This window comes from Capricornis sumatraensis, chromosome 3 (assembly GCF_032405125.1).
Source record: "Capricornis sumatraensis isolate serow.1 chromosome 3, serow.2, whole genome shotgun sequence".
NCBI lineage: Eukaryota > Metazoa > Chordata > Mammalia > Artiodactyla > Bovidae > Capricornis > Capricornis sumatraensis.
The window spans coordinates 148,678,644-148,781,368 of NC_091071.1; the positions used below are offsets into that span (position 1 = coordinate 148,678,644).

The 102,725-nt window shown below is 41.4% G+C and overlaps 1 protein-coding gene across 4 annotated transcripts; it reads left to right on the plus strand.

Annotated features, from left to right (window-relative positions):
* The first annotated feature begins 3,497 nt into the window (after positions 1-3,497).
* XRCC5 (X-ray repair cross complementing 5) lies at positions 3,498-89,665 on the plus strand. Of its 4 annotated transcripts, none has more exons than XM_068968295.1 (21): positions 3,498-3,621; positions 7,644-7,757; positions 10,524-10,707; positions 11,647-11,695; positions 12,224-12,346; positions 15,121-15,312; positions 18,407-18,521; positions 19,710-19,848; positions 23,006-23,118; positions 26,835-26,897; positions 33,367-33,504; positions 34,593-34,683; positions 38,708-38,841; positions 44,872-45,068; positions 51,814-51,907; positions 53,348-53,417; positions 74,220-74,329; positions 75,649-75,745; positions 77,594-77,661; positions 88,055-88,129; positions 89,138-89,665. In XM_068968295.1, the coding sequence occupies exons 1-21, from the start codon at positions 3,601-3,603 to the stop codon at positions 89,150-89,152; spliced, it is 2,202 nt and encodes a 733-aa protein (XP_068824396.1). In that variant the 5' UTR covers positions 3,498-3,600; the 3' UTR covers positions 89,153-89,665. The 4 variants fall into 4 exon arrangements, 3 of the variants coding, with proteins under 3 accessions (XP_068824396.1, XP_068824395.1, XP_068824397.1); XM_068968294.1 differs by lacking the exon at positions 89,138-89,665 and adding an exon at positions 88,797-88,981; XM_068968296.1 differs by lacking the exons at positions 3,498-3,621; positions 89,138-89,665 and adding exons at positions 3,690-3,762; positions 88,797-88,981.
* The last annotated feature ends 13,060 nt before the right edge of the window (positions 89,666-102,725 follow it).

The following is a 102,725-nucleotide window of genomic DNA, read 5'->3' on the forward strand; positions in this document are numbered from 1 at the left end:
TGTAGTCAGCCAACTCCCAGACAGCAAGCCAACTCTGGGCTCTATACTTATTTCCTTGTTCCTTCTCATTCCAAACAAGGCTTACTATGTGGCCCACAGCTAATTAGCTATTTTCTATTTTCCTCTTCTTTGTTGGTTATTATCTATCCTATAGAAGCTTCCTGCCTTTGTCCTATTTTATGGTTCTTTGAATCTGCTTCAAAAAGTGTTAAATATAATCTGTATCACTGGCATTGCTTTCTTTAATCATTTTTAACAAGTATTTTATATCTTTCTCAGTTCAGTTCAAGCTTCCCTGGTGGCTCAGACAGTAAAGCATCTGTCTACAATGCAGAGGACCCGGGTTCGATCCCTGGGTCAGGAAGATCCTCCTGGAGAAGGCAGGAGGCAGGAGTGGAATGGCAATCCACTCCAGTACTATTGCCTGGAAAATTCCATGGACAGAGGAGCCTGGTAGGCTACAGTCCATGGGGTCGCAAAGAGTCGGACACGACTGAGTGACTTCAGTCACTCACTCAGTTCAGTTCAGTCACTCAGTCATGTCCGACTCTTTGCAGCCCCATCAATCGCAGCACACCAGGCCTCCCTGTCCATCACCAACTCCCAGAGTTCACTCAGATTCATGTCCATCGAGTCAGCAATGCCATCCAGCCATCTCATCCTCTGTCGTCCCCTTCTCCTCCTGCCACCAATCCCTCCCAGCATCAAAATCTTTTCCAATGAGTCAACTCTTCGCATGAAGTGGCCAAAGTACTGGAGTTTCAGCTTTAGCATCAGTCCTTCCAAAGAAATCCCAGGGCTGATCTCCTTCAGAATGGACTGGTTGGATCTCCTTGCAGTCCAAGGGACTCTCAAGAGTCTTCTCCAACACCACACTTCAAAAGCATCAATTCTTCCATGCTCAGCCTTCTTCACAGTCCACCTCTCACATCCATACATGACTACTGGAAAAACCATAGCCTTGACTAGACGGACCTTTGTTGGCAAAGTAATGTCCCTGCTTTTGAATATACTATCTAGGTTGGTCATAACTTTTCTTCCAAGGAGTAAGCGTCTTTTAATTTCATGGCTGCAATCACCATCTGCAGTGATTTTGGAGCCCCCAAAATAAAGTCTGACACTGTTTCCACTGTTTCCCCATCTATTTCCCATGAAGTGATGGGACTGGATGCCATGATCTTAGTTTTCTGAATGTTGAGCTTTAAGCCAACTTTTTCACTGTCCTCTTTCACTTTCATCAAGAGGCTTTTTAGTTCCTTTTCACTTTCTGCCATAAGGGTGGTGTCATCTGCATATCTGAGGTTATTGATATTTCTCCCAGCAATCTTGATTCCAGCTTGTGTTCCTTCCAGTCCAGCGTTTTCTCATAATGTACTCTAAAATCACATCAACATGGTACATCACTGCTCACATCTTTCTGGGATATAATCTTATTTCATATCTGTACTTTGTTAAGATTTTAAACTAATTTTTCCAATTGCCCATATAAACATCGTTACACCTCTGTCAGAACACAAAACCTGCACATTTTAATTTTGTATTATGTTCATAAATTCATCACTTATGTAGTTCATCAGAGCAATATCAGAACAATATCATACATTTTAGCAACTTAAATTGTAATTTCAAATTAAAATTTTTTACTTGCCTTTGTTAACTACTCCAAAGGAAAGCTTAATCTACACTACAGCAAGAGTTTAAAATATTCCTATTGTTTCAGTTATTTCTTGTGTAACAGGTAAAACTTAACTGGATTAAAATAATCAATTGTCTTATTTGCTCATAATTTGCAATTTGGGTGGAGCTTGATGGATATGACTGGTCCATATCTCTCTAATACTAATGAGAAAAAAGAAGGAAATAGAGGCTACACACAAGATAAAATCATGGACACAAAGCATAGAGATCTCCTTCACTATGGCGAGTCACCAGTAATTAACTGTCATACAAAAAATACTTTAAGAATACTATTTCAGCCTTAAAAGAACTCCTTGAATCAACATCTAGGTGAACTTCCCGGACTCTAAAAGCCCAGTGTGAAAGTATTTGACTCTTCTGGCTTCAGTCTGTTTGTAATTTGGGTTCCCTCAAGATCCCTCCCTCATCATGGCCTCCCCACATCTTTCCAGCTTCATATCTGCTTTTCAAGATGATTAGACTTAATGTTCTAGGTTGGCAGACGCTTGCAAGTTGCTAGATCCTTTGTCCAATCAGCCATCAGCTTGTAGATCATTTGGTACAGAAAACAGCCTTTCCTGTGCAAGGTTCAACTTGGGCCTGCCTCCCTCAAAGGGGCTGCAGGCTGGACAGTTTCCTTTGAAAGGGGGTGTGGAGATTGTCAGGCCCTGTAATTGACAGCTGCCACTTCTAGAACATCTCTGTAGATTCTTCTTCTTGAATTAAACCTCACTTCCCCCTTTCCAAACTAGGTATGTGCTAAGCCACTTCAGTCCTGTCTAGTTTTTGTGACTATATGGGCTAAGCCCATCAGACTCCTCTGTCCACGGGATTCTCCAAGCAAGAATACTGAAGTGGGTTGCAGTGCCCTCCTCCAGATCTTCCCCACTCAGGGATTGAACCTACCAGTCATATCTCCTGCACTGTCAGACAGGTTCTCTACCACTAGCACCACCTGTGAAGCTCAGGTATACTCTGAAGTATTGGCAGATCTTTAGCAGATGCTGTTCATGCCTCCAGGCCTATATACATCCCACCTCCTCTTCAAGAAAAAATGCTGTTTCCACTTTTGATTCCCTGGAAAACTACTTTTCCTTCAGGAACTGGTTCTAAGGTCATCGCATCTGCTGTCTTCCCTTATCCTTCTTAAAAGAAGAAACAGAATTTTAGGGAAGTCAACTGACTTTCTGGATTCATGCTCATATACAAGTAGATCTAACTCCAGATCTCTGACATAAAACACTGTGTTATTCTCAATGTGAGAAAAGGAGAGTGACTCTTTCGGAGAAGAGATTCCTATTTACTTAATTCTAGAAATTTGGGAAGTTCGAAGACCACAAAGTCCCTTCAGTTCAGTTCAGTCGCTCAGTCGTGTCCAACTCTTTGCAATCCCACGGACTGGAGAACACCAGGCCTTGCTGTCTATCACCAATTCCTGGAGCTTACTCAAACTCATGTCCATTGAGTCGGTGATGCCATACAATCATCTCCTCCTCTGTCGTCCCCTTTTCCTCCCGCCTTCAATCTTTCCCAGCATCAGGGTCTTTTCAAATGAGTCAGCTCTTCGCATCAGGTGGCCAAAGTATTGGAGTTTCAGCTTCAACATAAGTCCTTCCAATGAATATTCACGACTGATTTCCTTAAGTTCCTTAAAGTGAAAGTGAAGTCGCTCTTTGCGACCCCGTGGACTGTATAACCTACCAGGCTCCTCCGTCCACGGTTTCTTAACCAGGGAACAAACGCCCTGAATCCGCGCATGCTCAGAGTGTCGACGCACAATTTCCCCGCCCCCTTCAGGCGCCGCGGGAAGCCGCTTTTCCTGCAACAATCCAGCCACTCCAGCTCCGAATCCGGCGGGACTGAGTTTCGGCGCTGCAGGTTCCCGCTCGGAAGAGGCGGCCGAGGGGCGTGTGGGGCAGCAGCATGGCGCGGTCCTGGAGTAAGGTAGAAAGACCAGTACGCGTGGGCCTACGTCTGTGCCTGGGGACCGGAAAAGGTGGTTCGGAAGCAGGAATCATGGGATCATGGCGGTGCCATGGAGTGAGGAGGGGAGTTCCTGGTGGTGGACTGATCTAGCGATGCGCTGTGAGAAAAACTGGGCATTTGGAGTCTGAAAAAAGGGAATTTAAGCCTCGCCCACTCCCCCACCCCCGCCGCCTCCTCAGTCCTTCCGTGCTCACTGTATCGCCACCGGTCCACTTCTGTCCCCATCCCACTCTGACCTCCCCTCGGTACCTCTCCATCTCCAGCCTGCCTCCAACTCCTCCGTTACTTCTGAATCTGGTTTGTAAAAATCTGTGAGGATGGACGTTAGTTATGGTAAGCACCAATCCCACAGACTCGTAAAACATCAGAGAGGGATTGCAAGTGAAATAATTTGAAATGTTTAACATCCTTATTGTTGTTTAGTCTCTAAGCCGCATCTGGCTCTTTTGCAACCCCATGGACTGTAGCCCACCAGGCTCCTCTGTCCCTGGGATTTCCCAGGCAAGAATGCTGGAGTCAGTTGCCATTTGCTTCTCCAGAGGATCTAACCAACCCAGAGGTCACTGAGCCACCTGGGAAGCCCCGTTCTATTATTACCTCTATAGTAATCGAATATCAAATATTTTGCATTTATTGAAAACTTACTCTGATGAAGCACTGATCTAAAGGTTTTATTCCTGTCTTTCTTAATCTTCACAACAAGCCCAGAAGTTGAAACGTTTTTTCTCCTTTACAGTTGAGAAAAGCAAAGCTTATAGAAAGTGATTAGCCCCAAGGTCACCCAGTCCATAAGCAGTAGAATCCGAATTTGAACACAAGCTTTCTGCTCTCAGAGCTCTGGAGAATGTTTCTGTTGCTATGAATCGATGATTCTCAGTGACCCAGGTTAATAACGTATGGTGATGAATTTTTTAAATAGTGTTTTCAGTATAGGCAGAAAGTGATACTTGTCCCTGAGGGATCACTAGAGGTAGGTGTGTTCGGAGGAGTTGTTTATTCGTTCATCCATCCGTAATCTCAAGAACTAGGCCCTTTATTAGGCAGCTGGTATACAGATAAGATAGGAGTTGGAGCAGGAGGTCCCTAGTGCCCTCACCCCCCCATAGGGAAATACTGATTAAAATGGTTATAAACCTATGCCACGTACCTCCTTTGTTCCTTTCAGCTGCTGAAAACTTTCAGCTCTAATAAAGCAGATGTTTACGGCAGGTGGACTTAGTAAAATTGTAATTCCCTTGTTGCTTCAGTGTTTAAATGGCAGGGGGCGGGGGGGAGGGGTCACTATGCCACTCAGTTTCTTTTTCCTGGTTTTCTTCCTGCTGTCAGAAAAGAACTTGAGATACTACATAGACCATTCTCTGCTTTCAGATAAGAAGTTCCATACTGTGAAACCCTTTGTTGACATTTTTTGGATAGCTGATTCCTGGCAAAGGACCCTTAGTCCTCTTTTTTTAGAGTTTCCTTTTTTTTAAGTAGCTTTATGAACTTATTTATATATTAAGTAAGTGCAGCAGCATATTTGGGGACTCTCTTACTTTTTAAAAGATTCTTAGGCTCAGAGCACTGAAACTATGGGATGTAAATTTTGTTGCTCTCAAAGGAATTTCTCCAAACATGCTATTTATAACCTGGAGCTCTCTTAATATTAGTGCATTGTGTTTAATTTTTTGTAAATTAGGGAAAAACTTAAATAGTCTTTCCTTTCCATAGTTTTGCCTTGGCTGAGATGTAACCAAATTAGATATCATCTGTAATGTCCCTGATAGGAGCTCATCCAGGTTTTTCAAAGAATTCTAGGGTCAGGAGATAATTGTTTCAGAAAACAAGTTCATTGATTACTTCTAGGTATCATTTTTTCCTCCCTTCAGTTTAGTTCAGTCGCTCATTCATGTCCGACTGTGACCCCGTGGACTGCAGCACACCAGGTCTCCCTGTCCATCACCAACTCCCGGAGCTTACTCAAACTCATGTCCATTGAGTCGGTGATGCCATCCAACCATCTCATCCTCTGTCGTCCCCTTCTCCTCCCGCCTTCAATCTTTGCCAGCGTCAGGGTCTTTTCCAATGAGTCAGTTCTTTGCATCAGGTGGCCAAAGTATTGGAGCTTCAGCATCAGTCCTTCCAATGAATATTCAGGACTGATTTCCTTTAGGATGGACTGGTTGGATCTCCTTGCTATCCAAGGGACTCTCAAGAGTCTTCTCCAACACCACAGTTCAAAAGCATCAATTCTTTAGCGCTCAGTTTTCTTTACAGTCCAGCTCTCACATCCATACATGACTCCTGGAAAAACCATAGCTTTGACAAGACAGACCTTTGGTGGCAAATAATGTCTCTACTTTTTAATATGCTGTCTAGGTTGGTCATAATGGAGTCAAATCAATATCCATGTAATTTCCATCTGTTAATCCTATTATCTCTCTTGCAGAGCTGTTTTTTTGTAACACAGCTGTCAACTATATGAGGATAACAATCAGGTTCCTCTAAATCTTCTTGTCTGGTTCAAATAGCCAGTTTTTTTACCTGTTCCTCTCATCACATATGCTCCAGATCCTTCTCTAACATGCTTATTTCATATTCATTTGTAGTGAGTCTTATAAGATGTGATGATCAGAACTGCTCAGTTTGTCAAATGTGGTCCAATCAGTACAAAGCATAGGTGAGACTGTCAGTCAATGTCAGAGAATGTTAACTCTGGAAAAGACTTTAGATCTCATTTAGTCCACTTAATCCAACAACTGCTTCCTGCCTCCACGGATTAGCAGTGAAGTTAAGTGACATGCCTGAGAATGTAGCTATTTGGTAAAAAAAAGATGGGAGTGATTCCAGGTCTCCAGATTGCTAATCTAGTCTTTTTTTTTTTTTAACCATTAAACCTGTCTTTTCCTTCCATGAATTTACTACAACATTGAAAATATTTTTTACCATACCATTTAGGACCAAAACTATTTTAGAGGGTGGAATAGGGTAAGCATGGGGAATCTACCAGCCATGCCATGCTGGTGACATTTTATAATCCACCTGAAATTGTGAGCTGCTGTTTGTTTAGGTCTCCTCCAGCCCAATTCAGTTAAATTTTGGATGCCAAATGTAGGACTTTACATGTATCCATTTTACTTTCAGTTTATGTTTGCCCTATTTCCTTAGTCCCCAGTATGCATGATTACTAGCCAATGACTAGAGTCTTTATTTGGTTTCCTCTCCCTAAGATTCCCCTTGTTCACAGGACTTACTCCTACTCATCCTTTAGTTCACTTAAGGATCATGTCTAGAAAGTCTTTCCACTTCCTTACCTGTCCTCTATCACCAGTCTTGGGTAGATGCTCCTTTCTATGTGCTCTCTTAGTGCCTACTGCATACTTCGGTCATGGAATATTGCGCTGGTATCATTTATGTGTCTGTGTCCCCTCCAAGAATAGATTTGGTATCTTAGTCTTCATTTTAGATCCTCAGTGTACAAACTGATTTGAATTATCCGAGTATATCATTTTAGCATATATAGATTGTGACAGTCACCATTGCCACAAAAATGCTTTATGACAAACTATACTCCAAATCAGTGGCTTGCAACAAAAGCGTCTGTCCTCATGCCATGGGGCTGCAGGTCAGTTGAATTTTGGGTTTGATGGATTCGGGGCTGAGCTGGGCTGGACTTAGCTCTTGCCTGCAGGTTGTTTTCAGATCCACTCCCTGTGGGTTTATGCTCAGGCTCAGGCCAAAGGAGCAGCAGCTGCTTGGAGCATGCTCCTGTCCTGGCAGGTAAAATGCTTTGTAGCTTTCAGAAATAGCAGGACTGTTTAAAGTTTCTCCACAGCAAAAATTTATATGTCTTCCATCCATTCTTATGTTGAACAACTCCCCTCCCTTTATCATGCATCCCCTGAGTATCTGAGAGAAATAAGCAAAGGACATGCCCTTTGCTTTCTTTTCTTAATGACCATTAATATTGTCTCACACACTCTCTGGGACTTCGTTTCTAGGCAGCAGTGGTGCTGTGTATGGATGTGGGCTTGGCCATGAGTAACTCCTTTCCTGGTGAAGAATCCCCATTTGAACTAGCAAAGAAGGTGATAACCATGTTTGTGCAGCGACAGGTAAGATTCAGAATGGTCTTGAGCTTGTAACTTGTGGTTTAACTGTCTATGGCTGCAACTCCGTAATGCAAGATGCCCGCTGCTTTATGTTGTCCACCCTCGGTGTTTGGGGTAATCTGAGGAGTTATTCTTATACAAGAAGAATGCAAGTCCAGCTGCCATTAGAGCCTGATGCTTTTTCTTGTCTCGTTTTGGCTCCTTCACTGGATATTGTAGCTTTTCCGAAACAAGAGGCAATGTAATGTTTAAATGTGTAACCGCTATAGCCAGGTGACCTGGGTTTGAATCCTTGCTTTGCCATGTCACTTACTAACCTTGCTATCTTGAATAAGTCTTTCAACTATCTTGTGCCTATTCCATTTACCTTTTACTGGTTATAAACTACCCTCCCAAAACTTAATGTCGTAAATGACAGTTTAAAAAGTCATCCCTTGTGGTTTTGTGAGATACCTGGGTGTCTGAGACGGGTGATTCTCTCTGAGGCCTCTCGTGCGGGTACACTCCGTGGTGGCTGGGGCTGAGTCATCTCAAGGTTCATTGGGGCCCTACATATACATCCAAGATGGCTCACTCCCGTGGCTGATAGTGTTGCCTTCTGGTGGCTGTGTGCTCAGTTGGGACTGTCTCCCAGAACCCTTACATGTGGCCTCTCCGTGTAGCTTGGGAAGCTCAGTATAGCAGTTGGTTCTAATTATCCAAGACTGGATATTCTAGGAGATCTGCTTATGTGACTTTTATGACCTAGCTCTATAAGTCCCAGAAAGTCATTTCCACTGCCTTCTGTTAGTTGGGTCACTTAGCTAGCTCATGTTCAGTGGGGGAGAAGGGGGCTGGAATTAGACTCCCCTGCTGTTTTCAAGAGTAGCCTCTAAATACAGAGAGAGCAGGAATGGATGGAGGCCACTTTGAAGACATGATGCCTAGTGCTTAGAGCAGTACCTGTCATAAATACTGTGTATGTTTTTATTATCATTATTACTTCAGTTATTCATTTCTGCCCTTTCTGCCTGGTTTGACTGCTGCTTTTGCTAAGTCCATGAAGCTCTGCTTCATCGACTGCTCCCCTGGACACCTCTGTGCTTCTTCTGGGTGTTACCTTTTCCACTTGGGACTAGTACCTACCACCTATCATCCTAGAGTTTTGTTTTTTTTTTTTACAAATTCTGATAACCTGAAGCCCTAATCTAATGTCTGAAAGAAGACGGGATGCTCTTAACCACATTCTTGGTTACAGTAACCTGTGTTGGTGATATGTAAGTAGTGCTGTTGTGCCCCCGTGTAGTGTGTATATAGTTTTTAAAGAGTAGCAGTGCTTTCGGTCATTATTTTTGGCTCTGCCCCTTGCATGGGAGTTGGAGTGAACCTGGAAGGCCAGGAGACAAAACCTGGTGCCACTCCCATGCTGCATGCAATTTTCCTCCCCTCCCCTGACTGAGAGTCTGTCGTCAAGCAAGAATACCTTGCCTCAAGATGAATACTTGTGTGGGATACAGCTAGAACTCTCGCTGGCCCGCCCCACGTGTGTGCTGGAAATATTTGAACCTCAGCAACTGGGACCTTCCCTCCATGTACAACCAGCGGTTGTAGCTGGAATTGTTAACAGAGCAGAGAGAGATGAAGGACAGAGTTCCATCCTTTGCCCATGCAGCGTTCTTCTTACTAATGGCTTGTGTTAATGAGTAGGAACGGGGAACAGGACTGCCTTTTGTGTCATACTATTTCTTGTTTTTTTAATTTCATTATGAAATGCTTCGTAAAAGAAGCAAGTACAGAGAATAATATAATGGAAAGCTGTTTTCCCATTGTCTAGAGCTATATAGCCCTAAAGTTTGACACTATTTGTTTGATTTCTTTTTCTTTTCTTTCTTAAAGAAGCTTAAATTAAGGCCTCCTGTGTGTCTCCTCCTAACACTTTTCTTTCCTCTTCCTCCCCTCCATTCCTCAGAATTTTCAGTTATTATTGTACATGTTTTATACTTTGGATTTAAATGTATTTATAAATAATATTTAGCATTGTATGAATCTCTCAAAAGTATATGTAATAGTATTAGGCAGTACATAAAATTCCACAAGTCACTTTTTTTCAACCTTATGTTTTTGAGATTTATCCATGTTGGTAAATACTGAACAAATTCATTCATTTTTTTGTAACTAGGGTATAATATTCCATTGTATAAATATTTTGCAGTGTGTTTTTGCTTTCTTCAGTTGATTGTTTTCAGTTTTGCCTTGTTACGAACAGTGCTGACGTGAACTTGAACTTTCTTGTCCCTTATCTTCTTGTGTACATGTGTAAGGGCCTCTGGAGAGTATATATACCTACAGGTGAAATTGCTGGGATATAGAATATGAACCGGTAATTTTCTTCTAATCTCTGGAAAATTTCAACCGGGGATGGTCATCCCAGAAAGACAGACTAAAATCTTTTCAAATAATCTGTAATTAGTTTTCACTGAGAATGAGAGTCTGATTTGGGTGGAAGCACATCAAAGAAACTCATCAAAAGCAGTTAGTGCCCACCCATTCCTCCACCACAAAGGGTGTTGAAAGGACGGGACCTTTAGTCAATGAGGAAGTCCACTTAGAACCTAGGAACTGTGACTGCCCATCAGTCCCAGGGGCCAGTTAGCCCAGTGTCCTGTTGTTGCCAGTGGCCCCAGGGGCCTCCCAAGGGGAAATAAGCTTGTCTTGCTCCCAGAGGGTTAACTATCTAATGGCTTCCAGGTGGTATTGTATGATTTGCAGCCTTCTCACCTACTCCTCTAGGTGTTTGCTGAGAACAAAGACGAAGTTGCGTTGGTCCTTTTTGGTACCGATGGCACTGAGAACGCCCTTGCTGGTGAGGATCAGTATCAGAACATCACGGTGCACAGACACCTGATGCGCCCGGATTTTGACCTGCTGGAGGACATTGAGAGCAAAGTCCAGCCAGGTTCTCAGCAAGCTGACTGTATCCTTTTTTCAGCCAGAGAAGACTCTGAAGAAATTTCCTTTAACCTGGGGAATTGTCATCTAGTTCAGTGAGGTTCTTTAAGAGTCCTTGCTCTGAGCATGTGCACATTTTTGGCACTGAGGACATCATGGATGTGATGCACATTAGGACTTAATGTGAAATTAGTTGCACATTAATTGGTTGGGTGAGTGGACTTTTATTTACACATTGAAAGGTTGGGTTGGGTGCCTGGACTCCAAGCCCTCCAGTCTCTGCCCTAGTGACATTGAGAGGATGGGAAGTATCAGAAGGGTGTGTGTGTGCTGACTGTGTGCAGAAGGCATGGTGGTGGCAATGGTTATCTATGTTTGGACGTAATGCTGTACAAAGAGTACAGCATTAGCGTTCTCCTAGCCTTCCTGCATAGAGGATATTTGTATGCCAAGAATCAGACTGATGCCCCAACTGTGAGACTTAACAGTTTTTTCCACAGATGTCCTGATTTTAAGGTGTCCTGTTCCTCTTATTTTTTTAGACAGTGATGCTGTCTCTGGTCACTGGGAGGTGCTGCTGTGCTGGGAGTGACTTACAGATGCTACATTATGGCTCACTTCATGTGTAAGAATGGGCTGTAATCACAGAAGATGTGTTCTAGATACAGTAAAATGGCATCATAGTTTCTCATTAAATGAGTGGAATATGTGAGATTACCTTTCGGCTTACTTCATTTTTCCTGATTGTATGTTTTAGGGAGTCTACTTTGATTGTTAATATATGTATGGATATATGTTAGTGAAATAAACTTGGAAGAAAGGCACTTGGGCAAGTACTTTTAAATCATCACACAGTCAGCCCAGTGTCCACAGATTCCAGCACTGGGTCTCACTGGGGGAAAGTTGCATTCTGGGGGGGATAAAGGGACTGTTTGGTGTTATTTTCTGCCCTTAACCAGCTGAGTCCTGGATGCCCTCATCGTCTGCATGGATTTGATTCAAAAAGAAACTTTGTAAGTATCTCAGCTGAAGAGAGTTGGAAATGAACCTCTCAGTGTGGAATCAGACTGTTTGGAAAAAGAACCCTTGCATGGTTATAGTTGTAGTACCCTGCAAACCCGGGGATTGAACCCAGGTCTCCCGCACTGCAGGTGGATTCTGTACTGTCTGAGCCACCAGGGAAGCCGGGAGAGTTCCTTGTTTATATTCTACCTTCTGAAGGGTGGAAAGGGATCCTTTTTTTTATCATAGTGAGCACACTTTTAACTGAGGTGGTTTAAGTTCAGAAATCAGAGACCTAATATTTCCATAATGCTCAAAAATTTTGCCTAAGATGTTTAAAGTGTGAGTCACAACTGGGTTGATTATGTGTTTAGTAAGAACTTAGCATCAACAGCACGTGGACTTCTAGAGTGTAATCACATTGTTAACTGGAGCTAATTGATTCCTTACCCTTTCTCTGCTCAGTAACCAAGTACATTTGAATTTGTAGGAAATGATTCAGAAGAATGATTTACTAATGTGCTGACTCTGTCTTCTAGAGGAAAGAAGTTTGAGAAGAGGCATATTGAAGTGTTCACTGACCTCAGCAGCCCATTCAGCAGAGATCAGCTGGATATTATAATTGATAACCTGAAGAAATCTGGCATGTCCCTGCAGTTCTTGTAAGACCATACGAATAGTAATTGTGGACAGCTTTTGTGCTCTCATGATGCAGTGATAGGACCCCTTCATAGAGTGCTTGGTTTGTAGGAGTTGTCTCTGCTCTTGAGTCAGAAGCTGCCACATCAGTAACTTCAGCCAGCACTCATTGATTACTCTCTGTGTTCTGGTAACTCTTCTGAGTTTTGATGATAAAGGGATGAAAGTCACAGTGAAACATGGGAATATAGCTCTGTAGCAGATGTTTGTGCTGTTCTTAGGCTCAAAGAACTGAGGAATTAGAGAAATCTATTAAGATCATTCAGTTCATCCCCTGCCTGCATAGAAGACTTTACGCAACAGTTACACAGATTGGTAGTGTCTTCTCTTAAATGTCCTAGAGAACTGTGTCTTAAAGACAGTAGATGTTTTTAGGATAGAGAGGAATGTCAACTTGGGAACCATTTTAAACACATATGCTTATTTTTAACTCTTTCAGATCTAAAGGATACGTACACATTTGTAAAATGTAATTTGCTGTGTGTATTTACAGATGAGGTAACAAACTTAGGGGGAAAATATATTTCACAATTGGCTAGGGAGAGAGTCCCTCCTCTCACTAACTTGAATTTCCCCTCCAGGTACTTTCTTTTATATCCCTTACAGAAAGTTCTTTTCGCTACATTAGTCCTTCCTGCTCCATCTAAAACCTGTTTTTCCTTGTCCTATTTTTTGGTAAAACCAGAGTGATAGTATAGAATGTTGAATTATTAGTCTGCTGAGGACACTCATTTTTCAGATTGAGAGCTCTACCAAGAAGCCTCCAGCTCCGAGTAGTAAGCCCATGGCTTCTTTAAAATTGTCTGCCAATGGGGAATTAAGAACCTCTGTTGCATGTATGTACTTCTTAAGACTGCTGAGGGGAATCTCCTTTCTGTAGAACTGTAGAAAAATAGTTCAGAATAAGCCATCAAGCTGATACTTGTTAAGATGGTACTTCAGAGAAATTAAGTGCTTTTTAAGTGATTCTTCTTACTGAGTCGAGGTTTTTCTCAGCACTTTGAAAGCCCAGCGTGGTTCCTGTTCCCCGCTCATAATCTCAGATGTCTTTACATCCTTCATACATCCTGTACTTCTGTCAGTTTCACTGGAAAGGGCTACTTTTCCTTTTGTGTGAGCAGTACTGTAAAGCAAGCTGAGACAGAACAGAGCCTTTTCTTCCACTGGCTTGGTATTTGACTGGTTGTTTATAAAATGCTGATTGGATTGTTTAACTCTCTCTTCCTTTGCTGCAGACCTGTAGCATCCAAAGTAGAGTTTGGGCTTTTCTTGTTTGGTGTCTCCCATGTACGATTGATTCTTCTAGTTGGACCAGACCTTCCTGATCCTTTATTTTCATCATCCCTTCTTCCTGGCTGATGCTCTGGAAGCGGCAGTAGTCTCATGCAAACACGATATGCCGTATCCTGTTCCCTGGAAGCTCTTTTTTCATGTAATGCAGGACATACACATCTGTCATGCAAACAGTATGTAGAAAAAAAGGTAAACAGGAAGCTCTGTTTTAATAATGGCAAATAAAATGATAAAGGAATCACCCTAAAAATCCACATGGGGTGACTAACAGATAATGTTGAGTAAACGGAAGAAGCCGTTTGGGTTTCCAGGGACAAAGTAGGGTGACATGCTACAGTGGAAAGAACCTTGCTCTTTCAGTCAGATGATCAGGTCTTTGCTCATCTTTAGCTATGCGGCTTTGGCTAAATTATTTTATCTCTGTATATTCCATTTCTTTTCAGAAGATGAAGATAGAAATCTCTGTCTACCTATAATATAAAGATGAAATGAGATTGTTTATATGAAAGTATTTATAAAGTGTCATATAGATTATTATCATAAAATGTGTTTCGTTGGTTTACTTTTCAATTTGTATATTGATTATTGACTATTCCCATGACTGTAGATCCCAATCTAGTTTTATTCTCATTTCAAACAACTGGAGTGAAGCAAGAACAAAATTGGTTTTACTTATTTCTAGCAATTGACTGATTTCTGTATAATAATTTTATATCTAAAATAATGATGATAATGTTTGTGTTATAAGTATTTTAACACTTTATCTTACTGATCTTTATAATAACCTTGAGAAATCATTAATGGGCATTTGTTTGTTATTTTTGTCTGCCTAGAATGTCATCCAGCTCTTTTCTAGGAAGCATTTCTTCCTACTCTTTAACCTTATGGCTTGAATGAAAGCTGACCTCTTCTAGATCTGGCCCCCAGGTTACCACTGATTCCTGCTTTTGATTTTGTGTTTTTTTGAATTGGAGAGTAGAGGGTTAAACCCTCAATCCCTCTTTGGTAGTGGAATTGGGCTTTATGAGCTTGAGAGTGTTCAGAAGCAATGTGGAGGAGAGAGCAGGGCCAGCATAAAGGCAAATGAAGATGAAATACGGAGATAGAGTGAAAGGCTCACAGAATCCTTGTGGTGTTTGAGACTTTGGATCTAGTCATCCTAAGGCCATGTGCAACCTTGCCCTTTCAATTATTTTGTTATGTAAGCCAATAAATTTCACCCATAAAATCCAAACCAAAGAGGTTTCAGTTACGTAAAACTGGTAAGAGTACTGGCTAAGGTAGCTGAGTGGTATTTGACAGCTGAGAAATGTAAAGCTCAGAGAAGTTGACTGACAGGCCCATTTTCTCATAGCCAGTGAGTGACGGTCACAGAATTGGAACCCAGTTTATTATTTGGCTTCAGAACTTGTCTTCTTAACTACTGCTGATCTTTTCTTGATAGTTTGCCTTTCCCAATTGTCAAGAAAGGTGGAACTGGGGACAGAGGAGATGGCAGCTTGCTCTTAGACCACCACGGGCCTTCCTTTCCTCCAAAAGGAATCACCGAGCAGCAAAAAGAAGGTATTCAGATGGTGAAAAAGGTGATGATGTCTTTAGAGGGTGAAGATGGGCTGGAGGAAATTTATTCCTTTAGGTAAGAAGTGAAAACGTTGTCTAAAATTTCAGTTATAAGCGTATTCATTTCTCTTTTGATCAGAGAGCTCTCTAATGCTTTTCCTTTTCTGAGCCATTCTTGAATTAGCAGTTATACTAACACTTTAATAAATACTCTGGTTTTTATTAAAGAAATGGTATACCAGCCTCTAATCCCTTTCTTTGAAGTTTGCATGGTTGGCACAAGGTTTCTCCTTTATTTCCGGGACTGTCAGGAGAGGTTGGAAATATATAGATATAATGAAAGATTAAACAAGTCAAATGATAAAAGATGAGGTGGTAGATTTCTTCTTTATGCCAAGCTTGGGGTACATTTCTCAGGCCCTTCCTTGTCATACACCTAAAAAATATTCTCAATTATAAAAGTGGTATCAGATCTGAGATAATACTCAGTATCCTCTTGTCCTCTGATTTAGGTTTTGGAGGCAGTATACTATAATATAGTAATTTTTTTGCCATTTATTCATTTATTTTTAGCTTTTTGACTGTGCTGTGCAGTGTGCATCCCGACCAGGGTTCGAACCCATGCCCCCCGCCATGGAAGTGCAGTGTCTTAAGCACTAGACTGCCAGAGAAGTCCCTGTATATCATAGAGTGATTTTTTTTTAAAGCTTTTGTCACAAAATAGTTTGGTCAGGCAAAAACAAAACAAAACCCCCAAATTTATAACTTACTTATTCCATATGGGCTTTGTAAAGGCAAGAAATGTGAAATCTCTGAAATACAGTATAACAATAAAGCAAGCTGCTTTTTTCAGCCATCCAGAGATAGTGGGAGAGACGATCTTCTTTGTGTTATTCTTGGTTGGAATTGGATATACACTTAGTTTGAGCAAAGAACCTGAGAGGGGTCCATGGCATCTGGAATGGTGTGTATTTGAGGGGCTTGATTTGGTAAAAGTGGTGGCAGCATACTCTACCACACAGTATGGCTTTTTTAAAGTTGCAGATTTTCAGGAATAATACTACTTAAAGAATTTGTTCTAGTTTATCAATAAATGCACAAAGCACGAACGTTTTAAATAAAATTCTTAATTGTTGAAGTAGATCAATAATTAAGATTTTTTTGAGTAGCGGTAGTGTATATCTGCTCTAATTTTTCTTCTCAATCACAATTTTTACATATTTCTAATGAGCTATAGTTGATAAGTGATCAACCTGCTTTTTTAAGTATAGATACTCTTGGAAAACTGCAGGTAAATGGGGATTTTGGAAATTAAGCTGTAATTTCCCAAGGGGTTGGTGAAAGAATCAAAGAGGAATCCTGTAAAGAGATGTTTCTTTGTCTTAGTATGTGTTCTAATTGTAATACATTCGAATGTGTTTTTCTAAATTATTATTCTCTCAAATTTGAACATAGCTTGCTTTAATATGGGAATACATGCCTAAAGTGAACACATTCACCATGATATTGAAAGAATTATCGGCCAATAAAATTATTGTTAAAAAAGTTTCTTACAGCAAGGAGGGAAATTACTGTGTGTTGTCCTCACGTTTTTTAAGATGTTTATTTATTTATTTGGCTGCACTGGGTCTTAATTGCTGCATCCAGGGTCTTTAGTTGTGACACCTGCGATCTAGTTTCCAGGGTTGGAACCCAGGGTCTCTGCACTGGGAGTGCAGTCTTAACCACTGGACTACCAGGCAAGTCTCTCTCCCCATTTTTGAAGCTATGTTGATTTCAGGTCTGCCATGAAGGTATGGATCAGAACTTGGCCATCTGATATAGTAGCCATTATCCGCAGGTGGCTACTTAAATTTAAATTCAGTAAAATTACATAAAATTAAAACTCTAGTCCCTCAGTCATACTCTCCACAGTTCAAGTGCTCAGTAGCCTATTGTACAGACACAGTTGGAAATACAACACTCCCCTCATTGCACAAAGTTCTCCAGGACAGCCCTGGGCTAGGCTTATTCTCACCTAGAAGATGTTAGTGGGAGATAACGTGACTTCTGATTTGAGGAGGTTCATATCTACTGCAGAACTTATCCAGTTGTTCTCAGATGTTACCTATAAGATGCTGGTCTTTAGAACTTCCCCTGGAACAGAATCCAAACCTCTTGATTATTTTAGACATGACTCATAGTACAACTAGCAATGTCCTGTGAGACAGGTGAAACCTGATTTCAGACCCACTCATTCTTCAGCGAATACAAAGCCAAGGTGTACCATAAGCTTTGGAGCAGAGTATCAGGTTGAATATCTGCTATTCACTGTAAATTGTTCCTGAAAATTGGAGTCTCTTGAGGCCTGTTTGTCCATAACTCTGGATAACGCCAGATAATCCTTAGTGAATTCTATAAGTTCCACCTCTCGCCTGTATTTTTCTTTGTTATATTTGATTAGGAACCGGATGAAAGTAGGATTGATCTTCACTAATGTTCAAAGGAACTAGCTCTGTATATTGTGTTTGCTACTTCCCAGTTCCCCTTCCCTGCCGACTGAGAAACCTAGGGTTATTATATCTGCTTTATTTTAAGTATGGACTTAAAAGTATGGACTGCTAAGTTTCTTTATCTCCTGAAAGATCATTTTCTAACTGTCTCCACAATGTGCATATACTCATCATGTCTTTTATTTAAGAGAATGGAAACGAACTAAAGAATTGGAGAGTTCAGTGACATTGAACAGTGACATTATAGGATGGAGCCCACCCTTTGATATCCTAGAGTAGGGCTTTTTATCCTGAGGTCTGTGATTTTAAGGGAGTTGTGCAAATGCATTTATGAATGTGCTTGTATCATATCCTCACAGTGTCCTTGATCCTGAAAAAAGAAATGTTATAAACAACTGGCTGAGTTGAAAGAAAAGATTGAATGAGGGAAGATAGAGATGTTCCTTTTCACCTGTTAGTGAAGTCCAGCTGGAATTCAGCTCCTTCCTCAGCCAACTCGCTTGTACTCTGGCTCTCTCCCAACTGAGAGTTGCCACAAGTTTTGCTTGTCATCACCTGCTGTTCCTCTCTTTATGATCAACAGCATCTCACTTCTCAGTCTAGAAAACTAAATGCAACATCCAGCAAAGGTTAACATTTTAAAATTGCTTCTTTCATAATACATTTTTCTTTGTTAAGTGAGAGTCTGAGACAGCTGTGTGTCTTTAAGAAAATGGAGAGGCATTCCATGCCCTGGTCCTGTCAACTGACCATTGGCTCCAATTTGTCTATAAAGATTGTGGCTTATAAATCGGTAAGTGGTAGGTACACATTTTTTAAAGAAATGTTACCAGGCAGACAAATGTGCTTATATAAGAAACTGGCAATTCATGTGTGGGTTATTCAAAACCATAATTACTGCTTCTCTAACTGCTCTCCCTGTTTATTTCATCTCTATTTAGCTTTTTTGTAAAAAGCATGGTAGGAGAGGAAGTTTTAAGAATTGTCCGTAATAGAAGTTGGTTCCCTCCTCTTTCTCATTCTCTCCATTGACAATTTATTGTTAATCACAAGTTTCAAGTCTTTCCCTCTCCTTTTCTTTCTTAAAAGAAAGACAGTGAAATGCATTAAGTTGCATTATTGCAGTATTGTAGCAGAAATACAGATACACACCAGAGTTAAGTTCAGAGTTTTTAAAGCTCAGCCACATCTAATTCAATTATTAATGATCTGGTAGTAATAGCATCTAAAAAATATGAACACATTTTGACCTATTACTGTGAAATGGCCTTTTGTAGCATATGTGCATAATAGCACACTTTTAGAAATGCGTTGTTTTTGGTAATGTCTTGATGACATACCAGTTTGCATGTCAGTCTCTGATCCATGCCTCCACATGACCCTCCTTGCCTTTTTTCTTTAAATGTACATAATAAATATATAAACATACTTAAATATATAAAATGTACAAAAGCATGTTTTTTTATAAAGTGTTTTTTTTTTTCTTTTAATATTCAAGGACTTAATTCCAAAGCATACTACATGCATGAACACCATGGAGGTACTTCAAGGCCTAGAATAGTGTCCCTGAGAATGAGAATAAGTCTCTCTCCTTTTTTTTTTCTTTTGGTAGCTTCTTTTTCATATTTTCTTACTGATTTCTGACTACTGATAGACTGCTTTCCCCTTTCTTCTCTATTGAAAAAATACGGTAACAAAATGTAGAGTCTTCTTTTATTAAACAGTCTGTGGGTTTTGCACAGAAAGTGTTTGAGTATCTGAATATTAATATTTATCTATGGATTACCCTCGGGGAAAATAAAATGTAGAAAGGATTATAAAATAAAATTTCCACAGTAAACCAGAGACGACAAACCAGTGTAGCTGGAGTGATTGTTTTGGATTTTTTTCTGTAAAGCAGAGAGTTTATTAGTTTTTCCTCTTGGGTCAGTCTGAATCCTGACTTTCCTTGTTTTCCCTTTATTTTTCTTTCGGAAATCAGATTACCCAGGAGAAAGTTAAAAAGTCTTGGACAGTTGTGGATGCAAGAACTCTGAAAAAAGAAGATATACAAAAAGAAACAGTTTATTGCTTGAATGATGATGATGAAACTGAAGTTTCAAAAGAGGATACTATTCAAGGTATTATGCCAGTGAGAGTTTCACTGTTTCCTGGAATATTTTCTTCAAGATGATATGAGGCAGGCTGGGTTTTGTATTGTTGTTTGTCTAGGGACACATCTGTGTGAGGGAATCATGGGATGCTGGGTTCTGTAACTCATCTGCTGGGGCTTGGGCAGGGCTGTTCTGAAACAGGAGTATGCTCATGCATTCGGTCTCTCTGGGTTTTATTTATTTAGTTTTAATTGTTGATGATTGCTTTACAATACTGGTTTGATTTCTATGATACATCACCATGAATTAACCATAGGTGTACCTATGTCCTCTCCCTCTTGAATCTCTCTCCCACTTCCCGCCGATTCCCACCCCTCTAGGTTATTACAGAGCCCCAGTCTGAGTTCCCTGAGTTGTACAGCAAATTCCGTTGGCTGTCTGTTTACATGTGTTAGTGTGTATGCTTCCATGCCACTCTCTCCATTCATCTCACCCTCTCCCTCTTCTCAAGTGACAGGACTTAATACTTGGCTTTGTTTTGAAGTCTGAAGCTTACTAGCTAGGGAAATGCTTATATTAACATGGGTGAAGCAACTTTTTTGTGTGAATCTTTGACTTCCATGGTGATCATTTTTCTGAATGCCAATTTCAGGTCTCATAATGTGCCAGATTAGCTCCCTTAAGGTAATTTAGGGGATAAGAAAAATTATTTATATTTGTCATGTTGCTTTATATTCATTGGGCTCTTCAGAGTTGTACTTCATATATTTATATTCATTGGCTCTGTAGACTGTATTTAGATCATGTCTCTATCCAGAGGGCTTAGAAACCAGCTGAATGTTCAAGAGCTAAAATGATAAGATACCAAATGATGGTTAAGATAGAAGCCAGAGTCTTTATATAATAAATTTATCACCAGACTACTATGTGGTAAATAGTCTCAGTATAATTTTAATTTGCAAGTCTTGAAAAAATTCCTTTTATCTGTGTGGCATTGTATCACAGTGTTTGTGTATATTTATATGTTTTGCAGGGTTTCAGGGGGTAGGAGAGTGATTAAAAGTGGTAGTGGTTATGCCTTCTTTCTTTGTTCTCATGGGTTATATTTAGAATGTAATTACCATTCCATAATCTCTACTAATTCTTTAATTCAGCTCATTGGTAGAGTGTGGTTAAGAACAGAAATTTTGGAGTCAGACTGGTTAGAATCTTGGCTCCACTACTTGCTAGTCATTTAATCCTAGTATAAGGACTGTCTCATAGTAGGAGGATTAACATAATTAAGGGCATAAGACCAGAAAAGTAGAGGGCCTTCTCAGTGATACTGAGTAGTTGGGTAAGATGTACTGGGCATATACAGATTCATGGTCAGAGCAGTATATAAAAGACAACCTGGATTTTCTCTTTTAATCTTCACAGCAAGCAGTGAAGAAGGCACTCTTGTTCCCATTTTACAGATAAGAGAACTGAGGCTGAAAGACATTCATTAACATGTGTAGTATCACATAGTTAACAGCTAGTAGATTTGAACCCAGGGCTGCAAGAGTCTGTGTTTCTCCATACTATTCTGAGTTAGGAAGGGCTCTGAATGATACACTGAAGAGCTGATGCTTAATTTTGAGAGCAGCATGAAGCTGTTTATAATTTTGAGGAGCAGAATGTCAGAGTTGTGTTTTAAGACGATTAATAGGACATCTGGGTATAGGATGAATTGGAAGGAGAAGGGACTAGACATGAGGGTGCCAATTCTTTTGGATGCAAGCAAAGAAAGCAGTTCTGGTTTGTCTTAGGCAAAAAGCAAATTCATTGGTAGAGCAATGGAGAGGAAAGAGTTAAATATGGTTTAAATTCAGAGTATAGGTGTATAGCTTTTCTCTCTTAGCTTTTTGCAGTTACCCACATGCTTCCTTTGCCTGTCCTCTACTCTCTACCTGCCAATAGGTAGAGTTCTCTCTTCTAGATAGAGAGATTAGTTAATACGAGCAAAGACTGTGGTCGTATTTGTAGTCTGTTCTCTACTTTTGGCTGTATGCAAAAGTTGCAGTAATTGATTTGCCCTTTAAAAGATGAACCAGAAAACATGACACTTTTAATGAGAAGTTTCAAATTACTCTTAAACAATTTAAGTAAGATGTCTGAAAAAAACATTATGTACCACTCTTATGTGCTATGTATTTCCCTCTTAATTTTTTGTTGAAATTTTTTTTATCATTAGCTTTTATATAGCCATACAGAAACATGTCTCTTTTTAATCAAATACATGGCATGAACAGAGTGAGAGGGACTAATAAACATTGGATCACAGAATCTGCCCGCAGACACACACGTTTCTTTCTTTCTTGGAATGAAGATGCACGCATGTGCTTTTCCATTTTATCTGCCCAAGGTCAGACTCCTTGGATTTTGATGATCTTTCAACATCTTTAAACATATACTACTATATCATTATCTTTAAACATATAATACTATATAGTGAAACGGCACAACCTTGGATAGAGCAAAGACCCTAAAACAGGGTTGGAGTATTTTTAAGGAGCCAAGAGCCTAATGAATGTGTATGAATGTATATGTGTATGAATACCCTAAGTAATTAAAAAAAATATATATATAGACAATCCTATCCCAGAAATAAAATAAATTTAAATGCAGAAAAATATCCAGCATATCAATTGAATGTTTCTGAATAGAAAAATTTTGGCATCTTCCATTAGGCATTTATATATCTCCAGCATCCATTTTTGGGAACATTTTGTTCTGAAATTTTCCAGTGGGTGTTTTTCTCTGTAGATTTCCAGGTTTCTGAATAAATGTGTTCTTGTTATTATTTTTCTAAATCACAATTATACTTTATAGTCATTCATGGTTTATATTTGGTTGTTAACTAGTACATTGTCTTTGCTGCTATTCTTTCTTCTAGGCTGGATAATCATCAAGGTAACTAGATGGCAGAATATGCTACTTAAAAAAATGTAATTAGATTTTAATTATCTCTGTATTATATACATTTGTGGATCTGCTGCTTATTTTCCCTCATTGATGACAAGGGACAGAAAGTTGATTCCAGGGAACAGTATATAGAGGCTTGATCCGGAGTGTGCATATATTAATGTATGTGTGGGGCCAATTTCCGCTTGTAGAGAATGAGGCCCCATATGCTTAACAGATGCCCTTCTCTGTTCTCCAGGGTTCCGCTATGGGAGTGATATCATTCCTTTCTCTAAAGTGGATGAGGAGCAAATGAAGTATAGATCGGAGGGAAAGTGCTTCTCTGTTTTGGGATTTTGTAGATCTTCTCAGGTAAAGCACATATTCTACTAATTGTAAACAAAACAGACGCGCTTTTTTCTCATCTGAAATGGTGTGGTTTTGATTGGACCTTTTAGTTATACTTATTTCACTTTTAATTTTTCTAAATGTAGTTTGCGGTGCTACTGTCTTTGAGTTTTGAAGATTGAAAATCAAGAGGTGAAGAAGTCAGCATAAATCAGAAGAACAAACTCAATGAAAAGTCACTTCCTAGCTTTGGTGTCAGTGGTAGCTCATGGTAGCCTTAAAGAAACAGCAACCAATTCTCTGCTATTGTATTCCTTTCTCTAATTGTAAACTGGAATGTTTTATAGGAATGAGAGTCTAGTTGGGTTTTGAATGACCATAGATCTCTTTGAATCTCATTGGTTTACGCCAGTCACCCTTCTCAGTGCCTGACAGAGATCTAAGACGTGAAGCTTGCTCATAAGTCATCTGTTCTTTAGACTGCAATGCAGAGACGCAAAACAGACACAATGGGAAATGAAGTGGCTCAGTGAGGGCTGTGAGATACAATATACAGTCCTAGAAAGAGTCATTAAAGATGCATAGAGGTCTTAAGTGAAATGTTCTTGAAATGCACTTGAATAAGTAGAAAGTGCATCTTTTCAGGCTTTTCAGGGATGAAGAGATTCTTGCTGGCTCTAGAAGAACTCGAGTGAGAATTAAAATAAAATATAATCCAGTGTACCAGATCTGAACTTTTTCACGTTGCTCTAGCATGTAGTCCTCGTGTAAGTCAGTGTTAGAATAATTCAGTGAAGTTGGGGAGAATGTGTTTCATGATATGCTCAAACTGTTAGGTGCATTTTTAAGACTCATAATCCAAAAATCACTGCAGATGGTGACTGTAGCCATGAAATTAAAAGACGCTTACTCCTTGGAAGGAAAGTTAGGACCAACCTAGATAGCATATTGAAAAGCAGAGACGTTAACTTTGCCAACAAAGGTCCGTCTAGTCAAGGCTGTGGTTTTTCCTGTGGTCATGTATGGATGTGAGAGTTGGACTGTGAAGAAAGCTGAGCGCCAAAGAATTGATTCTTTTGAACTGTGGTGTTGGAGAAGACCCTTGAGAGTCACTTGGACTGCAAGGAGATCCAACCAGTCCATTCTAAAGGAGATCATCCCTGGGTGTTCTTTGGAAGGAAGGATGCTAAAGCTGAAACTCCAGTACTTTGGCCACCTCATGCAAAGAGTTGACTCATTGGAAAAGACTCTGATGCTGGGAGGGATTGGGGGCAGGAGGAGAAGGGGAAGACAGAGGATGAGATGGCTGGATGTCATCACTGACTCGATGAACGTGAGTTTGAGTGAATTCCGGGAGTTGCTAATGGACAGGGAGGCCTGGCGTGCTGCTATTCATGGAGTTGCAAAGAGTCAGACACGACTGAGCAACTGAACTGAACTGAAGCCAAAAATTGAGAATATTTACTTAAAGTCAATACAGTTTTAATATTGAGATTAAATACTTTTTCTAAGTTGAGAGTCTCCAACAAATTACAATCAACATACTTTTCTTTAAAATTATTTACTTTGGGAGGTGTGATTAAACTTAAAATTTATGTTTATTAAAGTCAGTGCTTATGAGTCAAGTGAAACAGAGCTTCCATTCAGACCTGTTTGTAGAAACTGGCCTCTTGGGAACTAATTCCAGATAGTCAGAAAAGAATTGCCTGTCTAAAACGGCTACAACTATAATTCAGTACTCAAAAAACTTCATCTGTGCCACAGTAGGTGTGGAGGCCCATTTAGTTAAATGATGAAACAAGAAAGAGTGAGCTGAAAAAGTACATATTCCATTTAAAGAGATTTTTATTCACTTAAACTGAAGTTTTAAGTCATGAAGTATTTTCTAAATCAACTTTTTTTGATGTTAAGCTCTTAAGTTATTTTTATCTTAAGTACAGTATCAGACAGATACAATAGAAATAGTCAAAATAACTACCATTTATTGAGTGATTACAATATTACAGTCAGTATACTAAGCATTTTATGTAAATTCCCATTTAATTCTTATTATAACCCTCTTCAGTTCAGTTCAGTTCAGTCGCTCAGTCATTTCCATCTCTTTGCAACCCCATGGACTGCAGCACACCAGGCCTCCCTGTCCATTACCAACTCCCAGCATTTACTCAAACTCATGTCCATTGAGTCGGTGATACCATCCAACCATCTCATCCTCTGTCGTCCCCTTCTCCTCCTGCCTTCAATCTTTCCCAGCATCAGGCTCTTTTCAAATGAGTCAGTTCTTCACATCAAGTGGCAAAAGTATTGGAGTTTCAGCTTCAATATCAGTCCTTCCAGTAAATATTCAGGACTGATTTCCTTTAGGATGGACTGGTTGGACAACCGTCTTAGGTAGGTGCATGTACATACTTTATATATTAGGAAATTGAGGTTCAGAACTGTTAGATAATAGGCCCAAGGTGACCCAGTTAGAAGGTGGTAGAGATGGGTTTTGAACAAGGTCTCTCTGACTCTAAAGCTATGCCATTAATCAACTGTGATCTGTGCACCAATAGACAGGCTCATTTTTGAATAGTCTAGCTTTTACATACTTGCTTTTGTGTATTGTGTTAACAAATGCATACACAGTGTCTCAAGAAGGTTTTTCCATAGCAACTAAGGTAAAGTGTACGTATGTACCTTCTAACAGACTAGTAATTAGCTTTAAATAAATAAGATCACATAGTTTTCCAGATTCCCTTAAATTGAGGGACACTAATATTTCTGGATTGAATTAGTGTGAAACTTTTCATTATATAAATTGGACTTTTTGTTTTTTTGTTTTTTTTTTTTGAATTGTGAATTACTCTTTTAAATTTTCAAGAGACTTTTCACTTTGTCTTCTTCCAAGTTGTCAGTGTTCTTGGTATCTAATTATAGGATGGATAAGAATTAAGCCAGAAATTCCCCAAATGTCTGACTGTCCTTTGAGAAGTCATTTAGGTGCCTTAGGAAAAGGTATCATTAACTGTTCTTGAATCAGTCAACTATTACAGATCCTAATAAAAGGGCAAATAAATCTATACAAATGTAGCAGACTGAAAATATAAAATTATCCCCATATTTCTTCAAATAATGGTTTTCAGATGGGGAATGGATGTGAAGATGGAGGGTATTTGGATTATATGGGCCTCACCCCCACACCTTTGAGACTCAGTTTTCTTGAACTGCTGTTACTGTGAAAGTGCTCACAATTTCTCAGCATTAGAGGTGGGAGTGCAGAAAAAGTATTTGAGCATTACTTCTCTTATGGCACCTTCTTAGAAACTCTGGGCTCAAGATGACATAGATGCTGATCTTGGTTGATAGATGCAGGTGGTTATAATATCAGGGACTCTTAGTATTCATTTTCTAGTCTGTCTTTGACTCTGATGCTCTGCTAGTTAAGTAATTCAAAGGACAAATGGTACTCTAGTCTCTCTGCAATTCATCAATGCTTCGTCATTGCTCTTAGGATGAAGTCCAAACCAGTTTGCTTATGAGACTTCATGATCTGATCTATGCTAAATCTTACTCATCTGACTTTACATTTATCCTCTTTAATTTATTTGAACCTCAAGTAGTAAGTTGTTTCTGGTACCTGTGAATGTTTTTCAGCAAGAGCATTTTGAATAGAATTTCTTAATAACATGTGGCATTATGGTTTCATATGTTCCTTACTTTGAATCTAAACCAGTTCTTTTCCTCACTTCCTCATGTAGGTCCACATGAAATATTTTATGGGAAATCAAGTTCTAAAGGTCTTTGCAGCAAAAGATGATGAGGTGAGTTGACAGTAGTCTTTGAGGCAGGGCCACAGAATTGAATTGTCATTTCAAGCGAGTTGTTTGGGGCTTTTATAGTTTAAAATAACATTAATTCTTGCAACAGCGGTGGGAAAATTCACTGACCTTTAGCTTTGAAAATGGAGAAATGATAAATGAATTTGTTGTAGCATGAGCACAAGGCCTGAGACCATAGTCCTGCAATTGGAGATCAGGTGAATATTAAAAACAAAAACGTTTGAGCAAATACATTTAATGTGTGGATCTCATGGTCACAGGTTCAGGAAGTGTGGCATTAGGTTAATATTTTCATTTTCATAAGCAGAACATTTAGTGCTGGCTTGAACTGAACAAAGCTAGTGGAGGTAATGAAATTCCAGCTGAGCTGTTTCAAATCCTAAAAGACGGTGCTGTTAAAGTACTGCACTCAATATGCCAGCAAATTTGGAAAACTCAGCAGTGGCCACAGGACTGGAAAAGGTCAGTTTTCATTCCAGCCCCAAAGAAGGGCAATGCCAAGAATGTTCAAACTGCCAAAGTACACTTATTTCATTTACTAGCAAAGTAATGTTCAAACTTTTTCAAGCTAGGCTTCAGCAATTCATGAACCGAGAACTTCCAGATGTTCAAGCTGGATTTAGAAAAGGCAGAGGAAGCAGAGATCAAATTGCCCACATCCAGTGGATCATAGAAGAAGCAACAGAATTCCAGAAAAGTATCTATTTCTGCTTTACTGACTATGCTAAAGCCTATGATTGTGTGGTTCACCACAAACTGGAAAATTCTTAAAGACATGGGAAAACCACACCATCTTACCTGCCTCCTGAGAAACCTGTATGCAAGTCAAGGAGCAACAGTTAGAACTGGACATGGAACAATGGACTGGGTCAAAATTGGGAAAGGAGTGCGTTAAGGCTGTATATTGTCACCCTGCATATTTGATTTATATGCAGAGTACATCATGGAAATGCCAGACTGAATGAAGCACAAGCTGAAATCAAGGTTACAGGGAGAAATATCAATAATAACATCAGATATGCAGATGACACCACCCTTATGGCGAAAGCGAAAAAGGAACTGAAGGGCTTCTTGATGAAAGTGAAAGAGGAGAGTGAAAAAGCTGGCTTAAAACTCAATATTCAAAAAGCTAAAATCATGGCATCCGGTCCCATCACTTCATGGCAAATAGATGGGGAAACAATGGAAATAGTGACAGACTTTATTTTCTTGGGCTCCCAAATCACTGCAGGTGGTGACTGCAGTCATGAAATTAAAAGACACTTGCTTCTTGGAAGAAAAGCTATGACCAACCTAGACAGCATATTAAAAAGCAGAGACATTACTTTGCCAACAAAGGTCCATCTAGTCAAGGCTATGGTTTTTTCAGTAGTCATGTATGGATGTGAGAGTTGGACTGTGAAGAAAGCTGAGCCCCGAAGAATTGATGCTTTTGAACTGTGGTGTTAGAGAAGACTCTTGAGAGTCCCTTGGACTGCAAGGAGATCCAACCAGTCAATCCTAAAGGAAATCAATCCTGAATATTCATTGGAGGGACTGATGCTGAAGCTGAAGCCCCAGTACTTTGGCCACCTGATGTGAAGAATTAACTCATTGGGAAAAGACCCTGATGCTGGGAAAGATTGAAGGCAGGAGGAGAAGGGCATGACAGAGGATGATATGGTTGGATGGCATCACTGATTTAATGGACATGAGTTTGAGCAAGCTCCAGGAGTTGGTGAAGGACAGGAAAGCCTGACATGCTGCAGTCCATGGGGTTGAAAAGAGTCGGATACAACTGAGCAACTAAACAACAGCAACAAAGCATCCTGAAGATCCACTTACTCACTGGACTACTTCCATCATTGAAAAACTTGTCTTATTCTCTTTGCCCCTTTCTTTTCATTCTCTTCCTGCATCTCAAGAGATTCTGTTTTCAGGCTGCTTTCTGACTAACAACCCATGCCTGTGGCATCCTGTGTGCACACCTGCCGTCTCCACAAATAATTTCTATGCAGTCTTCAAGTCAGAACTCCCTTGGAGGTTTTGATGTTAACTGGAAGCTTACCATCCTGTGTCTGTTTCAGACCACTTAAAAAGGTCTCCAAGTTCCAGAAGTTATTTATATTTGGAACTGGTAAACTGGATGCAGAAGGCTTGTTTGGGTGGTGGTGTTAGGGATCTAGTCCTCCTTTTTTCCCTCACCTCTGAAAGGTAGCTGGCTGCTGATAGTGAATGGATATGCCAGTATCCATTAGAACAGTAAAACTAAGAGAAGAAAATGCTTGGCTTCCACTCAGTGCTGGATTTGTTAATGCACAGTAGGTGTATGTGACTTCTCGAATTTGAAACTCCTACTTCATGGATTTCTCCTGAATCAAATCCTGTTGGGAACCATGCAGTTCTAGTATATGTTGTCAGCACAGCTGCATTTTTGACTTCTGCCGAAGTTTTAACTCCAGCTTAATGTCCTTTTACCCAAAGAAAATTTTGATCACTTTGTGTGATTGCTGGGTATGAGTAAGAAAAGTCACGTCACAAAGCCATGTTAGCACATGTCATTGTCTAGTCTTGGTAGCTCAGGTCAAGGCAGCCTTGTGGCTTGTATAGTTCACATCCAGCCTTATACGGAACCTGTAGATCACAGGGTCACTTTGTGTCACTCAAGAAAAAAATTCTACTAATGGCAGAGGGCTACTCTGTGGTGTCAGTTCTGATGTCATACTCAAAGAATAGTATTAACTAATTGGAGCTTAATGAGATAAGCTGAGGAAGAAAGAAACTGTCATATAGAAATTTTCAGTAAAAGATAACATGGAGAAGACTTGTGTAGGTACCAGGGAAGTAGGAGGGATGAGGGATGTGATAGCCTTCTTCAGATACTTAGCAGGTTATCATATGAAGCAGGAGCTAGACTCTGCTTCCTGCCGGAGGGTAAATTGGAACCAACAAGTGGTGGTTTTGTTCACAATGAAGAATTACTTAATCAACAAGGATTACTGTCTCCATATGAATTGGTTCCTTGTGAGATGGTCCAGTCCCCATTCCTGTAAGTTTCTAAGCAGAGTCTCCATCAGTCAGATGTGGGGAAGGCAAGTCCTTCATCATGTGGGTTGCCAAACTAGATAAATACTTCTGTTTTCAACTCAAATATTCTAGGAATATTCCTTTTTAAGAATATTTTCTTCGGTTATTAGCATTTTTTTATTTTTTACAGAGAATCTACACTTAGGTCCTGGTTTTCACTGTGTGGAAGAGAAGGGGAGAGGAGAAAGGAAAGGAAATAGAGCTTTAGTTGAGCTTCCCACAAGTGTAGTGTTGTGTTATAGCAGATACTGGGGACCCCGTCCTTCCTTCTTTAAATATCCCAGTTGGTTTTATCAAAGACACCCAAATAAAAACTTACAGATACACTGGAAGTAATCTCTTCTTTAGTTTATCACTGTGCTGATATGGTCTCTTGTATGGGACTTGTTAGAATATATAGATTCTGTCCTTGGTACACATCTTGTTTCTGCTTGTCAAGAGGGAATTAGTTCAGTGAGAGCAGAGACACACATTTTTTTTCTTAGAGTGCCTAGACAGTACTTGGCAATATGGCGGCCCTGGCAAGCAGTAGATGCGGGATTTGAATTCCTCTGCTTGTAGCAGCGGCATCCCTGCTGATGCATCTCGGCTGCTGTGTGGTTCGAAAGGCAATGCCAAAGAATGCTAATACTACCACAATTGCACTCATCTCACACTCTAGTAAAGTAGTGCTCAAAATTCTCCAAGCCAGGCTTCAACAAAGCCTGGCTTGAACCTTTACATGAACTGTAAACTTCCAAATGTTCAAGCTGGTTTTAGAAAAGGCAGAGGAACCAGAGATCAAATTGCCAACATCTGCTGGATCATCAAAAAAGCAAGAGAGTTCCAGAAAAACATCTATTTCTGCTTTATTGACTATGCCAAAACCTTTGACTGTGTGGATCACAATAAACTGTGGAAGATTCTGAAAGAAATGGGAATACCAGACCACCTGACCTGCCTCTTGAGAAACCTATATGCAGGTCAGGAAGCAGCAGTTAGAACTGAACGTGGAACAACAGACTGGTTCCAAATAGGAAAAGGAGTACGTCAAGGCTGTATATTGTCATCCTGCTTGTTTAACTTCTATGCAGAGTACATCATGAGAAACGCTGGGCTGGAAGAAGCACAAGTTGGAAGCAAGATTGCCAGGAGAAATATCAATAACTTCAGATATGCAGATGACACCACCCTTATGGCAGAAAGTGAAGAAGAACTAAAAAGCCTCTTGATGAAAGTGAAAGAGGAGAGTTAAAAAGTTGGCTTAAAGTTCAACATTCAGAAAACTAAGATCATGGAATCCAGTCCTATCACTTCATGGCAGATAGATGGGGAAACTGGAAACAGTGGCAGACTTTATTTTTTTGGGCTCCAAAATCACTGGAGATGATGATTGCAGCCATGAAATTAAAAGACACTTACTCCTTGAAAGTTATGACCAACCTAGACAACATATTAAAAAGCAGAGACATTACTTTGCCAACAAAGGTCCATCTAGTCAAGGCTATGGTTTTTCCAGTGGTCATGTATGGATGTGAGAGTTGGACTGTAAAAAAACCTGAGTGCCAAAGAATTGATGCTTTTGAACTGTGGTGTTAGAGAAGACTCTTGAGAGTCCCTTGGACTGCAAGGAGATCCAACCAGTCAATCCTAAAGGAAATCAGTCCTGAGTGTTCACTGGAAGGGCTGATGTTGAAGCTGAAACTCCAATACTTTGGCCACCTGATGCGGACAGCTTAATCATTTGAAAAGAGCCTGATGCTGGGAAAGATTGAAGGCAGGAGGAGAAGGGGACGACAGAAGATGAGGTGGTTGGATGGCATCACTGACTCAATGGACATGAGTTTGGGTAAACTCCAGGAGTTGTTGATGGACAGGGAGGCCTAGTGTGCTGCGGTCCATGGGGTCATAAAGAGTCGGACATGACTGAGTGACTGCACTGAAGACAGTACTTAGCCAAGAGTAGGTACTAAGTTAATAATCCTTGAACTGAAAAGGTAATCAGTCTTTCATGACATCTGTAGAGGATTTTGATGGCAAGGTGTTGATATCATCGTGTATTTTGTGGAGGAGATGGGAATATACATACCTAACTTTGATGGAGGTTAGCTTTGGCCCCTGAGAAAAATACAAAGTGTTTGAGAGGTTAGGGAGAAGAGGGGGAGGGCTTAGCAAAGCAGATCTGAAATGGAGAGCTTGTCATTTTGCCAGTTCTTGAAGATGGGTTCAAAGTTTGAGAGCCAGAGATTTGGGGAGAGCATTCCAGTGAGGAGAAATTGTACATGGAAAAAGCTACTGGGGTGGGAAAGCACAGGACTTGCCTGTGAATAATGATCTGCTCTACCAAGCCTGAGAAAGAGGTGCCTGTGGAGGTTTTTATAGAAGAGAGTGACATAGTCAGCTCTCGGAATAGGGGACACCATGATGGAACAGGGCGGATAGAATCTGAAAAATGGCATAAAAGTCGAATTTGTAGAGCTTGATGAACACTTGAAGGACAGAAGGGAGGCCTTATCAACAACTTTAGGGCTTCTCATTTGGAAGTGATGTTTGTAGAAGTAGGGAGTACAGGTGGAGAAGAGGGGAGTGATACTAAACTTAGTTTCGGTCATGGACAGCTTGAAATACCTGAGGTATAACTGGACAAGTTATCCACCAACTAGTAGACTGTGTAAGTCTAGGTCTTAGGAGTTTTAAAGCTGAATATACAGATTTTTGATTCATCAACTCATGGGACTGGATGAAAGAAAGTGTCACCAAAGTAGAGTTCTTTTGGAGTGAAAGGAGGAGAGAAAGGCCAAGAGCAGAATTTCAAGATTGGAAGACGAGAAGAGCTGGGGGAATAGTGGTCCACAAAGGTGGAATAACTAGTGGAGAGTGTTGCTTTTGAAGCCAAAGAAGGAGAAAGTGTAGAGAAAGAGGGATGGTCAGATGCTACTGAAAGGTCAAACAGAATGGAGATGAAGACTTCGGCAACTTGGAGATCACAGGGCACTTCAGAGTAGTTTCCGGAAGGAAATGGCTACGTAGCTGGTTTAGATTGAAGAATAATTGTGTTCTAAGTGGTGAAACAAGAAGATTATTTCATGAAATTTAAAGATGAAGGAAAAGAAGGTTACAGATAGTAATTTGTGGAGAGGGGGCAAAGAAAAATTTTGTTTAGAGTTAGGTATAAATTCAGAGGAGGAGGAAAGTTGAAGGAAAAAGAGAATATAATGAAGTTCCTGAAGAGGTACAGTAAATGTGGTCAAATGCAAATGTGTACAGTGTAGCTTTCAAGTGGATGGAGGGGTATTTAATATCCGAAACAGGGAGAAAGTGTATAGCAATCTTACAAGTATTTGGTTGTGTTGTGAAAACCCTCACATGTTGGACATCATGTTAACACAGACATCGCTCTTACTAGGCAGCGGCAGTTGCCCTCTCCTCCCTGATTCATGCTTTGGATGAATTAGACATGGTGGCCGTGGTTCGATATGCTTACGACCAAAGAACTAATCCTCAAGTTGGCGTGGCTTTTCCTTTGATCAAGGACACATATGAGGTAGAACCTGCAAGTCTTTTATTCATATTAATTCTTGCCCTTCAGTTGCTTTGTTCTAAATAGTGTTTTTCAACTGTTCATGTGCATGGGAGGTACTGAGGGGATCTGGTAAAAATGTACATTCTGATTCTGTAGCTCTGGGGACAGGGGTTGCCTGAATTTCTGCATTTCTCACCCCCTCCCACCTAATGCTGAGACTGCTGGTCTGGGACTCACACTTTCAGTTGCAGTGAAAGAACATAAATTACGACAGTGTACAAGGAGCTTCCTAATAAAACAGCTAGTAAAGGTTGACTGTGAGTTACCGTTTGCCCAATCCAGTGACTTCCTCTCCATTCTCATCCTTCCTGCCGTCTCAGAACCTCAAGGGAATACAGATTACTTCCCTTTTTACAATAGTCTTTACTATGGATAAAGGCTGAGGGTGTGCTTTTCTTGTGATCCTGCTGAATTTACGTTTTTTAGGGCTGTCCTGTTGAAAATACAGATCTAGACTCCTTGCCGTTTCCTGTGTCTCAGAGAACTCACTGTGGCAGAAATGGAAGAGAAGGCAGGCATCCTGACTTCCACGCCGGCCTGCCAGTCACCTTGACCCTTCTCATTTGCTGCGTTGGTCATGCATTTTGTAGATATCTGATAGTCTTTCTTTGAGCATTTCTTTTATATTTACTATTTTTGTACTGTTTGCAGTTGTATACAGCTAATCACAGGGCTCCCCAGGTGACTCAGTGGTAAAGAATCCACCTGCCAAGCGGGAGCCACGAATTCAATCCCTGGGTCAGGAAGATCCCTGGAGAAGGAAGTGGCTACCCACTCCAGTATTCTTGCCTGGGAAATCCCATGGACAGAGGAGCCTAGCAGGCTACAGTCCATGGGGTCGCAAGGAGTCGAATACGACTGAACTGAGCAACTGAACAACAGCAGCAGCTAATAGCAGAGATCAGAGTACATCACTCTCCATGTCCTATACTTTTGCCTTCTGGTTCTTTAAATCCTTCTGTTGAGCCGTTTTCACAGCATTTGGGATCAGCTTTAAATTTTTCCATTAATTCAGTCGTCTCTGTTTTTATCTCCACTGTTCTCATTAGTGTTTAGTGTACATACAGCTGCCTTTCATGGAAGATTTGCGCCAGTACATGTTTTCATCCTTGAAAAATAACAGGAAATGCACTCCCACAGGTGAGTTTATTTCCATTTTGCTCACTGATTTGCTCTAAACAGACTGGGGGAAACCACCTGTCTTTAGTCATGTTTGGGGGCTAGGATTTCACAGGGTGGGATTATAGTTGACCTTTGAACACTGAAGAGGTTTGGGGCACTCCCCCTCAAGTTGAAAATCCATGTATAACTTTACAGGGCCCTCAGTATTCACAGATCTGTATCTGTGGATTCAACCAATCTCAGATTGTATAGAAATGTACATATTTACTTGTAATCCACATGTAAGTGGATCTGAACAGTTCAAACCCATGTTGTTCGAGAGTCAACTGTAGTTGGATTCCAATCACAGTGGTATATATGGTGATGACGGAAGGTGATTTTTTTCCCCTATAGTAGGGATAGGTTTGTTCCAAACATTCTCCACCATCCGCCTTCTAACTTAGAGGTTGTATCTAGGGAGCAGTTTAATGGAAATAGATGTACATTCTCTAAATATGAGCAGAGGATTTGTCTTTTGGTGCAGTGAATTGACACATAGTGTCAAACTTGTGACTGGTGTCCTACAAAAATATAATGTAACTTTAACCATACTTTTCTCTTTGCCCTTTCTTCCTAGTTCACATTTTCAGTCCAAGTCCTGTTGCTCCTTATTGCCAGGAGCTTAATGAGAAGAGGCCTCTATTAAGTATCTGGCTGCAGATGTCAGGATGCTACATACAGTGATTCTTACACACGTAGATCCTGTCTTCCGTAAATCTCACAGTTTAAGACAATTACCGTAAGCTAGAATAGTGGGCTGAAATAGGGAACGTGCCAAAAAGAACACAGAATGATGAATAGATGTTTTAGTTGACAACTTTAAATCTGCCTTGGTGTAGGATGAGGGAGCTGTGCAGTGAGTTCAGAACTGGGTGCTCTCTGTATGTTGGGAGCAGGGTGTGGGAGAAGAGCCAAGAATCAAATCCGCCATGTGGAGTCAGGCATGGACTTGAATGTGTAGAAGATGCCAGTGTACTATAATATTCAGTCTTTTCCTCTTGATAATTCCAAACTTTAAATGAGAAGAACATTTAAAAAAGAGAACTTTGTTGAGAGAGAACCTAATAGATATAAATCACTCGGGATCGAAAACATTACTTTTCGATCTGTTGATTAATTTCCTGTGAGTTGACACTTTTGTTTGCATTTGCTCCATTGGAAAAACAGATCATTAAAGCTGTTTGACATATTTCCCAAGTCAACATTTATGTAAGGGTGTGTGAGGCCAGCGTGGTCTGGCCTGATACTAGCCTGGAGTAGCAGATGGAAATCACTGAATATTCACCCACACAGTTACCACCTCCTTCTTATTGCTGGGTGGACCCTGCAGCCGTCAGTGTGAGATGGTGCCTGAAACCTCCGTTAGAAAGTGAAAAAATGGAACAGAAATGTCTCATGATAAATGTCTGTATGCTCATTGCTTTTGTCGTAGCTGTCTGAAAGGGATGTTTGAAAGGTGAAGAACAGAAATATAATAAACTTTGAGGAACTGCTCACTCTTTTCTGCCTTTTGCCTAGTGGCTGTGAATGATCCCAGAATAGCACTTCAGCTTTTTAACAGCTGAACTGCCATATGAATCAGCAGAATGAAAGTTCCTTGTGGTAGTTTAGGTAGAAGCATTTTGGGGAGAGTTGCTTTGGGCTCTGCTATTTTTATTGACCTTGTAGATTTTTGCTGCGAAGAACTTGCTTTCTATCTGGTATCTGACAGACATAAAGAAGAGAACACCATGTTTCTGCTCTCAAAGATCCTTAGAATTTGCCTGGAGTGGGGTAAGACATGTTTGCAGGACATTTTTCCAAAGAAGACATACATATGAATGCCCTGCAGACACATGAAAAGACGCTTGACATCACTAATCATCAAGGAAGTGCAAGTTAGAACCACATCTGTCAGAATAGCTATCATCAAAATGACAACAAATAACATGCTTCTGAGGATATGGAGAAAAGGGAAACCCAGTGCACTGTTGTTAGAATGTAAATTGGTGCAGCTACTATGGAAAACAGTATGGAAATTTCTCAAAAAATTAAATTTTTACCATACTGTCCAGCACTTCTGATTCCTAATATTTTCCCACAGAAAACATAAACACTAACTCAAAATAAGATATATGTATGCCTATGTTCTTTGCCACGTTATTTACTACAGCCAAGATATGGGAGCAACTTAAATGTCCATCAGTAAATGAATGAACAAAGATGTGATACACACACACACACACACACACAGAGTGGAGTATTACTCGGCTATAAAAAAATTAAATCTTGCCATTTGCAGCATGGATGAACCTAGAAGGTATATTGGGTGGGTTTTTCGGTTACATTTTATGGAAAAACCTGAACAAACTTACTGGCCAACCCAGTATTATTCCAGGTAAAATAAGTCAGACAGAGAAAGAGAAATACAGTATGATTTCACTTAGATGTGGAGTCTAAAAAACAAATGAGCACACAAAGCAGAAACAGACTCATAGACACAGAGAGCACACTGGGGTTGCAAGAGGGAAATAGAATAAGAGGATGAGTGTAACAGGTGAGAGTGACCAGAGGTAGAGACTTTTAGTTACAAAATAAGTCACAGGGATAAAACACTTCTCACGTTGCGAATATAGCCAGTCTGTCAGTTTAGTCACTCAGTTGTGTCTGACTCTTTGCAACCCCACGGACTGCAGCACACCAGGTTTCCCTGTCCATCACCAACTCCTGGAGCTTGTTCAAACTCATGTCCATTGAGTTGGTGTTGCCATCCAACCATCTCGTCCTCTGTCATCCCCTTCTCCTCCTGCCTTCAGTCTTTCCCAACATCAGGATCTTTTCCAGTGAGTCAGTTCCTTGCATCAGGTGGCCAAAGTATTGGAGCTTCAGCTTCAGCATCAGTTCTTCCAATGAATATTCAGGATTGATTTCCTTTAGGATTGACCACTTGGATTTCCTTGCAGTCCAAGGGACTCTCAAGAGTCTTCTCCAACACCACAGTTCAAAACCATCAATTCTCCAGTGCTCAGCTTTCTTTATGGTCCACCCCTCACATCCATACATGACTACTAGAATATAGTCAATCATATTGTAATAACTTTGTATGGTGACAGATGGTAACTAGATTTATTATGTTGGTGATTTTGTAATGTTCAGAAATAGTGAACCACTACAGTATACACCTGAAACTAATGAAATGTAGATCAATTCTACTTCAATTAAAAAAAGATATGCATGCAGGTCTATGTGATTAATGCCGTGAGATTTGTGAGAGGAAAGAACTCTGTCTGCCTTGAGAACTTGTAAAATAATCCACTCCCTCTGGTCCAATGACGTCTTCCTGTTAAGTTGGTATACTCCAATACAGGTTATGTTAAATCCTTATAAAGCTGATGTTTCATTACCAAAGGAATGTTTTTAATGTTTTTCTCCTTTGCCAGTCACTAGTTTTTTTAATGTCAACTCGAGGGTTTCCCTGGTGGCTCAGACAGTAAAGAGTCTTGCTGCAATGCAGGAGACCTGAGATCGATCCCTGAGTGGGGGCGATCCCCTAGAGAAGGAACTGGCACTGTAGTATTCTTGCCTAGAGAATTCCATGGACCGAGGTGCCTGATGGGCTACAGTTCATTGGATCTCAAAGAGTTAGACACAGCTGAGTGACTGACACTTCACTTTTTCCATAAATAGCCAATATTTTGAATTACCATATGGAAGGTGGGTTTTGTTTGACTGTGGTGCATTCCTCTAGAGCCCACTTTTGATAGATAACCCGTTGTCAGAAGTTCATCAATTGGTAGACCTCGGAAGTACCCAAGAGACCAGCTGTTCTAAACCGCTCTCTTTGCCAGTAAGAAAACAGGCTTAGGTTAAATGACTCACATAACTGGAGAGTGCTTTTGGCAGGGCCAGGACTGTCTATCCTGCCAATGTTGCTGTGAACATCTATGAATGGAAGGCATTTGTTTGGGAGACTAATGGAACTAATCACTGCTTCTTTTTGCTGCTTTGTCTGTCCTTGTCTTAGAGGCACAGCTGAGTGCTGTTGATGCTTTGATTGACTCCATGAGCTTGGTGCAGAAAGATGAAGAGGAGGGCACCATTGAAGACTTATTTCCAACCAGCAAAATCCCAAATCCTCAATTCCAGAGACTGTTTCAGGTGAGAGAGGAAAGATGAACCAATCATAGACTTTTTTTTTTTTTAGATGAAAGAGAGCAGAGTGAAAAGTTAGGGCAGTTGGCTGGTTCAAGTCAAATCAAGAGCTCAGTTGCTGTTTAATGAAAGTTTAACACCTTTCTCTTCCTACTGAAAAGTGATTAAAAAAATATTCTGAACTTTTAGAAAGAAGTAAAGTTCAGATGTTCTTGAATATTTTTTTCTGGGAGAAGTCTAGATTTTTGGTTTTGTGTCTTAAATAGGAGGGCAAAATAAAAAGCAGATTCTTTTATATATACATATAAATGTGTATATATATATATTTTAACAGTTTCCTCCTATGTTTTATGTGAATGAGACTTTTCCTTGTTTTTTAATATTCAAATAGTAGGGGAGTTTTTAGGGACTGTGTAGTATATAACCGTGATTTCCCTGATAGTTCAGGTGGTAAAGCGTCTGCCTACAATGCGGGAGACCAGGGTTCAATCCCTGGGTCAGGAAGATCTCCTGGAGAAGGAAATGGCAACCCACTCCAGTATTCTTGCCTGGAAAATCCCATGGATGGAGGAACCTGGTAGGCTACAGTCCACGGGGTCACAAAGACTCAGACATGACTGAGCAGAAGAAGTGTTAGAAGTCAGATAGAGAGGTTATAGTATGAACTTACTACATAGTCACTAAAGAAAAATTTTAATTTCTGAATCTTGGTCCAAAGGAATTAGAAGATGGAGATTGGATTAAAGGAAACTGGGAGCTTGATAAGGGAGCTGAGTTATACGATGGAGGGGAGGAATGGACCAGTGATGAAGGTTGGTCCCAGTCCTGGAATAACCTGGCGACAGCAGGACATAGGCATCTCTGAACCCCACAAAGGTGTAGAAAGTCACCAGCAGCTTCTCCCCGAAGGGAGTGGAGGGCCTACTCTTACGACAGGTGGAGAGAGGCAGGGAGGTGGGAGTGGAGTCTTCATATTGGGGCTCCATTGATTGCCCCTTTGACTCACTTCTCAAAGCATCCTTAACTGATTCAAGTCCATGTTAGGGCCTGTTATGATTTTATGGGGTCTTCTACTCAAAAGAAGCTGCCTAGTGTTTGGATACTAGGCGATTTCCTTTAAAAAAACTCTTTTGTTCTAAAATCAGTACTATGAAGCTTAACAGGTCAGGCTCTGACTCAGTAAGTACTTTTGTATTTTAAGTATAATCAAGTATAGATTACTTGTATAAATTCCTTTGCTGTCTTTGACAGGTGGACTTCAAGACCTGCTGCTTTTGACAAATGCCTGTTGCCACTTGACAGAGAAGGGAGAAATAGATTAGTTAGTATGGAAAGCTTGCAAAAACAGGTCACTGTGGTGAAAAATAGAAACTTCTAATACTTGGTAGATTTATCAAGGGTGGGTACTATTATCTTCAACAAATATTTGTTGGATCAGTTGAACAGATGCAAGCCATAAATGCAGGCATTGTTATCTTTTAAAGCTATAAGAACTGGCAACTTTGATTTTTACAACCTGCTAACTTTGTTTTCTTTTGTGGGGGTGAGTTTTTAATATGGCTTATCTGTATAAAGAAGTATCATTACTGGGGTATTTATAAATTGAATTCACTTTTTCTAAAACAAATATTGGGTACTCCTAGTGTATCATGTGCTGGAGATACTGGAAACTCACTACTTGAAAGGACTCCTCCAGAGGCGTGAAAGAGACTAGAGAGAAGAGAGGAATAGAGAGTAGAGGGGTAAAATTCCTCGGCTCAACAGTGGTGGGCTACAGAATGCTCTGGGAATAAGAGGAAGGAGAGACTCCAGCAAGCGAGTGAGTTAGGAAGATTTCATGGGGGAATAAAGCTGATGGGTGATGTGACGAGAGCATGCCAGGCAAAAGTAGTAGCACGTGGGAAAACGAGAACACAAGAAGTGTGATGCATTTAGGGACCCACAAAGAGCTGGCTGGGAAATAGGCTCTACGGGAGAACGATGGGAAAGGTGGCAGGTAGCAGGCAGGTCGTGAAGAACCAGTAGTTTGGGTTTCTGTCCCATAGACAGTGGGTAATCAGTAAAGGCTGTTGTCAGTAGGCAGGTGACGTGCATTTTAGAAAATAGGTCTGATGGTGGCACGGGAGATGGGCCACCAGTTAGGAGACCTGCAGTGGCCCCTAGGAAGACTGGAGTTACAGCAGTGACAGAGAGTAGAAAAGAGAAAATTTAGAAGCTAGAGTGGATAGAATTTAAGGGGTTGGGTGGTGGCTGATGAGAAATAGAAATTGAAGAAGACAGAATCCTGACTTGGACCACTGGAGGGGTGATGTCATCATGAATTAGGATAAGGAATATAGAACGAACAGATAGCTAAGGTAGTACATGTACTCTTGCAGGTGTTCAATTTGAGTTACCTGTCAGCTATTCCAGTACAGACACTCAGGGGGAAGTTGGAGATAGGGGTGCGAAGCCCAGGAGAGCCTTCAGGACTGAATGTCTATACATTTGAGAGCCCTCCTCATTGAGACAGAAGCAGAAGTGAATGAGGTCACTTGGGAGAATGCTGAGTGACGAGGGCAGAGAATGAAGTCCTGAACACCAGTATGACTGGACCACTGGGGAGAGACAGGAAGGCTGCTAATCAGTGCTCCTACTCCCCCCGCCTGCCGCCCCCCACAAGCTCAGAGAGGCAGAAAAAACTAGAAGGGTGTTGGAGTCAGACGTTGCACAGTGGTGAAGAGAGCTGAGCCAGGCAAAGGGCCTCTGGGGTTTGTAGTGATGTCTGATGACTTCAAGCACCCGGTGGCAGTGGAGTGATGGGGCAGGAGCCAGGTTACAGAGCCTGGAGGAGAAAGCCACACTCATGAAGGGGAAGAGAGAGAGGAACCAGGAAGTTACAGGAAGAGGTAGGGCCCAGGAGGACTTTTCTCTTTTTTTCTTTTTTTTTCTTTTAAAATGTCTTATAACTAAGGGTGAATGAGCTGGGAGTAGAGGGCAGAAGGGAGGAGAGGTTAGTAATCAACTGGTTGGCAGGAGGAGTTAATTTAATTCTAACTTTAGAAAGAAATGCTGAAAAATACCCTTTGCCAAGTGTACAGTTACTACTGCCTTTTAAATAATTGATACTTGGTTGCTAAAATCAACATATTAGTAACTTACGATCTAGCCATGTGGCCTGAAGGTGTTTTTTTTTGCTGCTGCTGCTGCTAAGTCGCTTCAGTCGTGTCCGACTCTGTGCGACCTCAGAGACGGCAGCCCACCAGGCTCCGCCGTCCCTGGAATTCTCCAGGCAAGAACACTGGAGTCGGTTGCCATTTCCTTCTCCAATGCATGAAAGTGAAAAGTGAAAGGGAAGTCGCTCAGTCGTGTCTGACTCTCTGCGACCCCATGGACTGCAGCCTACCAGGCTCCTCCATCCATGGGATTTTCCAGGCAAGAGTACTGGAGTGGGGTGCCATTGCCTAGTCTTTTTCAAATTGTAAAAATCACATAAAGGAAAATAGTTGCTTAAAGGAGAAATTAAGTAGACTGAGGACTGAGATCTCAGCGTCTTGGCTACTGAAAAGTGTCACTTTCTCATAACCTGTTTTGTTTTGTTTTGTTTTAATAAATTGAGATTTTTTTAATTGAATTTTTACCCTACTGAGCCTTATTTAAAATGTGACCTTTGAGAAAACATGAGTTTGATGGTTTTGAACATCACTTGTGGGTTCCTTATTACTGACTTAAGGATAATGATACTATTTGAAAGAATTGCCTAGAATTCACAGTTCTTTCCCCAAAAATGTCATAGCTAGAATCTCCCAGAGTATTTGAGAGGTAGTGTGCTGTGTTCACAGTTCTTTCCCAAAAAATATCACAGCTAGAATCTCCCAGAGTATTTGAGAGATAGTGTGCTGTGTTGGGTGTTGGATTTCTGCTTACTTCTTTAGGGCTTTCTAAATTGTTTTAGGTATTTTAATGACTGACCTGAGGGAGAGCGTGGTGAATTGTAAATTATTCATGAGAAGGTCAGGGTAGATTCACAGAGTTTGAGATCTTTTTTGGTTTCCCCTTTTGCTGTGCATTAAACAGGCCCAATGTCATTGAAGTACCAGGGAAAGTAATCAGGAAAAAGGAATCAGGACTCTGAAACAATGAACTTAATAGGAGAAGGAAGGCTTAGGGTTGGTCTATTGAAATCAGGGAGCAGTACATGAAATTTCCAGAGGAAATTGGTATTTAATTCCTACCTTGGGGTTTTCTTAATTTGTAGAATATTGACTCTGATGATATTTACTACTTAAGCCCAAGTATCTATTTTTTTAGAACTAAGAAGTCTAGCTTCCATTTTCGACAGGGTAGGAAAAACAATACATATATACTTTGTGGTATGAAACAGTAATTTTAAAATTGTAGGAGCTATTCAGTTCCCTGTTTTTTTTTCTTCACAGTTACTAACATATAAATTGTTTTTTAAAATGTGGGAATAGGAGTTTTGTTCTCCAGCCTAATTTTGTAATTATCCTTTAGCAAGGGGATAAAACATCACTATATTCATAAGTTTCACTTTTTCTCTTTTTTTTCCTAAATGGTTACTTCATTCTTTGATGCCATTCCTGTGTTCCTTTTAGAGTATTTACTTTTCTGGGCAGATAACAGTACTTTGCCAAGGCCTGGCTTCCTAGTCTGAGAGCAGTTATCAGTGATTGAATGGAAGTGGCCTGCTGTCTGGGTTTCCACTTGTGTGAGCAGTGGAGAACCTGTCCTGGCCTTGATCTTGGCCCTACTCCTGGCTTCCTAGTCTGAGAGCAGTTATCAGTGATTGAATGGAAGTGGCCTGCTGTCTGGGTTTCCACTTGTCTGAGCAATGGAGAACCTGTCCTGGCCTTGACCTTGGCCTTGACCTTGGCCCCACTGCTGGTGCAGCTTCCTGAAACCTCTGTCAACACCTGGAGTTCTGAAGAAGAGCACCGTGTTCACTCAGCCAGTATCTGTTAGGTGCTTATCATGTTGGGGTGCCATTTTAAGCACTTGGGATTCAGCAGTAAATAAAGCCAGCAGTGTTTCTACTTTCAGGGGGAAAGTGGAGGTAATAAGTAAACTAAAAGGTTGATTAAGTAATTTTAGATAATGATAAATACTGTACAAAATATAAGATCAGGTTCACAATAGAGAATGACTAGGTGGTAAAATGAGGGTAAAGTTCTCTTTCATATAGTGTCAGGGGAAGCCTGTCAGAAGAGGTGATAAGTGAGCAAAGAACAGAATGATTTTAAAAGGGCCAGCTCCATTGAGATCTAAGGGAAGGCAGAAGAGGCCGAGGGAGCCTTACGCATGGGACCTAAAGTCTGGAGAGAGCTGGTCTTTGCGTGGAGGAGGAGGAGCCCAGGCTAGTTGGGTTGTGGTGAGTAAGGAGGAGAGAGGCAGTCAGCGGCTCTGTTATGGTTAGCTCCAGGCAGGAGAGCCATGAGGGTGGACATGGGGAGACCAGTTAGAAAGGGGCTGTGGTAGCCCATGGGAGGGGTGCAGGTGCCCAGACAAGAGTGCTGTGGTAGAGATGGATGGAAGTGAGAGGATGACTTGGGGAGGTTTGAGAGAGACCTCTGGTGTCATCTCTTGCACAGTATTCCTGGGACTCACTGAGCACCTACCCTTTAGCACCTGATTCATCCAGCTTGTGTTGTTTTCTAAGATGGTACAAGGGAGAAAGCACAGCATGCTGAAGGGAGGTAAAAGGATTATAGCTGAAAGGTTATACTCCCAAATTATCAGAGGCTGAGGAAACCCCATATATCCTCCAGGAAGCCAGAGCAGCGGACTCTTTTTGTGGGATGAGGCTCTTTTCCAGGAGGGCGTCAGCTGACGGTGCTGCTAGGCTGGGATCTGTTTTATGGTTGCTTTTAGACATTACCAGTGTCCTGCTAACCAGGGCGGTTCTGGATCCGCTTGCTTTGCTGTCTTTCACTAGTGGTAGGAATCTTGTAGCCCTCCCAAGCTACAGATGGAGGATCACTGGTCAGCTGTGTGTGGTGACCACGTCTCCGTTTCACAGTCCTTACTCCTCTTCCACAGTGTCTGCTGCACAGAGCTCTCCATCCCCAGGAGCCTCTGCCCCCCATTCAGCAACACATTTTGAGTATGCTGGATCCCCCCACCGAGGTGACAGCTAAGTGTCAGGTTCCTGTCTCCAAAATAAAGACCCTCTTCCCTCTGACGGAAGTCATCAAGAAAAAGAACCAAGTGACTGGTCAGGACGTTTTCCAAGATAAGTAAGTACTCAATGGAGTTGTGTGTGAGGTTGGAGCCCAGAAGACTGGTGGTGGTCTTAGAGGGGCTGTCATTAAGGATTGCAACCTGGGTTTGTAGAATCACAAAAGTGGGAGAAAGAAAACTCTTGCTTTTTGAGCCTTGCATTGGAAATCCAGTGTGGATATGTTTTATCCTGCTTGTGCATCTAGAAATTAGAGCTACCTTTGGGGTTGTTGACTTTTTGATCCGCGTCAGATTCTTAGTGAATTATGTATATATATATATATAGGAAGATAAACGATCTTTGAATATCTGCAACTAAATTTTACCATTTTTAAAGTAAGGTACTGGGGATGAGAGGAGAGGGGTGAAAATCATCAAGTTTCTTATTTTGGAGGTAGGCTCTCAGGAGAATATCAGTGAGATTTTTGGAAGGAAAATTGGGAGGAGAATGAGAAACCTGGCCGTCTGCAGCTGTACTGTTACTGTGTTGATGTGCTTGGTTATACCATTAGTGAGGTAGTTACAGTTTAAGGATTGTAAAATGGTTTTCATGCCCTTACATCAAGCTTTCGGGTAGCTATTGTTTTTTCCCACACATCAGAGTCTGTTTAGAATTATATCAGTTTCCATTCAAAGCAGAACACAAATAAACCTTAGGCTGTTCTTATCCAGAGTTATTTGGGTGTATGACATTGAGAGTCCCTTGGACTTCAGGGAGATCAGCCCTGGGTGTTGTTTGGAAGAAATGATGCTAAAGCTGAAACTCCAATACTTTGGCCACCTCATGCGAATAGTTGACTCATTGGAAAAGACTCTGATGCTGGGAGGGATTGGGGGCAGGAGGAGAAGGGGGCGACAGAGGATGAGATGGCTGGATGGCATCACTGACTCGATGGACATGAGTCTGAGTGAACTCCGGGAGTTGGTGATGGACAGGGAGGTCTGGCGTGCTGCGATTCATGGGGTTGCAGAGTCAGACAGGACTGAACCACTGAACTGAACTGATGACATTGATTTCACCAGGTTTTGGTCTGATTATTGGTAACTTTTCCCCCCAGATCAAAATGATCTACTCATTTTTGTAGGTTGTATGCTGAGATCACAATTATTTTTTAGATCACAATTTTTTTTTCCTTTTTTGATTTCCTTCCCACAGCTGTGTCATTACTGACAAAATAAAGTTTTCATTTGTCAGTACCTGATTGGAACAGTATTGAGTAATTTCCAGAAATCTTCACAGGGTTCTGTAAAGTGTTAATTCAGTGAATTATCTTCCAAGTTAAAAAGACATCTTTGCATTTTCTGTGGCTTTTTAGAGGCTACTACCTCAAGCTTTGTCAGAATTGGGGGAAAAAAAAATCCTAGGGTTTAAAGATTCTATCGTGTGCATTTCTAACACATCTGGAGAATTTTGTGTTTCTCTTTAGTCTGTTGTGCCTTTTTCTACATCAGAAGACTGTCGCTAAAAACCCTCTTTCCCTCTGCTACCTTCAGCTACCTCTGGATTCCTCATGTCTCAGAATAGTCAATAAAACTCTGAGTCCTTTTCTTCCCACGACAGCGTTGCTGTCGTCTCCCAACAGTCATATGGCTATTCTCTCTCTGTTGTAAAGCTCTCTTTCATGATCTTGATTACCTTCGTGTGTTGTGGGAAAGAAATGGGCCATTTCCCACTCCTCCTGTTGATTAAAATGTAAATTAGCTGGTTAAAAAAAAAAAAAAGAACATACCACTGAGACCCAGAGCCTGAAGACTGTTGTTCTGTGATTTGATCCCTGCTTGTTCTTTGCTCCCATGAAGGTTCGGTGTGCCACCCAGCCAAGTGAGCTGCCTGGGACCAGAGAATAATCTTGCTCACACACACCTACTCACACTCCACGGCTCTAGTCTTCCTTCTCAGAAATCTTAGTTTTTAAGAACTGCATAAACGACACATGTAACAAGTATTTATCGAGCACCTCGTATATTCAGGAATGACTCAGTCCCTTCTGCAAGGTTCTAGAGACTCTCAGTTTTTATCATTAAACCCCAATCAGCTTTAGAGGTGGTCTCCCTAAGGGAAAGAGAGATTGCTTACAAAAAGCTATAATTTTTTGTATATTCAACGTCCCTGTACCCAGGGTACATATTTCCATGATGATGATGGTGATTTCAAAGAGAAAATAGAAGCCCATAATAGGTCAGAATGCCTCGGTTTTCCAGCCCATCTTACCGAAAAACATACCTATCTGCCTTCACTTCCTTTCTTCCTGTCTCAGTGGAGGAGGGTACCACATCCTGTCCCAAGTTAATCCTTTCACTTGTGTCCTAGGATGCCGTCTTCCATCCTATCTGGTACCTTTCCGTCCACTAATAATTGCTTCCTTCCTTCCTTCCTTCTGTAATTTTCAGCTTCTCCCTCTGTACCAACCCCCTTCCCTCCACACATTAACATTTTATTTCTTTCCTCTAAAAGAAAATGAAATAATCCTCTCAGTTTCCTCCCTCTAATTACTACCTGTTATCATCTTCTTTCCTTCCACAGCCAGGCTTATTAGAACAGCCCACACTGCTGCTGTTCTCATCACTTGTTGGCCCAGGCTTATGCCTCCACCACATCCCTGCACCTGGCCTCCTGAAAGACACTCGCTGCCAGGTTTACTTAAGCTTGGCAGTCCTTTTCTTACTTGACCTCTTTGTAACACTTGACATTGTCAGTTATTCTTTCCCTCTTGAAATTCATATATCTTCCTTAACTTCAGCTTCTCCAGACTTTTCTTCTGAACCTTTGACAGCTCCCTCTCAGATTCCTCTGGGGCGGCTTTTCTTTCCCCATGAGTCTTTCAGGTTGATATTTCGTAGGTCTCTTTCTCTGAAAGGGCTGACATTTATTGGATACAGGTATGTTATGGGAGCTTTACGTGTATTATCTGTTTGGATCCTCCTGGCCGCCCTATGAAGTAGGTTCTTTTATTTACTCCATCTTAAAGCTGAGGACCCTGAAGCTTAGAGAAGATAAGAAACTTGCTTCGGATCACAGCTGGTTTAGTGTTAGAGTGAGGATTTAAACGTGGTAGTTCGACCCCAGAGCATACACTCTCAAGGATTATACTGTGTTGCACATCCTAAGACCTTAATTATTTCACATATGGGTCTTCAAAAATAACTGAACACCTGTCTATCCTAAAATATTTCCATCTTATCCACTGGATCTTAACTGTCTGCAAATAACTCAAGGTCAATATGTCCAGAAATTACTTTATCACCTTCTTTCTCTTCCCACACTCCTTTCAGCCCCCCTCTTCATGTTATTATTTTCAGTTTTTTAGTGAATGGCACCTAATTTCTTCTAGGGAGTCATCCCTTTTCTTCACTTTCCACATCTAATTGGTTTACCAGGTTGTATTAGATTTACCTCAAGTTCACTCCTTTCACTTCAGGTTAGTATAGTGGCTAATAGCATTGATTTTAGAGTCAGATAGATCTGGATCAAAACTCAAGCATTTCTTTTTAATAGTGGTCAAAATCAGCAAGTTGCTCTATGCCAAGCTGTGATAACAAATACCTGCCTTTTAGGAGAGTAGTTAAAAGTTAGCTGTGGACCCCTTACTGTGTGCTTAAGACAAGGTCAGGCCCTTTTGACTCTTGATTTTGCTCATTTGTAAGAGGACAGTTTATAATAGCTAGCTCAAACGCTTGGCATCATGATTGATGGTGAGCGTTTGTTTTTAAAAAAGGTTAGTTCTTACTAGCATTGCCCGCTGCCATTGCTATTATGTAGGCTTCACTTTAGCCTGCTTTACTGATATAACCCCCTTGGCCAATTTCCCTCATTCCAGGCTTCCCCTTCCAGTTCATTCTGCAATCTGCTATCTGAGTGATTTTTTAGAAAACAAATCTGATCATATCACTCCCTTGCTTAAAATTCTCTAATGCAGTGATTCTTCATCAGTGTGTGTTTGTGTGTGATGGACCCTTTTATCTTCTAATAAAAACTATGAACCATCTCCCCAGGAAAATGCCCCAACATAATAAATTTTGCATATAATTTTGGGTGGTCACAAATTCCTCGATGTCCTTCTTGGATACTTGATTAAAAACCTTTGCTCTCCTGGCTTTCCATTACCTTCAGCTTCAGATCAAATTCTGTTACACAAATGAGAAAACCCAGATACACAGAAGGAGAAGAAGTATCTTACTAACTGAAGAACCACTTTCTGTCCTCAAAGTTTTTATGCCTACAGTTTAGATATTTTCTATTTTTATCTCTCACTACTTCCCAGCTTGTGCCTCATGCCCCAGCCCAATACAGCCTCTCGCTGTTCTCTCAAAGAGATGCACTGCTTACCACAATATTTTGTTAATTGCCTGTTTATATATTATCTTTCTTATTTGATTGAACTTCTTGAAGGTGGTGATTATGTGTTCTCGTGCTGATACTCAGGCGTGTCTGACCCTCTATGATGTCAAGGACTGTAGCCCACCAGGCTCCTCTGTCCATGAGACTTTCCAGGCAAGAATAGAGTGGGTTGCCATTTCCTTCTCCAACCTTATAGATGATAAGAGTCTATATACATAAAATTTGCTAATCTGCTGCAGAATACTGGGATAGGACAGATAATTTGCAGCTGTCTACTTCCTAGTTTTCTATATAAAATAAAGATTGCTAATGGTTACAAATTTTAGAACCTAGAGCCTAAGAGTAAATGAACTAAGGTATATGTACTTGTAAATGAACTACAAGGTAAATACTGATATATGAAAGAAAATGAGAAAAGGAGAGAAAGCAACAAACTGTCTACGGCCCCAGCATCCAGACGCAGCAGCTGTTAACGCTTGTGTGTCTGCCGTGACCTTGCCTGGATGATGTGTACTTTCCAGGGCTCAGTTCGTTCTTAGATAACTTGGGGATGAGAGTCATTGCACTTTCCCACTTCAGATAGACATTACGGGTTTAATATTTGTAAATTTCTCATTAATCCTGTTAAGTGATTCAATCTTGAGATTATTAAATGTGTTTTTACTGCTTCCTGCTCTCTTCCGGACTGGCCTTTATCTGCCCAGTTCTGGAGGATCGGTATGTATGTTTTCTATTTCTTCCTTCCCTAGAATCTTATTTGGGAGGGTTGGAGAAATTCTTCCATGTGATGTGACCTTGTGTTCTCACAGAACTTAGCTCTGTATGTTTAACGCTCTTTAATGCTACTGTATAAATTAATTTGTACTTTTGGAAGAGAAAATGTGAATAGTCGATGTATGCATGGTATTTTTCATCTTGGTGTTTTCCTGAGGAACAAACTGAAGGTCAGAGAGGACAGTCACTTACTAGACTCTAAACATACAAAAATTAATACAGAGTCAGTACCTTCAAGAAGGTATAAAACTCCAGGGCTAGCCAGTAGCAAAAACTGAGACTAGAGTCTGGATGTTTTTAATCTGTAGATTTTCCCTGAACCCTGTTATCTTTCTCTTGGGAAGAGCTGGCAAAGATTAACTAAAGTGGCTGTGACTTTTTTTTTTTTTTTAAAGAACTCAAATTCTGATAGAATTTCATGCTTCCTCAGGTTTGTGCATTTTCCCTTGTTTTCGTCAGCAGGGTTTTGTGTGTTTGTTTATTCTGCTTGAAGGAAAGAGCTCTGAATGACTCACCCCTTATCTTTTCTTCACTTCTCAAAGGGAAGAAGGCAAGTGGTAAATGGGAAAGATGTCAACTAGTAAAACTTTTAATTCGTGTTTATAAGACTGTAATGATGACTTTAGTTCTTTCATCGGGCTGGAAGAGGGGATTCATTATTGAAATATTATTGAATAAGCTAACTTCTGTCATATTTTTCTTTGCTTTACTTTTAAGATAACCTCTTCAAGCCTTACTGTCTGAAAGTTGGGCTTTTGAATAAAAACATCCCATTTAGAATCGTAGTTCTTGGTTACTATTTTCCCTTCTCATTCAGCCATTTCTTGGCAGCTTCTCTTCCCCCAGATTGACTATTTGTCTGGGAGAAAAATCTTCATGTCTGTCTGTTCTGTAGCTTAAGTAAGATTACGGGCAGAGTCTTTGGATCTTTCTTCTCCTTTGCAATTAACCTGACCTCCTCTTGACTTTAAGGCAGACTGTTAAAGCCAGCCTGTTACTTGAGGCAAGATGTTTGATACACTTCTTTGGAGTCATCGTTCCCTTATCACACAGATGCTTTTGCACTCTCTTAGCATATTACACAAAACACAATTAGGTTTATAAAGGAACACATTAAAAGTATTCTTTTGAAAGTGGTTTTTTATAGTTTAAGATATCTTTAAGACCATGCTCTTGCATATTTAATTAAGGATTGTCTATTAAGTTTTGACAGCTGTAAGTAGGAGCTTATAAAACTCTCACATACATGATGAAGAAGATAGATTATTAGACACAAAGGTCTTCTGTATATCTGGAAAACTAATATTACTAGCTATCAATTCTCAGGTAGAAACCAGCAAATAACAGCCAAAGGGTAAATGGGTTTCGTGCTGAAATGTGAGGTTTTCGTTACCTGTGCTTGCAGTTTCATCTTTCGAAAGGGCTTTGTGATGCGACTGCTAATTAAAGCCCAGGCTCCACTGTAGTTGGTTGGTCTGTCAGGAGCTTGGAGGCTGGGAAGGGGAGGCAGCTGCTTGTAAAGGAAGACTAAGTGTGGCTACTTGTTTTTGATTCTTTAAAAATAAATTGATACTTTTCACATCAGCAGTTCTGGGTTTTGTATTCGTTCTATTTTAAGGGGAGGAAAAAGCCATTTACTTCTTTTCCAGTCATGAAGAGGGACCCACCTGTAAAAGACTGAAGACGGAGGAGGAGGAAGCCCACTTCAGTGTCTCCAGTCTGGCCGAAGGCACTGTCACCTGTGTGAGCAGAACTTCCCTGCTGTGCTCCCCTCTTTTGGGAAAGTTGGGACTTGGGGAGTTGGCATCAATTTCTGCTAGTCCTTTAATGTAGCACTTTCTCTGGTCCTTTCAGTGTATAAGCCATGTTTGTCCATCCCACACTTCTTCCTTTCTTCTTTTAATTATTGTCAGTGAATCACCTATAGGATAATTTATATGATATGTAGTATCAATACATAGAGCACTGTATACAGCATGACACATCACTTAGGTAAAGTTTTTCTGGTGACTTCATTTTGCAGCTTTCTGTTTAGTCACAATGGTAGGATAAGTGGGGGCTTAGTGATAGGAGTCTTATCTCCAAGTATATTAGCTTTAAGAGTATAAGTCTCATTTCCTTTCTGATGTACAACTCACTAGTTTAGGATTTCTCCAAACCATGTATCCTTTGACACTTGAGATCTTTAACGGAATGGTTTTTGGAACGTGAACATACTGCCTTATGTTAAGTGACCTTTTTTTGAATCAGTGAATCTTATGTTCTTTACTACTAGCCAAATAGACTAGAAAGGGTAGCTAGTATTAGGGCATGCCTTTTCCCCTCCTGAAAAAGCAATGCTCCAGAAAAACTGAATGTCTAAAAAATTATTTGGATTTTAGTACAATATCTTTATAGTAAAGGGGAAAAAAAAATCATGACCTTTTTTATTCTCAGAGCTTTTCTGATGCTATACTAGAGCAGACTGGAAATCCGAGTACTTTTGTACCAGCATTTACCAGCCTTTATAGGACCCCATTGTCTTCTCCCCCTTGAGCTCAAACTTAGCCCCTATTAATTAAGGTTGAGATCAGAAGTTGAGAGACACAGGCATGATCAGAAAGTGCCATACAGCATGGCAGAGACTTTTGTCTTTGAAACTCTCCCACCTAGCACTGATGTGTTTTTATTTGGGGGCCATGTTTATTTTGGGCATGTTTGAATAGTCTACCAAGATTTCAGTGCCACAGGTTTGATCAGCAGCAGTCCCCAGAAAGGACAGTTCAGTGAATCAGGGCATCAGGGTATCAGTTCCTGTGTCATCTTAGTGGGACAAAGATACTCTGAACTGACCCGGCACCGCAGCATCCTCCCCTTCCTAATTGGTTGGGTGTCAGGATGGACAGGTAGTCTGCCTAGTACGCTAGGCTGCCTGGTGCCTCTGGCGTCAGACTTCTGACCCCTCTGGAATGAAGTCACTTTGCATGAGGAGAGGTGAGTGGAAGTACAGACAGACGGCAGCCCTTTGAACACAGAAATCTGCTAGTTTTTAACAAACCATGGAAATGAAAATGAACAGGAAGGGCCTCACTTTGTCTTTGCCTGTTTTATAAGAACACACTACATTAAGTTGTCTTGTCTTGCCTGGGGTACTTCCAAAAAGAGAAGTGATCTGCAGGTTTACTGTCTGTGGGTGTGTTCTAGGTTGGAAGCGTGAATCCTGCTGAGAACTTCCGTGTTCTAGTGAGGCAGAAGAAGGCCAGCTTTGAGGAAGGTAAGAGATACAACGTGGGCTTTGCACTTAAGGAAAGTTGTTTAGTTAGGTTAATGTGATTTAAGTCTAGACTAATAATTGTCACCTTTTGTTACACTGTTTTATAGAACAATTTTCTTTCCTGGTAGATCTTTGTGACTGTCCCTTGTTGGTGAGCTCACCGAGGCCACAATATGAGCACGGAAAGGTAGATTTAGCACTTGTCTTTTAAACAAAGAGGAGCCAATTCGTAGGTCTCCCTGTTAAGAAAACAGTGAGCTGGAATCCTGGAGCTTGTAGTTCCACTTCACTGAAGTTCTCTGGGAATAAAACATCTTTGTGTCATATCCTCCCATTTTCTGAGACATAATTCTTCTTTGCTCCTAAGAGTCTGAGCCCTTGACAGTAATCTCAGAAAGACCTTACTCCTGCCCTTAGATTTGATCCTTCTGAAATTGATTACATCCTCACATTTTTCTTATCAGATGAAACCTAGAATTCCATTTAGTCCTGAGCTGATACCAAAGCAACTTGAAGGGATGGATAGAGGGTCTTGGACTGACATTCACTCACTTGACTGCATTCCGGTTCCTGTTCATTTGCCTTTAACAAGTTGCCACTGGCAGTTGTAATCCTTCAGCCTTGTTTATATAACAATGTTGTGTTCATTATTGCTACCCAGGGTCAGGGCCTGTGAGCTGAATAGAGGCTTGAGGTAGAGACTGAATCTGTGTTCCTCCGGGGCACAAGTGCTTACCAAAGAATTTCCCCAATAAAAGTCATTTTTTCAGAAAATCCTGGTACCAGTTTTGAAGCTCTGATATTTTCTGTGCTTGCTCACATGACTGCAGTATTGCTCTGTAGGGTAATTGAGACAAAAAGTGAGGTTAGGGGCCAGTGGTGGGGTTCAGAGAAGAGGGGAGCTGCTGGCACCATAGAAGCGGAAAAATTGAAGCTATGGCAGGAGAGGAGGGAATGAGGAGAAACAGGTAAGAGGAGAGGAAGTGAACTAATTTGCATAAGGGTGCCGTGTTCTACAGTATATTCTCAGCTCATGACTTAGGATTTTCTTCAGTGTTGGTAAAACTCTGGGATGCTTGGCTTGAGTGCTCTGCCTGGGGGAGTTAGTAAGGAGGCAGAGTTTTGGGTCTGAAGTTAAGTTCAGGCAGAGCAGAGAAAGCTCCTGAGAACACCAGATGCCAGAGTCTAAGGACGTCTTGCTGTGATTCACGGGGTCTCAGAGAGTCGGATACGACTGAGCGACTGAACTAAACTGAAAGAGGTCTTGAGACAGTAAATTCTTGAGAATTTGCTTATATCTTAGGAAAACACTGTTTATCCTAAGCTAATTGGGGATTAAAGCAGTCTTGTGAAAATAACAGGGGCAAGTAACCCCTCAGTGGCATGTAGATGGGAATGTGTGCCTGCTCAGTCATGTCTGACTCTTTGTGACCCTATGGACTGTAGCCCGCCAGGCTCCTCTCTCCATGGGATTTCCCAGGCAAGACTGCTAGAGTGGGCTGTCATGTCCCCCTCTAGGGGATCTTCCTGATCCAGGGATCAAAACCTGTGTCTCCTGCATTGGCAGGCAGATTCTTTACCACTGAGCCACCTGGGAAGCACATAGATCACAGTGGGTATTATCATTATTCCCATTTTACAGGAGGAGAATCTGTAAAACTGGAAGAAATGAACTTCCCCCCAAAATCACATAGGGATTCAAATCCATGTCTCCTTCAAATACTGGATTTTTCTACTTAGCAGTACTATTTCTTCTGATTGCTAATGCTTTCCTTTCCTATGGTGTTTGTTTGTTCAAACGTTACAAGGTCAAGCATCTCAAACCTGTGCCCGTAGCTAGGATTTTGGCCAGTAGGCTGTTCTTTCCTGTTGAAGGTGATTGAGTCCTGGCACACTGCAGCGTTGTGATGGTGGATGTCCCTCTGGACCTCATTCCGGAACTTGGTCGGTCAGAGATGTCCAGTGACCTCACAAAAGCAGGCTTTCTGCCAAGCTGCGAAAGAATGGGACCGCCCACTTGTTAGCAGTTAGTTCTGTCTCATGGTCCTCATTTGGCTTCCCTTTCTGGCTTCAAGCTTCAGAAATTTTGTGTCCTCGTTCCTTTTCTACCTTCCGTGTTCTTCTACTTGAACATCTCTTGGTGAGCCAAGACTCACCTTGTAAGCCTGAAGAACTCTCCCAAACTTAAAGCTACCTCCCTGGTTTTGATCTTCTAGAGATCTCTGCCTTGGCCAGGGGAGGCAGAAGTCCTTCTCTCCTCTCCTGTATATCTATTTTTTTAATGGAGTGGCCAAAAATGTGATTAATAATGGGTAGTTTTACCCTTTGTTAGAACTTGGCCCTTTCACTTCTGTTATAAACTAAAGCACGGGTGCAATTCCTTTGTCCTGAACCAACAGCAGAGTCATCCAAAACTCTCAGCTCATATGGCGTTTTGTGATCCTGTCCCCTTGACGTGAGCCGTCAGCAGCACACATTTTCTTTTCTGGTTTTTAGTGTAAGCGATGTTTCTTGTCCTAAGCTTACTGGCGGAGAGCAAGTTAACACTGAACCCCAGGAACGTGTTCATTCTGGCTGTTGGGGCTTCTGTAAGATGTCTTTAATTCTTATGTGCCCTTCTCTTTCTGGTCCAACTCTCCTCCTTCCTTGCTAGCCACCTGCCATTCTGTTGCTACAGTTTCACAATAGAAAATTCTTGACCACAGCTCTGTATAAAATAGTTATCTCTCAGTTGTGAAGATGCGTGTTTCCCTTGCACAGTATTCATAAGCCCGTCAGTTCCATCATGTGTGATGTCTGTTATATGCAGTTGTGAGTTATTGAGAGAACCTGAGTCCACAGTTCTCAGAGACCCCTGAGTCGTGACAAGGTAGCGGAGCTCTGTTCCACCAAATTGAATTCACAGGAGCATGACTCGTTAAAAAACAAACCTGTCAAGAAAAGGCATCCTAAGTTGGAGTGGTAAGGACTCCTACTTGGGGTCTGATATCTAACATTAGGTTTATTTGCCGTGAGTGTAACATACGCAGCCATTTGGAAGATGATGATCACTCAGTTCTGTGGCCATTGAGGTCTTTCATGCTTCTCGCATCTTTTTCCCTCACTTTGTTTGGCTCCTGTCTCATCCTCTACTCTGCCATCTTCATTCTCCAACCTCTTAGTCTCAGATATCAAACAACATCCTTCCAATTTTAAAGGACATTTCTTAAAATTTACTTCTGTAGGATTGCCCAAAACTAGGCAGAATGTTATTAACGCAACTAGTAATGAAATTATATTATTCAGCAAAGTCAAATAAATAATTTCTTTCTACTCTGTGAGTAGAGCACTGACTCATATAATTTTCTACCATGAATCAAGTCTAACCTCTGGGTTCTCAATCCAAGTTTCTTAAGGGATCTGGGAAAAAAATTCCCATATGTGTATGTTTTATGTATTTTCTTTTGTTAATGGTTTTTTAATCTTTGCTGTGAATTATATAACCTACCATACCCCTTTGTAGACAAACATAAGAAAATAAAAAATATGGCCTTTATCTGTTTTGCACAGAGCAAATAACAGAGAAAATTAGCTTCTGTTAAATACCTTAAACATCTTGAAAAAAGGATACTAAATACAAACAGAACTAAAATTTTTAGTATTGTTAACCCTATAAAAGTTTTTTTTTAACAATTTGACATACTTTTATTAGTTTTTCCCAAAACAACAGTGATCCATCTGAACATGAGAGAGAAAATACATGATTACAGATTCCAGAGATTTAGTCTATACTTTTATATTTTTATTAAATATTTTACTGTCCTTCATTGACTTTCTTTTTGACCTGTTTTAAATTGTTAAACTCTAAAACTTGATGATCCATGCTTATTTTATACCTCACTTATCAATGTGAATTTTAAGTTTGTTTGGAATTGTAAAGGACCCCTACTAGAAGGATATGCTATTATTTGATGTGATAATTGTGCATCAGTGACCATGCGAAGAGCTGACTCATTGGAAAAGACTCTGATGCTGGGAGGGGTTGGGGGCAGGAGGAGGAGGGGATGACCCAGGATGAGATGGCTGGATGGCATCATGGACTCAATGGACGTGAGATGAGTGAACTCCGAGAGTTGGTGATGGACAGGGAGGCCTGGCGTGCTGCGGTTCTTGGGGTCGCAAAGAGTCAGACACGACTGAGCGACTGAACTGAACTGAACTGACCCTTAGGATCTTGTTCATCTTCCATGTGGCCTATGGGTTTAGGCCCAGAATGGTTGAGATGACTTTCCACAGATTATTGCAAATGTGTGGATCAGATTCAAGAGCCAGTTGTTGCCTTTTGTGGCCTAAGCATCTCCATTGGTTGCTTACATTTCATTAGATGGTACACACCTGCTCTGGAGTTTACATTTTAATATAATAAAACTCATTAACCAAATAATTCCAATGAAATCATTGAAAAGAAAAAGAAAAAATAGAAAAGAAATGACATAGAAATCAAAGACTAGCATATACACACAACCACTGTATAAGTAAGTGTTTTCAGTTCTCACATTTGTCCCTAAAAGGCTCCTGTCCATTCTTACTCAGCTTCTAACATCTTTTCAGATTGCTGTCAATCTGTGGGTCAGAGTATCTCTAATTGCGGAGTATGGCTCTTGTAAATTGTAGCCTAGCTGTATGTTAAAAATGAGAGCATGCGAATAAAAACCTGTTTACTAATCGGGACGCTCTCTCAGCAAGCACCAAGATTTCTTCCTGAGAGCATTAAAACACCTATGTGTGATACACGCAGCATTTTCAGTCTCCCAAAGTTTTGTTTTCTCGTGCCAGATGGTAAAGTTGGTTGTCTTAAACTTGCTGAGTATTTTTTTTTTCCTTTTTTATGTTAAAAATAGAAAGGATGTTTTTTCCTCTGGCTGAAAATGTGGAACTCACGTGAGTGGTTTCCCTGTGTCAGAACAGCTAGAACACAGAGTTCATTCAAGCCTGTATGTAATGCGGTGGCCCACTGGCTTGCATTGAAGACCCGTGCCAGCAGTGCAACCAGGCAGGTGCTCACAGTTGGCTCTGCTGGAAACACAGAATTAATCATGGGTTCTCGGGAAAAAGGGTGTGGTATCCAGCTTGCTGTTGGTGTTCACCCTTGCGAGAAGTGCTAATGAGAGTGATTTGTGAAGCAGAGAGCTGTTGAAGTACTTATGGCCGTTTGGTTCTTTTTCTTCATTGCCTGTAATTCACGGTGCATAATAGATCACTGTCATGCAGGGCATTGTACTTGGTTCTCCTAGTTGTCCTTGAATTGAGCTGTCTTTCACGACTGCTTCGTAAGCCCAGCTGGTTGAGAAAGGAAACTGATTTCTGATTTTGCTGATCTGCAAACTGCTATCATCAATGACTGAAAATGACTGCTTGTAGGAAACATCAGAAGCCCTTAACCAATTAAAATGTTTAGGAAAGGATGTTAGTCTTTTGTTAAAATAGTCACTAATAGGTTGAAATGTGTTAAGAGGAACCCAGAAACAGCTTAAATGCAGTAAAAGTGTTTTGGTTCCCCCCACCCCACCCCACCTTCAAATTGCAAGCCCAGGGCAAAAAATATGCTGACATGGAAAGAAATGCCAAGTATAATTTGGTACTGTTAGTCCTGTCTGTTTCCATGTCTACATAAAACTTTTAAAAATGGCATGCTTGTTTCTTGGGCCAGAAAAGGGAAGGGAATTTGGTTCAGGTATAGAACACAGTTCCAGCAGGGCTTGAGAATATTACCAGCATAGATGTCCTTGGATATAGAGGGAAAAAAAATCAACCTTTTTTTTCTTTGCAATTCCTCCTGGACATTTGGGGGGAAAAAAAAACCTTTTAGTTAACAGTTATGATTAAAGGCCTTGCTGTAGACTGAATTGTGTCCTGCCCAAATTTGTATATTAAAGCCCTGACCCCTCAGGTGATAGTATTTGGAGATGGAGCCTTTGGGAGGTCATTAGATTTAGATGAGGTCATGATATTGGAGCCCTCATAATGAGATTAGTGACCCTTATAAAAAGAGACACTAGTTTGCATTCTCTTCTCTCTTCTCTTTCTTTTCTGTCTAATGTGAAGGTGACTGTTTACAAGCCAGAAAGAGAGCCCCCACCCAAACCTGACACCAGCTTCCAACTGTGAGGAAATAAATTTCTGTTGTTGAAGCCAGCTGGTCCATGATATTTTGTTATGTCAGACTGAGCTGGCTAATAAGGCTCATTTTCTTTTCCTTTGTCAGATTAAACTACTGAAATCCTGTATTTTATCTCTTTGTCTTTTAGCAGTAATGAGATGCAGCCATAACACTCAGGACGGTCACTGTACGGTGTTCCATTGGTAGGCCATTGGAGTCAGGAGCCATTTCTCATAGGGGAACGATCAAACTATAATTCTCTTGCCCTTGGAATCTAGCAGAGTTCCCTTGGGACATTAAGGACAAGATTTATTGTTTGAGTTTTAGTGGTTATTCTGTAGAACACCTAGTGTCTGCCTTCTATCTGTGGTAAATCTCCACAAATCTTTAGTTAAATTGCACTTATTTATTGCCAGTTTTTAAACAGTTTATTGAAGTATCATTTTCTGCTATAAAATGTACTCATTCTAAGTATAATTTTGTGATTCTTTATAAATGAAAAAGGTTATGCAATCATGACCACAACCCAGTTGAAAAACTTTTCCCTCAATGCCACAAAGTTTCCCTTGACAGTTTATAGTCAGTTCTTTCCCACCACCACCTCAGCCAACCACTTTCTGTCTCTGTAGATTTGTCTTTTCTGGAAATTCCATGCAAATGGAATCACTCAATATGCAGGCTTTTGTGTCTGGCTTCTTTTATTTAGCATAAGGTTTTTGAAGTTTGTCTATGTTGTAGAATGTATCGATACTTGACTTCTTGTTTGTGCTGAATAATATTCCAGTTTAATGAATATGCCACATTTTGTTTATCCATTCACCAATTGATGGATATTTGGATTGTTTCCAGTTTTTAGCTATTAAGAATAATGCTGCTATGGATATTTGTATGTTTATATACTCCTTAGGATTTTCTGCTAACAGGATCTTACTGTGCAAATAAAGGCAGTTTTACTTCTTCCTTTGTGACTTGCATTGCTTTCAGTTTCTTTTTTTTTGTTTTCTTTTTAATTTTACTGGCTGGAACATCCAGTACAATGTTGGCTTTTTAGTCTTTCACCATTAGTATAACGTTAGCTCTAAGTTTTCTCAGATTTCCTTAATCAGCTTGAAAAAGTTTTCTTCCATTCCTAGGGGACAGAGAGTTTTGCTGTGAATGAGTGCTGAGTTTTATCAGGTGCATGTTCTACATCTGTGAGATGATCACCTGGGTTTTATTTGTCTATTTATGTGGTATACTATATTCATTGATTTTCAGTTAAACCAGTCTTGCACTACAGGAATAAATTCCAGTCAGTCATGGTAAATAATCTTTTTTGAATGTTTCTAGATTTATTTTGCATATATTTTGGTAGGATTATTGTATGTATATTCATAAATGATACTTTCCTGTAGTTTTCTTGTGATATCTTTGTCTGGCTTTGGTATCTGGGATATGCAGCCCTCGTAGAATGAGTTGGGAAGTAGTCTTTCCTCCTTTTCAGAATTGGTATGGTTTCTTCATTAAATATATGATAAAATTTGCCAGTGAAACCTTCTGGGCCTGGTTTCTTTGTGGGAAAGTTTTTAATACTAATTCAGTTATTTTACTTATGATAAATTTAGTCAGATTTCTTATTTCTTCTTGAATCACTGGTGGTAATGTGTTCCTTTATACAAATTTGTCTATTCATCTACGTTGTCTAATTATTGGCATAGCATTGTTCATATTATTTTTCCCTTATAAATTTTAAGTTCTGTGGTTGTTAGGTATATGACTGCTTTTATTCCTGATTTTTAGTAATTTGTATCTTCTCTTGGTTAGTCTAAATAAAGTTTCTCTTTTATAGAAGATCTAACTTTTAGTTTTACTGATTTTATTATTTTGTTTTAAATTTCATTGACTTCTGCTCTGATCTTGATTTTTCCCTTCCTTTTGCTTGCGTTGGATTTAATTTGCTCCTTTTTTAATTTCTTGTGGTAGAAGTGTAGATTATTGATTTGAAACTTTTTTTCTAACATAGGTATTTAAATCTGTACATTTCCCTCTAGCCAATTCTTTAACTGTGCACCATAAATTGTTTTCATTCTTACTCAGTTAAAATACTGTTTAATTCCTTTTGTGATTACTTTGATCTTTGGATTATTTAGAACTGTGTTTAATTTCCAAATACTAGGAAATTCCTAATTTTATTTCTGTTGTTGAGTTTTAATTTAATTCTGTTGTGACCAGAGAACATTTCAAGTGGCTTCAACTCTTACATTTATTGAGACTTATTTGAAGGCTTAGCATTTAGACTCTTTTGACAAATATTTTATATGTCCTTTAAAAGAATATTCTGTTGTTGCTAGGTTGAGGTTTCTGTAAATGTCAAGCTGATCATTTTGGATGATAGTTTGTTCAAACCTGTACCTTTGTTGATTTTCTATCTAGTTGTTTTTCATGAGGTTTTGAGTATGGAAGGTTATTTACCTCCAGACCTTGGGGGCTAGTGAGACCTTTATAATTTTTGCCTCATCTAGCTAAACAACTGTCTAGAAACCCAAGTGAATGTCTACAGAGTATCAATAAAGAAACATTGTCAATTCAGGTAATAGGGTGTATTTTAAATAAAGGTCTTCAGGTATTGGAGTTTAAAAAAAAAAACATGTATATATATATATCACAGGATTATGTTTGTATTTCAGAATTCTGTGCTTTGTGGGAGGAATTCATTTACATTAGTAAAGTATTGGTCACTGAGCTGTGTCCAACTCTTTGTGACCCCATGAACTGTAGTTCACCAGTCCCATCTGTCCATGGAATTCTCCAGGCAAGAATACTGGAGTGGGTAACCATTCCCTTCTCCAGGGGGTCTTCCCAACCCAGGGACTGAACCTGGGTCTCCTGCACTGCAGATTCTTTACTGGCTGAGTCACCAGGGAAGTCCCTTACATTAGTAAGTGACAAACTTACACAGTACAGGGAAAACCGTGGCGATTTTAGGAACTTTAGCAAGTCTCACTTTAGTGTTTATAGATTCAGAAAATTCAAAGGTTTCATTGCTTCCGCCTTTCATTTGTTTCTTCTTTGTGCCATTTTTCTCAAGCATGGGTGTATTTTGTTTGATTCATTATTTGTCTCACACGTAAGGTTGGATTATCCCACCATTGTCCCATTTCTGATTGCTCTTGGATGTGCTATAATGAAGCCACTTACACATTGGTATTTTAAGTATAAGGAATTATAGAGGAAATTGAATCTATAAACTAAAGATAAAGTTTGCCTTTTACAAATCTGATTCAAATTGGTAGACTAAACCTGAAGGCCAGTGGGTGAAATTAAATATTTTCTAAGGTCCTTTTTCATACTGCCATTTAAGTAAATGAGTAATAAATAGAGAGAAGTCGGTGGTAGAGAAAGAAAACTAAAGGAATTAAAGGGTCAGTGAAATACAAGTGTCCTGAGTAACTGCCACCCATAAATGCCAATCCGTGAAAAATGTGTTTCCATTTAGAACTCACTGAAGATAGAAATAATTGTTTATTGTTTACTTATCTAATAGTCTCTTACAGTTTCAAGATGATTTAATTGCTTCTTAGACCTCTCGTTAAAAAATAAGTATATACTCATTGAAAAATAATAATACAGAAAGTAGCACGTAAAAAGAAGAAATCTCTTCATGCATTGTCCCTCTCTCTTCCAAACCCTCCTTATAACCAGCATTCTCTGTCTTGCTTTCTCACTCTCTCCATAGGAATAACCCTGTTAATCCCTGTAAATGTTCTATATTATAGTCAAGATGATTAATTGTTTTAGGGTATGGTAAATTGAGGCTATAGCCATAGGCAGTGGGGTCAAGTATCTTGACCTAAGAGGGTAAAAAGAGCTTACAACAAGATGGGGTGAGGCTAATTCATTCTTAGTAAATGACAGCAACAAAGATGCCTGCATATATAGTTATAATAATGTGGAAATGATATATCTGACTCCTGTATACATCTTTCATAGGCTGTTGCTCTTTGTCTCTGCATTTTCTCTTTTAAGGGGTCTTTGTTTTAATTATTTCTTTCTCTATAAAAATTAAAGAGTGGTGATAAGAATTCTAGGCTGTCCATTCCCCTCAGTGATAGCCAATAGTGAATATACAATGTATGGATTTAAGTTGAAGGAACACAAAAAGACATCTTCATGTCTTTTAGACATGAAGCTTTTAGAGGAGTAACTCAAGAGGCCTCAATCATTTATTCATCCATTCAGCAAATGATTGTTGAATGCCTATTATGTGCTACTCATTTTGGCAAGATACAGACAGTAAATGAATAAAATCTATGTCAAGTGATGGTAAGCACTTGGATTCGTTTGCTAGGGCTGCTGTAGTGAAGTACCAGCTGGCTGGTTTGAGAATAACAAGTTTATTTTCTCTCAGTTCTGGAAGTTAGATGTCCAAAATCAAGGTGCATAAAGTTGGTTCTCTCTAAGGACTCTTGGGAGAATCCATTCCGTGTCTGTCTCCTAGCTTTTAGTGACAGCTGGCAGTCCTTGGTGTTCCTTAGCTTCTGGATGCATCCCTCCAGTCTGCCTTATCTTCAGCTGGAATTCTGTGTGTCTGCATCCAGATTTCCCTCTTATATGAACACAATCTTACTGGATCAGCACCCCCTCCCCCTTATGAACTCATCTGAACTTGATTACTCTGCAAGAACCCTATTTCCAAATAAGGTCACATTCTGAAGTTCTGGGAAGAACGTGAATTTGGAGGGAACCCTGTTTAACTCATAATAGCACCATCACTATAGAGAAAAATTAAAACAGGATAGTGGTGGGAACGTGAATGCTGGGGTTATTACAGGCTTGTGATTTTATGTAAAGGATGAAGGAAGCCTTGCTACTTGGTTGTCATTTGAACAGAGAATTGAGGAACATGGAAGGTAGAGTGTGGTAGCTATCTCTAGGGAACACTTTGCAGCCAAGAGGGAGCATTGCTCAGGAGTATCAGGGAAGCCAGTGTGGCTGGAGGAAAGAAGCAGAGATGAGATCAGAGCGGTATCTGGGGCACATGTCATGTAGGGCCTCCTAACCTTTTGCTTTTACTCTGAGTGAAATGGGAAATTGCTGAAGAGTTCTGAGTAGAGGATGAGCTGATTGATTATGTATAAAGGCACTCTGGCTGCCCTGTTGAGACTGGGCAAGGTTGAAGTAGGCAGATGAGTTAGAAGGCCACTGCAGTGATCCAAGTGAGAGGCAGTGAAAAGAGGTCATACTCTTTCTTGGCAGATTTTGCTGATAGTCTGAAAATAGGATGTGAGAGAAGGAAACAAGTCAAGGGTGACTCTGAAGTATTTGGGCCTGAACAACTGGAAGGTGGGAGAAGGCAACGGCTTCTTTCCAGTACTCTTGCCTGGAAAATCCCATGGATGGAGGAGCCTGGTGTGCTGCAGTCCCATGAGGTCGCTAAGAGTCGGACACGACTGAGCGGCTTCACTTTCACTTTTCACTTTCATGCTTTGGAGAAGGAAATGGCAACCCACTCCAGTGTTCTTGCCTGGAGAACCCCAGGGACTGGGAAGCCTGGTAGGAGGCCGTCTCCGGGGTTGCACAGAGTCGGACACGACTGAAGCGACTTAGCAGCAGCAGTAGCAGCAGCAACTGGAAGGTGTTGACATTTAGAGAACGTAAAGACATATTAAGTTGGTTATATAGGTCCTGACTTTAGGAAAAAAGCCTGGGTTGTAAATATAAATCTGGGAGAAGTCACCATAGAAATGGTCTGTAAAGACATGAGAATAATGAGATTCTTGAGTAGGGGGAGGTGTGAGTTCTAGGGCACAGGTGGAAGGAGTAACTTAGATAGCTGCACACAGATGGTTTATCCAGAACAGTAGGAAGGATGCAGAGTATGGGTGTAGGTGCAGCTGGGTTGACTGATGTGAGGAGGAATCATGGAAGAGGCTGGCAGACCTGAGCAGTGAAAGGCTGGATGGGAGAGGGCCCCAGGAAAGGCATCCCAAGTGAGGCAGCAGCCAAAGTGATGGGGCGTCCCAGTGCCGTGAGCATTAATAGGACTTTCTACAGAAATAAGGGATTTTTGTTACTGCTGTTATTTTGCCTCTTGAGTTTACTGTTGATGAGTGTTTCTAACCACTTTGTACCTAGTTCTAAGTTTCTTCTAATTTTTAATCACTTTCTAATCCAGTTGTTTCGTATATGTCTTTTCCTTTCCATCCTAAATACCACTACTACAACTTGGGGCTTCCATCATTTCACCATTGGACAGTTACCGCATCCTATATTAATTACCCTCAAAATTCTTCTTGTTCATCTCATCCTATGTGTTGGTACCGATTTAGCTTCTTATAGCACAGATTTGATTATGGGTCAGCCCTTCTTAATCACTCTCTTTGTCTTTGAAATTAGTCCTCCAGTCAAGACTTCATACAACCTGGTCACATCCTGCCATTCTAGCCCAGTCTTCTACAGGTCCCCTCTGCGTACCCTGTGCTCAAACCACACTGGACACCTGCTAATACTCTTGTGACATTCACTTCACTGCCCTTCTGTATGAATGTCCCTTGTTTATTCTCACCCCACCAGATCCTGGCCCCAACCCTGCAAAGATATTCTTGAGATTTAGGAGCCCGTGTATCCTGGGATATTAATGCCCAGTAGTAGTTTTATTGTAATATGATTCGTTATCAAAGATGCTGCTGCTGGTCTATGCAGATAAAACCTCCATTTGTTTTTATGCTCTCTGAGTACTGCCAGCCAGTAGTAGTTTTTTTGTCTCCATCATTGTCCTTAATAAAACAGTGCTTGGGAATCATCATGATTTGAATTTTTAAATTACAGCCAGATTAACCCTCAGGTTTTCTGGATTGATTTATAAATCTTAGCCTCATCAGAGAAGAAACATCTCTGTATTTTGAGTTCTAGAATATTGTACAACTTTCTTCACAAAAATCAAAAACAGAGGGGGAAAAAAATGAAAAAAAAAAGAGATCTGAAGGGTCCTTAAGGAAAGATAGCAAATAAGCACAGGACATCATTATTTACCAATTTTTAAGAAGATTGATACATGGAGTATGGTTTTTAAATTTCTGGTTCTTGATATTCCATCTAAGAATTAGTCAGTTTCTTGAGGCATTGTAAAGCTCTGTGTCCTGCCTCCCCCTCCTCTATCATCCCCAAAAGCACATTCAGCTAGCAGCCATCTGCTCCTCTCCTTGCAGAGGAGTCTGACTCATCACTCCTCACTGTGTCTCTTCCACTGATACATGAATCTCAGTTCCATTCGATTACCAACTTTCAATTGGACCCCACTGCCAGATCAGTCCCCTGTCCCAGCATTTTCTCTTGGCTGCACTGTTTCTGCGTCTCCTTGGTTCCCTCTGCCTACTTCCTGTATAAGTTTGATGACACCCACTCAGGTATGAAGCTGGACAAATACTATAAAATTCCTACAGTACCAAACACTGTCATCTTGCATTCTGCCTCTCTCCACTACTCATCCAGAATGGAATCTAGATGCTTTAGTTCTGAATTCTTCTGTATCACTGTGGTATTTAGTAAAATATCTTATTTTAGTATGCTTTGCCATCGTAGAATTTAAAATTTGTTTTAGGACCTTAGAAAATTATGAAGATGCTCTTCCTCTGCCCTCTCTACTCCCTACTCCCGTCTTCAGTGCATACTTCCAAGCATATAGCATGTACATTACATAAGTGAGCTGAAGATACCACTTCCTCATTTGATGAAAAGGACTTCCTTTCGTTTCTTCCTTATGTTAGTGTCACGCCCCAGTTTTGTGCTACTTAAAGTACACTCCTGTCTGGAAACGAAGTAATTAGTTAGACTAAAGAGTGGATGTTCTTTGGTCTTTAGTTAATTGCTATAAGCCTTGTAAATATGAACTGGTAATCTTCGGTTTCATGGGATATATTCGGTCGGTCTTTAATAGTTAAAAAGAATAAATAAATAGAATTTTTAATAAAAAATTGAAAGACTATAGAATTCCATAAAACCTCCACCCACTGACCAGCAAGCCTGAAAATTTCCAGCTGACTTGGAGACAGATCTAGTCTTACACCCAAGTTATTTAAGATGAGAAACATTATTCATCCAGAATGAAAAAGTCTTGTCATCATGTTGCCTTTCATAAACTGATCTTGAAGGCAATGGGCTAAACCAAATGCCATTTTTCTAGTTTCTCATTAGCTTACACTATCACTTGTTTTCTAGAGTGAGCTAAAACCAAGAGATCTTCAAAATCTTTCTTCTTGTGGCTATAAAGTAGGCCTCACAGTTAGCTCAAATAAAAACAGAAATAAAATGAAAGAGATCTCACAGTCTGCTGGATTGGAGTCTGAACAATAAAGACTTTGCATTTACTCTGCTCTTTGTGCCTGGGGTTTTAATTTAACACATCAATGAAAAGGCAGCATTTAAAAAGAGGGGGAAAACACCCAGCAAGACTTACTTTTATTAGTGCAATTTGTAAGAAGTTACTGCACTTAATGAGAAAATCGTTAAGCATGAAAAAATGGGCTGTGACTTAATTTACGGAGCTTAAATGGTGAAGTTTTAATTGAGTTTTTTAGTTATTGGTAAAAAATATTAGTAATAATAAACAACTACCAGGGCTGTATCTGTACTGTTGAAGTGGTCAACGCTTTTACATACCTTAGTTCAATTTTCTGTGCTACTGGTCATGCATAATATTATAGCTGTGGTATTCTCTGTCATATCTGCTGACTTTTTCTGTTCTTTCAAGGGAGGCAGGCAACTTCTTCTGTCTGCTACATGAGGAAATTTGGGGCAGAGAATCTAGCAGAACAGTTTCTAAAAGGGGGAAGGGTGGGACAGAGGTAAAAGGCAGGACAGACCTGTGTCCACTCCACAGTCCACTTGCTTAAACGAGACAACAATTGAAGTCACTTTCAGGTTCATAACGCTTATCCTTTCCCCCTGGTTCTCAGTTTCTCTTGTGGCCACCAGTGATTTATTTTTCCCCAGTAAGCAGATTTCATTAAAGACTGCAAAACTAAAAACAGGAATAATACCAGACCAAGAAACACAAACATTCAGGACAAATTCCTGGGATCATAGATCCAAATTCTTTTGAAAGTAGAAGTCGAAAGGGTATTTAAAGAAATAAATCGGCACATCTTATGTCATTTAGAGGGAAAATATTTAGGATACCATTCCCTGAAGTGCATTTGACTCCTTAAAGGTCGTGAACGCCATGGGAAGGGTTCAGTAATGGAGAAAAGTCCTATATACTTTATATTCCTTTATTATTTAAGTTAAAGACTGCTTTGTTAACTTCTGTCTCCTGCAGATATCTGATGTGTAAATGGAGCGTTCAGTCCTGTGGGTTCATGATAACACACTGTACCAGTGGCCCCTAGATCCTCTGCTCACCCTTTCCCTGTGTGCCTTGGGTCTGCGGGGAGGAGTGGGATGGAGCCTGTCCCTGCAGGTTGCATCTTCCAGGCTCCCACAGCTACTGGCCTCCTACTGGGTTCAGATCCTGGTGAGAAGTAAGGAGGGAGGGAGAAGCCAGGGTGTTTCTCTTTCTCCCCCCACCACCCCCACCCCAGCATCTCCAAGTCCTCCATGGTTTCCACCCCTACAGGACAGGCTTTGTTTATCCCCTCCTCTTATCTCCTTTCTGCTCTGTTCTTGTTCCCTTGCAGTGCCAGGGGGTGCTAGGGGCTTCTTGCTATTTCTAATCTCTGGGTTATAGCACCCATTCTCAGTTGGCTTTACAGTTCTTTATCACCTGTGTTAACAGTTGTCTGCATTAAACTTCCTTGGTTAAATATTCAGTGATTTCTGTTCTTCTGTTTGGACCCTGTCTGAATGCACACAAAGCCTCTACCCACAATGGCCAGTTTATACCCTATTTGAGACACAGGGAAGCCTCTTTGTGACTGATTTTTGTTCCCTGTATTAAAACACAGACTTGTTTTCTTACCAGGCAAATGTTTCTTGTTAACTTTTTGCTTTAAAAACAGTGATAGTAATTTACATGTGGGTTTCATTGGCTATAAACTGGACTGCTCACTTAGATTTTTATTTGTTACTGAAAGATGTTACTCCTTTTAATTCTCTTAATGACTGACCTGATCATATACTTTTTTTATTTAAATGCTAGATTTTTTATTGTCACTTTATTTTCTTTAATAAAGATGCCATTGTTATTGACTATGTAAACTGTTGAACATTTTTAAATGATTTAACTGCGGACATCTGTAAAATGTGCACCTCTTCAATAAGTAAAATTCACATAAGGGCACTGAGATCACGAGAAGAATTAAATTGAGAAACATCCTGAATGATGCCTGGGTTTAGCAAAATCATTTGCGATAGCTTTGCAGTCCCTTATACATGACGTGTGACAGTTGAGTGAACTGCTGCTCTTTCGGCTCTGTAGGATAGAGGGAAAAAACCCTCAGTACATGACTTCCTTTTACTTTGTTGGAAACGTCTTTGCAGAAAAGAGAGGAGTAAGTAAATGTCAAGTCAGAGACCAGCAAGCAGACGGTCATGACTGAGCAGCAGGAAGAGGGGTGGTTGATTTTGTAGAACTCTGGGGGGCTTCCCTGGTGGCTCAAATGGGAAAGAATCTGCCTGCAGTGCAGGAGTCTGAGATTTGATCCCTGGGTTGGGAAGTCCCTTTGGAGAAGGGAATGACAATCCATTCCAGTAATTTTGTGTGGAAAGTTCCAGGACAGGAGGAGCCTGGTGGGCTACAGTCCATAGGGTCACAAAGAGTCGGACAGGACTGAGCAACCATCCCTTTCACTTTTGGAAGGTGTTTTTCTGGAGAGAGCGAAAAAGCATACATTTCAGATTGAAACAAAAAAACACCACCGTTTTCCTCTTACATAACACTTTTGAATCTTGATAAGATTTTAATATAACGCTAAAGTATTACAAGTATGAAAACTCATTTTGTGTATCAACGATCTGTACTCATGTCAGATTCTAGTTAGCATATTAATGCCCCTATTAAAAACCTCAAAATCCAGAACAGACAGGTTTGAAATCCAGAATAGACATTTTGATTTTGAAGACTTCTTGAGATAAATGACAGCCTTTGCCTGACCTACTGTCCTAAGATGAATGGCCCTTCCAGTGGCCATTTTTTATATTAGCTGCTAATGAGTATTATTGAGCCTCTGAGTAATTCTGGAAAAGCATTCTGGTGAATTATAGTTGGGGTTGTGATTTACTGAGTGTGAACACCGTGATTGATATGGAAGCAGAGGAAAGCACCCCAGTGTTCAGCATTTCCTACATGAAGAGGAGAGAAAGGGGGAATCAAAAGCATAATCCAGCCAGAGTTAGATTACTTTTGTCATCCACTTCTGCATTTTTACATTTATTAAAAATGACAGAGAAATGCCACCAAATTTTGGATGAGAAGTCCCTTATCCACATCCCATTTTGATATTCAGTATATTAGAGCATCGTCCATCACATATATTCACTGGTGTTAAAAGGTTCATTATAATCAGTGAACCACAAAATAGTCTAGATAGGGGGCCAGATGCACAGGCCACATAACTGATTATTCCGAGAAGGATAGAGTCTGGTTCTGTGTATTCATTGGGCTTATCTGAAGTTTGGGTATGTGTATCTACCTGCATTCCTGAACCTTCTGGGGGAAAGACAGAAGAGTCCAACATGTAAATAAGAAACTAGATCCAGATGGGCCCACAGACACGTAAGGATGTCTTTCTTAAATGGGAGCTGAGGATTGAGACTGCTGCTGCTTTTCTTTGCATTCTTTCTCACTCATATCATTATTGCAAATGGATATTGGCTTTCACATTTGCTTTATTTTAGTTTCTTTTGAATGTTTTTTCCTATAAGATGGCAGGGGTGTGTGTGTGTGTGTGTGTGTGTGTGTGTGTGTGTGTGTGTGTGTGTGTGTGTGTGTGTGTGTGTGTGTGCCATCAAAATTCAAGATAAAGATGGGTGCAGAGACTGCTTTTTGCAGAGCAATTCAGCACTGTCTAGTTGTTTGTTTTTTCCTATAAGATGGCAGGGGTGTGTGTGTGTGTGTGTGTGTGCGCGCGCGCGCCATCAAAATTCAAGATAAAGATGGGTGCAGAGACTGCTTTTTGCAGAGCAATTCAGCACTGTCTAGTTGTTTCATGGGCTCCCGGGCCCAAGGACACCCTATGTTTTAGAGTCCTTTATCTTCTGTGCTCATTACACTCTTTTCCTTGCAGAATTTATGTAATAATAATCTGTAATATTATTTATGTAATGCTTTATAACACAGTAGACAATTCTCCTCTTCAAATAATTTCTTCTCTTAGTATCTGTGGTGCCATACCCTCCTGACTCTCTCCTGGCCTCCCTAACCATCCCTTCTTGGCCTCCTTTATCAGCAACCTTTCCTCTGTACAGCCTCCGAATCCTGAGGTTCCTCAAAGGCTTGGTCTTGAACCCTTTTTCTCCTGTGCTTCCTCTGTCCTGCCCCAGCTCCTCACGCACACTGCTCACTCTCCTCGGGACGCCCTTCCCTCCCCTCTCCTCCTCTTTCTTCACTGCTCCTGGCCATGGACTCCGCGTGCTGGACCGTGTGCTTTTCTACACATACTCCCCATGCTCTCCCACCTCTCTGCTCGTTCTGTTTTTTGGCTGTCTGATAGCCAAATTCTTCTTTTCCTTCATCGCCCAGCAAAAAAGCCATGTTAATTCACAGATCTTTCTTATAATCACCAAAGAGTTTTAAAAATTCAGATTAGTTGATATATTTCTGTAGCACTCGGCGCTCTTCATGTTGACCTCCTGTTACTATTCTTATGTATATGTGTTATATTTTCTGTTAGCGTGTAAACTCCCTAAGGGCAAGGATCTTATCTTCAACTTAATTGTGTCTCCTATGGAACATAATGTAGCATCTTATATGTTGCAGTTACACAGTAAATGTGTTCTAGGCTGAATTAAAATAATCACTGTATCAAGCAAAGAGAAATATTATAGCTTTACCTTATAACTTGCAGAGATTTCCTCATTCACATTTCAAAAGAAATGAGAGATGTGATGTCTCTGGGATTATTGCCCTTGGCCTTTAAAAATGCTCATTTGTGCCCAGATAGGAAACGCCGAGTGAACTTGCTGTCAGACTGTCTGAGAAAGCAGGCTGCTTGAGTGGAAATATCAAACATTTCTCTTACTTTACCTTTCCAGACTAAAAGAGGGAGATAGCTTCTGTTGGTTTCAGCTTCTTGTTGATAGTTTTCTGCTCTGCTTACTGATCAGGGTTTTATTCTTTAAAACTTTGTTTAAACAGTCCTATCCAAACATTCCTTCTCTGCTTTGAATCATAGTTGGATGTTAATTCACTGCTATGGGATACATGGGTAAAGATTTCTGAAATTTCAGAAAAGTGTTTCTTTAATCCCTCAAGTTGGTTACGTAGTTCGTTGTGATGGAGATCATAATCTCCTAGTTGGTAGAAGAGATGGAATGGTTACCAGGATGTTTTCACTTGCTGCAAAATTATTATCTTAGGAAATACTTCACCCAGTTTTTCAATCCTGTCCACATGCTACAGGATCCTTAGCAAATACGTTGATGGCACCGCATTTCATGTCTTCCATAAGGGGTTGAGCAGTGTTCCAGTCACTGTGGTTCAGCTGGTGGCCTCTAGCCTTTATAGGGAACCCTTGAAAGTAGTTTTCATTAGTACTGCAGGCACACATTCGTAACTGTGGGAAGGCTCACATGAGGCCACAGCAATGGCAAATGTGCACTCTTAGAACATCTTGACCATTCAGCACAAATTGCTGAACAGCCAGCTAGCGAGCAGTTTCAGGGAACAAGTAAGAATGAGCCTCTAGGTCATGACTTGTGTTCATCTCCGTGGTCTGTTCTTCCGCACAGATCATAAGGGTCTGTTTTGACCCGCTTAAACACTTTAAGTTCCCTGATGACTTTATGTTTTGATTTCCTCTGCTTTTTAAAATGAAGAATGTTTTGCTTATGAGGCAGTCTCAAATTGCAGCTCACCTTGGAAACCGTAATGCTGTTAATGCATTTCCTCTTTCTGTATCACTTATGATGTTGCTTGCTGACCATTATCATTTGTTAAGTATCCATGGCTTTGTAGAGTGCTGAGTACCTGAGAGATCTTGAGATTCAACTGAGGGCAGAAGATAAGTAGCAATGATTCCATTCTATAGGGATATTACTAAATTAAGTTGAAGGCTGGTCTTTTCTAATGTGACCTGTGATTGGAAGAGGGTGGAGTGTCCTTGGTTGATTATTTTTCTTTGTCTGACACCATTTGACATTTACGCTGAGTGGAATTAGGGGAGGAAACGGAAGATCTATTTTATATGATGTTATCAGGAAATGCAGTTTTGAAATACCCAAATGGTCCCTAAATTTGGGGGGGGGGGGGTGTAAATAAAAAGCAATAGCAGCTTAATGTTTGAAATTCCAAAAGGAACATTTAGCTATAATTCTAAGCACTTAAGAAATTTTATTTCTTGACAAATTCTGCATTTCATCTTTCCTTCCCATCCACCCCTGTAAAAGAAGAATGGCTTTTGTGCAAACAGACCACAAGGGAGGCTCTTGATCCATAAAAACGCACTACTTACAGGCACACAGGAGCATCCATTCTCTCTAACAAGCATCACTCAGATTGAGGAAAATAAATTTATTGTCTTATGTTCTAGCTAGTCACCAGCTAATAAACCACATCGAGCAGTTTTTGGATACTAACGAAACACTGTATTTCATGAAGAGCATGGACTGCATCAAAGCCTTCAGGGAAGAAGCCATTCAGGTAACTCTATCCTGTGTCCTCTTCCTAAACAGTTGGCCACTATCACAGGGGAGAGACATACAGCACCCCACAGATAAGCCTGGGCTTTGAAAATAATCATCCTTACTGTGAAGAGCAACATATGCCAAGAGGAGTAGAAATGACTAGCTCATGTTACTATTGCTGTCATTTCTGAGGAAGAATAAAGATGGGTGGGTGACTGGGATGTTGTATCCCTCGAAGTTAGCTTTTTATTACACTATAGCCCTGGCTTTATGATTTCTAGTGAGCCAACCAAATTTCTCTTCTATCAGATTCTATTTGGCTAACTATTTTAGGGAAATGGATGGAGAAAATACAGTTAGATAATTATTGAGAGGATTGAGTGAATGACTAAATTACTTCTTGAATTGTTTAGGTAGTTAGAAAGAGTGATAAGAAAATAAAAATATTGTTAAAATTAGAATGGGATGAAAGATTCAGAAGTAGATAAATCAAATGCCCTACAGATAAATATCAGATTAATCAAATATCAAATTTTGGCCAAATAGAGTCAATATAAGACTAAGCGTGACTCAGTCAGGTGGAGAAAGATTTGCTTAGCTGGAAAGGTAGTGGCAATAGTTTTTTAGTGCACACATCCCCCACTGCCTGGATGGAGTGTCTGATAACACTTCTGTGCACTGTGGCCACCACGTGTCCTTTAAACTGCCAGGTCATTGGATTCCAAAAAAGAAAGAGAGAAAAAGGTGGAAGAGGAGCCAAAGAGGCTTTAGAGACATATTAGTCAATCTTAATGACCTTTTTTAAACTAAAAATATAAAAAGAAAGTTGGGAATATGTGAATACTGACTGGTCATTACTCTTATTATTAATTTTTTGTGAATTTTTTAAGTCTATATTTTAGATATTGCATATTTATAGATGAGCTAATATGGTTGAAATTTGCTTCAAAACAATCCAAGAGTCGTGGGAGAAAGTGAGGGTATAGATGTTACAAGGGTGATGGGTACATAGCATCCACTAAATTGCTCTGTTTTTGTTTGAATTTGTCTATATTAAAACCTAAAAGAACAAAGTACCAGGCCACAAAAAAAACCTGGGTAGCTATGGAAATTTCTGTGCCTTCAACAGATGGAAAGATTTACAACTCCCAACAAACGAAGCTGAAATTTATACCAAAGAAGAACATTTTATGTATTTTTAATAAATATGGTGGATTTGTGTGTGTGTGTGTATATATATATACACACATATATACATAAAACGCTTTGGGGGTGAATTATGTTTCTGTATGAGCTCTGACCTGCCACCTTCCCTACCCCCACACGCTCTCACAGTTTTCAGAGGAGCAGCGCTTTAACAATTTCCTGAAAGCCCTTCGAGAGAAAGTGGAAATTAAACAATTAACTCATTTCTGGGAAATTGTCGTTCATGGTAAGGTGTCATTTGTCTTTTTCTTCAAATAGTTATGCTATATTTTCCAAGTATAAGTTCTGAATATAAATTATATTGTGTAATGTGTTATGTGAGGACCTGATAATGTCCCATGTGGATTTTTCCATGTGAATTTGGGAAATGCTCAGTATTTGGTGAACTGAAAATCTTGATTAATAAGCACAAATACAAAGTGATAAATAATAAGTAAACATATAAGTCCCATCTTAAACTCTCTGTGTAGTGTGGCCCTTTCATGGCTGTGCCCTTCTGTTTGATGACCGAAGAAGCTGTATAGGCAGTCATTGATCTCTGTCTCAGATTCTTAGACCTGTAAGTCCTGCTGGATGCATAGCATTTTCATTAATCTCCCCCACATTTTGCCCTCCTCCATTGCCCTCCTTTCATTGCCATGTTCTTGGGCATTTTATATTAGCCAACCAACGTCTTCATGCACCAAAGCCACTCACTTATTCGCAGTGACCAATGCAAATTAAACATAGAAACAGGGCAACAAGCATTCTTTCACTTTTAGGCTTGTTGTTTGATTTCCATCATGCCCTTTGCCCATTTCCTTTAACCTGGCTTGATTTTCTTTTAGAACTGAAACACAAGATATTACCTGTTAAAAGTACATATTATGAAAACAATGATGTTGCAAAGTACAAAACTTCTTACTTGAAGTAGAGCCCCCAAATTAGTTTCAACCTGTCCTTCTGTGCAAACTCTGTAAAAAAGGAGTCACATGCCTATCTCTCCAGCTTCTAAGAGGCAGTTTTTTGTCACACAGACAACCATTTCCCTGACAGTTAATTTTTCAGCCCTTTAACTTCTACACTGGGGAGCAAAAGCAATTAGAATAGGTGGTGAATTGGGCTTACTCAAATCACTTTTGTGTTTCTGCTGTCGACCCAGTAGATGAAAGAGATTGGTTTTGGTACCTATTGAATGCCTCCAGTATATTGCTTGCTGAAAAGAAATTTGCAGGACATACACAAGATACATATATATATATATTATATATATATATCTCCTGTTGAGAGAATACACATGACCTTGTGCCATTTCTAGGTACAAATGGATGTTAAATGCATGTGCTTTTCTGAGAGCGTTTCGTGCATCAATCATTTGAGACAGAAGAAAATCTTAAGAAGAAGAGAAAACTACAGGGTAGATTTTCCATCCTTGATTTGCTGTCACTGAGCTCAACTCAACACTCTGGGCTAAATGTTAGGCAAAATCTTTGTAAGAGCGTGTCTCCTTCTGACCTTAGCTTTCTGCCATTCCATCAATAGCTGGTCACACTGCTAGAAGTCAGAAAGTCTGCAGATTCCCGTATCTGGTACCTAATGGGTTTGGACCAAAGCATAGTTACTCAATTTGCATTTCTTTACTGAGCTCCTGCTATGAAATACACTGAGGGAAATATAAGGATGAATAAAATGTAATCCCTGCCCTAGAGAAAGTATAATCTGTTAGGAGGGATAAAATATTTACAGTCATACAGGATACAGTATGGTGAGAGCTATTTCAAAGGGATAAGCAAAGTGATCTGAGAGTTCTAAGGGAGAGATTGAATCAAGAAAGACTTCACACAGCAGGTAGCATTTGTGATGTGGCTTTCATTTTCTATAAGCAAACATAGGAAAAAGGACGATGGAAGATGGAAAAAATGATGTGAGTTCAGCACTTTTCATAAAGCTTTATATTTCCTATAAGGAAGAGCACGTTTATATTAATAATTCCAAAAATCTCCCATGCAAAGCTGGGAGGAGGTGTGGTGGAAAGGAAGGTGGGATTGGGCTTGAGTCTCTGTACTTGAATTTTCCTCTGTGAATTACTTTATAGATGGAGTTACTCTGATCACCAAAGATGAAGCCCCTGGAAGCTCTGTCACCACTGAGGAAGCCAAAAAGGTATTGTGGGGTAGCTCTCTGTCTTTAGATGAATTATTGCAGTGGAGATTATTTTCTTGGTGCTCATTCTTCCTTGAAGAAGTAAAATTCCAGGGGTAACTAGATTACTATACCATTCTTTACTCAACCAACAGGCAAATTGCTTCAGCTGCAGCATCCTCATAGGAGAAATTGTAATCTCACTCAGTTTGCCATAAGCTACGATAATGTTTCTAGAACTCACCTACAATTGCACTTCAGTACCTCTAGAGTTTGTGATCCATAGTAGACCCTGGTTATGGCTAGGAAATCCATCTAGCCCAGTGATCTCCACTCAGGCCACACATTAGTCACCAGGGAGTTGTTTTCAACAACAAAAAAAGAAATATATATATACACACACACAGACACACATACACACATATATATACACACACACAGACACACAGACACACATATATATACACACACACAGACACACATACACACATATATATATACACACACACACATACATTGATGACCCCTTACTTTCCCCTGAAATGGGTCTGAAATGCATTTGGAATGTGGTTTTGAGTTTTTAAAGCCCCTCAGGTAATTGTATGGTGCAACAAGGTATTATATTAGAATACTAGCAACACTAGTATTCTAACATAAGGCACATCCAGGTCTTTATAGTAACACACCCTGGATATGCAGGCCCCATGGACTTCATATTGATGTAAATGGTCAACATACTTGGTGTCTTCCTGTGTGGAGGATGAGCATTACATCTGATTCAGTTGTGAGTCAAAAACATTCAGCTGTTTAGCTCAGTTCTTCTTCATTATACTGCAGATTTGTGATGAAATTTCAATGAAATTAAATTGAGTAGCTCAGAAGTATATGGTTCATAACATCCAGTGTTATTTACAGTCAGTGGTTGACCCAGCCTTGCTAGTACAACACATGTCAGCTGTCAGTTATGTACTAAGCCTCTGCTGTTTGCTGGGCACTGTACTGAACGATAAAACAGCACCCCCTCCAGAGACTCAGTTGCTTACAGGGTAGCAGAAGGAAGCAATAGAGACTCAAAAATTAACTGCCCGGCTAAGGGAGAGCTTGGTCAGGGACTATGAACAGGAATATAAGGGAACAGCAGAAACAAGGCCAGAGATGTTCATCTATGGGCTAAACTCAGGCCAAAGTTTAACAATCTTGAATTTTCAGTTCAGAAAACTCATTTGGCAAAAACCATGCTATTGTTTGGCAAAGAAATTAGAATATACAAGACTTTTTATTAAGCACTCTGCCTGGCAAACGCATTTTGTTAAAGAACAGATATGGCCCCTGCTCTTAGGAAGTAAGATTTCAGAATTTAAAAAGCATTCTTCAAGATGCTGACTGTTGTCTCAGAGAAGGTTCTCTGATGTCTGTACCCACTGCTGCCACAGTCAAGACTGAGTACTGTGGGCTTCAGAGTGCCCTGTAACTGGTTCTATTTCTATTTGTTATTTTATACAAGGGCATGGTAATACTTCCCCCTTGAACTAGGGTGTGTCATTCAGGGCTCTGGAGAGAGAGCCAATACTGTGTGTATGGGGAGGGTGTGGAGGGGGAATTGATTCATTTTAAGGAACTGGCTCACACAATTGTGGAGGCTGGCAAATGTGGAATTTATAGAGCAGGCCAGCAAGCTGGAAATTAAGGCAGGATTTCTGTATTACATTCCAGGGGCATAATTCCTTCAACTGATTGGATAAGGCTTACCAACATTTTTGAGGGTAACCTTCTTTACTTAAGTCAGCTGATTGTAAATGTTAGTCATTCATAAAATACCTTCACAGCAACATCTAGTGTTTGCCATAACAGCTGGGCACCATAGCATAGTGAAGTTGACACACAAAATTATGTAGAGTGAAGGCTTATCAATCAGTTTTTGGTAAATGGGTAAAATAAGGCAGATAGTTTCATTTTAATCGTTACTGCATTCAAAAAAGAAATCTGTCATCCAGTTGAGAGTTGAGTACGTTACAGTTTTGGGAGGAAGCAGAAAGCCCTGACCTGAAAAGGCAGTCTTTTACCCCAAGCAGTACCTCTTAACCGATGCTGTCAGAGTTGAGTGAGGCCAGAATACGAGAAAAGAAAGCAAGCTAAGAAGGGATAATGTGCTTCCTGCAAGTGTCTGGGCCTTAGTCTTTGTTGCAAATGCAATATCACCTTTGGAATTTAAGAGCACAGAGCATAACCATCAGGAATTTTAATGTCTGGTAATGAAGCTGCAGAGAGGAATTTCAGTGAAGACTAGATACGGGTGGGTGTCCTTACATGATTCTAATATCAACAGAACTGATTTCATTTGGTTGCAATTTAAGACAACTCCAAAAACATCACCATGTTTGAAGAGAGAGAAAACGCGGTCAGCATAGCAGAGTGAAGCTTGCTGTTGTGGCTGACTCTCGGCACACACTCTGTCGTGTCTGACCTGTATGATTATGCTTTTGTGTCTGCTTCGGTATCACAAGAGCCCTTTTTTTTTCTTCAGAATGTAAACTTAGTCCTCTATGTTTAAAAAAAATTTTTAATGGCACCTGTTGATTTTTGGAGAGAATTGTGGAAGGGAGAAGTTACATACGAATGATAATGGGTAGAATTAGTACACTTCTGGCTCAAGGAAGTGGTTTTAATAGGAGAGACATGCTTCAGCTTTTTCTCTTAGCCAAGTTATGGAAGTATAATCAGTTTTGACCACACAATAAAATACTCATTTACATTTTCTTCAAAGCAACTGTTATGTTTGGTCACTTCCCAAAGAATCAATTACAGAAACTTGGCTGTATTCAGACATTGAAGAACAATCTTCATAGTCCATTAAAATTCTTTCAAGATATTGACCATAAGTTATTTAAAGTTGGTATACTGTCACATTATTGCTGTTAAATGTTGATGATTTGAAAGGAAATATTATTCAGGGATGCCCATTTTAAATGAAAATCATGACTACTCTTCCCCATCTTAAGGACAATTGTTTCTCTCTGATATATTCTAGAAATGTGTGGATTTTATGATTCTTTGAGAATATAGGTAAGTCATTCTTGCTGTAGAAATAGAAAGTTCTCTCATGACATAAGCTTAGACAGTCACTTTTCCTTTCAATAACTGATACCTCTGTTTCATTTTGAAGCCTAGATATAAATATAACCCCTGTTTTCCAGTCATGAATTCTTTAACTTTTTCTGTTTTCTGGTAGTTAGTTAGACATGCCATTAATGTTTGATGTTTGTATATATATTTTTCCTCCAGTTTTGTTTCTTTTTATTGAGTTAACATTGCTTTATACCATTGGTAAATTTCTGTGTACAATGTTATATTTCAACTTCTGTATACACTACATACTCACCACCAAAAGTTCAGTTTCCATTCATCCCCATACAGTTGCCCCTCTTTACCCATTTCACCCTCCCCTCATGCCTTTCCTTCTGGTAACTACTAGTCTTTTCTCTGTGTCTATGGGTTTGTTTTTGTTTCATTTGATTTGTTCATTTGTTCTGGGTTTGTTTTATATTCCACATACGAGGCAAATCATACAGTGTTTATCTTTCTTCATCTGACTTATTTCACTTAGCATAATCCTCCCAAGGACCATATTTCAAAAAGATACATACACCTTGGTGTTCACCACAGCATTATTTATGATAACAAAGGTCGGAAGAAAAAAACCCCACATGTCCGTTGATGATGAATGAGTAAAGAAGGTGTGGTATCCATCCACAATGGAATACTACTCAGCCATAGAAAGATGAAGTCTTGCCATTTGCGACAACATGGAGAGGCCTCTGTAGCTCCTGTGCCCCCTTTATCTGCCATCTCATTCACAGGGCTTGGCTCTGTGGCGGGTAGGAGTTGTGCCTGTTTATCCTGCCACGTTCCAGGAGCATCACAATCCAGGACTAGGGAACCACAGGCCGTGAGAGACCTGCACTTGTAAAAGGTCAAGAAAGGCTGATGCTTCATTCAAAGTTTGTCATCTTTATAAAAAAAATTTTTTTTTAAATTTTTTCCTACTAACCTGTATTAGGGTTAAAACAGTGATTCTCAGCCAGGAGTGATTTTATTCCCCAGGAGATACTGGCATTGTCCAGAGACATTCCAGGTGGTTACAGTAGGGAGCATGCGACTGACTCCTAGTAGGTAGAGCCCCTCCCAACAAAGAATGATGAGAAGCCCTGGGCTAAAAGGATTTAAACAAGTCAGATTCTTAACTAAGGCAGAGGATATTGGCTTAAGTTGTATAGAATTTTATTCAGCTGGAAGGAATCCTAATGATGATCTAGCTGAGTTTTTATTTTTAAAACTGAAAGCTTACAAGGAAGCCTGATAGATAAAACATAGAAGGGTGACACTTCTCCCTTGATGGACAGTGGGAGTGGAAGTTTGGGGTTACCCATGCCCTGAGGACTTGGAAGAGCCCTCAGGGAACAGAACCTGAAAACCACTGATCTGGTCCAAACTCCTTATTTTATATACACATGAAGAAACTTAGGGCTGAGACATAAAATGATGTGCTTACAATCTCGTAGTGGCACTGGCCAGAAACCCAGTGGTAGGACTGAGCCCCAGCCCTCCCTTCTTTTTATTCCATATTAAGAGCTCAGAGAGGAAAGAGAATTTATTCCCGTGGCTTTGGAATATTGTTTCTCACAGGATTCCAAGGTTGAGATTTGCCTAAATAATCATTTGATACAAACTCTTAGGGGGGAAAAGGCATCATTTGAGCACTTGTTTTCCTTATAGCTGCCTAATCTAGCCTTCTTTACTGGTGTTGACATCTATTGATTTTTCCATCTTAGCATCATAGATGCTCAAAGCTTAGTGATCTGGTCATTTTCCAGAGGCAGTCTAGAGAGGTGAAGTTGACTTTCTCAGTGTCACAAGTTCATGGCCAGCAGAACTGGTTAGAGTCCAGACTCTGGACTCTTAATAGTCACCTCCATGCATTTTCATGCCGCCACCATAGAATGCCAGCAGCCACGTGTACATAAAAGATTCTCACACTCCCTCTTCCAAAAAAGATCCCCAAAGCATTGTGAAAGATTATAAGATTAGAATTAGGAGTCATTTCTTGAGAACAGTTGTCTCTGACTGCTGGCCGCTGTTGGACCCCATGACATTTTCCTTTGTTCTTTTCTTCCTTTTCTGCCTTAAATCCCTAGTGAAGTTCTATATGTTAGTACAAGAAAAGCAGTAATTAAAAGGTCACATTGTTACTTTATATTTGTTTAGAGCTTGATATTTTTAAGATATGATTTTAAATTTTTTATTGCGCTAGAACATAGAGTAAAAGCACAAATCTTAAATATGAACACTGCTAAATTCTTACATAGTCATATATCTGGGTGCCCACCGCCCAGACCAAAGTACAGAGCATTTCCAAAACCTCAGAAGGCTCCCTGATGCCCTGCCCAGTAGTCTGACATCTGTCACTTGAGAGTAGTTTTGCCTAGCTCAACCTTCATATAATTGGAATCATGCCTTTTATGACTCATCCATGATGTTAAAATTGTTCGTTCTTTATTACAGCTATGTAGTATTCTCTTTTGTGGTTATACCACAATTTTTCATCCATTCTCCTAATGACAGACATTAGTTGTTTCTAAACACTGGCAACTGGGAATAAAAATGCTATGGATATTCTTGTGACTGTCATTTGGTAAACATATATTGGGTGTATTCCTAGGAATTGGAACATAAAATCTACAATTCCACAAGGCCTTTTTTGTATATTTTTTTTCATCTGAGAAGCAGTGCAACCCCAAGAGATAAATGGGGTCAGTACCCTTTTTATTTTTGAGGAGAGCTAGTTATAGAAAGGTCAAGTGGCTTGCCCAGGGTTACTGGGAACGGACAGTGCCTCAATTATATGGTTCTTTTCCCCCACACTGGTTTGCAGATTTCTCTCCTGAACTGTATTCCCTGTAAAGCATGAAAATAGCATTAATGGAACCTAAGTGTGTGTCATTTTAAACAAAATACATGCCAACAGGTTTTCATTCTTCATGATGCTATTGTATATCTAGACCTTGGTGTTGGAATCACCCCAGTGGAAGCCATGTGTTTTCAATTTGGGGATTGCTAAGGGCCTTAGGACAAGCTGATTTTCAGTTTTTAGTCTTACGGAGGAACAGAACTGGAAGCTTCTGTATAGAAGTGATTGATGCAGTTTCTCTGCTTGTGGCCAGGATTGTATTTCAGTGTACCTGAAAGTAGTGGTTTATCCATCTCATAAAGATCTGCAAGTAAGAAGGTTCTTTCTTGGTAACCTAAAATACATGATGGTGGCTTGAGGATGGAGGACTGTGTCACACAACTGTTTTTTTTCTATTTGTCCTCATTTTTCAGCATATTGCAGAGAGAAAGAACATAAGAAAAGTCAGCTGTTGACTGGTGCCCCTTTTGGCTGCATTTAGAGAATCTGTTGTTGCTTTTATTGGGAAAACAGGCCAGTCATTGAATTCTCTGCTTTATCTCTAGCTTCCCTGTCATGCACAGCCTGGAAATTACTTGTAGTTAAAAACTTTGACGGTGAGGAGTGATAAGTGTAAGAGATCAGCTTCGCCTGGGGCTGTGGGAAGGATAATGGATGGCAGCCTGCTCTTAGCTGTAAATTGCTTAAGCAGAAATGCAAAGCAGATCTGTCAGGAAATCAGCTCCAGATGTTTAGCACTTGACGGAAAGGAGAGTTTATTTGCCGCCGTTTCTTTCTTCCTAGAATTTGGCCTCATCTCAGAGACGTGCCGTTTATGTTTAATGGTATGTACTGTGGTCATATGGTGCAGACACTCCTGTCTGAATTTATCCTGTAATTGCAGTGTGAAAGGGGCTTTGCAGGTGGGATGGGAATGGGAATTGGAGCTTTTAGAGACTGTGTGCCAAAAAGCATTAGGGATTTTCTAGATTCATCAATGGTTTAGTCACTAAGTCATGTCCAACTCCTGCGACTCCATGAACTGTAGCCTGCCAGGCTCCTCTGCCCATGGGATTCTCCAGGCAAGAATACTAGAGTGGGTCGCCATTTCCTTCTTCAAGATTCATCAGTGCGTACCTACTGTGGTGTAGGTCAGGTTTCTAAGGGGGTACAGCGGCCTACAAAACGATTAAGACCACTGAGTTTGTTTTTGAAGGTACCAGTCACTTGTAGCCCTCAGAGGCTTCCAGTAAGACACAGCTCTATTTTTTTATTCTTTTCTCACCTAAAGGATACGTCTTTATCTTTTAGGCTGATGTTCTTGATGTAGGGAGAATCACCTGGGGGTTAATGATAGTAGGAGAGGAACAAAATAAAAATCGTTTTTAATATTGATGATAATTAGAATCATAAATAAAGATTAATTTGGGAATCTGGGAGCAGAGTCTGACCTTCAGATGTAAACCACATGCAGGTGCACGTGTGGATTACTGGCTCATTTATCTCTATGTGGCTCTCAGGCATCTTTATTAATAATCAACCCAAATGAATAAGTAGACTTGATGATACGAATCAGTTCTGTTCTGTCCCAGGCTGTGCCTCGACTGCTAGCATCTCCTGTCTCCTAAACCACAGAAATATTTCCAGCACTGACCACAGTCCAGTTCAGAGTCAGCAAAGGGCCGTAGAAAGATGTATACATGTTCTTAGAGAAAGGTGAACTCCTTAATCTCTCAATCAGAATTGAAGTCAGTGATGGATGAGCTGGTTTTGACTGAGGGGGAAAAAGTCTGGGAGGGAGGATGAGTCAAAAACAGACTGTCATAGGCACATCCAGGTGCTAACGCGGCCTCGCCCAGCTCTGCACATGCAGCTTTCCTCTTGCCCTTCTTACCCACGTAAGTTTCGGCACATAAGGACTTAAAGGACACACAGTGCTTGCTTCCTGAGACTTGTTGTACACAGCCTTGTATTTGAACTGTAACTTTGGTCTGTGGTATAAGGAGACATCAGTTCAGTTCAATTCAGTTGCTCAGTCGTGTCCAACTCTTTGCGACCCCATGAATCGCAGCACGCCAGGCCTCCCTGTCCATCACCAACTCCCGGAGTTCACTCAGACTCACGTCCATCGAGTCCGTGATGCCATCCAGCCATCTCATCCTCTGTCGTCCCCTTCTCCTCCTGCCCCCAATCCCTCCCAGCATCAGAGTCTTTTCCAGTGAGTCAACTCTTCGCATAAGGTGTCCAAAGTACTGGAGTTTCAGCTTCAGCATCATTCCCTCCAAAGAAATCACAGGGCTCATCTCCTTCACAATGGACTGGTTGGATCTCCTTGCAGTCCAAGGGACTCTCAAGAGTCTTCGCCAACACCACAGTTCAAAAGCATCAATTCTTCGGCACTCAGCTTTCTTCACAGTCCAACTCTCACATCCATACATGACCACTAGAAAAACCATAACCTTGACTAGACGGACCTTTGTTGGCAAAGTAATGTCTCTGCTTTTCAGTATGTTATCTAGGTTGGTCATAACTTTTCTTCCAAGCAGTAAGCATCTTTTAATTTCATGGCTGCAGTTACCATCTGCAGTGACTTTGGAGCCCCCCAAAATAAAGTCTGATACTGTTTCCACTGTTTCCCCATCTATTTGCCATGAAGTGATGGGGCCAGATGTGTGATCTTCGTTTTCTGAATGTTGAGCTTTAAGCCAACTTTTTCACTCTCCTCTTTCACTTTCATCAAGAGGCTTTTCAGTTCCTCTTCACTTTCTGCCATAACGGTGGTTTCATCTGCATAGCTGAGGTTATTGATATTTCTTGCGGCAATCTTGATTCCAGCTTGTGCTTTTTCCAGCCCAGCGTTTCTCATGATGTACTCTGCATGTAAGTTAAATAAGCAGGGTGACAATATATAGCCTTGACATACTCCCTTTCCTATTTGGAACCAGTCTGTTGTTCCATGTCCAGTTCTAACTGTTGCTTTCTGACCTTTTAATATATATATAATTCTTAGGTTTCAGAGGCCTTGATTGTGTCCATGGTACCATAAAAATTACAGAAAATACAGGGAAAGCAGTTCTTGCCCTGCTTTCATGTCGAGAAAGTGTACACATGAACACACCTTTCCCTCTTGAGTGTAGCTACCACAGAATCGAAGTGGGCTGGAAGGGCTTATTTACTGCCCGCCAACTCCATGCATACCAACCCTGAGGGATACTAACTGGGAGAGGCCTGCCACACTTCCATCTCCCCTTTTAAAAACCCTCCCTCCTGCAGGCTGATCTCTGCTGCCATGCTAAGTACTTATCCTACGAGATCTGTTCTAGTGTTAGGATGGACAAGAGATTGATAAAACCTAGGTCTTTGGTACAGTTGTCACACACCTTGAAGGACAAGAGTCCCCACTGCTGTCTTTGGAGGGCAGGAATGTTCAGATAGTCTTCATGGGCACTCACTCCCCTTTGAAAATCTGAGTTGCGTTCCTCGATCCTTGCAGCCTTCAGTTCAGGGCCCTTTGCTTTTCTGCATATCTGCCTTGTAGAACAGAGAAGGCGATTGCACCCCACTCCAGTACTCTTGCCTGGAAAATCCCATGGACGGAGGAGCCTTGTAGGCTGCAGTCCATGGGGTCGCAAAGAGTCGGACACGACTGAGCGACTTCACTTTCACTTTTCACATTCATGCACTGAAGAAGGAAATGGCAACCCACTCCGGTGTTCTTGCCTGGAGAATCCCAGGGACGGGGGAGCCTGGTGGGCTCCCGTCTATGGGGTCACACAGAGTCGGACACGACTGAAGTGACTTAGCAGCAGCAGCAGCCTTGTAGAAGTTCCAGGTCTAGAATCCTGATGCTAAACAGAAGCGTACACTGCAAGTTTTCTCATCCACCTTCCTGTTTTCAAACAATTTCTAACACACATTTAAAGACTGCCAGAAAAAGAATTGAACAAACCCACCCATTTTTGTGTTTCACATCTCCTAGAAGTCCTTCCTTTTACCTCTTTTTTTTCCTCAGTGGAGTTGAGTAGATGCTTATAATCTTTAAGTCCAGACACTTGACCCTCAGTGCTCCCTTCAAAAGAAACTGAGATTTATTGTATGCCAATTACACCTCAGTAAAGTTTACTTTTGTTAAAAAGAAAGAGAGAGAGACTGTTTGAGGTGTTTGGTTCTTTTCTTAATCCTAATGAGCCCACATACCTGCTGTGAAAGCAAAAATAGGAATACCTGGTGTCCTCGGGGCCTGATGACATGCCCACTGCCTTGGCGAGCCACATCATCTCCTCCCTCTTCCCTGGAACTTTCTCCGTGACTAGTTAGTGGACTGTTCAACCTCACGTGGGTCCTCTCATCCAGAACCAAAGGAAGGGGCGTACATCAAGATGGTGCTTCTTTTGGGCCATTTGCACGTGTTCCTCCATCAAAGGAGGCAAAACTGTCCTTGTGATATTATCCCTGACTTTCTGTTCACAGTTTCTGGCCCCCAAAGAAAATGCAGATGCAGACACAGCGGCCGCCTTTGAGGAGGGTGGGGACGTGGATGACTTGGTAAGTACTTCTAATACATACCAGCTGTTCTCATGCTTAAACATGGCTGAGCTGTAAATACAGCCACCAAGCCTGCTTATCATGGACTTACTTGTGTTTTAGTTTCTAACATACCAGCAGCTCTCAACACTGTTATTATTTGTCATCATTATAAATGTAATCAGATAAGTAATTTCATAATAGACAGTCCTGTGCTCTTTGGTTCTTTAAATTTATTGTTCATGCAGTTTAATTCTCTCATTGAAGGACTGAAAAAGTGCTGGGAAGGCTATTCCTTTAGCAGCAAAATGTCATAATTTACTGAAATTGCTCTCAACCAAAATAAGCAGTACAGTGTGCAATCTGTGTGGGCTGACAAATAAAAGCAGCATTTAAAACGCCTCATTCTTAAATGTTCTCAATGAACTTAATGTAAACAAAATAGACTGATCCGCATTTGGGGATTTCTGGACCTTACCACACCACGTCTGGATGCCTGGAAGGCTGGGTACAGTGTTGGCTTTTGTATCCATCTTTCGTGTGTGGGGACTTCCTGCCTTTAAGCCTCACGTGACAGCAGTCCAGTAAGAACTTGCAGCCTCTTTGTGGAGAAGTTCTTAGTATTGAAATAAAAAGAGATGCTTCGAATTTAGCTCCTGAAATCGTTTGTTGTTTGTTTGCTGTGTAGTCCCGCAGTCGTGTGCGACTGTTTGCAACCTCATGAACTGTAGCCCTCCAGGCTCCTCTGTCCATGGAGTTTCTCAGGCAAGAATTCTGGAGTGGATTGCCGTTTCCTTCTCCAAGGGATCTTCCCAACCCAGGGATCAAATACATGTCTCCTGCATTGGCAGGCAGGTTCTTTACCACTGAGCCAACAGGGAAACCCCCTAAAATAGTTAGTGGTAAGTGTGCAAGTCCGTGTGTGTCACCAGTGAGGGGAACCATTGTCGCTTATGGTCCCCTCCCCCCAAGAAGCAGTGCTCTGAAGTTGGTCTGTTCCCTTCCTAAATGTGTTGTTCCTGTTTACAGCTGGAGTTGATTTAGCTCGTGGATGTGTGGAGAATCTGTGAGAGCGGCTATCACTGTGATGCTGAGAGTTCTAGACAGAGCAGCCTGGAGGAGGTCACTCAAGCAGACCGGGAAGTTCTGGCGGTGGTCCCTGCAAGCTACACAGAAGTGAATCACCTGATTTCTTGCAGAATGAGTACAAACATTTATAAGGGATAATGTAGACCCCATACGTGTTTATGAAGAGTCTTTATTTTCTGATTGGTGTATTATTTCTTTTTTGGTCTTACTGGTCTCAGTGTATTACGCATGTGCCTTCCTGACCTGGTACACTGGTGTGGATATGGCCCTCGTGAAGGTATCTCATCCAGAACGACAGCATGGCCACTGGTGGGCTTCTCAGTCTTCCCCAGGAAGTCTCATCCATTGTCTGATCCTCTAACAGCATCACAACTTACCCTGATCAAATGGTGGCATTAGTTTCTTACCAGCAGAAAGCTGTCTTTGGGCAGTCACGGCTAAGGGCTGGCCCATTGCTCTTTTTATTTAAGCCTTTGAGTCATCACGTTACTTTGGCCTGCAGCAGGGAAGGAAGGGGAGTACCCATTTTAAGCAGTTAATGGTGATGTTCTCATGAAGGAAAGAGGCTATTTTGGCCCAGCCTCTGACATATCAGTGAACCTAAAAACAAAAGGAAACAAAAACACAGTAACTCAGAGATTCACCACCAGTAGTTAGGATTCTGTCATTTCATTTCACTCTACCTGCAGGTCTCACAGAAGCTTTGGTTGTGTTAAAACATTTCTTCCTTAATTTCCCAGTCTTCCCCAGCTCTACCCAAGTCTCCTTTTCCTATCTTTCTGGATGATGTTTCCTTTCCTAAAATAAGAAAACAGCAAAGTCTTTTTTTTCTGTCCACATTCTTCTCTGAATTCTGACTCCTCCTTCCTGGGTGTCACAGACTCAGTGGTGCCCTGTCTTCCCGTATCGCAGCAGTCCCATACGTGGTCATTGATGCACTTCACTCCACGAACATTAATATTAAAGGTGTCAGTGATTCATTCCTCCTGTGGACTGCTGCTCATTACTAATTGCAAAAGAATTCTTCAGTGTTGTGCTGAGAATTAAAGACCCTCTGTGCTTTGAAAATGCATCTCCACAAGGAGAGAGGGGCGTGCTTTACTCTGGGCCTCTAGGACGTCCTATTCCACTACACACACTTGACATACAAGTGCCCATTTAAAGCCACCCCAGTGAAGGAGGTCATATCTTACAGTCCAGTCAGGTAGTTGAGGCCCAGGGGAGGTTTGTGACTTGGATAAAACTGAGACATGTCACAGAATCAAGAGGGAAAACTTTGTTCCATGTTATTCTCATCAGATCCTCCAGCAGAATGAATCAGTTCAGTGAGTACGGCCTCACAAGCACCCCCATCTTTCACAGTTTGGGGAGCTTTTTCTCAGAAACATCAGTTCTTCTGTCAAACCAGGAAGAGTTTGAATTGAGTTAGTCCTTTGTGATATGTTTTGATTTATTTTATACACAGTGGGATTATCTGTGCTTCCCCTAATTCCACTTCGACCTAAATTATCTGCATAACCGAGAGCAGCAGCAAGTTTAACAGACTGCGGAGAGACAAGGCTAAATCAGCCGTGAAACTTCTGTCTCTGTCTCACGTAGGCAGCCTGCGCGTGCTGTGTGGTCTTGCTCAGGACACGCTGCTTTGAGTAGAGACGTCCTGTCTTAGATGAACACACCCAGGTTATGTTTCCCTGCAATGAGATGTGCAGAGCCGTGGAGCTCCTTGGTGCTGTGCCAGCTGTGGCCCCAGAGAGCAGCTCGCAGGACATCATCCTCAGGAGAGCACAGGCTGGTCCTCGGAGGACCACCAGCCCCACAGATAGTAGGCTTGTGTGGGGACCGGAAGTCACCCTCGGGCCTGGCTCCTTTGGTCCTCTGTGTCACTAACATTCACTGACTTACAGGGGAGGCAGAGAGAGAGGAGGGAACTCGACCCCGGTGCCTAATCAAATGGCTCCTTGAGGTTATGTAATACCACCCCACCCCACCAAGAACCGCTGTCTCAAATGTTGGGGGTTGGTCTTTTGCCAGTTAATTTTATGTATAAAGTTTAGGATCTCAGAAAATTCCTCAGAAAGCCATGTTGGGAATGGGCAGTGTTTCACTTAGTGTTTCACTTAAGTTGGTTTTTGAAAGTAAGTGACCACACGTGTATTTCTGTTTCCAGCGTGCACAGTATTAATGCCTGGCTTTGCAGTTCATTTTGATTCAGACAACACTATAATGCGGTCCACCATCTCCCAAAAGCCTCACTTTGGATCGTTCTCCCAGGCGGTCTAGGCTCAGAGAACAAGCTGGTGGCTCAGTGAGAGTGGAGGCAATCAGGACACTGGGGGTGAGGACAGGCTCACCCAGATCCTGGATCTGTGCTCTCTCTCTGCTCCTCGCTCTATAACCTTCTCAAGATGCTGGTCATATTACCTGCCTCCCAGGCTTATTAAGGCAAAGTGTGCTCATGAAAGTACTTTGTAAACTCTAAAATGCTTTACATGAGTAAAACATTGTGGTATTACGAAAACTCCAAGTAGAAGGCATAGGCAGAACTTTTTAATAGGTCTGTCTTTATTTCCATCTTGCAGACCCTTAAGCGTTCTAGTCTCTGTGTGATCGAGGCAGGGTGTTAGGACCCAAGGAAGGTTTGTAAGGTGATCATGCACTCCAGTTTCCTTAGGAGTTGTCCTCCTGGCATAATTGTCTCCTCTTACTCTCAGAAGTGCTTTCCTAATGTGGCTTATAGATATGTGGTTCCACTGGGTTTTGGTCATACTAGTATCAAAACCTGGGCCCAAGGAATGGACATACCTTACCTTGCCACCCCCCACCCCACTTTAGCTAAATACATAGCAAAATGGAAGTCAGGAACAGCTGGGTTGTAGTTCATGGCTTAGGCGTGTAGTCTGCCTCCTGTGTCCAGGTCTGGCCACCGGAGAAGAGAGAAATGCACGTCAAGTTTAACATACTTACAACCTGTCAGGTTTTAGTGACCCCTAATAAGTAAGGTCGAGTCACCTTCGTCCCTGCAGCCGGCAGGATGGCCTGGGAGAAGGCAGGACCTTTTCAAAGAGGGTACACAGCCGGCTTTGTAGGAGCTGCTTGAATGAGGGAGCAAGTGCTGCCCAGGGCGGGGAGGAAGCACCCCAGGCACACCCCATCCCCAGCCTCACATTTGTGTTTCCCCAGGGCCACTACCTTTGCACTGCCACGTGGGGGGTGGGTGGGGGGCACTGACGGGGGTCTGGCAGACCTAGGAGGGGTCCTGAACTATTGTGCCTTAGCTTGGGTGAGCCTCTGAATGTCTCTTAAGCCCCTCTTCCCATTTAGCATGCTGGGAATTGTGATAACCCTCATGGAGCGATTGTTAGGGTTAGTGAGCACACAGTGTGACAGCAGGGTGGGGAGAGGGCTGCAGAGGGAAGATGGTGTCGTGGGGAGAAGCTGGAGGAACGGCAGTGGTGGCGTAGGTTGTTCTGGCTGATTACCAGCCCCTTCTTGGATGAGCGTTCTGTTGTCAGTGGGAAAAGAGTTTTCAAGATGGAGGCAGGTGAAGAGAAAGAAGTGTGGTTGGGCAGCTGGCAGGGAGGGAAGTCTTGGGAGCAGGGGCGCAGGCATCTCGGGGGCATGTCATTTGAAGTCCTGTCCTGTGCGGGGTGTGAGTGAGTCTTCATCTCCCCACTCAGTGTCCAGTGACATTTCTGCTTCCCACTAATGCGTTTCAAGTTGGCTATTTTAGGGGATGTATATTACTGTGGCGAACTCTGACCTGCTTCAAGGAGGGCATGGGTGAGACAGGCTGCCTGCGGAGAGTCCAGTCATCTCTAGATTACATGGGTGCCTTACTGCTGAAACCTGAAATCAATCACGTGGGTGAGAGCAAACACTACTCCTCAGGTCACAGGCCCCCACGCCTCCACGCTTTGATTTTATGGCCAAAACCAAACATCTGTGTAACATCTCTTTCCAGAAGTAAATGAAAACAGACTCTGTCCTTGAAAGTAGCAGCAGATAACAGTCTGACCAGGAAAACATAGAGGTAGCGTGTGTGATACCTTTTGTCGTTACTCACAATTTTAAAATTGCACTCCAAGCTGTAGGGCATGAAGTTGATAAAATGAGGGAACTTGAGGCAAGATCCAGCACACCATCGAAGATGCAGACACATACCACGTGGCCACATGGCTTCGTTGTTTATTTCACAGGATGCTGTGTCTGTCACTAGGGTTAAGACCATGCCCTGCTGAGAGGTCTCCAGTGATTTTGAAAACAAGATTCCATTCCCTATTGTGGTGGTCCGCCCACCTGGATTAGGAACGGTCCTGCCCAGGGAGGCTAAAGAAAGGGCATGGTGAGCCGTTGGCAAATCCAGCCTTACATAAGGTGTCCATGGATTTTCTCTAGCTTTGCCCTAGTGAGAATAAAAGGTTGAAAAATGTGTTCATTTCTTACCAGTTTGCCTTGACACAAGTTGGCAGAGGATAGGGGTAAAAGGAAGTTGCAAGCGTTTCCAAAGCCAGGTGGTATGACACCCTGGTCTCACCTGGCAATGTACGGCAGGAGTTGGCAGAATCCACAAGAAGCTGTGCAAGTCTGACCTGTCATTTCTGCAGCTTCAGCAGCACCCAAGAGACCTCTTTGTCAATACCGAGTTCCTGTGGACTGTGTCTGTGTTTGCTAGAGAAGGTGAACACAATAGAATGGACTCACCACTAAGAAAATGAGAGTCTGTCTTGGACCAGCGTTTCTTGGACCAGGCTTCCCTTATGGCTCAGCTGGTAAAGAATCCACCTGCAATGCAAGAGACCTGGCTTTGATCCCTGGGTTGGGAAGGTCCCCTGGAGAAGGGAAAGGCTATCCACTCCAGTATTCCGGCCTGGAGAATTCCATGGACTGTATAGTCCATGGGGTTGCAAAGAGTCAGACACGACTGAGTGACTTTCATTTCACTGGACCAGTATTTAACAGAGGCACAAGTCTTTCACAAAGTAATACAGAAATCCCAGTCCCCTCCTGACTTTTCTTAGTAAAAGGGGAAATATCACCGCAAACTGGTGTATCTGTGGCATGAGCATTTCACAAGTGGACAGAACTGAGACACTTAGATATGAGCTCTGCCAGCCTCAGCCTGAGGGCTGCAGGGCAAGGGCAGTTGGAGAAGGCCAGCCATTCCAGACGCCATGCCTGCTGGTCTGCAAAGGCAAGGGTAGAGACAGGGGACTTAAAGTAAAAGGAGCTAGAGTTCCTGATGTACTCTATCTTGGGAAGTAGCATGCTTGTTTCAGTCATTCATTTAAAGCAAACTGGCTGCACTGTTTTGATCATTATTCCCAAAGTTTGACCAGAGGTGACTTTCACTGTTTCCAAACATCAAATACACTCACAATGTTGAGACTGCTACCGAAACCCTAAAGGATGAACTAGAGACTTCAAAGACAGTTTGAGAGACAGTTTTACTTAACAGCAGCATACACGTGTTTTGACCTCAACAGCTTAAGTATTCATTCCAAAGGAACCTTGTTCTCTTAAGCAGCAAGACTTATGGTTATTAAAATGGATCTGTGGACTCATGTCCCTGGAGATGAAGACTCAGCCTCCCATCCTTCTCTCCTTGTCCGAGCAGAGGATAGGCAGTGAGAAGGGCAACGTGAGCCTGGGAGAACCTAGAAACCAGACTGGTGCAGCAGTCTGTTTCATGGGACCTTTTCAAATGTAGCAGCTGTTCACATCTAAATGCCGTTAATTATGTTAGTTCAGTCTCTCAGTTGTTTCTGACTTTGCGCCCCCATGGACTGCAGCACACCAGGCTTCCCTGTCTATCACCAACTCCCAGAAATTGCTCAAACTCATGTCCATCAAGTCAGTGATGCCATCCAACCATCTCATCCTTCGTCGTCCCCTTCTCCTCCTGCCTTCAATCATTCCCAGCATCAGGGTCTTTTTAGAAAAGTCAGTTTTTCTCATCAGGTGGCCAAAGTGTTGGAGCTTCAGCTTCAGCATCAGTCCTTCCAATGAATATTCAGGACTGATTTCCTTTAGGATTGATTGGTTTGATCTCTCTGCTGTCCAAAGGACTCTCAAGAGTCTTCTCCAACACCACAGTTCAAAAGCATCAGTTCTTTGGTGCTCAGTTTCCTTTATGGTCTTACATCCAAAATGACTACCGGAAAAACCATAGCTTTGACTAGCCATACCTTTGTTGGCAAAGTAATGTCTCTGCTTTTTAATATGCTCTCTAGGTTAGTCATAGCTTTTCTTCTAAGGAGCAAGCATCTTAATTTCATGGCTGCAGTCACCATCTGCAGTGCTTTTGGAGCCCGAGAAAATCAAGTCTGTCACTCTTCCCATTGTTTCCCTATCTCTTTGCTGTGAAGTGGTGGGACCAGATTCCATGATCTTAGTTTTGGGAAAAAAGCAAGTGGCCATTTTAGTTTGCATCCTAGTCTTTATCATGTTAAAATGCTACAAAGTATGGAGGGATGAAACCAGACTGCCTGTCTTTTGCTCTCCTTGCTGTCGTGGCAAGGATGTGAGCTCCCCACTCAGAGGACAGTCAGGAGAACTTGAGGCTGTGGACAGTGGGAACAGCAGCTAACACTGGCTGAAACACGAGGCTCTGTTCTCTCCACATACAAGAAGTGCGACACAGGCAGCTGATGCTGCGGCTCAGTGACGTTGCTGGGAAGACCACTTCTTTGGGCCTTTTCTTCATCCGTCACCATTCAAAGCAGGAAGAAAGATGGACAGGGCAGCACCAGCTGTGGCTGCCTCTTCATTAGGAAAGGCAGGAGTGATCCTAAAGCCACAGACTTCTTTGGGCAAAAATTCAAGGGCACTCAGGGAAGTAAGAGGAGCTGTATTGTTTCATGGGCTTCCCTGTGGGCTCAAATGGTAAGGAATTTCCCTGCAATGCGGAAGACTCGGGTTTAATCCCTGGGTTAGGAAGATCCCTTGGAGAATGGCATGGCAACCCACTCCAGTATCCTTGCCTGGAGAATTCCCATGGACAGAGGGGCCTGGTAGGCTACAGTCCATAGGGTTGCAGAGAGTCAGACACAACTCAGCAACTAACACTTTTCACTTTTTCAACTTGAGACAGGCCAGGGAGAAGCAGGCAGAAAATGGATGTTGGGCTAGCCAACTGGCAGTCTGTCACCCAGTTCCTTCACGTACGAGCTGTAAACTCAAGAGAAGTTGCCTCCCCTTTCGAAATTTCCATTTCGCTCCACATATGGTACTTGGTGGGCTTGTCTGAGATTTAAATCAGTTAATTAAAATAACACTTTGATAAAGTGAGCCAGTAAGTGTTGGTAAACGCCAGCCCTCCAGGACTCCTGCTCACGCTCCTCCATCTTCTGTCCTAACCAGAGATTCTGCAGAAATCCCTGGATGGGGCTGGGGCCATTCTGCCGTCTCCCCTAATGCTCAGGGCCCACTGTCGGGTGTGCTGGGTCCCCTCCTCGGCCTGTCTGCTGTCTCTGCCCCGGAGCTCAGGAAAGCACTGAAGAGGTGCAGCTCTCCTCGCACCGAGACCACTGGCCCAAGCTTGGCGAATGTAGGAGCTGGGAGACGGGAGGAAGGAGTACAGACAGGAATCCAGGGCTGTGCCACTGGTGATCCCACACCTCTGTTTTCATTCCTCCTCTCTCCACAGAAGCCTGCTTTGTAATTTCCACCAAGCATCATAAGAGCCCAGCCTAGGATCACACTGCTTCCCTTTCCAATCCAGCCGTTGCCTAGCTTTGTGACCAGGGCCTAGTTGCTCAGCCATTGTCAGCCAGTTGATGCAGCTGTCAGACAAGGCCTGTTATGTGCCTCGCTCCAGAGTTGTCAAGATAGATGAAGACAACCCACATGATATGCTTAGCACATAATCAGTGCACGGTAACACTTCCCATTACCATCGGCCCCTCCACTTCTGTTTCTTCCTTCTCTACACAGCATCTGTCTGGCTTTAAAATGCCCCCTTTGCCGGCTGCAAATGGACCCCATAGCCCTCCATGGATTAGCTGATAGGCAACTCCACCTCTGCCCTTAACTTGCTCTGGGTCTCAGAGTGTGTCACTCCCAACAGGCCATCTGTTTTCTCCTATGAAATGGACACCTGCCTCTAAGGGATGGGGGAACAGAAGATGAATGGAAAAGCGCTCTAAAAGAAAATAACCTGAAGGCATTTTGAGTCCTGGCTGGGCAGAGATATGTGTGCACATGCATGGGCATATGTTCCGAGTCATGGACCCTCAGGAGGTAGGTCACATTGCAAGACATCACTTCACCAGGCTCCTTCGTTTAAAGCCTTCTCTCCCCTTCCTTCTTCCAACTCCCTGAGCCTTGAAAGGTTGTTGCTGAACCACAAAAGACACCGGGATTCTTGGCCTCCAAGGGAGAAGAATTCAATCTGGGGCCAGAGCTTTGTGTAATAAAGTTTTATTAAAGAATAAAGGAGATAGAGAAAGCTTCTGACATAGACATCAGAAAGGGGCAGAAAGAGTACCTCCAGCTAGTCTTTAGCTGGATGTTGTATAGCTACTAGCAGTCTGCTAATGAAAGAAAGGAAATGTCTCAAAAATCAGAAAATGGCACCAGGCCCCTCACCCACAAGATGCATTTTGAGATCATCTTGGCACCAGGTGAGGCATCCCAGGCCATAAAACAATTGATTTGAATCTTGAAGAAAGGCAGATTCCCATACAAATACATAGTTTCATTAACATAGATTAAGAGAACAGTGTATGAGTGTAACATACTGGTTTGTCAAGTCAGTTCTGAGCCTTTGGGCGGAACCGACTTGAAGACAGAGTCTGGGGTAAATGCATAGTACATAAACATAGCTTAAGACAAACATTTCCATAAGAAAAATGGATTGGTTAGCTTAGGGTTTGAGAAAAGTTAAGTTCAGGTGGAGCCAGGTGTCATTATGGCAACACAGAGTTTTCAGAGAAACCTCTTTTTAAATTTGTATAGAGAGGGGGAAAATGTAACAACACCAGTTTGTTTCTTCCTGATGTTTAAGAGAGAATTTAAAATGTCTGACACTTGCAGCCTATTTCCTCCGTTTGGAGACCTCTGGCCTTCCTGCCTGTTACCCTCTCGTCCCCCCCTTTTTTTTAGGAGTATTATGTTGCCTAGGGAAAGGGGTGTCGTTCTCATTCCAAAACTGCTTCTGAGCTGATAAGGGGTATTGTCCCTAAATTGGTGAGGCAACATATTCTCCTAACCCTCATACTGAGGGTCTCTGATCCAGGGACCCCAAGTAGTAGATGGAAGAAGCTGGCGGCAGTTGCATGAGTTTGAGCAACCATTTGTAACTTAAAAGCCTTCAGGCAACTAGAAACAAATCCAGCTACACAGTTACAGATGCAGGGAGCAAACTGGAAAAACAGAACAATCGGAATTATTGTTATGAAGATAGTTTTCTACCATGGGGAACTAATTAACGTCTCCCAAAGTGAGGCAATTGCGGCTTCAGGAGTAGCCATAGCCTCAATCATCTTGTTCGTGTGTTTAGTAAAATGAGTAACATTAGTGCTCATATCAGGTATATATCCACAGCATTGGGTATGAATAATGGCACAGGTTTCTCCTTGTGCAGCTGTCAGAATATCTAAAGCCAATCTGTTTTGTAAAACCACCTTTCTAATTTGTGCTTGTTCAGCATTAAGAGCTGAAATAGCTTTTTGAGAATCTGGGGACCAAACCAGTTTGTTGGTTTGGGCCTGCTGAGTCTCAGTTATAAGTTTATATAAAAGCCAGGCAAGTTCCCCATAACCCGGAATCCAAATGCAGCAGTAGCCTGTGATTCCCCAAATCCTCTCAATTGTCTTAAAGTCATAGGTAGGGGATTCTAATTCTCTCAGGGCCTATGGCCCTCAGTTCAGTTCAGTTCAGTCGCTCAGTCGTGTCCGACTCTTTGCGACCCCATGAATCGCAGCACGCCAGGCCTCCCTGTCCATCACCAACTCCTGGAGTTCACTTAGACTCACGTCCATCAAGTCGGTGATGCCATCCAGCCATCTCATCCTCTGTCGTCCCCTTCTCCTCCTGCCCCCAATCCCTAGTCCTTTCTGATATGAGTAGGCCCAGATATCTAACAGATTGTTGACAAAGTTGAGCCTTTTCTCTTGATGCCTTGTAACCACAGCCTGCCAGAAAGTTTTAAGAAATCTTCTGAGGCTTGTGAACAAAGCTTCCTCTGTCTCAGCACAGAGCAGAATATCATCTACATATCGTAGATATTCGGAGCTATTAAAGTTTTGTAGATCCCGTGACTAACTTTGTCCAAATAAGTGAGGGCTGTCATGAAATCCCTAGGGCAAAACTGTCTATGTTAACTGAGAAGCTGGCTGCATAGGGTCTTCAAAGGCAAATAGAAATTGACTTTCCTCTGCCAAAGGCACTGAATAGAAGACATCTTTTAAATCAATTACTGAGAAATATTTGGCTCGTTCAGGAATTTCAGACAATAGAGCATAAGGATTAAGCACTATGGGGTGTAAAGGACCTACAGCCTCATTTATTATTTATAAATCTTGAACTAGTCTCCATTTACCATCTGATTTCTTTATACCCCAAATAGGAGTGATGCATGGACTGTTACAGGGAATTAATAGCCCCTGCTCCTTTAAATTCTCAATGATGGGTTTTAATCGTTCCTTAACTTCAGGTTTCAGTGGATACTGCTTCTTATGTGGAAATAAGTGTGGGTCTTTGAGCTTGACAACTACAGGAATAGCATTTTGTGCTTGACCCACAGATTTTCCATCAGCCCACACTCTAGGATTTACATTTTGTTCAATGTAAAGAGAGAAAAGGAGGGCTCCATATTCATAAAAACAGGCATGGACCTTGCTCGGTATATCCCACCCCAAAAGGGGTGAGGGAGACTCTGGCACGATCAGAAACTTGTGTGAAAATAGCACAGAGTCCTAGTTACAGCTTAAAGAACAACTGAAATAATACCTTTTGGCTCGTCCAGACAGTCCCACTGCGGAAGTGAATCAGGAAGAAAGTGGGCCAGGGGCTTCAGTAAGCACAGAGAAAGTTGTCCCAGTGTCTAAAAGGAAATCGACGGATTGGCCCCCCACAGTCATTAATACCTGGGGTTTCTCAGGTGTATTTAGGACGGGAGCTTGTGTGGGGACCCCCAGGCACCTTCAATCCTGATTGTCTTGAGAGTCCGACCCCTGGAGACCTATGCCTCTGGGGGCAGTCTCTCCTCCAGTGTGGTCCCTTGCAGACCGGACACGGAGCCAGGGGCGGCCTAGATGCCTAAGGGCAATCCTGCTTGAGGTGCCCCTCCTTTCCGCAGTAATAGCAAGCCCACCCCTTTTAACCGGGTCCCTCTGGGCATTGTTCTCGGGGTGCTTAAGAGCGGTTCCGACAGCCATCGCAAGGGCTTCCGCCTGTTCCTTTGTCTTTCTCTGCCTTTCTTTCTTTTCCTCATATTCCCTACCAAAATAGACTGTTTGGGCCAGTTGCAACAGATTATCTAAAGACTGATTTGTCCCTACACCTGTTTTAATAGCTTACGGCGGATACCTGGAGCCAATTGAGTGAGAAATCTGTCTTTTAAGATCACTCTTCCCTCTTCACTTTCGGGATCAATCTCAGTGAATCTGTGAAGGGCTTCTCTCACTCTATCTAGGAATTTACCAGGAGCTTCCTTCCCCTCCTGTTCTATGTTTGCCAATTTGGCATAGTTTAAAGTCTTAGCATGTGCTTACCTGAGTCCTTCAAGGATACATCTGACAGAATGACTCTGATCCCGTCTTCCTTTAGCCGTGTTATAGTCCCAGTCTGGTTCTATAGTCGGGACTCCCTGATTCCCAGAGGGAAGGGTGGCTATCTCGCCCTCCCACTTCCCTACTGATACATTACCAAGCCACTCATCTCCATAAGCAACAGCTTTCCCCAAAACTCAAGTTTTTGAGTCAGGTGTCAGCGTTTGTCCCAAGATATACATCACATCCTTCCAGGTAGGTCATAGAGCACAGTAACACCTTTAAAAGCCCTAATATATTTTTCTGGGTCCTCTAAATAGTCTCCCACATCCTCCTTGATTCTTTGTATTTCTTCATAAGAAAAGGGCTTATTAACTCTCATAGATTGATTATTTCTCCCAGTGGGTGCTTCATGAAGAGCCAACAGCTTGTGTGGCTATTCCTCAGCCTCTCTGGCTGCTCTGCGCATATGATCCCAGGGATAGACTGGAAAAACCTGCTTTTCTTTATCTCTTTGTCTCCTGTCCTCCATCTCATCCTATATTTCACCCTTAGTTTTTGCTGTCTGAGCTTCTCTTACTTTGATTGTCCGAGTTTCTATTGAAACCAGAGTAGTGTGAGGTCGTACTAAGACAGGGGTTGTTTGGACCTCCACTTGGGTAGTTTGAATCTCAGTTTGGGTTTTTACTGAGACCAAGGCAAACTTTCCTCAGCGGGGGGGGGGGGGGGGGGGGGGGCGGGGGGGGGGTTGGGGCCGGGGAGCGGGGTCTCTGACTTTCAGTTTGCTCAGTTTGGAGCCTGGGTATGGGGGCAAAGTAGGAGGACAGGAGGGAGTTGAAGGTTTCACACCCAAATCTATACCCATAGGACACACGTCTGGCGTATCTCACAGAGAGAAAAAGGGCAACACATATGCTACTTCTACCCATTTCCCTTGTTTTCTACAGAACCGGTCTAATTGTAAAACAGTATTATAATCAAGAGACCCTCCAACCGGCCACCGTTGAGCATCCTCCAGTGGATACTGTGGCCACGCAGAGAGTGTCACATGGGGATACCAGGTGTGTCTTCTTTAAGCCCTGGGGATCAAATCTATCCCAGTTTTTCAGGATACAGTTCAAAGGAGTGAGGCTGGACTTGTTAGCTCCCATCTGTAAGTGAGAAAAAAAGCGACCAGTGCCCTCTTTCTGCCGGAGGTGTCCCTCCCTGCTCTAGATGGGGGTGTAGACAGACTTTACACCAAAGCTTTCCCTTCCTGGTCGGACTTAGTCTGTCCCTCACTGATGCAGGTGCCATACTCATCCCTCCTGGTTCTCCCACTGAGGTGGGGTGGGGATGCCCCAGGGGTAGACGTGATGGCATCCCTGACTGATGTCCAGCTCCTCACTGTTAAAACCTTGCTTGCCTCTGATGCCACCCAGGGTGCAGAGTAACCTTCCAGAATGTCTCCCAAGCTAAGACCCCTGGGGAAACATTTGTCACCTGAGTGCCTGTGCATGACCCTGAGTATATTCCTGACCACAGTAAGACTTGTACGAACATAAAACTGAGATGTTCCTTCCAAGCATTGCCACACCAGTATAAGGAATAGCAGAAGAGATGGTGAAGGGCTGGCCGATGAGGATAAAGTGATTTTTGCCAGTCCTTCCAGTTCATTCCCACAGATTCCACAGAAAGAATATCTAAGGAGTTGGGACAAAAGCCACTGAAAAGCCTCCTCTGGTCCACTAAGAACTAGCGTTACCAAAAGAAGAAACCCATTGTACTTCCAATCTAAGTAACCTTTAACATCAGAGATGCTCTTGGAGCTAGAGCTC

Coding starts and splice junctions, on each gene's coding strand:
- XRCC5 (XM_068968294.1), top strand. CDS start 3,601: ATGGCGCGGTCCTGGAGTAAG. Junction 12,347..15,120: donor GGCATGTCCCTGCAGTTCTT/GTAAGACCATAC, acceptor TTTTCTTGATAG/TTTGCCTTTCCCAATTGTCA. Junction 26,898..33,366: donor TTGCAGCAAAAGATGATGAG/GTGAGTTGACAG, acceptor CGCTCTTACTAG/GCAGCGGCAGTTGCCCTCTC.